We start from the raw sequence: 144,179 nt of genomic DNA, 5'->3' as shown, positions 1-144,179 counted from the left end.
CCAGGAAAAACACGGAATACCGTCGACAAATCCCAGTCTAGCAACCGAACAACCCTCAACCAACTCTACCCATATCCATATCCTATACTCTGGTATGTACTCACAACTAAGCCTAACCAAGTCTACAAGATCTAGTAACCTGGTTAGCTTTGATACCAAGTTGTCATGCCCCGAACCCCGAAGTGGGACCCAAGGGTGAAAATGTAACTAACATGTCCTTGTATCAGATAAAACATCCCAAAGATATAGTACAATGGATAAGGGTCCAACCTCGTGGGGTTCCTAGGCACCCTAAACATATCCAAACATAATCATATACGCAGCAGAAAAGTCATTCTATATAAATATATACAGTATCATAGCAGAGTGTATACAAGAGCAGACACAATACTCTATCAAAAAAGTACAAACGGGTACCCAAATACATCTCAAAATGGCAACCCACCAAAAATACAGTCCTAGCACTTACCCAAGCGCTAAACGCAGTACACCGGTCACTATGCTCCCTACACCAGGATGCTAGTTCCGGTTACTCGAAGAACCTGTAAAAATGTATGTACAACAGGGGTGAGACACCTCTTAGTAAGGAAGAACACATGATATATCGGTGTGTGGCAATTGAGTGTTATCATGATACAACATACACGCAGTTGAATGCAATTTAGTACTAATTTACACAGTGCATACACGCACACACAACACATGATCAGCAATCCCGGTGTCGTCACACCATTCGGCCCAAAGCCGATTCGCGACAATCCGGCGTTGGCCTGGCCAACCCGCGAAACACGGCGCCACCGGCACATGGCTAGTCCCCGACTCCTATGGCATCGTACCGGTGCTAACTGGTGTATCCACACCCTTCGGCCTGATCTTTCGGTATAGGCTCACGCCCTCAAATATAGAGCCGGACACTCTTGCCTACGTGGAAGGCGATAAAAACACGCCCTCGGATATAAAGCGAGCCAGACACTCTTAGTACCTGGAACAATTTCGGAACCCAGTTCCTACTAGCATTTCAACATATCACACACACATGCATGCTCATATAACCAAACAAATCACACCCATTTGGTAATCTAAATCATGGTTTTTTTCAAACAAATACAGTTTAAATAAGTCAAGGAACAACCATCCCAATATCACAGTATAAATCACACATATACTCGATTTTCAACAAAACCCAAGATTCAGCCCGTCGCCCCCTTTTCCCAAAACTGTAGTAATGAAAAACCCATAGTTTTCCCCGTTAGATCCCCCCAAATGAGTAGCCAAAACACACACAGGACCGTGGACCACAGTTCCACCAAGTCAGATTTCAAAAATAACCAATATAAACATAGTTCCCCTCACCTTTTCCCCGAAAGCAAATCCCGAACTCCTAGGTCCTTAAACAGCGAACTGAGTTCCAAAACCTACAAATCACAGTTCAGTATATGCTCACAAGACAGTTACCTACAAAACTACTAGATCAGAATTAAAAACCGAGCCTTACCTCTATTTTTCTCCGAAACCCAAAAATCTCCGAAACGAGATTCCGATCTATAGAAGTTGTAGAGAATCCTTACACAATCCTCGTGGTAACTTCAGATTTTTGATTCCATCAACGATCGACGAAGAAATCTAGAGAGAGAGAGAGAGAGTAGGGAGAGTTTTAGAGAGAAAGAGATAAAATTGAGATTTCTTAATGAAGAAGTAATGAAAATTTTCTTTTATAGCCCTTTGACCCGGCCCAATTTCGTCGACGAATCTTCCACTACCTTCGTCGATGAATCGGTGGCCTCGTCAACGAATCTCAGATCACCGATTTTTCTGAGACTCCTCAGCTTCTTCTCGTCGACGAGTCTCTGAATTTTGTTAACGAGAAGAACAAAGGCTTCGTCGACAAAATCCAGCTTCGTCGACGAAACTAATCTTTTACCAAAATGTCCCTCTCTTTATATATATATATATATATAAACCCATTATCACGATTCGGGTTCTTACATATGGGTTAAAGAAAGAAAGATTTAAATATGGCTCAAAATTTATCAATCTTATCACAGGTGTTCACTAGTCAAAGATCACATATGAATCATGTCCCTTATTTTCCTTTTTCCTCTTTTTTTTTTTCTTTTATTTATCCTCTTCTTCTTCATTTACCGCAACTTTTGCTTTTCTTTTTATAAAGGAATCTTAACTTCATTTTCATTTGAACTTCATTTGGGACTGATCTTTTTTAAAAACTGCCCCAGTGTGGAGTGTGATCCTTTGACAGGTTATTCAAGAAAAGAATTTTTCAGGCTCAAAAATGGCTTGCAAAGGATTTCCTCTTTGACTTTCTTTTGGGTAGCAAAAAAATGGTCTGCCGTCCTTTTGGTAATGATCATTGTCTCAAATGACTTGCCAAACTCTAGGGAACCCAAACCCAGATTAATTTTTTGGTGAACTAACTTTTAATAAAAAGCTGGTTTAACATTCAGACTCAACTTGATTAACAAATGGTAAATCATTGTTTTGTTCTTTATGGGAAAACTAGTCGAACAAAGATAGTCACCCCTCATTTGATCAGATTATAATCATCATACCTTTAAGACACCAATCATAACTTAAATAACAAAGACAAGAGACTTTTTATCAATTTCATCAAACAAACGTAGGACAAAGCTTGATAAGTCATTTCTGTATATTTCTCCTGACTCTTCATCCTTTTGAAATCCACATCCCATAAAGCTCCTTGACAACATCTTGAAGTGGTGTTCTTTACTTCATCTTGGAGGCTTTTCCTTTATTCTTTTTTTTTCTTTTTTCTTTTTTTTTCTTTTTTTGCCTCATTGAGTAGACTCCCAAAACCAGCTAGTGGCTCCAACTCCTTTGTACTATTAAAATTATTTCCTATGTCACTTACACGAAATACAAGCAAAAATGGATAACATTTGGCACAAGGTAATGATTCGAGGAGGATGAAATGAGATGAGACTGAAAGACATTCTTATTTCATTCAATTTTAAAATGATTTAAATGAAAAGCATGGATGCATTCCTCTTGTTATCAAGCATATCATTTCTGTATCGTGTGAGCTCACTTCTAAAGTTGAATACCAATCAATCTTCCAATCCGATAGCATTTATTACATTCCTACTATGATCACGCAATGGGTCCCCATGGTCCTAACCTTTCTCTGTAGAGAGATCATCTTACTCTACTCAATACTAGAATCCTAGATCTTAATTATACCACCTTGGACCATGATTTTGCAAATAATTGGAATGTGATTATTGATCCATTGGAGATGAATATGCATGCATGGCTATGAAATTAAGCATGGAATGATTATGTTATGCAATGTGTGTTTATGCATAGGTGTACCTAGTGCAAGAATACATACAAATAGGGATATGAACATGTATGCAACCTATCGTATATGACTATACGTGAAATTAGGCATGAATGCATGAATGCAATGTAACCTAAATAACTACTTTACCAGAATTCTAGAAAAATCCCACTAATGAAAGATTTCAAGATTAACACGACCATTGATGGACCACAATTTCGATTCCATTCCTCCCTCAACCATTCTTTTCCTTGATGATGGTCCATGTACCTCAAATTCTATGAAGGGTCAAATTATGATCTGAGGTTGGGGTTAACCCAAGCTAGTTAATCCATTAGGTTTGTTCAATTCAGGCTTGTGCACTTGGACCTTGAGTATTTTAAAATATGGGTTTCAAACTATTTTATGATGGGATCAAACCCTAGTTCAAAAGGAATTTGGCTTGGATTTCTTAGAAAATATTGGCCTGAATTTGTAGGTGAGAGGGCCGAGGCCCACTTTTCAAATCTAGGTTTGACCTTTTTTGAAAATTAGGCTTGGGCCGAGTTTTTGCTTAGAAAAAGGTCGGGCCTATGCTTGTTTTTTTTTTTTTTTAAAGAACTGGGCCCAAGTTATTTGAAAAGGGTTAGGTCGACCCGTATTTAAAAATGCTTAGGCCAAGCGCTTCATTTTTTAAAAGATGGGACATGGTCTCATTATTGGGCTTTTTCATAATACTGGCTAAGTAGTATGCATGTGTAAAATGGATGCAAAATGTATGACATAATACAAGGTATCTCACAACATATATACAACATACTATACGCAGAGAAAGATGTGGCTCCTGTCTCGACCCAGGGTAGGTACGTATATATAGGGTTCTTCATGGCTCTATCCTAGTTAAGGAAAACTATATACAAGTATGTACGGGTAGGCTCTAACCCTATTGACAAAAGGTCCCCAGTTTGAAATTTCATCCTCCCCCATAGGGGTTCAGATAAAACCCGCACTAAGCGGAGTGGTTTGCAGGTCCCATCAAGCTCTACCACGAAGGGACTGATGCTATTACACTCCTATCTAATCTTAGCAGGGAAAGTTCGGGTGTAGAACATGAAAATGTGTGAATTCAAATTTAACCTAATCCCGCTACCCCACATGTATGTCACATGCTTATTCACAATTAATCACATGCTTATTTAAACACTCATGGAAACAATTATTTTCATTAAAGTAAGGATATTTTCAAACATGAAAACTAAATGTTTACATTAACTCTAGAATATTTACAAATATAGTAACAAACACTCACATTAAGTCAAGTATATTCACATATATGAGGGTTAAATACATTAATCACGGATGGCTACCTATATGGAAACTAAATATTCACATAATTAAATATATCTACCTATATGGGAAGTAAATATTCACATTTATTAAGAATATCTACCTATGTGGAAACTAAGTATTCACATAATTAAAGATATCTATCTATATGGGAAGTAAATATTCACATTAATTAAGGATGTCTACCTATATGGAAACTAAATATTCACATAATTAAAACATCTACCTATATGGGAAGTAAATATTCACATTTATTAAAGATATCTACCTATATGAAAACTAAGTATTCACATAATTAGTGATATCTACATATATGTGAATATTACTCAAGGATATTTACGACTATTAACTCAAAGATATCAACAACTACGGAAACATATATGTTTACTAAGTCAAAGAGATTATAATATTAACAAATCACTTTATTCAAATATAGGGGTATTTTATTTACAAAATAAAGTAGAGTAATTAAAAGACTTAATAAATTTAAATTGGGATAATTCCTAATTAATTATTGCCTCGACTCTCAAAACTCCCCAGTGGAGTTGCTAGGCTGTCACGATGTCCCAGAGCGCGGGTGCCCCGGGATGGCAAAATAAAAAATGTGTTTTGTTTTTCGAGAAAAATAAGGAATATCAGAGTTGCCACTAACTTTTTAGTGTGGTTAGAACACATGATTACTATCCCGTTAAGGGTAGGATGAGTCTACGTTACCAAAGCTGGGGTTGGGAGTTCAGTTACTCGAGGGGAAGGTATAAACACCCCCTACGCGCCCGTTCTTACGAACGGTACCTAATTAATTTGGAATTATCCCTAAGTTAATCTAATAAGTCTTTAAAATTACTTCTCTAATGAATTTACTAATACACATGCAAAATGAATAAATAAATAAATAATAAAAAAATATACGTAATATATAAATATATATACATATTCTCTCAGAACTAAAGTTACGTGAGGCTTGAAAGCTCATACCCTAGCATTAAAATCATAGGGATAAAAAAAAATCAAGAAAATAACTCCCAGATTTATTCAAAATTTTATAGGATTTTATAAATACTTTATGATATTTCCAAAATTTCAGGGAGGTTCCGATGTGTGATAATAGGATAATAACTAAAATACTAAATATAAATATAAGGCCTGAACAAAAATATTACTCTATTACAATACACATAATAATAATAAGAATATTACAAATATCAAAATAAGTAATAAAATACCATAATACTATATATGTTAAGTAATAAAATGTCATAATACTATATATATATATATATATATATATATATATATATTAAGATACTATAATAGAAATCACCACATGGAAACATAATAAAAATACTATAATACTATCACTAAATATATTAAAATACTAAAAACACCATACATGCTAAGATCCTAAAAATGCTAAAAATACCATAATAAATAATACCCTAAGTACTAAAATAATAATAAGAAATACCAAATACAAACCTAATAATAATACCCAAACAATCATGAAACAATCTAACCCTTAAACAAAACCTAAACAATATTAATGTGAAAAATAATCTAAACTAAAAATACCCCAAACAATCATGAACTATTCTAAATGTTAAACATAACCTAAACCATATTAACGTGAAAAAATAATCTAAACTAAAAATACCCCGAACAATCATGAACTAATCTAAATGTTAAACATAACCTAAACAATTTTAATGTGAAAAACAATCTAAGCTAAAAATACCCAAACAATCATGAAATAATCTAGATGTTAAACAAAATTTACACAATATTAATGTGAAAAATAATCTAAAATAAAAATACCCCAAACAATCATGAAATAATCTAAATGTTAAACATAACCCATACAATATTAATGTGAAAAAATAATCTAAACTACAAATACCCCAAACAATCATGAAATAATCTAAATGTTAAACATAAACAATAATAAACATAAATATAAATAGTAAAAATATAACAAATGTACCAAACATGAAAAATAATAAAAGTGAATCGTAATAATAAAAATATAAACTTGATACTTGCATAATGAAAAAAAAAACATATATATATATATATATATATATATATATATATATATATATATATATATATATATATATATATATAAAATACCCAAAGACTCCACCTTTTGCACTGACTTGCTTATGGGAGATGGTTGCTGGGAGAAGATGGAATCGGGTGCCGATGTAGCAGCGGGGGTTTACCAGGGACTTACCGTGGGCTGACGGAGAGGAAGCAGGTGGCCGGAGTTGCTGGGCGACGAGGAGGTTTAGCAAAGCTCGTGGTAGTGGACGGCCGTGGGGCGTTGGCGGTGACGGTAGTGAGCGTTGACGGCAGAGAGCCGAGGATGGTCTCGGCTGAGGTTGTTGGAGCTGTTGCCGGTGGTGGCTTGCGGTGGCTGCTGGCAGGAGCAGAGCGGAGCTGCAGCCTGCAGACTTCGGGGAGTTCTGGAGTGACGAGAGGAGCAGCAGGTGTGGGGCTTGGGGCAGTTGCAGTGGATTGCAGCAGCAAGGCAGATGGAGCTTCTCGGGTATGTGGCTGGCCAGCAGACAAATGAGCAGCCTCGGACGAAGAAGGCAGATGAAGTGGGAAGAAGAAGAAGAAGAAGAAGAAGAGCGCGACAGCAGCGCCGGGAGAGTTGCAGAGGGGCCGGGGCTCGCGCGTCTGTGTTGCAGCTGTGGTGGTTGCAGCCGGTTGTCTGCAGGGAGCGTGGCCGAAGGGTGGATGCTTGAAGGAGAAGCAGCAGCGCTGCATGGGGGAAGAAGGAAAGGTGGAGCTATGAACGGGTGAGGGTATATGGCTGGGGGCGTATGAGGCTGTGCGTGGTAGTTTGAGAAGCTTGGAGAGGATGGAAGAAGAGATTGTAGCTGGTGTGGCCGTGAGGTGCTGGGTTTTGAGAGGGGCTGGCGGGGCTGTGTGTGCAAGGGCTGATGGTGCTGGGAGCAGAGGGTTGAGGGAGAAGATGGGAGAACGTGGGAGAGAGATGGAGAGTGAGGATAGAGGATGTGAGATTGTCAGCAGGGTTTTCTTTCTTTTTCTTTTTTGGTGTGCAAACAAGCCTTTAAATAGGCTTTCCACCTCCAAACCCTAGTGCTCCAAATAATAAAAATAATAACAATAAATAATAATAATAATAATAATAATAATAATAATAATAATAATAATAATAATAATAATGATAGTAACAATAATAGCAATAATAATACTAATAATAATACTAAAAATTATAATAATAATAATAATAATAACACTAATAATAATAATACTAATAATAAAATAATAATAATAATTGTAATAGTAATAATACTAATAATAAGAATAATCAGAATAATAATAATAATAATAATAATAATAATGATAGCAAAATAATAGCAATAATAATAAAGTACTAATAATAATGTAGGAAAATAATAATAATAGTAGTAATAATAATAATAATAATAATAATAATAATAATAATAATAATATAACAATAATAAAAATCATAATAATAATAATAATAAATAACAATAATAAAAATAATAATAATAATAATAATAATAATAATAATAATAATAAAGTATCAATACTAATAATAATAATAATAATAATAATAATAATAATAATAATAATATAATGAGAAGGAACCTCTTGTTCTATTTGATTATGGCAAAAATAGGGTGTCTACAGTATTGAAATCAAATAATTATTAAAATGGAATCATTGGTCGAAACTACGCAAGGTTGGATTGCACGAGGTTTAATTTAGAAAGCAATGAATTCAAAAGAGACCTATGCATTAACGGTTAATTTTGAAAGTCATTTGAAATTCAGTCATTCATATGCAGAAAGAATAATCCTAAACCAAAAGAGAGAAAATTTGAAGTAAATTAGGTTTGTAACACTGTAAAGAAGTGAATTGAGAAGGAGAAGTTCATTAGGATGAGTGGTTGAGTCAAATGAACAAGTCAAAAATGTTTGAAGGACAGGAAACTGACTGTTTATCATCAATCAACTAAACTTATACTAACTTACGAATTTTTCAAGTTTAGGCACATCAGGAGACTGACTCTTCGAGCTTAGTCGATTGACTCACTGCTGAACTATGAGGATTTTAACATACATACAGGTCAGGCGACTGATCGTATCAGGTTAGGTGACCAACCTAAGGAGATATAAACATTTTATGTTTGTAAAACCCTAGTTTTTTCAAGCCTCAGGCCACTGACCCTCATTCTCTCCTCTCCCAAATTCTATTATTTCAGTTCCAAGTGCTCTCCCACGAAAAATTCATCGATAAATCTTCACAAAACCTTCAAATATTTCTTCATACTCTCATTTTAGACGATTCTACCAAACATTTTCTTCAAGAACCATGCCAAAGACCAAGCAATGGGAAAATCGAAGCTTTGCTTCGGGGAAAGATGACACTCAAGACATTGAAGAGTGGTTGGTCACTCCTCAAGAAAGAAGAATGTATCGCGAATACATCAGGTCTACCAAACCTATTATTAATAAGATTTTAATATTTCTTTTATAAGAGAGGATTTTCCCAACATCTTGCAAATGTTTAATGCTTTGTATTAGGAAAGATTTATTACATATCAGAGTAGGGGTGTATATCCAAACTTAGTTAGGTTATTCTATGCAAACATGGTAAAGGGTGATACTATATATTCCACAATGGTTATGAATAAGGCATTTGCTTTAACTCTTCAAACACTGGCCATTAGATTTAGAATCCAAAAAGGAGAGTTTGAATGTCCACAACTTGTACAATCTTGGATTATGGTTCAAGAGTTCAATCCTAAGGAATTATTACCAATGATAATGACTGAAGCACCTGTTTATTTTGGTCACCCCCCGTTTTACCAGCAGCTAAATCTAGAAGCTAGAATAATACATAGCCTCATTATCTACAATATTTTACCTAAGGTAGGATCACGTGACCATCTATCCTACTTGGATTGTTTCATAATTTGGTGTTTGTATAAAGGAAAATGCCTTGATTTGCCCAGTCTAATTCTGAGATGGATGATTTCAAGAGAAGAAGCAAGAAGGGTAATTCTTCCTTATGAAGGACTTTTAAATTTAATCTTTAATCATCTAGGAGTCTAGTCCATCCACATTATTCATCAAACACACCCACCATGACTACCTTTCATCTACTACTATTAAGCCAATGGGATATGAAAAGTATCAAGACCTAGGGTGGATTCCTAAGTGTAGTAGGGCGCATAAAGTTGATGCGGGATTCCAGGCTTATCAACAACAAGCTTTGAAACCACAACAGGATGCACCACCAACACCTGATGCTCTGTCATGGTTCATTGATTATCGTCAGCATATGGATTCATAGTTGAGCGCATTTCATGGAGAAATGATTACGAATTTTGGTGCACTTCAGTCTAGCTTCACTTCCTTTGATCATAGGCTCAGGCACCTTGAAAGCTATATGGGTAATTCTTCCTCTTCACGAGGCAAGGCTCCCATGGAGACAAGCTCAGGAGGTGATGATGATGATGCTGATGATCATGAGGTGAATGGTACTGAATCCAATGGTGATGATGAAGATGCTGCAGACTAGATCTTATTTTTTAAAAATCTCTTTTATTACAAACTAATGGGTTGTAATATTTTCATACTTGATATTTCTTTTGGTTGCTTAGATTTCTTATCATTTTCCTTTGTTATTTTGGATATTTTGTAATGCATGCTGATTTTAGATCTTCTTTCTTGCTACTTCTTCTTACTGTTTCATTTTGGATATGTAGTAATATATGCTGGCAATGGTTTTTCTTAACTAATTTTTGCATGTTAATTATTGGATATCCTATTGGACATCTTGTTAGATCTCTTTTGAGAATTGCATGCTGAATTTTGGACCATGTATTTGTGATCTGAATGCTGATTTTTGGTCTTATGGTGATTTGCATATTACTTTTTTGAGTTCATCCTTTTTGTTGATGTCAAAAGGGAGAGAAGTGTGGCAAAATGATAGAGGATCATGTTAGAGAAATGTTGAGTGATAGCAAAGCAAAAATGCATGTGTTGATATGTGTTTTTCATGTTATATTCATATTGAATGTATATTTATGGTAAATTCTATACATGTTGATGAGTAGTTTATACTGAATGTGTTTATCTTATGAATGTATTGAATATTATATATTGTCTAAGGAGATATTACATTCAGGGGGAGTCATGTATGTTATTTTGTTATATGGCTTTGAAATTGTTAATATTCATGCAATGACTTGTTAAGGCCAATCTTAATGTAAGGGTGGTAGGCTTGCCAAGGCTTGGGTCCTTAACTACCAAAGATAAAATTCATAAACCTAACTAACCCAAGTTCAGTATAACAGTGAGTAAGTCGGATGTCGATCCACAGTGACTAAAGTGCAGTTATTTACCACTTCCGGCCTAATTTACTACAACTTTGTGTAAAAGGTAAAAATGAGAGATTTTGAAAAGGTTTTTCTAACAACTACGAAAGCATGTAAATTATGTTAACACTACTCCTAGAAAGCAGGTCTCAAATCATAAATCAAGCATAGACTGTCGTGTGTGCTAGCTATGTCCGACTAGTTATCCGTATTAGGCGAAACGGTCAAGTGAACCATTCGAGTGGTATAGAGTAGCAAAGGTGCACCAATCGTCCGTAGCACAATCGGGAACCAGGGTATACTCTATCCAGCGATCACGAGAACACCTCGTACATGAACCGTAGCCTAATCTATATAGGTGACTGAATCCCTAACTAGGCTATCCTTTACCCTAGGGTCTCATCACAATCAAAGATGTAAACTTATATAGAAAGTAAAGTGCATGTATTTAAATAAAAGCAGTAAAGGAAAGCATGTAAAAATGACTTCAATTGCAGCTTAATAGCCTATCACTAGCAATCAAGAATACAACTAGAAAACAAACTATCTACGTGGCAGCACAAGGAACTCAAAGGTTGTCATAGGCCTTCAACGAATCCAAGCATGAACCAGTAGAGGAATTGAAATCAAAGTAGTAAATCCTAATATAAATTGTTGACCTCATAGTTCACGTCCGATTTTGATTATGACAAATACTCATTGTATCTAATGGTTGTTTGGGACTTTGTGTAGGAACCTAAAATTGTCAAGATCAAGATGCACATAACGCAAGTGAAGATTGAAGACCAAATTCCATTATGTTGTAATATATATATATATATATATATATATATATATATATATATATATTTCATTTGTGAAATTGGTCTGTAATAATAAATTAGGGTGATTTACTTGTAATAATCACACACCCCACATGCATGGTCTAATAGGTAAGCTCATAACTAAAACGTAACTAAATTTGGACCTAAAGAGACCCTAGGACACTCACCTTTGCACTTATATATGTTAGGCACTTGAATAGGGTGTTTTTGAATTAAAACATAATCAAAATGCACACTTTGTGCACTTTCGGTCGACCGGCACATGCTGTTCATTCTGCCCTCGATTAACCGTATCCGGTCTGGGTCAACCGATTGACCACAGCTCGGTTGACCGAATTTCTAAGGAGTCAATATTTTGACCACCTGGTCGATTGAGCATATTTTGAATACCACCAACCTGGTTGACCGTTCAGCTCAATTCAAAATCAGTCTCGTCGACCGAACCTTGGTAAATTTGAAAAATCGCCTCAGACATGTACGCCCGGTCGACCGACTCCCAAGTTCAAAATTAGCCGGTCGACAGAGCCATATGAACTTCGGTCAACTGAAAGGCTTCTGGTCGACCAGGTCTCTCGAATTGCCCTAAATTTTTTACCGTGGTTAAATTTTTAAAACAGGGTTAAAATAATAAAAACATCATTAATCTTTTCTAATAATTCCAACCTTGTCCCCAACGGTAAAAATTCTTGGGGTGTCTATAAGTACCCCTTCATTTGGGAAAATTAAAAGGAGATTAGGCATATCAATTAAGCAAAATACTTTGAAATTCTAAAATTTATAATACTCTTTTTTGAGCCTCCAACACTTATTCTTATCAGACCTTACCACTTAAATACCGTCTGTCAGTGTGATTTAAGTGTTGTTCTTCTATAAGGTTTGCTCTCCTTGTTTATTGGATTAAAACGATTTTAACGAGAGCTAAACCTAAGTTCTCTTAGGGGGCTTTACTTATAAGCCTATACCAAGAAGACTAGCATAAGCTTCTGAGTATTGCATTTGTGTTGCAATATCTTAGGAAGCTTGTACTTGGTTTTTGGGTTGCAAAACGTTTTCAAAACTTACTCAAATATCTTGTGGGTTTTATATTTGATATACTGGTGAGAAGATATTTGTGTTAGTGATATTAATCTTTGTGCAATAGTTATTCACTCACATATTATTTGCTGAATACAAAGATTACACATCTTTTGCAAACCAAGCATATATATTATCTAATATTCACGTGATTGAGATATCCTGTTGATTGATATCCTTGGTGCTTGCTTGACATCTTTGTTTGAGCACGTCGATTGAATACCTTGTGACACAAAGATTATACTAGTTTACACTCTCATGCACGCATTACACTGATAGTAAATATATTTGAGAGTTGATATATTAAACCACATTGAGCTTATATATTAAATCATATTGTGGCGTATGTGATCGTATTTGGGAACACATCTGCTTCACTTGAAAGCATAATCATTGTACCATTCTATTTGATTGCAAATACTGTTGTACTTCCAGGCACGTGCATAAAGAGGGAGACTAGCCCTTTGATATAGTCCCGAATTAGCTTAGACCCGATTAGGAAAGCTAGGTGCGCCATCCTGGTAAGGCGTGTTGGTTGAGGTCAACCCCTTTAATTGACCTGATTGTAAAGGTTGAAGTCAGCCCTGTGCTAATTGACCTAGTTGTAATTAGTGCCGCTCCACCCTTAAGTAAGTCTTTAGTGGAATCCTTGGGCTTTCGAGCTAGAGGCGGGGACATAGGCTCAGTTGGCCGAACCCTAATAACATATCGTGTGTCTGTTTACATTTCCACACTTTATACTTACCGCACGTGTATGTTATGGTATGAATGATGTGCATGATTTAAATTTATGTATGTTATATTGATCGGCACATTAGAGATTGCTGAGAAAGACCCTACATTATAATATCCTGCTAACATCTAGTTTTACCTAGGAGAAAAGTTTAAAATTCTAATTCACCCCCACCCCTCTTGGGAATACACCAATTCTAACATAAAAGCACCCAAAGACTCTCTGGGTCTGTCAATAACCAAAGAGGGGCCAAAGGGAAAACCTAGGCACATAGATGAAGCTATCTTTTATACCCAAAAGGGTTTACAAGGTTTAAAATTCAAAATAGGATCCCTCAGCAGAAAATCTCATAGAGCAGTTTGTATCTATCGACCAGGTCACCCCCATATGTTCCCCTGGTCATGCCTTGGTCGAGGCTTCTAGGAATTTTGGGATTCAAACTTTAGTATTCTCGACCTGGTCGTGCTTATAGATTTTCCTGGTTGAGCTGTTGGTCGAGACTTGCAGGATATTAGCTTAAGTTTAGCTTAGGATCTCGACCCAGTCGCCCTTCAAGGTCTCTTGGTCGAGCACTTGGTTGAGGCTCTCAGTATTTTTGGCTCAATTAATCTCAAATTCTCAACTTGGTTGCCCCTTAGGGTCACTTGGTCGAGCACTTGGTCAAACGTTGCAGCATTTCACTTTTAGTCTGAACCTTGGAGTCTTCTTTGGTGACCTGGTCGCCCCTGTGGTAGATGGTCGCACCACATAGTCAAATAGAGCCTTAGTTGCTTTGATGAATTGAGGCTCTAGGAATGTTGGCCTAACAAGGCTTAATCTTATTTTGATGATAATAAATCAATGTTACTAAATATGTTTTTAAATTAAGTTTTAGGACTCAAGTAATCTATGAAGTCAAGTGATTGTACTTGAAGAAGTTTTTGGAAGCTTAGACTTAAAGCTACAAGCCATAAGGAACATGAAATATATTGAAGAATTGATCAAAGCTCAGATGATTATTGAAAGATATACAACATGATGACTTAGGAACTTAGTTGTTTTTATCTTGTTAAGTCTAATGTAAGTATCTTGACTTAGAGACCTATTTTATGTAACAACCTGCCTATTTTACCATATATTATTTTTTAAAAAAATATATAATAAACCTGATAAAACATATTCAAACTGGACCTATAGGTACCAAGGGTATACCTGAAATACAACACTGATACCTAAGTAGTAGGAAATGTAAAAACATATACATATCTAATCATCTGACCAACACAATACTAGAGTTTTACTACAACTATCATATACATACACACATTTCAGAATATCCAAAAAGTTCCCCAGGGTCACCACCCAAAAATTTGGTCAGACCCTAGAAAAATGACTTACCCTTCAGAAAGGGTAAAACAGTCAAACTCTAACGCTGCGGAGCTCTATTCGCTCTTCTATCTAGGGCTACTGAAATGTTTATATAGCTGGGGTGAGACACCTCTTAGGACGGGAAATAAACTAATATCAATGTGTGTCAACATGAGTATTTTCGCGTTATACATATAACAATACATAAATCATATTTGATAAAAATGTCTGTAAGCAATCTCAGCCATAACCTGCTGAGGTACACTGCGTAGTACTGTATCTGAATCAGTCCCACCTGCACTCGAGGGCCCTGTACCATCACTACCGCTCGCATGGGCACTACCACTTTCAGGGTCAATCATGAAAAGATAATAAACATGGGTCAGGGATCCTATTCTTATAACTTATGCACCCAACCAAAATCCCTTATTCTTGACATCCTTATCTTATTTCAAGATTCAGTTCTACACTATAGAAACACAACCCGGCAATAGTTTACTATAACTTTCCTGAAATCGTCACCTCAGGAAAGATACAGAAACCACTATGGAAGTCTTGCCTCTAGACTGTAGAACAAAACTTTAAATCCTTTTCCTATACTCTGATATCATTTCTGCTGCACTCTAAAGTCTACAGAACCTAGCAACACAGACTCTAATACCAAACTGTAACGACCTGCTTATTTTACCATAAAATTTTCTTATTATTATTTTCCTTACATAATAATATCTAATATAATAATCCTAACAAATCATAGTCAACCTGGACCCATGGGTACTTGAAATATACCTGAAATATAACTTTGATACCTAAGCAACGGGAAACATAAATTACATACATACCATCTAACAGTTACAATACCAGAGTACTACAAATCTGTCGAGTATATATATATTTACATCCCAATGGACCAAAAAGATGAGTCTAGGATCATAATTCCAAAAACCATCTGACCCTAACTCAGCAACTCACCCTCCCACCAGGGTGGTATAAACTGCCTCTACTGACGCGGAGCTCGGTCCGCTTGTCTAGCTAGATTTCCTGAAATGTTTTGTAAGCTGGGGTGAGACACCTCTCAGTAAGAGAAATAAACTAATATCAGTGTGTGGCAACATGAGTATTTTCATGTTATACATATAATAGTACATAAAACATATTTGACTAAACATTCAGTATCATATCTGAATAAAACATAAGTTATAATAACATAGAATTTCATACTGAGTTTATATATATGAAATCATCATATATATATTTGTACATGAAATAACAACATGGATGGATAGCTGGCTAGTGTCATGTCTTACCCCTACATGATTAGGTTGTGCGGCCCGAAGGCAGGACCTAGCAATGACTAGCTGAACACACTAGATCAACATAAGTTTATAAGTACAATGGGTCTACCCCTCCTGATCCGAATGCTAGAGGGATGCCTGCACTACCACAAAACCACATCGACTGCCGGTCTCCCACTACCCCTTATGACATGTGGTAGCACTAACATATTCATGATCGTGATCATATAGCTACGGTACCATGCTTCGTGAAAGCCTAAACCAAGCCATCCGGGTTCTAATAACATATAGTATATTTTCAAATAATGATACATGGCTATTTCATAATAATATATGTCATGATAATATTTCATAAAATTTTGCATAACATATCATATGAAATTCACTTCCTTTACATCAGCATTTTGTATCTTATATATCACGACCCTTACGCCGGCATAGTAAAATGTGAAAACCACGGCCCTTAAGCCGGCATAGCATATCATATAAAAATCATGGCCCTTACGCTGGCATGTCATATCATGTAAAATCACGGCCCTTACGCTGACATATATTTTTACATATATAGTTTGAAATCTCTGTACTGTTTCATTACCATACTTTAAACATAGTTCTTGTATCATTTTTAATACGTTCCTGAAAATAGTAATAACATGCTGATTCTGAAATCATAATATTCTGCTAATACATAAAATCATAGAATTTCATACTCATGCCACGCAAAAGTGAATGTTGTTCCATTCATTAAATTTACACAAAATCATAATCCCTGCTGAACTGTGTTAAAATTTATTTTCCTATTAACAGTAGTATTTCCAAACTCAGTTCTATAATATACATAATTTCCTTGAAAATAAAAATTGAATATTAATAAATAATTTCATGGAAATACTGACTTAGTTTATCCCCTTACCTGACTTATGAAAAAACCCACAAATTACTCCAAAATTACATCTGTGTGTTCCCCAGCTCAACACCCTAAAATTTGTATTTCCCCCAACAAAACTTCAGTATAAACCCGTCTAACACCTTCCTCAACCCAGAAATACCAAATACCTTAATAAATATTAAAATAACTAACTTACCCAAATTCTGGGATGGTTCCCAAGTTTGCCTAACCAACAAATCACTCTAGTATATGTGTAGTAAATCTTCCCAGAAGTGATGTGGCGACTTTCGATCATCGAATCGGTGAAAGACAGAGCCGGAATTGAAGAGAGAAGGAGAGGGAATCGTGCGTGAGTGAGTGAGTGAGAGAGAGAGAGAGAGAGAGAGAGAGAGAGGGAGGATTTCTATAACATTTATGCAGGAAAAAATGAGGTTTGGAGCTTATATAGAAAGCTTGTCCATGTGGCCTCGTCAACGAGTCGCATCTCCTTGTCGACGAAGGGAGCTCGTTAACAAACACCTTATTCTCGTCGATGAGTTTCAGAGTCCGGAAATAGTCCTCTCGGTAGCTTCTCATCGATGAGACACATGCCCCCGTCAACGAGCCCAAGAACCCTACTTGTCAATGAGCATTTCTTCACTCGTCGACGAGCCCTTAAAAATCCTTATGAAAATTCCTTTCTCTCATTCTTTTATTATTTAATTGTTATAATTCTTCGGGTCTCTACAATGTAGGCTTGGGACAACCAAACCACTTAAACGAGTTTGCATCTCTCTTCCTAACTCTATTTACTTACTTTGATATCTTTCAAATTTACTTGTCTTGTTTGATTTGATTTAAATTTAGTAATCAATAATTTACTTATCTGCTCTTGGCTTTCCATTTGTGAAACAATTGGTGTTAGATTGATCCATAGCAACAAACACAATCATCATAGCTATTGGGGGGGGGGGGGGAATCCACCATTACACCCCCATTGTTTAATGAAATGAATCTCTTGATCTTGAAATTTTGGATATTATCCAAGATGGATGCACTCCCAAAACTATAGTGGAAAATGGTGGACCAAACCAAAACCTAGAAATATACGAGATGAAAATGAAAGACATTCACACACCTTAAATGGCAAGGTTGAAACACCTTGTTTTGTGCCTTAGACTAGAATATCTACTTTCAAAATGACTAACAAATTTGGCATACTCTTAAAGTTACTTACGAACTAACAAAATGAGTTAAATTATCTAAAGTAAATATGTGTGTTCATGATTATAAAATGTTTGAAATAGGGCAACTTGAAAATATTATGGATGTGGTCACAAGATTTATTAATAATACTAATGCTTTAAAGTCTCTTGGTAAATCTTATTGTAATGATCCAAATAAATAAATAAATAAATAAATAAAATAAAAATATACATATATTGAGAAGGAGACTTGTGGAGGACATATGTCCCCTTATTAATGTACCTATTCCCTTACCAACATGCCTTATCCCCTCACTAATGTGTCATATTCCCTTACCAACATGCCTTATCCCCTCACTAATGTGTCATATTCCTTACCAATGTGTCTTATCCTCTCACTAATATGCCCTATTCCCTTACCAATATACCAATCTGGAGACACTATCCATATGGTGAAAGGTGTGAGATCTTTACAAACCATAAAAGGCGCAAGTATTTTTTCATGTAAAAAGAATTGAAGAGAAAAAAGAAGATGGTTAGAGTTAATCAAAGACTATGATTGCCTCATTAACTACCACCCTAGAAAACCCAATGTGGTAGCAGATGCTTTGAGTCAAAAGTCATCGAAAGCCTCAATTTTTGCAATGGTTAGTCAACATCAAATCATAATGGATCTTGAAAGGTTTGGTGTTGAAATAGTGGATGTCGCGACGTCCCGAGAGCGAGGTGCCCCAAGGAGGGCAAATAAAAATTGATTTATAATTTTCGAAAAAAATTGAGGTTGGAGTCGCTACTAACCTTTTGGGTTGTGGTTAGAACACATGATTGCTACTCAAATAAAAGTAGAATCAGTCTGCGTTACCATGATCGGTATTAGGAGTGCGGTTATATAAGGGGAAGGTACTAGCACCTCCTACACACCCGTTCTATGAATGGTTCCTTATTAATTGACACTTATGCCAAATTAAATTTAGTAGCCTTTTTTATTTTACTCCCTTCGTAAATTTACAATACTAAAGCACATACCAATGGGCCACACAAATATTCACATTTTTACATATTATACTTATAATGGAGTATCCCTTAGAATTAGGACACATGAAGCTTGAAAAGCCCATGCCCTTTTTGAAATCATAGGGATAAAAATAGAATGATTGTCTATTCTTCCCTCTAAGCAGATAATTTTCAAAAATTTCTTAATCTTTTTCTTCTAAAGGATAGCATGATATTCTTTTAGATCTTCTAATTATTTTACTAACCTCTTATTTTCATTTTTCAAGAAAGTTTTTCTTAGACACTGTAACCAGAAAATTATGCATTTTCAATAAAGTATTTTCTAGTTCCACGTTAGAAGGCATGCTTTCATCATTACATTTATCACATCATTCAACGCAAGATTTATCACAATAATCATCACATGAATCATTGCATGCATTATTTACGAAATTATCACTGGAGACATTAGATGATTCATCAGATAGTATAACACAGGATTAAACACAAGAACCGTCATATGAAACGTTTAATGAAGGACATTGTGATATGAATACCTCCTCATTGACTAAAACAATGTGTTCATAATTCGCCACCACTTTTTGAGCTTGAAGCTTCCCGAGTGGTGGTCTCCTTTGTTTCGGTTCCTCTGTATCTCTTTTCTAACTCCTCCCAAATTTCCCTCTCACATTTACATGCCATGATACTATGAAAAACATTACAATCTAAAGCACAATATAACATATCCATGACATTTGAATTTACATGCATTAACCTAATATCGTTTTTATTCATTTACACACAATTTCCTTTAACAATCATTTGTCAAGCCCTCCAATCCATTGACATTATAAAAATGCTCATTCGTTATTTCCACGAGGTGTAATCCACACCACAAAATAATGGAGGCTTAGAAAATGACTATCCCGCATCAAATGGGGATAGACCAATAAGAGTCATAAGATTTTTAACAAATACAGTTAAGCTTTTTGTAACAAGGATCTGATACCAATTGACAAGAATGGTGTATTCCCAAGAGGGGGTGAATTGGGTATTAAAAAATATTCCTAAGTTAAGTGTGTTTAATTTTAAAATGCAGCTAATATTACACAACCTAGGGTCTTTCTCTACAGACACTAATACCACAACTATTTAAAGCATGTATGTGAAACAATCAAGACAATAAATAATTAGACATATATGTGCAGAAATTAAAGTGCGAAAATTAAATAGATAAGAGAGAGAAAGAGCAAACACAATATTTGTTATCGAGATTTGGCCTATCCTACTCACGTCTCCCCCTCAACCCAACCCGCTTGAGGATTCCACAATCTTGCTCACTTAACTAGGCAGAGTAATGTCGTTTACAAATCTCCTTATAATGTGGAGTCTCCCTATCTCACTTAATCGAGTAGAGTCAAACCAATTCTCCTTACAAGGCGAAATCTCCTTAGCTCACTTACCAAGCAGAGCTAAACCGATTCTCCTTATAAGGCGGAGTCTCCCTAGCTCACTTAACTGGGCGGGGTCAAATTGGTTTTCCTTATAAGGCGGAGTCTCCCTAGCTCACTTAACCGGGCGGAGCTAAACCGTCCACAGATATGAAAATTTTCGTACAAAGATATGCTTCACAAAATAAGCACAAGTTAAAGTTCTACATGCACTGTCAAAAGATATGGAATAATGTTCAATAGAGTATGGTAATTTTCTCAATGAAGCTTTTGAAATCTTTGAATAAAATGAAATCATGGTACTAAGATTCATAAAATCATAGTACTGAAATTCATAAAATCAGGAAACTAAATTTCGTAAAACATATCCCCGTACCATATACATAATCACAAGTCATACCATACTAAAATACATAATTTTCGTAAATAAATACTGTAACGACGTACTTAATTAATTAATTTTTTTTTCCATAATAACAATTAACATACTCTGATACCATCGTGTTAACCTAAGCAGCGAGAAGCAGAATCATACAAACATAACCATAACCATTTTATATACAATACAAAACCAATACCAGACCACTACTGTGTTTCCCAAAATATACACATATAACTATTTTTCTAAAATTCCCCCAACCATACTGGGATATATAAAAATGCTCCAAAAAATGATACTCACTCTCTGATAAGGCACTACAGACGCCCTCTATTTGCGAGCCTAATCTGCTTGCCTACCTGGATCACCTGAAAAATATTTCAACACTGGGATCAGTCAACGCTCAGTAAGAGAAAATATGCTATTACTAGTGTGTGCTAAATGAGCTAACAATAATGTGCTAAATCTGATTTCATATAAACATATATAACTGGATATGTTTAATACAGTATCAGTAAGAAAATGCGTCCCCTATCCATGTTGCTTAACATAACAGCATTGTAAGTTATAACTCAAAATACTTCTAATGTACATAAGTAGGGTCCCCGAACCAGTAAATCCATACATATGTAATAATAACTGAAACTATTCCCTGTGGCTATCTGTGTCATGACATACCCCTCATGACGAGGTTGTGTGGCCCGTAGGCTGGATTTACCCTGGCTGGCCAACCAGGAATAAATCACTGAACTCCGTCAGTCGACCTGCCCACCTCAACCCATATCTGGATGGGGAGCCTAACCTCTTCAAGGGCCTAGGTGGTCGACTTTACCACGTATATCTGAATAGGTGGTTGCACTCATAAAGTAACATAGTATCTGTAGCAACGGTATCGTGCTCTGTAGCTGCAAGTCCAACAGGGTTTGATATCATATAATATGTTTCTTTACATAACTAACTGATTTACCATGATTCTGAAGTACTGAAATAACCATGATGCTGCATAACGTACTGAAATCTGAATAATCGTAACATGGAACTGCATATTCGTAATACTGGAATTCGTAAAATCATGGTACTGAAAGAATGTAAAATCATGGTACTGAAATCCATAAAATCATGATATTGAAGTTCATATAGCCATAATACTGAAATTTATAAAATCATGAAACTAGATTCATAAAACATATCCCTGTACCACATATACGTTTCACAAGCCACACCATAATAAAATACATAATTTTCATAAATAAATAAACTGTATAATATTTAGAAATTTTCTAGCATAGCATATATCCCTTACCTTAACTTTGAAAAGCCCCTAGGGAATACAAGCCTAACACCCGCAGGGCCTTCTACAAAACACCCTGAAACCAATATTTTCCAGGACTAAACATCAGTATTTTTCTACCTGTATCATTTCCTATAACTACCACAAGGCCAAAACGAGACTAAAAGGCCTTACCCTAAATTTGGGATGATTTCCAACTCTGATTTCCCGACGATCCGCTCCGGTACATGCGTGGAGAACTCCGCCAGGAGCGTCATAGTAGCTTCAGATCGTCGATCCGGCGACCGGTGGGGCCGGAAATGAAGAGAGAAGGGAGAGGGAGTCGTAGGAGAGAGAGAGAGAGAGAGAGAGAGAGAGAGGAGAGAGAGAGCAGCCAGAGAAATGAAGATTATCTCGAATTTCCACTATTTATAGAGCCAGGTTTGTCGACGAGACCCTGTGTTCGTCGACGAGCCCGTCACAAAATTCGTCGACGGGGCCTTGTGTTCGTCGATGAAATTTAGAGCAGCTCGAACCATCTCTCGGTATTTTCTTATCGACGAAGTCCTATGTTCGTCGATGAAATTTTGAAGACCTTCGTCGACGAAACCATGTGTTCGTCAACAAAGCTTAGCAATTTCTGAAATTTTGATTATTTAATATTATCTCCAAAATGTAATGTCGTCGACGAACGCTCCGTCTATGGCCTCCTTCTGTTTCTGGTTCTATTTTCTCTCCCTCTAATATTTAAAATGCTATTATTCTTCGGGTCACTACAAATACACTATATAATATTTGAAATTTTCCTAGCATAGCATATTTCCCTTACCTTAACTTTGAAAAGCCCCTAGGGAACACAAGCCTAACACTCGCAGGGCCTTCTACAAAACACCCTGAAACCAATATTTTCCAGAACTAAACATCAGTATTTTTTATGCATGTATCATTTTCCATAATTGCCAGAAAGCCAAAAACTAACTAGAAGGCCTTACCCTGAATTTGGGATGAAATTCAACTTTGATTTTCTGACGATTCGCTCCGGCAGTCTAGCAGAGAACTCCGCCAGGAGCGTCGTAGTAGCTTCGGATCATCGATCCGGCGATTGGTGAGGCCAGAAATGAAGAGAGAAGGGAGAGGGAGTCGTAGGAGAGAGAAAGAGAGTGGCGAGAGAAATGACAAAAATCCCGAGTTATCTCTATTTATAGGGCCAGATTCGTCGACGATTCCCTGTGTTCATCGATGAGCCCTTCACAAAATTCGTCGACGAGACCATGTGTTCGTCGACGAAATTTAGAGCAGCCCAACCGTCTCTCGGTATTTTCTCGTTGATGAAGCCCTGTGTTCGTCGACGAAATTCAGAAGACCTTCGTCGACGAGACCCTGTGTTCGTCGACGAACGCAAAGTCTACGGCCTCCTTCTGTTTCTGTTTCTGTTTCTATTTTCTCTCCCTCTTTAATATTCAAAATGCTATTATTCTTTGGGTCACTACATTCTCCCCTCCTTATAAAATTTCATTCTCGAAATTTACTATCTGAATCTTTATCTATACTTACATCATTCTGTAAAGAAAAGGGTCTACTTATTTTATTACCTACCCTCACTTATGGCGGAGGAATACCGTGGTTACATGGGTGGTTCTGGGAGATTACATACACTGAAAGAAAATTTCTCCTAGAACAAAATACTATTTACTAACCATAATCAATACATGTACCTGCAAAAGAAAACTTATCTAATCATTATACTTTACCTGAGTATCTCTATACCTCTTTGAACAACTGTGGGTATCTCTGTCTAATCTGCTCCTCGAGTTCCCAAGAAGCTTCCTCTATGGCGTGATTCCTCCACAAAACTTTAACTAACTGTATTTCTTTTGTGTGTAAAGTCTGAACCTTTTTGTCCAAAATCTGAACTGGTACTTCTTCATACGTTAAAGCCTCACTGATTTCCAGTTCTGCATGGCTAATGATATAGGAAGGATCTGGGACATATTTCCTCAACATAGAAACATGAAATACATCATTAACTCGGAATAAGGATGGCGGTAAAGCCAGTCGATAGGCTACTGCCCAATCTTCTCAAGTATCTCAAACGGGCCGATAAACCTAGGGCTCAACTTACCCTTCTTCCCAAATCTCAAAATTCCCTTCAGTGGTGCTATCTTTAGAAAGACATGATCACCTACTCCAAATTCTAATTCCTGGCTGCGAATATCTGCATAACTTTTCTGCCGACTCTGCGCTGCATTGATCCTATCACGAATAAGTTGGACTTTATCACATGCTTGCTGAATTATCTCGGGACCCAAAACTCGCCTTTCGCCAACTTCATCCCAAAAAAGAGGAGATCTACATCTCCTACCATATAATGCTTCATAAGGTGCCATGCCGATGCTAGCATGATAACTGTTATTATAAGAAAATTCAACTAGCGGCAAAAACTGAATCCAGCTACCTCCAAAGTCTAGCACACAAGCACGAAGCATATCTTCCAATATCTAGATGATTCTCTCAGTCTGACCATCAGTTTGAGGGTGAAAAGCTGTGCTGAATGCTAGCTGAGTCCTTAGTGCCTCCTGCAAACTCCTCTAGAACCGCGATGTGAAACGTGGATCACGGTCCAAGACTATGGATACCGGAACTCCATAGGATCGAACAATCTCTTGTATATAAATCTCAGCTAACCTATTCATAGGGTAGCTGATCTTAATAGGCAGAAAGTGCGTTGTCTTCGTCAATCTATCAACTATCACTCAGATGGCATTCTGACCATGCAACGCTGGCGGCAGCCCAGTAACAAAATTCATGGATATATGGTCCCACTTTCACTCGAGAATGAAAAGTGGCTACAACTGACCAACCGGCCTCTGGTGCTCAACATTAACCTACTGGCACGTCAAACACTGCTACACAAACTCTGCTATCTCCCTCTTCATACCACTCCACCAGAAAGAATCCTACAAATCCCTATACATTTTCGTACTGCCAGGATGAACAGTGTATAGAGATCTGTGTGCCTCCTCTAGAATCGTCCTCCTGATGCTATCATCTACAGGCACACACAATCTGGTGCGAAATCTTAGAGCCCCATCATCATAAATACTGAACTCCTCCCCTTGACCGTCCTGAACTCTGGCTATCACCTCCACTAACTCTGGATCATCTCTCTGAGCAGCTTTAATCTTCTCATACAACGTGGGCCGTACAACCAAACTGGCCATAAATGCCTAAGGATCATCCTCCACTAGCTCCAAACTGAGTCTTTCCAAGTCCATCTGAATCCGATGCTGAACTACCACTGCTAACTGTGCTGTATCTCCTGACTTACGGCTCAACGCATCAGCTACCACATTTGCTTTACCTGGGTGGTAACTAATGGTACAGTCGTAATCCTTGATAAGTTCCAACCACCTCCTCTGCCACATATTCAACTCTTTCTGTGTAAAAATGTATTTCAGGCTTTTATGATTAGAGAATATCTCACATCTCTCACCGTAAAGGTAATGCCTCCAAATCTTCAATGCATGTACCACCGCAGCCAATTCTAAATCGTGGGTAGGGTAGTTTTTCTCATATTCTTTCAACTGTCGGGACGCATATGCTACCACCCTACCATGCTGCATCAGCACACAACCGAGCCCTTTCAAGGACACATCACTGTAGATAACATTACCATCATCACCCGATGGAATCATCAGAACTAGTGCAATGACGAGCCGCTGCTTTAATTCCTGGAAGCTCTACTCACATTCCTCATCCCACATAAATCTGGAATTTTTCCTAGTCAACTGCGTAAGAGGACCTGACAAGGCTGAAAAACCCTCAACAAAATGACGGTAATAACCTGCCAGTCCTAAGAAACTGCTGACTTCCTGCACATTTCTCGGCTTAGCCCAATTTACCACTGCGTCAATCTTGCTAGGATCCACTACAATACCGTCCCCTGAGATCACGTGGCCTAAAAATACCACATTTTCTAGCCAGAATTCACACTTGCTAAACTTAGCATAAAGCTTCTCCTCCCTAAGAGTCTGTAGCACCTGCCTCAAATGTACCTCATGATCCTCAAAACTCCTCGAGTACACCAATATATCATCAATGAAGACTACTACAAACTGATCTAGATACTGGTGAAAAACTCTATTCATCAAGTCCATGAACACGGCTGGGGCATTCGTCAGCCCAAACAGCATAACGAGGAACTCGTAGTGTCCATACCTGGTCCTGAAGGCCGTCTTCGCGATGTCCTCCGCTTTTACTCTCACTTGATGATACTCGAATCTGAGGTCAATCTTGGAATATACCCGTGTACCCTGGAGCTGATCAAACAAATCGTCTATATGGGGTAGAGGATATTTATTCTTGATAGTAACTTTGTTTATCTCCCTGTAGTCAATGCACATCCTCATGGACCCGCCTTTCTTCTTCAGGAACAACACTGGAGCTCCCCATGCTGATACACTGGGTCGTATAAACCCCTTATTCAACAAATCCTGCAACTGCTCCTTCAATTCTCCCAATTCGGCTGGAGCCATACGATATAGGACCCTAGAGATCGGCGCCGTACTTAGAGGTAAATCTATAGGAAAATCTACCTCGCGCACAGGAGGCAACCCTAGTAGCTCCTCTGGAAAAACATCTAGAAATTCTCGTACTACTGGAGTGCTGTCAATCCTCGATTCATTTTCAGATGCTTCTTTCACAAACGCTATAAACCCCTGACCTCCATCCAATAGTAGTCTGCTCGCCTACACGGCAGATATTAGCTGTGTTGGAGCACATACCTGTGAACCAAAGAATCTGAATTCCTACTCTCCAGGAGATCTGAAAATGACTTCTTTTTGGAAGCAATCAATGCTAGCGTGATTGGAAGCCAACCAGTCTATGCCTAGTATTATATCGAACCCACACATATCAAGCACAATCAGATCTGCCGGTAGCACTTTCTCCTAAATTTCTATCGGATAGCCTCTAAGTACCCTCTGACATCTGATCACTGACCCTGATGGTGTAGCTACCGACAGTGCTATATCTAATGACTGGGTCTCACTCTCAGATAATTTAACATAAGATGTAGAAATGAAAGAATGAGTAGCACCCGAGTCAAAAAGAACAATAACTGGGCATGATAAAATGATAAATGTACCTGTCACCACATCCGTAGCAGTCTCTGCATCTCCTGGCGTCAGGGCATATACTCGTGCTGGGGCCACATTCCTCTGTTGGCCACCCCGAGGTGCCTCATGTCCTCCCCTAGCTGCTTGGTGTCCTCCCTGATAAGGCCTGGGTGCTGGGACCTGATCCTGCTAACCTGGGCAATCACGCATCATGTGACTGGGTCTCTCACAACGATAGCATACGCCTCTGCCTGCCCGGCACTCTCCCAAATGACATCTCCCACATGTCTGACAAACTGGGTAAGTCTGCACACCCTGATTCCCACGAGATCTTGCCATCTGCCTCTGGTCACCCCTATTGCGACCACCTCTCCATGGAAGTGCCAACCTGAAACCCCTGAGGCGCTAGCCTCTTCCTCTGACTCTGAGCTACTACACTCCTATGAATACCACTCTCAATGATCGCAACTCTGTCTACAACCTCTTTAAATGTCTGAGCCCTAAAACCAATCACCTGCTCAAACAGATTCTACCTCAGCCCTTCTTCAAACTTCCTAACCTTCTTCTCTTCGTCAAGTGCTAAATGTGGAGCAAAATGCCACAACTCGACAAACCGAGTCGCGTACTGGGATACAGTCATCTGCCCCTATACCAAATGCAGGAACTTTGCTGCCTTCGCACTCCGAACGATAGTAGGAAAATACCGCTCGAAGAACATATCCTTGAATTGATCCCACGTCACTAGAATTGGAACCAGACTCTACTCCTCTATCAGACGCCCTGCTCTCCACCAGCGCTTCGCGTCCCCTATCAATTTAAAAGTGGCAAATGCTACCTTCTACTTATCCATACATGGAAGCACCGCCAACATCTCCTCGATATCCTGGATCCAATTTTCAGCTACAGTCGGGTCATCTCCTCCAATAAAGGATGGGGGCTTCATACGTGTAAAATGCTCAATCGAACAATCACGCTCCCCAGAACTCCTGGCCATCCCAGCCATCACCTGCTGAGTGACACTACGTAGAACAGCATCTGTGTCTCCTCCACCTATGCTGGAAGGTCCTGGCCTGTCCTCCCCAGCATTCGTGCCACTACTTCCTGGGTCCATCCTGAAAACAAGAAAACATACTTAAGCAACTTATCCCCTATAAAGACCTATCCCATATCAACTCAAAATTAACTACCTTCCCTGACCTTACCCAATATCCAGTTCTGTCACCCAGACACACGGCCCGACAATAGTTTACTATGATTTTCCTGAAATCGTCACCCCAGGAAAAGCACAGAAACCACTACGGTAATCCTGTACCCAGACACAGAACAAACCTCAAATCATTTTTCCTATACTCTGGTATTGCTTCTGCTGCACTTTAAAGTCTACTGAACCTAGCAAACCTAGGCTCTGATACCAAACTGTAACGACCTGCTTAATAAATTGATTTTTTTTTTTTTTTATACTATGATTATCTACATGCTCAGATACCTTACTGAGATAAGCTCATCCATAAACCTAAGCAGAAAGAAGCAGAAACTAAATAAACACATCCATATACGTTATGTACAATACCAGAGTGCTAGTATGTAATTTCTGAATACACATGTATCACTGTTCCCAAAATAACCTCAATTGGTGAGGGCTACACAAAAATGTTCTTAAAAATGATACTCACTCTGCTGACAGGGCACTACAAGCGCCCCTCTATTTGCGAGTCTGATCTGCTCGCCTACCTGGATCACCTAAAAAAATATTTCAACACTGGGATGAGCCAACGCTCAGTAAGAAGAAATATGCTATTACTAGTGTGTGGCAAATGAGCTAACAATAATGTGCTAAATCTGATTTCATATAAACATGTATAACTGGATATGTTAAGTACATTATCAATAAGAAAATGCATCCCCTATCCATGTTGCTTAACATAACAATATTGTAAGTTATAACTCAAAATACTTCTAATGTACATAAGTAGGGCCCCCGAACCAGTAAATCCATACGTATGTAATAATAACTGAAACTGTTCCCTGTGGCTATCTGTGTCATGACATGCCCCTCATGACGAGGTTGTGCGGCCCGTAGGCCGGATTTACCCTTGCTGGCCAACTAGGAATAAATCACTGAACTCCGTCAGTCGACCTGCCCACCTTAACCCATATCTGGATAGGGAGCCTAACCTCTTCAAGGGCCTAGGTGGTCGACTTTACCACGTATATCTGAATAGGTGGTTGCACTCATAAAGTAACATAGTATCTATAGCAACGGTACCGTGCTCTGTAGCTGCAAGTCCAATAGGGTCTGATATCATATAATATATTTCTATACATATCTATCTTATTTACCATAATTCTAACATACTGAAATAACCACGATGCTGCATAACGTACTGAAATCTGAATAATCATAACATGGAACTGCATATTCGTAATACTGGAATTTATATAATCATGGTACTGAAATTCATAAAATCATGGCACTGAAATATCGTAAAATCATGGTACTAAAATCCATAAGATCATGATACTGAAGTTCGTATAACCATAATACTGAAATTCATAAAATCAGGAAACTAAATTTCGTAAAACATATCCCCGTACCATATACATAATCACAAGTCACACTATACTAAAATACATAATTTTCGTAAATAAATACACTGTATAATATTTGGAATTTTCCTAGTATAGCATATTTCTCTTACCTTAACTTTGAAAATCCCCTAGGGAACACAAGCCTAACACCCGCAGGGCCTTCTACAAAACACTCCGAAACTAATATTTGTCAGAACTAAACATCAGTATTTTTTCTGCATGTATCATTTTCTATAATTTCCAAAAAGCCAAAAACTAGCTAAAAGGCCTTACCCTGAATTTGGGATGAAATTCAACTTCGATTTCTTGACGATCTACTCCAGCAGTCTAACAGAGAACTTTGCCAGGAGTGTCGTAGTAACTTCGGATCGTCGATCCGGCGACTAGTGGGGCCGAAAATGAAGAGAGAAGGGAGAGGGAGTCGAAGGAGAGAGAGAGAGCGGCAAGAGAAATGACAAAAATCCCAAGTTATCTCTATTTATAGGGCCAGATTCGTCGACGAGCCCTTCACAAAATTTGTCGACGAGACCGTGTGTTCGTCGACGAAATTCAAAGCAACCTAACCGTCTCTCGGTATTTTCTCGTCAACGAAACCCTGTGTTCGTCGACGAAATTCAGAAGACCTTTGTCGACGAGACCCTGTGTTCGTCGATGAAGCTGGGCAATTTCCTGAAATTATTTTTATTTAATATTATCTCCAAAATACAATGTCATCGACGAACGAGGGGCGTTTGTCGACGAAGTCTACGACCTCCTTCTGTTTCTGTTTCTATTTTCTCTCCCTCTTTAATATTTAAAATGTTATTATTCTTCGGGTCACTACACGCCAAGTTGAAATGGTCTTTAAGTCCCTTATGGCTTCCGTTTCCCTTTTCCTAATGTGTGACCTAAAATATGAACCTGTTCAAGTACTAGAAACACACATGAGAAACTTGTGCTTTGTCATTATCAAAACAAGGATCGACCTCAAAAGGTCATCACTTACATCACTTGTGCAATTATTATAGAAAGTTACACCTTAGAGCCTACATGTTTGGGGCATGACACTTATACTATGAGCTTGTAAGGAAAATTCTTAGATGTCTATCAAGCTCTTAGAATGCTAAAGTTGTTGTAATTCAAGAATAGGACCTAGAAGAACTCCCATTGGACGAATTTCTTAGTATGAGATGGAGGCAAAAAATGAAGGTAGAAGCTAAGGACAAGAAGCTCCTAAAGTTGCTGCAATTTAGAACAGGACCTAGAAGAACTTCCTTTGGACAAATTTCTTGGGTCTCTCTTAGTATGAGATGGAGGCAAAAAAAAGAAGGTAGAAGCTAAGGACAAGAAGCTCCCAGTATACAAAATGGAGGCAAAATACAAAGATAGAAACTAAGGACAAGAAGCCACTAGCTCTACCCTCCACAAAAGAGAAGGAAGAATAAAAACAAAGGTAGAAACTAAAGACAAGAAGCCACTAGCTCTATCCTCCACAAAAGAGAAGGAAGAATATGAAGACAATGATGAATAAATTATACTCATCATCAAAAAGATCAAAATATCTTTTAACAAGAAGATGGAATTAAAAAATAAATAAAATAAAGGAACAAACATAAAAGATAAAATCACAAGCTTTGAGTGGAAGTCAGGCACCTTCGGACCAATTTTTCAAATCTCAAGAAGAAGGTTCTAAGTGCTATTTGGGAGGATAGTGACATCAATTTGGACTCCAGCAAAGAATTGAAAAATCTTTGCCTCATGATTATTGAGCAAAAAGAAGAGGTAAGAACCTCCTCATTTGGTGTTAAGTATTCTTATCACAAGTTGCTTGGTGCTTTGAATGAGATGCATGATGATCTTGATTCTAATAGTATTAATTAGAAAGAAATTAAAAAGAAAGTGAGTAGTTTGTTCTGTGAAGATGAGAATTTAAAAAATGAAATCGAAAATTTGACAACGAAAATTGTGTCTACTTCTTACAATAATGATTTGAGACTGAAAAATACAATTTTGAAAAAGAAAGTTGAAAATCAAAATCATATTCTTTAAAAACTTGTTCTAGTAAAGGAGAATTTTGACAAAATATTAGCTAATTAAACAAGTGTTTTTGACAAAATTAGGTATAGACATTACTCTTACAAAAGAAATTCATATATTTGTGTTAAGAGAATAACGGAACAACAAATGGGAACAAATCAAGTGTACAGACGCTTAAATTTGGAACTTCATTTTGTTTATCCAAAAAATGAAACTAATTGGGCCTTTTGAACTAGATATTGATTAAGGTGTCATCTTAGATAAGAGAAACGATTGTTTTTTTAAACTTGTGTTTTGTTTTCCTTAATTTTTTTAATTCAATTTGTGGAAAATGGATGCATTTTTGTTGAACAAAAATGTTATCCAATTCACCATTGACTATTCACTTGATATGATATAAATTTTGTGAATTTTTTTAGGGATGATATTGTTTTGATGTAATGTTCATTTTGGGATAAATGGAAATTTTGACAATTGTTGAGTATATTGTTGATGCAAAATTTAAAATTTCTAATATAGTAGTGTTAATTGCAAAATCATGTTGAAACTTAAATTTATTTGCATTGATTAAGCATGAGCATGCATAAACGAATATCATGTTGATTGTTGAGTTATTGCATATCATAAGAATGATTGTTAATATTGAAATATGGATAGAAAAATGAGGTAATTGAAATTTGATGAAATCATCATATACATAAGGTGAATGATTCATAACCTAAATAGTTGTGAATATCATGTCAATAATAAGCAAATTGAATATCTTAATGATCATTGTGAAAAATGAAAACCCTATTGAAAGATATGACTTTTATGGGATTTTAAAACATGAATAATGGTTTTTTCTTGTGGATGTAATGTCTCATGACTATCATATAGAAATGTGAATTTTTTAACAAATTGAGTAATTTTTGTATATTATTTTGAATATTATCTTGATTTTGATTTTGAGTTTGAAACTTGAATTTTAAATTATGACTACAACTTTTACCAAAATTCATGCGCCCTACTTCTTTTCAATAATGACAAAGTGGGAGAAATTTAAAAACTTTTGATAGGCACGAGAAGTTTAAAATCTATAAGATGTAAATTGCATAAATAATTGAGTATAATGCTTATATTATAAATTATTGGCATATTGATTTTAATTATGGTAGACGTTTTTTTGATGAAAATGAGATTCACTTAAGAGTGAAGTGTTCATAGAAATAATGTTTACAAAAATTTAGATATATAGATTTGATTGCACATAATTGGATCATAATCTTATTTGTTAGGCTTCATCCCTCATATTTTGATGTTGATGATGTTAAAGGGGAGAAGTATGAAAAATAGTAATCTTGTTTGTTATTTGAATTTATATGCATTTGGGAGTGGGGGTGGTCCTTTTAAAACTCCTATAGGATTGAAAACTGTCCAAAAAAATAAAAATAAAACATAGTTTGTCATCATCAAAAGGGAGAGATTTTTCGCTCCAAGATTTCATTAACTTTGTTTTGATAATAACAAAGTACTTTGGACTAATGAGTTTGTTTTTAAGTTGTGATTCAACAGTATTTCAAGTCATTAGAGTTCGAAAACTGAGAGAGAGCTTGGGGATCCTTGATTTGCCTATTTGTATTTGTTTGTCTCTTATATATATATATCACCTTACAACAAAAAGACACCCTGTTTTAAACCTCAAATTTATTGGGAAAAAATGTTTAGGTTGGAAATGATTTCAAAAAATTAGGCAAGAATGGATTGTCCCATGCATAGTGTTAAGGAATAGATTACCTATACAAGTGATAGGTTGACCAATCTCAATGGCCATGTAATGGCTAATGATTGGTATTGGCACAAGGACTAGATTGACCATTGGATGACTAATTTGAATTCGAGCTCTATAAATATGCCCTCTAAACCCAAAGAAACTCATGAGAGATGAGTGTTATCATATTTGCCAACCCTACTACTCTAAACCTCTATCTAATCTCTCAATTTTTTTTATCTTCATCAAATAGATCAAAATTCTTTGTGCCCTAACTTGATATTTCTCTTGAGAAATTTTTGTTTTCACATTTCATCTTTAAGATGTAAATTTTACCTTGTGAGGAATTTTTTTGGTTGTACTCAAAGCTTGTAGTGTCCTTGCCTTAGTAAAGCAAGGGCTGTAATTGCTGACATTGACTCTATATAAAGCAAGGGGCTATAAGTGTCTCGCTTGGAAATAGTGGAACCTCAAGGTAGTTAAGGCCTAGAGAGAGTGCATGTAGAGTTGGGATAGTCAAACCAATATAAAATAGTTTGCATATCTCTTTCCTACTCTATTTACTTTCATTTTTTATTTTTATTTTGAATTTTCTTGCGTTGTTTGATTTGTTTTAAATTTTTTATCAAGCATTTAACTATCATTGAACCCAATTTACCCCTTTTTAGGTTGCCATTTGGGACAATATGGGAAGGATGGACCACATATGTGGAGTGTCAACTTTGATGTGTTGGCCAATACCTAAGTGGGATCCATGTCCAAGCAAAAGAAGATACTTGGTCGTAATCTTCTCGATTGTCATGCAAAGGAACACTTTATTTATTTACTTAGTTGCTATTACTCTAGAAGATGAATATCAATTAATTTGGGATGCAATTACTAGTAAAAGGTGAGCTTTGTGCACTCCTTAGGACAACCAAGAAAAGAATGAAGAAGATAAAAAGACACTTACTTGAAAATTTTGGGTTAAATTTTCTTACTTAGCTTGCTTTTGGGAATCAAATGTGAGTGAGGTAAAATTTTCATAGAATGTTCATGACTCACCCTTTTTCATTGTAAAGGTTTGATTGTGATTTGGAGCTATATTTCATCAATAAGAAAGCACTCTATTTTTGGATGAGAATTCTCCAGTTTTCACTCTAGTTTGATACCCCCTTGTTTGTGATGACTCATATTGCCTTGGATGCCTAAATATGTTCTTCTTGAATGATTATAGTTGATGTATCCTCCAAATTCAATTTAAGAAGACCTAATGTGACCTATTATTTTGACTCAATTGATGATTGGAAATGGATTTCAGTTCCATGGTTTTTCCTTCACATTAAAGGGTTTTCCATGTAAATCTCGATATCCCCTTTGTGTGCTGTGGCTGATTTGTATAGAATACGACTAGAAACGAGGGTTTCAAAAAATAAATTTGGTTTATATCTGGGAAATCAACAACAAAAGTTATTTATCTTTTAAGGAGTTTAAAGAAAAAGTTTAGGGAAAAGAAAAGAAACTCACACATGATTTTTATTGACCTAGAGAAAGCATATGATACTCATGTAGGAAAGTTCTTTAGTGGGTCTTAGAAAAGAATGGAATATACAGTTCTTTAGCGGGTCTTAGAAAAAATTTAGAGAAAAGAAGAGAGACTCACACATGATTTTTATTGACATAGAGAAAGCATATGATAGTATCTAGGAAAGTTCTTTAGTGGGTCTTAGATATATTAAGGTCATTAAGAATATGTATGATAAAGTAGCAACTAGCATTAGGACTCTAGGAAGGGAATTTAGAGATTTTCCCATCATAATAGGTGTACATCTAGGTTCAATCATATATCTTTTTTACTTTAGCAATTGAAGAACTTACTAGTAATATTCAAAATGGGATCCGTTGGTGTAGATGATATCATGTTGGTTGATAATAGTAGAAGTGGAGTAGAATCTAAGTTAGAACTTTGGAGAGCCATATTAGAGCTTAAAGGGTTTAGGATACGAAGGAATAATATAAAAGTTATGAAATGCAATTTTAGTAATGCAAGGGATAGTAGTATGGAGAAGATTAAACTTGATAATCAAAAGATTAGTAGTACTAATAGATTTAGATATCTTAAATCTATTATGCAAGCGAAAGGGGAAATTGAAGAAAATGTAGTACATAGAATTAAACAAGTTGTGTAAAATGTAGAAATGCATCAAGTGTGTTGTGTAATCATAGAATACCATTAAAATTAGAAAGAAAGTTTTATAAGATGATGACAAGGCTAACTATGCTCCATGGTTCAAAATGTTGGACAACTAAGAAACAACTTGCACAAAAAGTAAAAGTTGTTGAAATGTGAATATTAAGATGGATGATTGGTATAACATTAAAAGATAAAGTAAGAAATGACCATATACGCAATAATTTAGGCATAGCACCGATTGAAGACAAGATAAGAGACAAACAACTCAGATAGTTTTAGCATTTGTAACACAAGCCTAATAGAATACTTTTGAAGTGAAGTGAGTTAGCTATTGTTTCTAACATGAAAAGAGTTCAAGGTAGACTTAAAATAACTTATAACAAGATATTTAGCAAGAATTTAAATAGTCCTTTATCTAATAGAGAAAAATGCTCCTGATCAGGTGAATTGATAAAAAAAATGTTCATATAATGGACCCTATCTAGTGGGACTTAAGGCTTCTTGTATCATTGTTGTGCGTAAATAAATAAATTCTCTCAAAATTTTCTTTTTTCTTTCATTTTTTTTTTTCTTTTTTGCTTTCTTTTTTTGAAAAGGGAAAAAATTTAAGATCAGCCTATCAAGAGCATTTAAAAATGTAGAAGGGGATGAAACATAAATAAAGAAAAAAAGCTGAATTTTGATCCTACAATCTTTCTATTGGGAGACGCAAAACCAAATGCAGTAAAAAAGACAAGCGATGAAAGGAATAAGTGGCAAGAGAGGGATTCAAGTAATGTGTAGCGTTGTTGTTGTTATTATTATTATTATTATTCAGAATGGATTATCATATCAATTTAAAATTTCAGTTATTACAATTACATTCAAAATTTGAGCTGGAGAAATAATAAAACTTACAAACACGTCCTAGAGTTAATTATCATTCCCCAGACACATCTAATACACAGACAACCCAAAATAAATTATTCAAATTTGTTTACTTCAACATCCCAAGCACCGAGTATACTCAACCATTCAGCAATATTTTTTACAGAATAGTCACGCTCTAAAGACCCAGTGCACCGCGACAACAAACAATTAGCAGACAATAGCAATCACCAATGATTTATAGAACAAATTTTCAGCAATACTGATTAGGAGCAAATGATGCGCTCCCCGACTATCCAAAAACATTTGAACAGAAATGTTGTAACAGCCCCAATCAAGGCCAGATAAATATACTGCACTCTGTTTGTTACATTCGGAGTAACAAATTCTGTAACTTAAGGAGGACGAAAATCTCAATAACACCAAGAAGCATTTCAACATAAATGTTTCAAATTAATTTTATGAACACATTATGACACGAGCCCTTCAAGAATTGTTTTCTCACGATAAGCACTGGGAACTAGGCGTCACACACACAGTAACTGCTAACACTCCCAATAAATTAAAGCCCTGCAGCAATAAATTTGCATTAGTATTACAGAAATGGCGACAATAGCTTGTTTGGGAAGTGAAAACAGAGGACCATTTTTTTTCAAACATGCATGCTAGCCCATGAGTTATTTCCATGCCCCAGCAGCTAAAAAAATTCACATGAACAAATTCATTTTGTAGCGAATGAAGATCAAGGAGCAACAACAGTATACGACATCTGTTGTTCAGGCTGTGGCTAAGAAGATCAGCTTTGCAGCCAGAGTGTACTACATCTGGCACACTTCAGAAACAGGAAGAAGTTTGAAGGGACAGTGACTTCTCCCGAAGCAATGATCAGAACCATCCAATCCCATACTTATGGTCTACAACAGATTTCCTAAACTTGCAGATTGGAGAATTGTTGTCAGAATGTAAATGTTATGTTTATCTTCTGTTTTGATGTTTGTTTTGTTTATCTCTGCTTTCTTTTCAGATTGCTTTGATTGACTGAAAGCTGTTTTGGTCGATTGAAGTTGGCTTTTAATTGTGTTGTCTCAAGTTTTGTGCTGCCTTGTTGGCCCTGGGTATGCCCAGGCTTTTGTGCAACTGTTTGAGGTTATTGTGTCTTTCCCCACACATGGGTAAGGCCAATGCTTGTACATATACTTTTTGATCAATACATTTACATTAAAGATAAAAAACAAAAAAACAAAAACAAAAAACAAAGTACCATATTCACTTTCTCCTTTTGTAAACAATGGAATTTTAACTTCTACCACAACTGTAAAGAAAACCCAACTGATAACAGATCACAAGAGGTGATGAGTTCTCCTGCTGGAGCCTCCAACAAAGAAAAATACAGCAGCAGCATCAAAGAGGGAACATGCTAGCACAAAACAAGTCACAAGCACACTAGCAGCAGTGGCAACAAGATAAAAGCAGTCCAGATTCAGTTTCTTGTTTCTCCACTATATAATTTCTCTCCATGAAAATTTTTTGTTTATAGATATTTGCGCAATCTTTGTGCACCTCCTTAAAATATGGTGATCGCCCACCAAGGCAGTCATCCTATGAATTAAAAAGGAAAGGTTTCCCATGCAAGGTGAATCACTCATTGCCCAACCATTCAAATCGCCCAGGGGAGACAGTCACCTATGGAGTAAAAAATAGGATCGCCCAGAATAAACAATTTGAGGTAATGTGATCAGTCAGGCAATGTTCCAAGTAGGGCGAAGACAACTTGAGGTGAGCATCACCCTAACAATTGGCTGACTATGTAATTGGCCACATGATGCAACAAGACACATGTAACCCAATCAAATAATTTTATTTTGCATCAAGGTTAGGAAACAACTTGGCCAGTACATGAGACTTGGTTACAAAATATTTACATCTTAGATTACAAAAGAAAAAGAAAAAAAAAAAACTATTATAATTCTTTGAATATCTAGCAAGGGCAGACAGGTCACATAGCTAGCAAACTGTGTCCTCATGATCCATTGTCACCTTCACCTTGGAAATCTCAGGTTGCAAGTCCTGGACACAATCCTTATCTCTAAATGCCTTGCCTTCATGTTCTTTGCAATATTGTATCATTGAATTAAGGCCAAGACGTAAAGTCATCTTGTCATGAGCAGCCTTAATCTCACCTTCTAACCTTGCCACCTCCCGTGTCTCTCTACATCGCTAGTTGCATAATAAAAAATAACAGCATTGAAGACTGAACTAAATAGAGTTATCCTTGGCAGAACAGCTAGCGTCACCTGCAAGGACCTCCACTTAGGCTTAATGCTCCCACGACCCAAACAAAGGAAAAATGAGAGCTTGATAACACATTGGTTGACAATTGAGAAGTTGGTGGACGTCGCCTCAGCCTTGCGGACTTTGGTGATGAGGGATTCCACCTTCATTTCATCAGCCAATGGCAAAAGCCCCTCGAGAGCGATGAGAGGTGCACGTCACCTCAGCCTTGAGGACTTTGGTGATGAGGGATTCTACCTTCATTTCACCAGCCAATGGCAAAAGCCCCTCGAGAGTAATGAGGATAACTCCTAGAGTACTCATGCCAATGTCACCTTTGGAGGTGTAGCCGATGATGAAAGAACGCTCACTCCCGCTAAATCCTGGAGGAGAGAGTTAAAGAGCACATTCATGGAGCCCTTAGCTTGCATCCAAGAACAGTAGTTTGTTCCACAAAAGGATGCTTACTACACTGTCCTAGGCAACACCCTCAATCATTTGTTCCATGGAAGGGTCCCCCATCATTTCTTAGGAAAGGATAAATAGCTCTCCTGCAAGGGAGATGCAGCTAGACCTTTCGCGACCTCATCCACTTTTTGAGCAAGTAAGGTCAGATCCTCAACAACCTGCCACCCTTTGGGAAGAAACTTGGAATCATCCACAACCTGAAAGGATGAGACATGAAAACCAAGAAAGGTTGAAGCCATGAAAGAGATATGAAAAAAAAAAAAAAAGGTGCTTAAATAACATAGTAAAGTAAAAGTGGGAAAACACCAAAAACCCTAATGATTTAAACCCTTGAAAGTCGCAAAGGACATGACTTCTGAGCACACTAAACACGATGCATGGCATGTTGCTTCAATCCAAGGGATTAGGCAAATGAGAGGGACATGTGGTCTACCATGACCACAAGTTTTAAGTAATAGGTCGCTTAGACGAGGCACAAAGGCAATCACCCAGGCGAGGTGAAATTGACATTGCCAAGCCCGAGGAGCTACAAATGACCATGCCCCAGTCAACATCCAGGTGAAAAGAGTGAAGAACGCACCTTATCCACCTACGGAAATATCGGCTTACCAATACACCCGAGTCTAGTAGCAAGAAATAAGAGAATAAATTTACTAAGGCAAACAAGATGCGGAATGTCATAGATAGCTGGGTGACTGTCACCAGTGAATCCAAATTCGCCTATGCCCATTGGTAAAAGGTGCATCATCAGCCAGATGTAACATATCATTTGAAGAAAGTGAGAAACCAAGGCTAGTAAGACTTCTTTCACCTCAAGCATGCAACGAGATATACCCCCTACCACCTGAATCACCTATAGAGTTGACTGTAGGAACATTACAAAATAAAGTTCACCCAATAAAAAAAGGAAAGGAGCAAAAGTCAACTGACAAAGAAACGCCAATTATTGGGCGGATTTCATGCATGCATATAGCACCTATCAGCAGGTTCACACATTAAAGATTGACGTCATCTAAGGGCATATTTTGGGGATCTTTTCTAACTCCAAGTTTGACTTGGAGAAAGGGGTGAGGGTGTAAATACAATTTGATCTAAGGAGCAGCTTCAACCAAATTTTCAAACATAATACAATAGCTAAGCGCTAAACAGACCCAGTGCCTCTTTATCCTTCTCCCCCTCTCTCATACCTTCCTCTCTCTTCCATCTCTTTTTCCCCCTCTTCTAATTTAAGTTTTTTCAACTCCCTTTTTTCTCTCTCCTTCTGTGATATTTCTACGATTCTCATCTCACAATCTCTATTCCACAGGGTAACCCTTGTGAAAGAGGAATTTATCCCAAGAGCTCTAACAGGAGGTTGGCATGATGAGTCCACTTCATCCACACCCCTTCATTTTTACAACCAATCACCAACCTCCTCATTATCTTAAAAGGGTTCTGGCATGCATTTCTGTCAAAAAAATGGACTATCCAAATCAAGGGCTCATTTAAAAGAAATTTCCACAAGCCCCAATTCAGCAACTATTTGGGAGCTACATTTGGCATGGAAGAATAAAATTTTCCACTACCATATCGGAACAGCAAATTATACTCGAAAAGTAGCCTTAGAAGGGCTTATAATATTTGTGTATTTGGAAAAGAAAGAAAGTCTTGCAAGCATCTGAGAGAATAAAAAATATTGGGAAAAAAAAGTTGAAGTATAACATTAATATATGACGCAATGGCATAAAATTTGCATAAGTATCTAAGAAGAATTTCCCTTATCTGAAACTGTGATATCTTTTTTGGGCGGGTGAATTGTGATATCCAACATTAAGCACCATAAAGAGAAACATGTAAAAAACATAATTACATGGTTTGCAACTCTGCATCAATAAAACAAATCAATTTTAGATCTATTTCAACATTACAATTAAAATAGGCACTTTTCAAAATGTGCAAAATACACAAGCTAGAGTAACCCCAGACACAGAAATTTCCAAACAAAAAAATGGGAGAGAGAGAGAGAGAGAGAGAGAGAGAGAGATTTATTGGTAGCAATCTTAGACACCACTGAAACATTACTATTTTTGAAAACTCATTGCTATCCAGTGCAGGAAACCAATTAAGATCCTTAAAAAAAAAATAAAACAGTAACTAAAGGATGGAACAACTTTCAAAAGTAGATAATCAACCTAAACAGTAATTCACAAGTAAATACCTTTCAAAAATTCTCATCAAATATTCAAAGAAGATAAAAATTAAACAAGATGTGCATATGCAATGCCTCAACAATGTCGCTTTAATAAAGTATTTAAAAAAAAAAAAAAAAAAGGAAAATCTTCAAAGAGGCAATCTGTTAAGGATCTGGTGAAAATGGCACAAAGGAGCATGAAATAACACTGCATCAATATCTAGAACAACATGGATTTTATTTGCAAGAATGCAACAGATATCAGACAACATCCATGATCACTGAGGCAAAAAAAAAAGAGAGAAACATCGAGAGAAGAAATTGCAAGCATCCAATGGGAGAAAGGAGATGCCTGACCTGAACGACCAAAGAAATTCAGGTTTCCTCTGAACTATTGCAAATTTTTGTACAGTCGGTATGAATCAGATTCGCAGGTGCACAAAGATCTTGAACAGATGAGGGAGAATAGCATAAATTTGTGGGCGAGGGACAGTTGATGAGGATCAAGGAGGCTTTTCTTTCTTATTCTTAAATGGGTAAGACTTGGCATTCCTCACATATCGGGATGGAATTCCCATTCTCTCTTCCTTTGAGAATGGTCATTCCAAGGAAACAGGGGCATTCTTGCTTTTAAAAGCTCATCCAAACATAAGAATGGAAATGAAATACCGGAATCAGCATTCCATTCCATTCCTGCATACCAAACATAGTATATGTACTATCTTTGCGAATGGATTAAACTAAAACAAATTAATTGATTTTTATCCTTTACTAGTAAATACCTCAGATTTAATTAGCTGAGGAGGAGGTGTATCCATTGATCCACAATGGCAGGAGAGCCGTACCAAGGTCTGAGTTCATCATCAGAACCAACTGGTGCGTGGTACACTCCATCGAAGCTAATGTTGAGTGCACCAGCCAGATGAGCTGAGACCTCTGGAACAACTCCATCACCCCAAACATCTGCCTGCCCACAAACCTGCCGCAATGCTACAACTGTATTAGAAATCAGAATGGTACTCAAGAGATACATGTTTTCCCCAGCCACAGTGAGAAAAGAGGGATAAAACAAAAGGTAAAAGAAGAACTCCAGAATGTCTTTTCTTTTAAAATAATATAATATGACCATTAAGATGAGTTTACCTGCTTGTACCCCTGCCCAACAAAGCGAGCACTTAATGTGCTGGCAATTGATGTTGAATTGTTTCTATCACCACCAATTGCAGCCTTGGAAATAGATTGAGCATTATCAATAAGAGCAACAGAATTAGCATTCATTTCTGAGTTGCCAAAGAAACGAGCTCCTCGGACATATCTGAAAGTTAGCAGCACCGGTTCAGATTCCAGATATCAACAGGCTTTTGAAGAGAAATTTACACCAAGAGTAATGGTAAAAATAAAGCTTATGCATCATCTCATAAGATGATAAATTTTCTTATTAATATGGAGAGTTCTTCAACCTCTTACTTGCTGTGACACTCTCAGGTACTTATTCCAATCTGCTCCATTGGATCATGTCATGCACATCCAGAGAAGGAGATCTTCGGCTAAATTCTAACAATCCAATCTTTATATTGAACTATTTTTTTTATGTTTACAGTTGCATGCCACTTTTCGAATGTGCTTCAGTTCTTTAATATTTCTTGAAGGGAAACTGAATCTGGAGAATTGCATGAATTCTTACCAGTAAAAGAGCAATAAAAATATGCATGCATGCACCTTTTCTTCATTGTTTTTGGATGGGTGGCTCAGGGAACTTGAAAGGGTAGAGCCCATCTGCGCTACAAGAACAGAGTGGACCAAAACCAAAACTACCTAACCAAACGAATTCAGCAACATCGAGAAATGGGTGTTGTTCTAATTCCAAGTAAATGATCGATAATACTATAAAACATATTGGAAGCTCAATTTATTTTTTAAAATTTTTAGAAAACGACTACAATATTCTGATCCTGAAAGGGGAGAGAACTACAAAAGTACTTGAAGAATATCCACTTCAGGACTAAGTAGGCAACAGAATTTTAACTCAGACTAACTCGCACTGTAGGACTACCATATCAAGTGATCCACTTTCTTATGCAAAAGAGCCTCTAAAATATAATTTGAATAGAATGTCATCCAATGACCAGGCCAATCTTGAAGCAAATTTGAGTCCCAAAGTGTCTTCCCTTCGGCCAAAAAGAAAACTACAATGCACCGAAGCTTGCAGAAGCAGCTATAATAAGTACAGTTCCCGTGCAATTGAGCCTTCTGCATACCCTCGCATTCTGCTTGATGCACCAAACAATTATCTAATTTATTTCTCATTCAATTAATTTAATAAATTTGTAAATTGATAATAGTTAGAAATATAAATTAAGAATTAATAGAATCAAAATACAATAAATTGAAATTAGACCAATTAGTTATAAACCTTTAAAAAATAAATAAATCATACTGATAAATTATTAAAATAACTTCTGTATTACTTTATATGTAATAGAAAACAAATTATTAATATATCGCATATATATATATATATATAGATTATTTATTGGGTAGTGGTGAAAAAAGGAGTGGGTAGTCTCGTGTTAGCAACCCCCCCCAACTATCAACGCGCACAGGCCAATTTATTTCTCTTCCCTTCCCCTCTTCCTTTTTTCCTCCTTCTCCATGTCCTCGTCTGTGCACCGCAGAGCCTTCCCACAAATTCCCTTGCCTCTTCATCCATTTTTATACCTTCCTAAAGTTTTCAATACCCCTAAGTTCAAATAAACAGAAATCCCTACTTTTGCTTCTAACCATGAGTTTCAGGAAGTAGAGGTCAAACCCTAGAAGCTTCTACATTCAATATTAAAGGAAGTGGATGAGTTTTATTTTATAAAATTATTTTTATTTTCTGTTTGAATAGCTAAATGTGATTCCTGTAAGCAGATAAGAGAGCTAGATATTTATGTACATATATATATATATATATATATATATGATTCTAGGTAAGTAAAAATCATGTAATGGAATTGTTCTTATCAGATTTATTGTTTTAATGCTTTTCAAAAAATATTAGGTACCATATTTAGTTTATATAGAAAATTTAATGGATTTTGATGTTAAAAGAAGAGTTTTTAGTGTACAAATAATAATTATTATAATATGAAATATAATTTTCCTATAATTGATAGATTTTTATATGTTGATAACATAAAAGGTTATTATCTATTATAAAAGTGTCATATTTTAAACTTTTATACATACTAAGGAATCTTTATTTTTATTTCAATAGTAGTAAGGTAAAAATTTAACTTTACGGTTTAAGCCCAATGTGGAAAAAGATATAACTTATTTTTTAATATTAAAGACCTTAGGAAATATTTTCAAATAACTAAAGAAGAAAAAGAAAATAATAATACTAATAACAACAACAATAAAAAGATATCTATAGCATTCATACACATACACAACTTGTCTTGATACACATTCTATTTTCAATCGTTAGGTGTAGATAGTTTTCCTGCCGGTGATTCTAAGACAAGCAACACCCCACGACATTGACTTTTGTTTCTTACTGTTTGTGGATAATAAAGTTATTTTCATGAAATTTTTTTTATTTTATGAATCCAAAAATTGTTTTATGCAAATTATTTGAATTTTTACTTCTATAACCTATTTAATACTGGTTATCACTTTGTAATTAAATGGTAGTTTGAAAAACTAACAAAAGCTACACTATTTTTTGGAAAATTGTTAATTCCGTAATTAAAATATATTTTGAGGATAGACTTGAGTTTTTGACCTACTGCTAAGATTACGAAAGGTGAGGACTAGCTTGCCATGTCCCTCCTTCCATTTTTCTAATATAACTGATATTCTGGTTCTAGGCACAGTCTATGTGCATACGACTGATTCTGTATGTTCTGTGCTATTTCTATTAATCTGGCAGATTGTGTCCACCAGGTCCTGTACTCAATTTATTAATATTTATTTTGATCTGAGAATATTATATGTGTATGATATCTGAATCCTAATTATTGGTGATTACATTAAACTTGATCTTCTGGGATAACAGCAGAATTTTCCAAAATTTATATTTTTATAATTATATTGTAGCGCTTTTGTTAACTTTTATTATCCATTCACCGAGCATTGCCACATTCCAATAATTTACTTTTTGTAGAGTAGGTCTTGTTTAGTTACCCTCCCACTCCTAGTACTAATAGAGGAATCGAGCTACACTTTCCAATTTTATTTTGTTTCAATAGTGGGTCATTGTTCTTTGAATACTCTTTTGACTTGTTAGGACTCTTTTGATTAGATAGGTTGGACTTTTATTGATTTGTGGGATTGTATTACAAAATTATTACAATTAGATTTCTCATTTATTTAGTACTCCGTTATGTTACCGCCTTCTAATTATTAATATTTTGCTTTAGGTTTGAAAATTTAGATATTTCTTTTGTAGTCCCTCATGAGTCACGACTCAGTTAAGCAGAACTCACTGGGTTGGATGTGACACTCTGCCTTCCAGAAGGATCTTGACTACTGCAACCCTCGCCTTCGCATTTTTTTCCTTCCAACACCACCTGACTCCATTATCTGGTACATGAAGCTTCACCATCCGTCACCCTTTGTGCCGCCAGGAATAAATACTGAAAATTTCTCACCTTTCCACCCCAACCCTAACTCCAAGAACTTTCCACCTTTGTCCACCTGATCAACAGCCAGTATTGCATGATACCCTTACAAATACTCTGAAAACCCCTTTTCATCTGACTGAGGATCAATAATCCATCAGCAAACCATGATGCAGCCCCTTCTGAAAACTTGACCCACCTGTTACGAACGACATTGTTCTCAATGACGAGCAAAGAGGAGATCCCCTCGACCTTGTCCAAATGCAGATTGAAGGATTTTCCTTCAATCTGTATTGTTGGTTCAACATAGCCTACAACAAGGGGCTCCATAGCACCGAAAGCTCAAGTAGGGAAGAGGCTTTGTTTCATATGCACACACGAGAGAGAGAGAGAGAGAGAGAGAGAGAGAGAGAGAGATCCTTAAACAGAACTCAAAGGGCAATGAGGATGATCCCCCATGGGACAGCTTGGCCTGAAAATGGACATCCATATTAGAGGCCTTAGGTGGGGAAGGCCTGGGTTAGGGAATTTCCAAACCTAGCCTCCTAATGGACTGAAAAAAGGTAAGGGGATGAATTGATAACTGGACACAGGTGAAAATGATCTTGATCATGCTGAAAGGAAGACTCTGGTCATTTCCTCTAGGGGGGGATCTATAGGGGAGAGGTATCTTTAGGTATGTATCCATAGTTTTAAATTTCAATGAAATTTTAGTCAAAATTTTGCATTACAGAAAGCGTTTGAATGGAGATCAGATATCAATTTCCATTCTGCAAAATTTCAGGAATTTCAGAAATTTGAAAGAAAAACAGGAAAAAAAAAAAAAAATGAGAACATTTTAGGTTTCTTTTGTTCATTTTTTTTCTATAAATTATTGACAATCATAAAAAAAGGGCAGCCCACTGCACAAAGCTACCCTGAATGCGGGGTCCAGGGAAGGGGCGAACCACAATAGGTCTATAGTACGCAGCCTTACCTTGCATTTTTGAAAGAGGCTGTTTCCTCGCCTCGAACCTGTAACCTCTAGGTCACACGGAGACAACCTTACCATTGCGCTTAAGCTCTCCTTCTATTGACAATCATCTATTTTAATATTCACAAAGCTTCATTCATAATTTCCATAATTTATTATAAGTTTCCTGTGTTTCTTTAAATTGAAAATCAAAATTTAATAAATGACTCAAAATTTCCATCAAAATTGAAAATTTAGACCTTTATATGATTATATCATCCTGACTGCGCTATGGAAAGATTGAAATCCTCGTTGGTACCAGGGGTATGCTGAAACTTATTGCATAAATTATTTTGAGATATTCTCTGATGCAGGACTGACGCCCAACAACTTAAATTCTCAATTCCAACCCCTCAAAACTAATATACAGGAGACCTTTTAAAGGCTTACAACCTTTGGAGAACAAGAAATCTAATTCAAGAAATCTGAAAAAAACTAAAATACTAGTTTCCTGAATAATAATACCCTAGAATCTTGCTTTCTAAATGATAATATGGTAGAATCTTGAAGAAATGACCCCAATAAAATTACCCTAAATAAAAAAAACGCATATACAATAAAATTAGGAAATTAAAAGAGATCTTGTTTGCCTACTGCATCATTCTTCCAGTCCAAAAGAATTGACCTCGGATTTTAAGAATTCAGAGGAGATGAAGAATAATGACCACAAATGAACACGAGGGGGACCAAGGCAATTAGTCAGCGTCAAAATGAAATAGGATTGTATGATGGAAGAGCTCTTGGAGTTGTGGTTGGCAAAGTTACCTGGACTGATGATTCAAGAGGGTGGGGTTCATGCTCTCCCAATATAGTTATTCTTTAGTATCAATAGTAGCTTCCTCAACTACCTCAACATGTTTGGGCATCGACTCCCAACACAATGGTTCTACAATTTGAGTAGCAACTTCAGCAACTACCTCTTCTTGCTCTACGACCTCTTCTTGAGTGGCCCTAGAAAGGAAGGATTCTCTTCTAATTCATAATGGTTAGGCTCAAAGAACGATACAAGGGTGTGAAGAATAGAATCAATCTTGTTCATCCTAGAATCCAACTTTTTAATGCCAATTCAAGCATCATGTTGTTGTTTTTTTTTTTTTTTTTTTTTCTCTTTTCTCAGCTTTCTGGCGAGTTTGATCTGGTCTTGATGAACGAATTCAATCCAGTCCGGTCTAAGTTAATAGGTTTGGTCTGACTGGGTGAGCCAGTTCAGTCTAATATATAAAGTTCATTATTGTTTGAGAGTACAGCGTCAGTGCATCTCTTCCCTTTAGTATGAATGAAGGGAAAGTCGTGCGTGTGTCCTAGGATTCACTCCATAGCTGATTGAAGTCGCTGGCAGTGATAGGGCCGCTGATGATGATAGCATGGATGAATGATGAAAACAGGGCTCCAATGGAGAATTATTAAGGATAGCTGAGGCTCTAACAAACTAAGGTGGAACTACTTTTTTCAGCAGGGATAAAGGATGGCAACTGGAGGGTGTTCAATTCCGACATAGTTGAATTCCTGCGAAGCTGCCGAAGAAAATAATGCAAACATGAGACAATGGAGGTTTGCTTTGTTGATGTTGGAAGCACTGAGAGCGAGGTCCCATTGTCCTTCTAGAGGTCGCAGGTGGGCATTAAGTCACTGTTTGGCCACAGCAATTCATTATTTTTTTTTTAAACAGCTGCAAATGAAAAAAGGGTTGAAGAGGAAGATTTAGAGATGCATAGTTGTGGTTGGTGACGAGGATGATCGAAGAGATGGAGCTGATGCAAAGTGATCTTAGTCTGAACCAAGGTCTTAAATTTTGATTTCGACATAAATTTGAAGCTCCAAAAGTACAGAAATTCCGATAGAAAATTCAACTTCGATATCAATTTCAATTTTGATTTGAAAAAATGATGGAAATTAGTAGTAAAGCATGGAATTCTTTTATGAAACTTTAGAAATGGTTAATAAACATAATAATGGAAGTTTTAGGACTAACATATTACAAATTAAATGCATCCATGTGGTGTATGAGGTGCAATAGTTGTAATATACCATGTGTCTTTTAACATATTAGTAATATAATTTGTATTAAACATATTCGTAATATAATATGTGCATTACACATATTCAACTAGTATAAATGAAACTCATGAATCAATTAAATATCATTTATAATACAAAATAAATTTAATTTATGCATGAACGGTGAAATAAAATGTTGTTGCAAGTTTAATTTTTCATCTAATTTAGAAAGAACTTGGAATAATCTTTTTTTTAATTAAAAAAAAAAGATAAATTAAGATAGAAAATTCACTTTGCCTCTAAATCTCACATTTGAGTTCTAAGGAAATTTCATTCTATAGTTAAAATTTTGACAAGTTTTGCTAGAATTTCAAGATTTCGGATGATTCGTTCAAATTTTGATGAAAATTATGCAAGATGGAAATCAACTGCCATTCGATTTCGAGGGAGATGGAAAGCGGAAATTTCAACAATTTCATGAAAATTTAAGACCATGGTCCAAACCACCAACCCTACAAGTTTGAGTTAAAAGTCGTAGACTACCCTGCCAAACACTGATAGCCATGGCAATTTGAGTTAGAATCATGAGGCCTGTCAAATAACACTAACAATGGATCAGAGTCTGCTCTGATGCCACTTGATGTAGGACCAATGTCCAACAACTTCAATTCTCAATTCCAGTCCCCTTAAAACTAATGGGTAGAAGACCTTTTATAGGGGCTTACAACAACTGGGGATTAACAAAACTAATTTAGAAACCTAAATAAACTGAAGTACTAGTTTTTTAAATAATAATGCCATAGAATCTTGCTTCCTAAATAAAAAATGTCCTAGAATCTTGAAAATATGACTGCAATGAAATTACCCTAAATAAAACTGAAAAGGAAGGTGTATTCCCAAGAGGGGAGGTGAATTGAGATTTTAAAAATTCTTTTTAATTTATTCTTGCTTAACTTATTTTAAGTTCAGCAACCACTCAAGCAAAGTTGCTTTTAATTACAAGTTCGGCGGAAAATTAACTTTGCAAAACCTTTATGAATGTATATACCAAGTTGAATATCTCATTCAACACCTCAACACAATCCAATCAACACAATAGATAAAGAATTCAGCAATGCTTTCAAAGTTTCAGCACTTTTGTAACTCAAAGTAGAGTTTGAGAATATATGTTTGCTGATAAGAAGCCTTGTATTTTTGTACCTATTTTCTCAATATGAAACACAATTCAAACTTTCAACACTCTTCCAAAAACTCAGACTTTAAATAAACTTTCAGTTAATAAGTCTTGGATGTTAAACACTCAACATACTCCCTTTATGGTTTCCGCAATTTTATTGATCAACCAATGTACTCCCTTTTGGTTTCCGCAATCCCAAAATCAAATTAATCCTTGGTTTATTTAATTTCCAATCCACATAGTTATTAAGAATAAAAAATTAAAATCCAACCATGCAGTTTATATGAACGGAAAATTAAATGAGAGTAGGGAAGAGAGTGAGATGAGAGTTTTTACGAGGTTCGGCTATACCCACCTACATCCTCACCTTAGCCTAAACCACCCAAGGATTCCACTATAACCACTCCTTTACGAGCAAGAGTAACCTTACCATCTGTCCTTCAAAAGGCTGGAGTTCGCCTCTCTAAACGATACCCCACGCTTGGTCCAACAACGATTCAAGAACTTGAATTGTCTACAAAACAAGAACAAGTTTTGGTGCACAAAGACACTCTCAACAAGAGCTAATTAGTACACCAATTAAGCACTAAATATACTTCAATTCAAAATAAGAATTGAAAGAATTTGAAGCCTTTAGAAGTATATCACCGTGAGCTTTCTTTCTAGATTGAAAGAATTCAAAGCAGGCTCAGAATTTTGTAAAAGATTCCCAACAAACCTCAGTAGAGAAATTCAGAAAGTAATTGCACAAGAGAGCTTTTGAGAGTATTGAGAGTTTTGAGAGCAAGAGAGCTTGATTGCTGTAATTGCTTGGTGTGTTTGAATTTTTAGCCTTGGGGGGTATTTATAGATGTTTAATCAAGAGTATTAGTGCTCGCCAAGTGACTTAGAGTGTTTCCCAAGTTTTTATAACGTTTAGAATTCAAAAAATCAAATTTGGAAACTTCCTATTATGTTTAAAATTTAAAATCTTGAGGAGTCAGTTGACTGGGAAATAGGAGTCAGTCACCCGGATCCATTTAAAACACTGAAAAATTCAAAGTCAGAACGAGTCAGTCGACTAGGAACACACGAGTCAGTCGCCTAGGTCCTCTCAGGTTGTTTCAAAATCATTTCAAATATTTGTCAGTCGACTGGGAAAACCTTGTCAGTCGCCTAGATAGACCAAACAATTGATTTTTCAATTTTGTTTCCAAATTCTTTTTGCTCTTTTGCTTTCCCCAAAATAATTTACAACTTTTGAAAAGTATCTTTTGGGGTTTTTCAAAACATGGTCTCTAAGTCAATGAGATTCCGAATGAGCTTCAAATTCAATCTAATCATCATTTGAATGAAGTACTTACATAGTGACTCTCTTAAGACTTTAAGACACATTCTAAGCTTGGAGTCTTTATGCTTGTCCTTTGTTTAGTCCATCTTGTCTTTGAGCTTCAAATCCTCTAAGCTTTTAGCAAATCCTCTTTGATATTCATGCTTTGATGATCTTCAAGCTTTCCTATCTTTTTCACGAAGACTTGTAATGAGCTTTGTATTCACTTGAAGTTGAGCTTTAATGACTTGAGTCCTGAAGTTTCATCACTTGTAACAAAACATGTTAAATGACCTTTTATTTGTTATCATCAAAACAAGATTAGTAAGCCATGTTAGGCCAACAATCTCCCACTTTTTGACGACGACAAATAAGGAGCAAAAGTGAGCGAACCTTGATAAGGCTCCCCTTTACAATGAGCATATTTTTAACAATGTCTTCATAATATAATAATCATTCAATAGTATCAACTTCAGATTTCATCATCAATATATTTCATATTTCATCATATATTTCAAGTCTGTTTAATATCTCAATTTTGTTCAATCCTTCTCCCCCTTTTGACATCAATCAAAAAGAGAAAAAAAATAAGAAGCAATCAAAAGTTCAAAGTAGACACAAAGTTATACACACAAAATGATATTCATAGAAAGCCAAAGGTGTACATAGTGTAATAGGCAACTTGAGATACATACCAAAAAACAACAAACTGAAATACAATCCGAAACATAAACAAACTGAATACATATATAAAGAGATAACAAAAACACCGATAGAGCACTGAAATTCATAGCATAAAAAGATCATCACGCATCAGTAGCTGCTGCATCATCATAATCACCAGCACTATCATCATTTCCTTCACCTTTCTCTTCCTCGGATTCCTCATCTGATGCATCATCACTCGGATAACATGAGGAACTAGCCTGATAATGTTCCAAATGGCTAAGTCATTGATCAATGGAGGAAATATGAGATTGAAGGGAGGAATGACTTTCTTGAAGAGATTGAAGTCCTAAGCGTACGTCACTACTAAAAGTGGAGAACTGATGATGGAATGGCATGAACCATGAAGGACCATCAGGCTGTGTTTCAAGTTGTTGTTCAGGAGGTGGAGCTTGCTCGGGGGCTGGCCTAGGTGGTCTTCTTCCTCTTAGAAACCAAACCTGGTCATGCTTCTCATATCCCATCTGTTTTAGAGTTGTAGAATTGAACAAATCATACCGAGTTCTTTTGATGAACAACTCATTCAGACTAATGATACTAAGATGAGAGAACAACATATTGAAAATGCCTCCATAAGGAAGAGTAACCCGATGAGCTTCCAACCTTGTCCACATCCATTTTAAAAGCAAACTGGACAAGTCAAGTTTCTTTCCTTTCAAAAGACACCACATGATGAAGCAATCTACATATGACATGTAATCATGTGATCTAACCTGAGGTGTGATGTTGTAGGTTATGATTATCTGAAGAATCTGAGCTTGAAGGTTCAGCTGAGTGTACTTGCGAGGAATTCTGAATTGTTCGGGTGCTTCTACCATAATCAAAGGTAAGAATTCCTCGGGTGTGAATCCTTGATCCATAATCCAAGTACGGGAAAATGCAGGACACTCAAAGTCACCTCGGCCAATATGAAGAATGGGGGCCAAGGTTTGAGGAGTCAAGGAAATTTTATGGCCTCTAACTTCGGTGGAAAGAACCGATTGATTTTGAGTCATGTTGGCATAGAAAATCTTAACAAGATTAGGTTATATAGACCCTTTGCTTGATAGACTACTAGATTTTTCCAACCTATTGCTCTGAACATCGGTAAAATCGTCTGTGAAGAAAGCGGTGACAATTATCTTACCAAGTATAGGATCAGCTGCACGAAGATGAAGACGATACCTTTGTTTGGCTTTGCGGAGTAACCAGCCATTGATCTAGGTTATCTTCTTCTTGGCCGGAGATAGAACCTCGATTGGCAGCCCGTTTGGTTCTCGACATATTTGCGAACGAATATTGGCAGAAACCCTAAAAATCCGAAATGGGTAGATGTGAGAAGATAATTTTTACTTGTTTGGAGGAAGGATTTTGGGTTTCAAATCAAGGGGAATGGAAGAGAAGGGTTATGAGTGAGTGGAGGAGCAGAGTCCGATTGACTGGAAAGAAGGAACTTAGGGTTTTCGCGCTAAAAATTTATAAACTCCGATGATTCAGTAGACTAGGTCTCATGAAGTCAGTCGCCTGACTGACTGAAAAATGAAATTCAGCAACCCAGACACTTGTTAGTCGACTGGGAATTCTGACTAAGTCACCTAACTCCCCATAATTTTCAATTTTTCTCCTTTTCCCTTCTTGTATTCTTTCTAAACCACTTTCCTATTGTGTAATAGACCAAGTTCTCTTCTAAATGATATAAATCTTTCTTCTGGAAGAGGTTTTGTGAAAATGTCTGCCCATTGGTCATTTGTATTTATAAAATCAAGCATTATATCCTCTTTTTGCACGTGATCTCTTAGGAAATGATGTCTTATGTCAATGTGTTTAGTTCTTGAGTGTGATATTGGATTTTTAGAAATGTTTATCGCACTTGTGTTATCACATATAATTGAAATAGCTGAATACTTTAAGTTAAAGTCTTTTAATTGTTGTTTCATGTACAATGTTTGTGCACAATAACTCCCTGTTGCTACATACTCAGCTTCAGCATTAGATAAAGTTAAGCAATTTTGTTTCTTTGAAAACAAAGATACTAGAGATCGTCCTAAAAGTGACAAGTCCCGCTTGTACTTTTTCTATCAATCTTACAACCTGCGTAATTGGCATCTAAATAACTAATCATTTCAAATCCAGTGTCCTTAGGATACCAAAGTCCTAAATCAATTGTTCCTATCAAATATCTTACGATTTTTTTCACAGCTATTTGATGAGATTCTTTAGGAGCGGATTGAAATCGTGCACACATACATACGCTAAACATTATATCCGGTCTACTAGCTGTCAAATATAATAGACTTCCTATCATACCTCTATATTATTTCATATCTATCGGTTTTCCTTTTTCATCCTTGTCAAGACTTATGGAGGTGCTCATGGGAGTTCATATGGGCTTACTACTTTCCATGTCAAATTTCTTAAGCATATCTTTTATATATTTAGATTGATTTATAAAAGTTTCATTCTTGGCTTGTTTAATTTGTAAACCTAGGAAGTAGTTTAATTCTCCCATCATGCTCATTTCAAATTATTCTTGCATACATTTAGCAAATTCCTTACATAGATCATTATTAGTTGCACCAAATATGATATCATCTACATAAATTTGAATTATTAGCATGTCTTCCTTCTTAGTTTTGATAAATAAGGTACCATCAACCTTTCCTCTAAAAAACCCTTTTTCTAGTAAGAATCCACTTAGTCTTTCATACCAAACCCTAGGGCTTGTTTCAAACTATATAAAGTCTTAGTTAACTTAAACACATAATCATGATTTTGAATGTCCTCAAAGGCCGGTGGTTGTGCTACATATACCTCTTTATTTATAAAACCATTTAAAAAAACACTTTTTACATCTATTTGATACAGTTTGAATTCCTTATGAGATGCATAAGCTAAAAGCATTTTTATTGCTTCCATTCTAACTACGGGAGCAAATGTCTCATCATAGTCTATTCATTCTTCTTGGTTGTATCTTTGAGTCACAAGTCTACCTTTATTTCTTACCACAATTCCATGTTCATCCTTTTTATTTCTAAAAACCCACTTAGTTCTAATGATTGAATGGTTATCCGGTTTGGGAACTAATTTTCATACTTTATTTCTTTCGAATATATTTAATCTTCTTGCATGGCTATTATCCATGAGTCATCACTTAGAGCTTCTTCAACATTCTTAGCTTCATCTTGGGATAAGAAAGCATAATGATTACATAAATTTTTCAAAGAAGATCTTGTAGTTACACCTCGTGATGGTTCTCCTATGATTTGATCTTTAGGATGATTTCTTACATATTTCCATTCTTTGGGTAATTCAGAATTTTCTGTAGCATCATTATTTGAATTTGATTCATTTTTCTCTTCTTTTGCTTCTATAATTTCAAGTCTTCTGGTTTTTTAGTAGTTTGAACTTCTTCAACATTTATTGTTTTATTGAAAGGATTTTCTTCATCAAATGTTACATGAATTGATTCCATAATTGTAAGAGTTCTTTTGTTATAGATTCTAAAAGTTTTACTCTTTAATACATATCCTAAGAATATACCTTCATTGGCTTTTGCATCAAATTTACCTAAATCATCTTTGTCATTTAATACAAAACATTTGCATCCAAAAACATGAAAGTAAGAAATGTTAGGCCTTCTACCTTTCCAAAGTTCATAGGGAGTTTTATTTAAATTTGATCTTATTGATACTCTATTTATCACATAGCATGCGGTATTTACTGCTTCAGCCCAAAAATATTTTGGTAGCTTACGTTCATTTAGCATCGTTCTTACCATTTCTTGAAAATTCAATTCTTTCTTTCAACAACTCCATTTTGTTGTGGAGTTCTAAGTGCTGAAAAATTATGATTGATTCCATATTCATTACAAAATTTTTCAACTTCTTTGTTGTTGAATTCTCTTCCTTGATCACTCCTTATATTTGAAACACTATATCCTTTTTCATTTTGAAGTTTCTTGCACAAATTTATTAACATGTTAAAAGCTTCATCCTTGGAGGCTAAAAATAGTACCCAGGTAAACCTGGAGTAGTCATCAACTATGACAAAGGCATATTGCTTACCTCCTATGCTTTTGGTTCTAGTAGGACCAAACAAATCTAAATGAATAAGTTCTAAGAGTCTACTAGTTGAGATATGTTTCTTCTTTTTAAAGCTTGTTTTAATTTGCTTCCCAAGTTGGCAAGCATCACAAATTTTATCTTTTATGAATTTTGTGCTTGGTAAACCTTTGACTAACTTCTGTCTAGATAAGTTTGATAATAGATCCATGCTTGCATGTCCTAGTCTTCTATGCCCAAGCCAACTGACTTCATTCATGGCAGCCAAGCATGTTACATCTTGAGAGATTAGATTTTCAAGGTTTATACAATATACATTATTGACTCTATAAGCTGTAAATAGAATTTCATGTTTTCTTGGATTTTGAACTATGCACTTATCTTGCTTAAAGACTATGTCAAACCCTATATCACTAAGTTGACTTATGCTTAAAAGATTATGCTTTAATCCATCCACTAAACAAAACATCATCAATTGTAAGTGAGGGTTCTTTATCTATTTTACCAATCTCGACGATTTTACCTTTAGTGTTGTCATCAAAGGTACATACCCTCCATCTTTTTGAACTAGGGTGGCGAATTTTGTTCTATCCCCAGTCATATGTCTTGAAGATCCGCTGTCCAAGTACCATTTTTCCTTTGATAGAGTGGTCCTAAAGCATACCTACAAGGAAGGATTCACGGTATTACTTTTGGAACCTAAACCTTCTTAATCCTTTTTAAGTCATCTCTATTTTTAGTGTTCACTTTCCATTCATTCTTGATTTTGACATACTTCTTTTTAAGTGGACAATTAAACTTTATGTGTCCCTTATTCCTACACAAGTAACAAGTAGTGTGTTCATGAATATTTGTAGAAGATGTACTAGCATAGTATTTTGCTTCTTTTACAAAGTATCCCATAAATAAGTTCCTCTTCTTTTTATTCTCTATTCCATTGTAATCAATTCCTTCTTTATTACTAATCATCCTTTGTTGTCCAACCATTTTTTCAAACTTATCTTTTCCTCTAGTAAAGTTGTAAATGATTTTATCTTTATCTTCAATTTTACTTTTAAGATTACTAATTTATAAGTCTCTTTTGCTTTCACCATTTACTTGTAGTTTTACCAACTCTTGAGACTTAATTTTCTTCGTTAGATCTTCAATATGAGATTCTTTTTCTTTTTCATCTATTTTAGAAGTTTCTAGCTGATTTTTAAGATTTTCATTTTGTTCTTTCAAGACTATATTCCTTTTATTCACTTTAATGAACCTATTGTGTAAGGCGAATAATTTAGCTTGAATTTCTTTGTATGAAGGCACACTATCACATGAATCATTACAAGACTCTCCACTAGATTCTTCCGATGAACTATAGTAAGAGTTTACCTCAGCATTGTGTGCCATGAAGCACATGTTGGCAACTTCTTGTTCACTTGATTCATTCTCCGATTCATTAGAGCTTGTAACATCTCATGTAACTTTCATTGCCTTCTTTTTCTTCTTCTTGTCTTTCTTCAGCTGTGGACAATCAGGTTTAATGTGTCCGACCTTTTTGCAGTTATAACACGTAGGTGGTTCATTCTTAGTTTCCTTTGTGTTTGTTTTTCCTTTGTCAATTTTTGTTCCTTTAAACTTCTGAGGGAATTTCCTATTCTTTCTGAAAAATTTTCCAAGTCTTTTAGTAATGAAGGCTAGTTCTTCATCATCTAATTCATTATCTTCGTCTTTACCACTAGAACTTTCTTTGGTAGCCTTGAGGGCTATTGATTTCTTATTTTATTATTGTTCTCTGAATTTCTTTCATTTATCGCCATCTCATATGTGAGAAGGGATCCGATCAACTCATCAAGGTAGGTATTTTTCAAGTGTCCTCCTGTGATTGCTGTGGCCTTAGGTTCCCATATCGGAGGAAGTCCTCTAAGGATTTTTCGAATCATTTCATATGTTGAGTAATTTTTCCCTAAATCATTTAAGGAGTTTATTATGTGAGTAAACCTAGTATACATGCTAGTGATAGTTTTATCTAGATTCATCTTAAAGGCCTTATGCTCACTTGTGAGCATATCTATTCTTCTATCTCTAACATCTATCTTTCCTTCATAGGTTGCCTCTAGCTTGTCCCAAATTTCTTTAGCTGACCTACATGTCATGACCCTATTAAACTCATTTACGTCTAATACACAATACAATGCATTCATGGCACTTGAATTAACTTGCAGCAGCTTAAAATCATTATTAGTCATGTCTTTTTCTTCTTTGGATGCTTCTTTACCATCAACTAATTTAGTAGGAATGTGGTCACCATGTGTGATAACTTTCCATGCCTTCCAATCCATGGTTTGTAGATAGATTCTCATTCTTTGTTTCCAAAACGTATAGTTTACACCATAGAAAATAGGAGGTCTAATTGAGGATTGTCCCTCACCAAAAGGGGATACACCTAGGTGTGCCATGGAGATCTTTATATAGCTTCCAATTAAGATTTGCTATAACCCCTCTCTGATACCAATTGAAAAGGAAGGTGTATTCCCAAGACGGGAGGTGAATTGGGATTTTAAAATTTTTATTTAATTTTATTTAATTTATTCTTGCTTAACTTATTTTAAGTTCTGCAACCATTCAAGCAAAGTTGTTTTTAATTACAAGTTTAGCGGAAAATTAACTTTGCAAAACCTTTATGAATGTATATACCAAGTTGAATATCTCATTCAACACCTCAACGCAATCCAATCAACACAATAGATAAAGAATTCAGCAATGCTTTCAAAGTTTCAGCATGCCCCTCTTCCTGCATCATTCTGGATGTGGACAGGTAAAGACATTAGTTCAGGAAACCAGGATTAAATTAGCAACTTGGAATATAGGGACACTTACGGGTAAAAGCATAGAAATTGTGGATACAATGATTAGAAGAAGAATTAATATAATTTGCCTTCAAGAAACTAAGTGGGTGGGGGAGAAAGCTAGAGAAATCGATAAATCGGGATTTAAACTTTGGTACACTGAAAAAGAAAAACATAAGAATGGGGTAGGCATTATTATAGACAAAAACTTAAAAGATAGCGTTGTGGATGTAATTAGAGTAAGGGATAGAATTATAAAAATCAAGATGGTATTAGGACGAGATAATAAATATCATTAGTGCTTATGCTCTTCAAGTTGACTTAGCAGAAAATCTTAAGAGACAATTTTGGGAAGATATAGATAGTATTATACAAGACATACTAGGGACTGAGAAAATATTTATAGGAGGAAATCTGAATGGACACGTTGGAAGAGATAATAAAAATTATGAGAGGATACATAGAGGATATAGATATGGAGACAAAAATGAGTCTAGGGAAATGATCTTAGACTTTGCTATGTCATATGATTTTAGTATAATGAAAACTTACTTTAAGAAGAGAGAAGAACACTTAAAAACCTTTAAAAGTAGACGAAATAGAAGTCAAATAGATTTTTTTTTAACTAGGAGGGTAGATCGTTTATCATGCAAGGATTGTAAAGTTATTTTAGGTGAAAGCCTAACCACACAACATAGAGTCTTAGTGTTAGATATATGTATTAGAAAAAGGAAGAAAAAAGATAAAATAAGCCAATGTAGGAGAACTAGATGGTGGAAACTAAAAGGGGAAAATATAATAAAATTTAAAGATAAAATGATCAAAGATGGGGATGGGACCATAAAGGATGGGATAGATACAAATACTCTTTGGAATATATTAGCTAGCTCTATTAAAAAGATAGCAAAAGAGATTTTAGGTGAATCAAAACGAAGATTCTCGAATAGCAAAGAGAGTTGGTGGTGGGATAAAGATGTACAAAAAATCATAAAGACAAAAGGAATTTGGTATAAAACGGGGCAAAAATGTAGAAACAAAGATAACATTGAAAAATATAAGGAGGCAAGAAAAGATGCAAAAAGGGTCGTTAGTGAAGCTAAATATAGATCATTTAATAGTTTGTATGATAGATTAGGTACAAAAGACGGGGAAAGAGATATATTTAAACTTGCTAAAACTAGAGAAAAAAAGATCAAGGACTTAGGAAATGTAAAATGTATAAAAAGTGAGGATGATATTGTCTTGGTTAAGGACGAAGATTTTAAAGAAAGATGGCAAAGTTACTTTAGTAAGTTGTTTAACGAAAACCAAATAGAAAGCTTAAACTTAGAATTGTCAAATGAAGAAAAGACTAAAAATATAAGATTTATTCCCAAAATTAGAGTTAACGAAGTTAAGTTTGCACTAAAAAAGATGAAAAATGAGAAAGCTATGGGACTAGATAATATCCCAATTGAAGTTTGGAAATGTTTGAGTGATAACGGAATTATATGGTTAACTAATTTATTTAATACAATTGTAAAAAGTAAGAAAATGCTAGATGAATGGAGGAAAAACACTTTAATACCTATATACAAAAATAAAGAAGATATTCAAAATTGTAATAACTATCGTGAAATTAAACTTATGAGTCATACGATGAAACTATGGGAAAGGGTAGTTGAACAAAAAGTAAGGTTAGAAACGAAGATCTCAGAAAAGAATGGGAGATCTACCACAGAAGCTATTTATCTTTTAAGAAGATTAATGGAAAAGTTTAGGGAAAAGAAGAGGGACTTGCATATGATATTTATTGACCTTGAGAAAGCATATGATAGAATACCTAGGGAAGTTTTATGGTGGGTTTTAAAAAAAAAAAAAAAAAAGGTGCATGTTGTAGCCTTGTAGGTATACTGATGTCTGATGTCATTAAGGATATGTACGATGGAGTAATGACTAGTGTAAGGACTATAGATGGAGAAATTAAAGAATTTTCAATTACCTTGTACATCAAGGATCTGCTTTGAGTCCTTATCTTTTTGCTTTAGTGATGGACCAATTGACTAAGAGTATTCAAAAGGAGGTTCCATGGTGTATGTTGTTTGCAGATGATATTGTATTAATTGATGAAACTAGGGACGGAGTAGAGGTTGAGTTAGAATTATGGAGAGAAGCTTTGGAATCTAGAGACTTTAGGATAAGTGGAAATAAAACAGAATACATGAAATGTAATTTTAGTAATGATAGGAGGAATATTGGAGACAAAGTTAAACTTGATGAAGAAGAAATAAATAGCACTTGTAGATTTCGATTCCTCGGATCTATTATGCAAGCTAAAAGAGAAATTGAAGATGATGTAATGCATAGAGTTAAAGCAGGTTGGGTAAAATGGAGAAGAGCTTCAAGTGTGCTATGTGATCAGAGAATACCCTTAAAATTGAAAGGGAAGTTGTATAGGACAACTATAAGACCAGCTATGCTATATGGGTCGGACTGTTGGGGGACGAAGAAACATAATATCCAAAAAGTAAAAGTTGCCGAGATGAGAATGCTTCGATGGATGAGTGGTATAACATTGAAAGATAAATTAAGGAATGAACATATTCGTGGTAAGTTAGGTGTAGCTCCTATAGAAGATAAGATAAGGGAGGGACAACTCAGATGGTATGGACACTTGCAACGTAAGCCACATAGTGCACCTGTGAGGAAGAGTGACTTAGTTAATGTGGGGGCAGTAGAAGGGATAAGGGCAGACCTAAAATAATTTGGGAGGAGATGGTAAGGATTTAATATCCTTGAATCTATCAAAAGAAATGGTCCATGATCGCATAATTTGTGGAAAATGATTTATATAGCTGACCCCACTTAGTGGGACTAAGGCTTGGTTTTCTTGTTGTTGTTGTTGTTTCAAAGTTTCAGCACTTTTGTGACTCAAACTAGAGTTTGAGAATATATGTTTGCTGATAAGAAGCCTTGTATTTGTGTGCTATTTTCTCAATATGAAACACAATTCAAACTTTCAACACTCTTCCAAAAACTCAGACTTTAAATAAACTTTCAGTTAATAAGTCTTGGGTGTTAACCAATCAACGTACTCTCTTTATGGTTTTTGCAATTTTATTGATCAACCAACGTACTCCCTTTCGGTTTCCGCAATCCCAAAATCAAATTAATCCTTAGTTTATTTAATTTCCAATCCACGTAGTTATTAAGAATAAAAAATTAAAATCCAACCACGCAATTTATATGAACGGAAAATTAAATGAGAGTAGGGAAGAGAGTGAGAACAGAGTTTTAACGAGGTTCGGCTATACCCGCCTACGTCCTCACCTTAGGCTAAACCACCAAAGGATTCCACTATAACCACTCCTTTACGGGCAGGAGTAACCTTCTCTCCTTCAAAAGGCTGGAGTTCGCCTCTCTAAACGATACCCCACGCTTGGTCCAACAACGATTCAAGAACCTGAACTGTTTACAAAACAAGAACAAGTTTTGGTGCACAAAGACACTCTCAACAAGAGCTAATTAGTACAACAATTAAGCACTAAATATACTTCAATTCAAAATAACAAATGAAAGAATTTGAAGCCTTTAGAAGTATATCACTATTAGCTTTCTTTTTAGATTGAAAGAATTCAAAGTAGGCTCAGAATTTTCTAAAAGATTCCCAACAAACCTCAGTAGAGAAATTCAGAAAGTAAATGCACGAGAGCTTTTGAGAGTATTGAGAGTTTTGAGAGCAAGAAAACTTGATTGCTGTAATTGCTTGGTGTGTTTGAATCCTTAGCCTTGGGGGGGGGGGGTATTTATTGATGTTTAATCAAGAGTATTTCATGCTCCCCAAGGGACTTGGAGTGTTTCCCAAGTTTTTATAACGTTTAGAATTCAAAAAATAAAATTTGGAAACTTCCCGTTATGTTTAAAATTTAAAATCTCGAAGAGTTAGTTGACTGGGAAATAGGAGTCAGTCGCCTAGATCCATTTAAAACACTGAAATTTTCAAAGTCAGAACGAGTCAGTCAACTGAGGACACACGAGTCAGTCGCCTGGGTCCTCTCGGGTTGTTTCAAAATCAGTTCAAATATTTGTCAGTCAACTGGGAAAACCTTGTCAGTTGCCTAGATAGACCAAACAACTGATTTTTCAATTTTGTTTCCAAATTATTTTTGCTCTTTTGTTTTCCCCAAAATAATTTAAGACTTTTGAAAAGTATTTTTCGGGGTTTTTCAAAACATGGTCTCTAAGACAATGAGATTCCTAATGAGCTTCAAATTCAATCTAATCATCATTTGAATGAAGTACTTACATAGAGACTCTCTTAAGACTTTAAGACACATTCTAAGCTTGGAGTCTTTATGCTTGTCCTTTGTCTAGTCCATCTTGTCTTTGAGCTTCAAATTCTTTAAGCTTTTAGCAATTCCTCTTTGATACTAATGCTCTTATGATCTTCAAGCTTTCATATCTTTTTCACGGAGACTTGTAATGAGCTTTGTATTCATTTGAATTTGAGCTTTAATGACTTGATTCCTAAAGTTTCATCACTTGTAACAAAACATGTTTAATAACCTTTTATTTGTTATCATCAAAACAAGATTAGTAAGCCATTTTAGGCCAACAAAAACAAACGAAAATACAATGCAAATTAGAAAATTAAAATAGATCTTGTTTGCAACATTCTTCCTTGAAGCTCGTTCAATTTGTTCAAGTCCTAATTTCTTTGGAAATTAATTTTTTTTCTTTGCCAATTAGATGTTAAAAATGCATCCACTTATGGACCAGGAAAAACATGCATAAGTTTATAAGCTGCACAAGAATTCTTTTTTTTTTTTTTTTTAATTGGGCAATCTTACAAAGCCTAGTTTGACAAGTTCAGCAAATTAGTTTCTGAATTTGATCTTATATGGTGCAGTCCTAATCAGTTTATCTTTGTCAAGAGGAAGAATATAGGTGTTGTGCTCCTAATGGTTTATGTGGATGATATTATCTTCATGGACAAGGGTTTTAGAGGACTGCAACAGCGAAGTGTTGGCTTCGGACACAGTTCCAAATTAAAGAACTATGAACTCTTCAATATTTCCCAGATATTGAAGTAGTCAGATGCAATAAAGGCGTAAATTTGTCTCAAAGAAGGAATGTAACAAAGGGTCAAAATTTTCTCAAAGGATGCATACACTAGACTTGCTAATATATTGTGAGCTAAACAGCTAATTTTACCATGGGCCTGTATATGAAACTATCCAAGAATGATGGACCAGATTTTGAAAACAAGCAGTGCTACAAGAACTTAGTTAAGAAGCCAATACACCAGTCTGCACTAGCGCTAAGACATCCTTTTTTCATATGGATCATTTATTTTATTTTATGGAGAATCCTAAGTAGGCATGCTAGGATCAAAAGAATTTTGATACTGTGGGTTACTCTGATGTAGATTAGCTATTTTGGCTTAAGATCAGAGGTTTACTACCAAGTACCATACCTTTGTGGGTGGTAATGTTGTCACTTTGCATGGCAAGAAACAAACTACCAGAGCAAGATCTAATGCTGAAGCAGAGGGCAGAACACAACAAAATATATTTTCATTTTTTGAGAAATATTGCGATGAATAAGATTGTGGCCTCTCTCCATCTGTAAGGTCTTGAGATCAATTATCAATTAGGACTTAGGAGATCTACAAAGACATGTTCCACAACCATTTTTTGTCATTTTTGTACAAGCTCATATTGTTTGATACATACATCCAACGGGTGTCACAGGTCTAGGGTGGAGGTTCTCATTGTCATTATAGTAAGAAGAGGAATTTCTGTCATGAGTAGAACATAGATAACAGTGCAACTAGACTGTAGGGACCATTCCATTCTGGTCAAGGATCCTCTCCTTTTTTTCTATTTCTTGACCTAACCTTAATCTTCTCATTCTTCGGCTAATACATTCAGGTTTCTCAGGTCTACAATGCCCTAAATTCTTAATAATCAAATAGTCGGTCATTTTAATTTCATGCTACACACAAGTTAGGTTTTTCAAGTCATCTGCAGATACTGGTAATAATATGACAACTCAAAACTCTAGATAACTTTTTTTTGGGTAAGAGACTATGTTCCGGAGTAACAAATTAACAGAAAATCCATAGAAAATTCTAATTCAGCGAAGAAATAAAGGTAATAAATGGTGAAAAATATGGCTTTGAGATGCAACTCAACTGAAAGCATATAACAAGAATGTTAACTTATGAGTTCCATAAGCCACATTAGGTTATCATATCATATACCTTCTGATCATTTACAGTCATTAAAAAAGACATTGATCAGGTATCAAGCAATCTTCCTATGGCAATCTACAACCAATATCATCTAGTAATGAAAGACTATCAAGGAATGCAAGTGAAAAGGCTTGGAATACAAGAAAGAGGTTTAATCATGTTGACGAGCTAAATTGTCAATGAGGTTGCCCCAAGTCAACTAAATGAGTGAGGGAAGCGGGAAAAAGAAGCCTTTAGGGGTAAAAGATTATGAGAGTTTTCATTTTACCTCCCTGCAATACACACAAATTTCAATTCTTGAGTACAAACGGCCTTCGTGCAATGCTTTGCAACATAATCCAAGAGGCCTCTTGTTTGATCAATAACTCCAGACGAGCCTTTTGGAGGTGGTCTGCAGAAAAACATAGCTGATGGCATCATCATGCTGAAATACAAGTTAGCATCCTGAGAATTAAAAATTTTCTAGAAAAAATCATGGACAAAGATGCAGTTTGTGCAGAATTAAAAAATGTGACAAAATATTAGAAAAAAATATAGTAGTAAGCATGCATACTGGTGTGGGGATCCAAGAGTCAATAACAAGGAAATATGAGAAAAACCAAATTCTTCCATGTAGACACGAGCAAGCCATCCTCCAGCAGAGTGTCCAATTAAGGATATAGTCCCACCTAAAATAAAATAGCATCAAGGGTTTTAGTTACTAAAATAATAAGCATTAGAGCTGCTCCTTACAGAGTATTCATACAAAAATAAAAGACAAGGAAGAAGAGAAATTCTACAAAACAAAAGGAACTAACTACAATTATGCACTTGGGTTTTTTCTCTTTATTGACGTTGTAGGTTTATAATAAAAAAAAACACAAAAAGCAACATTTGCATAGGATATGAATAGAGAGCCAAAAAAGTGATGCTTGAGAAGGAATCAAAAGAGATTATTAAACTAGAAGAGATATCTTGGAGACAGAAATCCAGAGCTTTATGGCTCAAGGAGAGGGAACATAATACAAAATTCTTTCATCGGACATCAAACGCTCATCGTAGAAGTAACACCTTATCTAGCATTGAAATTGGGGAAATCACCTTAACTAGGGAAGAGGATTTTAGGAAAAGTATTTGTAATTTCTATAAAGACCTCTACATAGAACCTGAGACTTGAAGACTTACAAACCCTAGCCGTCAACCCTAGCCGCCGCCAACCCTAGCCGCTGTCAACCCTAGCCGTAAATCCCAATCTGGTCGCCCCTCCCTCACTTGGCTTCATCTTCGTCGTCAACCCTAACCTGCCCCCTCACCGTCGCCGTCTGCCACTCACCGTTGCCGTCGTCGGAAGAGACGCCTCAGTCCTCTCCGCCGTCAGTCCAGTCTGGTAGTCCCTCCCTAGTTTGGCCTCATCATTGCCCTCATCGCTGCCCTCACCGCCATCATCTGAGGGCAGTGTTTTGTTCATCTTCGTCATCAACCCTAATCTGCTACCATCGACGTCCCTCACCGTCGCCGGCTGCCACTCACTGTCGCCGTCGTTAGAAGAGACGGCCTCAGTCCTCTCCGCCATCAGCCCGGTCTGGTCGCCCCTCCTTGGTTTGGTCTCACCGTTGCCCTCATCGCTGCTCTCACCGCCATCGTCAGAGGGCGGTGTTTTGTTCAGAGTTCTAGTTTTTTTTAACGAGTCGTTGCTACTTTCTTGGGTTGCCCATGGTAGTGCCCGTTCCACCAGTGACTCCCTTATCGGTGGGGACCTTTGAACCTGGAGATACCAGCAAAAAGACATATTCTCATATGGTAACAAACACGGTGGTGCCTACTTTCAAAATGCCAATGCGTTATCCTGTGGATATTAATGGAGAGAAGGGCTTCATTTGTACAGAGATGGAAGGAATTCAGGTTTGCTTTGGTACTGAAATTTACATGCTCTCGGCCCTCAATAGATGTCATCAGAATTGCAGTGGTTAAAACCCGAGGGTTATTGCAAACTCCAATGGTTAGTTTCATGGACAATCACCATGTTCTTGTATAGTTGAAATCTGAGAGGGACTTTGTGCATGCATGGGCCCATGAGGGAAGAGTAATAGATGGGTGTTCGTTTTGGTTGTTTCACTAGACAAAAGACTTTGACCTGGAAAATAAGTCTCCTTTGGCACCCCAATGGATGTTCCTACCTGGCTTACCGATCGATATGTATCGCCCGGATTGTCTTTAAATCCTAGCATCCATATTTGATTGATTTTTAGGAGTTGATAATGCGACATTGAACAGGACTAGAATGTCCGGTGCACAAATATGTGTAGAGATTGACCTTCAAGAGGAACCGGTACAAGGATTCCCCATTGTTGTTTCAAATAATAAAGTGATTTGGCAGGATGCACAATATGAGAAGCATGGTTTCTATTGTTCCAAATGTTGCCATCAAGGACATACAAAGATAGTTTGCAGAGCTGGAGAAAATAAGGGCAGGAGGGATAAAGAGAATGTTACACAACAGGAGGATGGCAATACTGAGGAAGCGGGATTAAGGAATGAGAATTGTGTTCCTGATGCATAGGATAAAAGGACTAATGAGACACAAGTGGAGGCAGCTACTCTGGTGAATGAGGAGAATTACGTGGATTTAGAGGAAGACCAAGCCTTGATTTGTGCACATGTGGAGGAGGAGATGATGGGAGTGGATGAGAACGTGGTGGGGCAAGGTGGTGCAGGGGGGGACATGGAGGTAGTATCTGAAGTTTTAGAATTAGACTGTGTTCAACCCCCAAAGTTAGATGGGACATCTTCGCCTACTTATGCATCAGACCATGATACTGATAGACCTATACAACCACTAAGTAAGAACAAACATTATGATTCTGATTGTGATTTACAGGTTTCTTTGGCAACATTGAAGGACCAGCTAGGACAAAGTGTGCGTCATTCTCAGCGGGTTCTTATCCGCCCCTCAAAATCTAATCTATGATTGACACAATGCTAGTGTGGAATGTAAGAGGTTTGGGAAGATCAAGAAGGAGGTTGAAAGATTTAGTTACACGTCACCGAGTTGCTATTGTAGCTATTGCTAAGCCATTCTTGGAGAATACCTAGATGTCCTAGCAAGCTAACCAGATACTGCTGCAGTAATGGCGATGTGGGAGGTAAGTTGTGGGTATTTGGGAGAGAAGACTTAAATTTTGAGACAATTTGTATGAATAATCAAATGATTTCTGGCTGGTTACTTTTAGATAACAAGAAATTTTTTATATCTTTCATTTATGTGAAGTGCACTCAGAATGAACGCAGGGAGTTGTGGCAAGCTTTGGAGGATTTACAACCTAAGGATCACCCTTGGATTGTGGCGGGGGATTTTAACGTGATTAGAGAGGATGGGGAGAGGATTAGAGGTAATCAAATGGAACCATGGATGAGTTCAATTCTTGCTTGGATAACTGTGGACTCATGGAAATGTCTTTTAGCAGGAGGAGGTTCTCATGGTGTAATGGACATGAAGGTCGCTCTCGCAGCTGGGCAAGGCTTGATAGAGCGGTTATGAATACGATTTTCCCTAATACTTTCCCTAATGCTCATTTGGAGTATCTAATGAGGAAGACGTCGGATCACAGTCCTATGGTTATCAATTTTGACAAATTGGAGATGAGGTATGGCCCGTCACCTTTTCGTTTTTAAAATATGTGGTGTTCACATGATTCTTTTAGTGATTGTGTAACGAAAGCGTGGGTTGAGCCGGTATATGCATAGGGTCTTTTGAAGCTTGCGGCTAAACTGAAAAAAACAAAGATAGCTCTTAGAGCATGGAATATACAGGTTTTTGGGCGTGTATATCAGAATATTAAAGAGCTTGAGGAACGTTTGGAGGTCCTAGAAAATCCAATGCTATGTGATTCTAACCCAAGCATTGAAACGGAATTTCTTCTCACCAACCTAGAATTGGAATTATGGGAACAAATAGAGGAGACTAGATTGGCACAACAAGCAAAAAAATCTTGGCTTAAAGAAGGGGACCATGGTTTTAAATAAAGGTTGTGACCATTGCGTAACGCCATTACATAACGGTTTTTTGGGTTACCGATACCGTTACACACCGCAAAATTGGTGGGAAGAAAAATCACACCGTAGCGGCCGTTACGGGCCGCGACCATTACGTAACTACTACAGGACTATTACACCAAAAAATATTTTATTTTTTACTTTTACTTCTCACTTTTTCCCTCTCTCTCATGTCATTCTCAATATACCTAGTGGCAAGCATGGTCTTAAATTTCCACGAAATTGTTGAAATTTCTGTCGAAATTTCCGATTTCCGTCACCCTCGAAATCAAAATGGTAGTTGATTTGTCTTGCATAATTTTTGTCAAAATCTCAACAAATCATTCGAAATTTATCGAAACCTCGAAATTTTAGCGAAATTTGTCGAAATTTTAACTATACAATGAAATTTTGTTGAAATTCAAACGAGAGATTCAAGAGTGAAGTGAAATTTCTCTTTTAATTTATTTTATTGAAACAAAAGGTTAACACAAGTGCTTTTAAAATTATATGAAAAAATAAACTTATAGTAATATTTTATTTGACCATTCATGTCTAAATTATCAATATTTGTATAATAAATAATATTTAAATGTATTATGAATTTCATTTGCATTAACTGAATCTGTTTAATGTACATTATCTTACAAACATGTTTGTTACACATACTATTTTACAACTTTTCCACCCTATACAAAACATAGATGTATTTAATTTGTAATATATTAGTCTTAAAACTTATATTATTATATTTGTTAACCATTTCTAAAGTTTCACAAAGACTTCCATGCTTTACTACTAGTTTCCGTTATTTTTTCAAATCGAAATTGACATCAAATTCGAAATTTCCGCCGAAATTTCCGTTCTTTTGGAGCTTCAAAATTTGAGTTGAAATCGAAATTTAAGACCTTGGTGGCAAAAGGGGGAAAAGATTATAATGAGGATGATAATGATACAAAATTTACTATTTCTTTAAATACTAACAATAGATGCATTAATTAACAATTTGAAAATACTAACTTGTTAGGAAAATATTTTATTTTGATAATATTAGTAATGTGATATTTATGTTCTATATTTTTCAACTTCAATCTTCTTTCTTTTCTAGCTATTTTATATTTGTAGTATTTGAATGTCTTATGTGTCTAATAGATTAATGGAGTGTATAATGTATTTTGTTTTATTAATTAATTTAGCGCGCACAGGAATTTGTTACAAATAAGAACAATGAGAAGTATAAATATGCACACACACGTAATTTTTCTATCAATGGTGGTTTAAAAGAAATGTAAACTTGTTGCCATTACCAAATAACTTAGTTACATGAACTAAAGGATCCAAAATACACTAAAACTCTTTCTAAGAAGGGCCAAAAGCTTAAAACATGCAAATACGCTAATATCCACAAGGTTGTGTGTGCTTGAAAAAAATTCACGGCCATTACACCCGCTTCCTGTTATGTAACATCCGCTAATCCCGCTTCCTGTTACACCCATTATCATTATGTTACGCTACCCACTACCGCAATTTAAAACCATGAAGGGGACCAAAATTCAAAAAATTTTCATGTGGTGGTAAAGGAAAGAAGGAAGAATTCCGTGATTTCTAACATGAATCTTGCAGATAGGAGTGTGTTAAACTCACCAGAGAGCATTCATTTAGCGGCAACTCTTACTTCCAGGATTTTTTAACAGAAACAAGAACTCATGAAGTGACCGAGTTATCAACCATTCTAGAGAAGGTTATTACTGAAGCGGAAAATGAGCTTCTTTGTCAAGATCCTTCAGAGGAAGAGGTAAAAACTGCACTTTTTTTCCATTCCTAAAAATAGTAGCCCAAGTCCTGATATTTTCGGCTCAGCTTTTTATATTTCATGTTGGGATGTGATTAAAGAAGACTTATTAGAGGCTACAACAGATTTCTTTAATGGCACTAATCTACCAAGGTTTTATTCTTCATCGTATATAGTGCTTATCCCGAAGGTGCAGGATCCAAAAAGTTTTGATAAGTTCTGCCCCATTAGCCTTTGTTTTGCTGCTTACAAGATTTTTTCTAAGATTATTGTACAGTGCATAAATGGTTTACTTACCCGGACAATATCGCCAGCGCAAGGGGCGTTTATTCAAGGCCGAAGTATATTTGAAAATATTACTCTTGCTCAAGAGATGGTGCACTCCTTGAACAAAAAAAATGTAGGTAGTAATATTATGGTGAAAATTGATATGGCAAAGGCATATGACCGGGTCAACTGGATTTTTTGCTTCGGGTGTTAGAGGGATTTGGTTTCTGTTCAAATTTTTGTAAGTTGGTGGCTGAATGTATTCGGGCTCCTTGGTTTTCTGATGAATGGCTCTTACAAAGGATTCTTCAAACCTACCAAAGGTCTAAGGTAGGGAGGCCCGTTATTGCCTTTTCTATTTATTGTCATGGTGGAGGTTTTATCTCAATTGCTGCAGAAAAACTTTGAGGAGGGGCATATTGCCTATTTTCCTCACCCTTTGGGGGCTCCTTTGATTTCGCATTTACTCTATGTAGATGACATTTTGATTTTTCTTAATGGGGAGAAACGATCCATGTGGCGTCTTATTAAAGTTTTGAAGATCTATGAGCAGTGGTCTGGCCAAATGATTAGCAAAGAAAAATCAGCTATCTTCTTTTCAAAGAAAATTCCAATGTGGCAGAGGCGGAGTCTGATAAGGTTAACGAGATTTGTGGAGGGTGTTTTCCCGGTCACTTACTTAGGTGTCCTGCTTGTTTCTTGGTGTTTTATGATAAGATCCGTGGCTCCATTGGTACAAAAAAAATAAAAAGTAAGGTGGCGGGGTGGAAGCTAAAGCTGCTCTTGCAAGGTGGTCGTCGAATTCTTTTAAAGCATGTCCTCACTTGTATGGCAACTCATTTGTTGGCGGTAATAGACATTCCAAAGGCAGTCCACAAAAAGATGAATTTTATCCTCTCAACTCTCTTTTGGGGTGAGATAAATGGAAAGCCGAAAATGAAGTGGTGCTCGTGGTCTAAACTGTGCAAGCCCACTAGTGAGGGTTGATTTAGTGTACATGATTTTGGTGAAGTTCAAAAATCTCTACATATGAAATTTGAATGGGCGCTCATGACTTTAGACAATCTTTGGACAAAATTCTTCCGTGCTAAATATGTGAAACAAGGACATATCTCCATGGTGGTTTCTAAAGACTCAAGTTCTCAGTTTTGGAAATCAGTCATGCGGGTTTAACCTCAAGTGACAGAGAACGTGCAGGTGAAGGCAAAGAATGGCAAGGGTTCGTTTTGGTTTAATAATTGGTTGGCTAGTGGCCCACTTTGTTTGCAATTTAATAATATTCAAAATCCTCTGCTTAATATTAAAGATGTGTGGGTGGATGGTGCCAGGGATAGGCAGCACTTAATGGAGTTGGTTGATAATGACAAAGCCGAAGAAGTCATTCAGAATATTGCTTGTGGTAGACTAGGTGAGGATATTCTAATTTGGAAACTCAATGATAAAGGAAGCTTCACATCGTCAAGTGCATGGGATTTAATTAGAGTCAAAAGGCCACATGTAAGGGTTATGGATTGGTTGTGGCACAATCTTTTGCCAAAGAAGGTCAGCATATGTGCTTAGAAAGCTCATTTTGACAGCTTGTCGTTGGATGAGAAAGTTCAATCCTTGGGAATTGCTCTTGCTTCTCGGTGTAACTGTTGCGAGCAGGGACAAACAAAATCCTTGAATCATGTGCTTTGCTCGAGCGAGATTACTATGAAGGTTTGGGATTTTGTCACTACAGCCTTGGGGGTTCCTTGTACGAGTGCAGTTTCTTAGATTTGTTGTGTACAACAATGGTTTACTTATGCTAAGAGATCGACTCAAAGGGGTGTAATCATTGGTATTTTTCCGATTTTAATAACTTGGAGACTTTGGGTGCGTCGATGTAGAGTTCGAATGGAAGGTGCTAAGGAATCAGTTGAAGGAGTTTGGTTGGCAATCAAGGTATGGCTTAGGAGGATTTTGAAGAATATGAGATCAAGCGGATCCCTTTCCACTCAAGATAGCAAAGTTCTAAGTGCTCTTAAGATTCCAATTATCACTCCGAAGGCACGGACTCCTTGTGTTGTTAGGTGGGGGAACCCTCGGGTTGGGTTAGTAAAGTTGAATGTAGATGGTAGTTGCCGTGGAAACCCAGGGACATGTGGAGGGTGTGGTGTGATTCAAGATTGCAGCGGGGCTTTCCTGGGTGCTTATTCTTCCTTCTTTGGCTATGGCACTAATAATAAAGTTGAACTTAGGGCCCTGACAGAGGGAGTGTGGATGTGCAAAGAGATAGGTTATACGAATGTGGAGATTGATTGTGATTCTAATGTAGTGGTCGATTGGGTTCGTTCTAGGAGATGCATGGTATGGTATTTGTGGGATTTTTGGGAAGAGCTTCTTGAGGCTCTTTCCATGATTAATTTCACCATTGCTCACCAATTCAGAGAAGGAAATAAGGCTGCGGACTTCTTGGCACGTCAGGGAATGGAAGGCACCACTATAAGATATCTAGAGTTTGCATCTTTACCCCGTCTAGCTAGAGACATAATACGACTTGACAAAATTGGTCTTCCTAATTTAAGAGTCTAATGTGGAGTTTTGTCTTCATTTTGTTTTCATTACGTTTCGTTTTTATCTGTTTGTAGCTTGTTTTGCTGGAACCACGGTATTCCTCTGCCATATATGAGGGGTTCTCTAATAAAGAAAGGAGGTGTCGCCCTCTTTTATTAAAAAAAAAAAAAAAAAGACTTGAAGACCTACAATGAATGGCATCAATTTCAGATCTCTCAGTTATTTCACTGCGGGGTGGACCCTTTGAAGAAGTAGAAGTCCACCAAGCTATTAAAAATTGTAATGGGGGTAAAGCACTTGGACTAGATGGTTTCTCCTTCGCTTTCTATCAGGCTAACTGGAGCCTCCTCAAGCAAGACATGTTAGACGTGTTCAAGGAGCATAGATCAGGAATTCGTTAGTTGCATCAATACCACTTTTGTCACTCTTGTTTCAAAGAAAGTTGGGGCTGCTAAATCAAGGATTTCAGCCCTATTAGGTTGGTGGGAAGCATTTACAAAATCATTGCCAAAGTACAAGTTGAGAGTTTCAAAAGAGCAATATCAGAAGTCATTGGTCAGTATTAGCATGCTTTTGTGGCTGGAAGACAGATTATGGATGCTGCCCTTATTGCTAATGAGGTGGTGGTGGATGCCTATCTAAAGGAGGGAGAAAGGGGAATAGCATGCAAAGTGGACATGGAGAAAGCATCAGACCATGTGCAAAATGGAGATGGAGAAAGCATTTGATCATGTCAACTAGAACTTCCTTCTTTATCTCCTCAGGAAAATGGGCTTTCGGGAGCTATGATGTAGTTGAATTGCTCAATGCATCAAAACCCCAAGCTTCTCAGTGCTCATAAATGGTTTCCCTTCTGATTTCTTTCACTCCTCGAGAGGCTTGAGACAAGGAAATCCCTTGTCCCCTTTTCTGTTTATTTTGGTTATGGAGGTGCTTAGCCTCATGCTAATGAAAGCTACTGAAGGAGGGATCTTTAGAAGTCACAAAGTGGGCATAAATGGAAGGCTTACAGAATTTTTTTCTCATCTTCTTTTCGCAGATGATACTATCATATTTTGTGAAGATGATCCCCTTCATATCCTCAACTTTCGATGCATTTTGTTAGGGTTTGAGGTCATCTCAACCCTAAGAGTTAACCTTGGTAAAAGTGAGCTTATTCCAATTGGAAAGAACACAAGTGTGACCTTTCTTGCTGGTCTTCTGGGTTGCAGGATGGGAACATTTCCCACTAATTACCTCAGTTTCTCCCTCAGAGCCAAATTCAAAGACAAAGGAGTCTGGGACCCTATTATAGAAAATTTTGAAAGGAGATTGGCAAGATGGAAAATAAATTTCTTGTCAAAAGGAGGCAAAATCACCTACATCAGGAGCACTTTGAAGAATCTTCCAATTTATTTCATGTCTCTCCTCCCCTTACTGGCCTCAATTGCAAGGAGATGGGAGGGAATTGAGAGAAAATTTCTTTGGGGAAGCTCAGGGAAGGAGTTTAAATATCACCTTGTTGGATGAGTAGTGGTCAAACAAACCATTTGTTTTCGAGGTTTGGGGTTGAAATCCCTCCTCACTTTCAATAAAGCCCTCCTTGAGAAGTGGTTATGAAGGTTCATGAAAGACTGTTTTCGTGGGATATTATTGTTTCTAAATATGGGCTTGAGCACAATGATTGGACAATTCACAATAGAAGGGGGTCCCTATGGAGTGGGAGTTTGGAAATTCATCAGGAAAGGATGGGAATATTTCATGGTTTTAAATAAAGGCCGTGACCATTACGTAACGCCGTTACGTAATGGTTTTTTGGGTTACCGATACCATTACACACCGCAAAATCGGTGGCAAGAAAAATCACAACCGTAGCGACCGTTACGGATCGCGACCGTTACGTAACCGCTACAGGACTGTTACACCAAAAAAATATTTTACTTCTTACTTTTACTTCTCACTTTTTCCCTCTCTTTCATATATCATTCTCAATATACCTAGTGGCAAGAGGGGAAAAAATTATAATGAGGATGACAATGATACAAAATTTACTATTTCTTTAAATACTAACAATAGATGCATTAATTAATAATTTGAAAATACTAACTTGTTAGGAAAATATTTTATTTTGATAATATTAGTAATGTGACATTTATGTTCTATATTCTTCAACTTCAATCTTCTTTCTTTTCTAGCTATTTTATATTTGTATTATTCGAATGTCTTATGTGTCTAATAGATTAATGGAGTGTATAATGTATTTTGTTTTATTAATTACTTTAGCACACACAAGAATTTGTTGTAGATAAGAACAATGAGAAGTATAAATATGCACACACACGTAATTTTTCTATCAATGGTGGTTTAAAACAAATGTAAACTTGTTGCCCTTACCAAACAACTTAGTTACATGAACTAAAGGATCCAAAATACACTAAAACTCTTTCTAAGAAGGACTAAAAGCTTAAAACATGCAAGTACGCTAATATGCACAAGGTTGTGCATGCTTCAAAAAAATTCACGGCCGTTACACCCGCTTCCTATTGTGTAACATCCGCTAATCCCGCTTCCCGTTACACCCATTACCGTTATGTTACGCTACCCGCTACCGCGATTTAAAGCCATGGAATGTTTACTTTTGACATGATGTTTAGCATGGCAACAGCAATTCTACAGCTTCCATCCCTTTCCATCTACACCTTAGCTTGTGACAAAAATGCCCTTATCAGTCATCGTCTCCAAATCACTGATCAGGGAATTTTCTAGGATATTCCTTTTACAAGGAATGGAGCAGATTGGGAACTTCAAGCACTCTCTGACTTTTATAAATTTCTCTATAAATTCCACTACCAAACATTCCCAAAAAACCAAAGTGGGCTTTGGACAAAAATGGTGTTTTCATTGTTAAAACTTTATACAAGAAGCTCTCATCCTTGGGAACAAATTGCAACAACTAACCTTGGATTCACATTTGGAGGACAGCAGACACTTCAAAGGTTGCCTTTTTTGTTTGGGAGTTCGTGCATGGAAATATTTTAACCCTTGACAATCTGCAGAAAAAAGGCTTACAATCACAAATAGGTGTTTTCTTTGTATGCCCGATGTAGAATCAGCCAAACACATTTTTCTCTACTGCTCATGGACAAGGAACTTGTAGAATTTAGTTCTTTCTTTGACTGGACAGCAGTGGGTTATGGCAAATACAGTTGGGAGGGAGATTTGGGCTTGGAAAGGCATCAGAGCCACCAAGGAGAAGCAAAAGGCTTTGAACCTCATCCCTCTCGCCATCTTTTGGTGTGCTTGGAGAGAGAAATAAGAGTCTTCAAAGATTCAACTACTTCGCTTCAGACTTGGAAAAACCAATGGATTGCTGCTGTCTCCAGTTGGCTTAGTGGGAAAATTGTTAATGATCATTATGTAATCCTTGATGTTTGTGACACTCTAAAAAGTGGTTGATATCTTGTACCATGGGTTGGCATCCACTTATGCCTTGCTAACATTAGTTTCTCTTTGCCGATCCAAAAAAAAGACTGTTGTAATTGGATGGATTATCATGTTTAAGCGAGAAAATGTTCAGCAGTTATTTTTCATGGAATTACTATTCTTGAAATTCTTTTATATTTTTCCTACCCAATGACGTACTAGAATACTATATAAAATGGCTATATGTGATTAAAATGGGCTTATATTTTTCATTCAATCAACCATCAATTAATGGTAATTGAACAATTTCACTTAGTTTACAACCTCATTTACAGGCCTGCGCTCATTATGATTAACTTGCTTAACTAATCTCTATGGTGATTAATAACAAGGAACCACCAGCAACAAAGTAATCAACAATAGCAAGCACAAGAAGGTCAAACTGACGTAGTGTGTGTGTTTATAGTAGCCAGTAGGATCCATCTTATTAGAAATTTGATAAATTAGGATTATTCACAAGGGATATTCTGTGGCAAAGTGTGATCCTCAAGCAGAAACGCAATGGTTGAAGCCTGAGGGTTTTGAAGGTACCACTGGGTGAAGCCTCACCCACTTCCAGGAAAAATTTGAGCAGAATAGATACAATAAGCAAATGGAAAGGGAAAAAATTCCATGCTGCCTTCTTCACTATCTTGACTAACATACATACATACAAGTACATGACAGCGGGCATTAAATGCACCTACAAAAACGACTATCTATTTTTAACTTATCTAGACTCAAAAAAGACCTCATAAATGAACGTTAGAACTAGACTTATAAATGCACTTTGTAAATAATAAACTTGGGCTTGTTAATCGTGGACTTGCGGGCTTCTTTCCACTTCTAGGGATTTGCACCAAGGAAAGCCCCATGTACTTCGCTTTTCATTGTCGTAATGGAGGAGCTCAGCGTCCTGCAACAAAATACCACGAGAACAAGACTTTAGCATTGGTTGGTGGTGCAAGAAAATAGCACACCTCCTCTTTGCAGATGATGTCTGTAACCTGAGGTGCATACACCTTTTCTTTGAAGCAATCTCTGGGTTTAAATTCAGCCATCAAACGCTCATACTTGCCACTACCCAACCTCTTCTTTTTACTGCAAGACCTGATCCAATAATAAATAAATAAATAGCCCAACTCCCAAAGGGGATAAAAGGAAAAAAAAAAAAAAACTAGGGCCGCCCCACCATATTCCATATTCCAGTGGGCCTATTGAAAAAAAAAAAAAAAAAAAGAAGTGGGGGTGAGGAGACTTCTCCCATACATCCCTAGTAACCTAGACCACGCCACCACACAAGTAAGACAAAGTGACATGTCACCAACCACATCAGATTCAAGTTGCCACATCAACAGGTTTGCCTTGTCATCACTTTGTCCATCCAACAAATTGACTCCAAACTGTGCCATCACTCACCCCTCCTGACTCAAGCAGGTTCCAATCTCATCTTCGTTCATCCTTTCGATTTCATCATCACTTTGGGTTAAGGGCTTCATGCACGATCAGAGAAAAATGAAAATAAAATAGAAAAAAAGAAAGAAGAATATAACACAACAATAAATGTGGCTCAGCAATGTGCCTACATCCAGAGATCTTTGGCAGAATTTCCACTATACTGTCAACAAAAACTGTATTACGGTTTCAAACCTCGTATATATTACCACCTTGCAAAAACCCCAAATAACCTCATAATACCATAGACCGTACTGCAGATAGCCCCTGTAACGTATTGCTAGGTATTTCCCATATCAAAAGGTTTACAAATATAACACTCATAGCTTTTTGTACAACCTTTGTCACTGCTAGATATTCTGCCTTGGAAGATTATGCAACAACCTTGAGCATGGAATTCCAACAAATAGGTCCACATACCATGGTATAGACATAACCCCTAGTGGACCTTTTGTTGTCCAAAACATCCTGCATATGTGCATCAATGTAACCGTCAACAAAAGTTGAATTACTCCCTTCACCACATCATTCCACCTAACATTCTTCTTCACCTCTAGAAAAGCTTCAACTCATTGTTTTTTAACCCTAAACATCACCAATTCCACAATGAAGTTTAGCACTCCATCAAAACCTCACCATTGAAAACCTTTCACATCCCCAAGCATGAAACAAAGTACCTTCTTCCATTTCAACTCCATCCAAACCCTAAAAAATGTCCTTGTTGACTGGAGCACCAATAACAAAAACAACAACAACAATAACAACAACAAAACCAAGCCTTAAGTCCCACTAGGTGAGGTTGGGTCCATAAATCGTTTTTCGCCAATTTATGTGATCATGGATAATTTCTTTCAAAAATTCAGGGCCATTAAATCCTTATTCACAATCTCATTCCAAGTTATTTTAAATCTACCCCTACCCCTTCTACTACCCCTCACAATAACTCACTCACTTTTCCTTACCGGCACACTATATAGCCTATGTTAAAAGTGTTCAAACCCATCCGAGCCGTCCCTCTCTTAACTTATCTTCTTGAAGAGCTATGTGTAACTTACTACGAATATGTTCATTTTTTAATTTATCTTTCAATGTTATACCATTCATCCATCTAAGCATTCTCATCTAGGCAACTTTCACTTTTTGAATATGTTGTTTCTTAGTTTTCCAACATTCTGATCCATATAGCACTAGACTGGGAGAAAGATTAAGTTTTTCAGGACAGATAATAGAACTGAGAACATGAACTCGAGTTTTAGAGAGTTCTGCGAGCAATATAACATAAAGAGACATTTTACAGTACGCCGGACACCAAAACAAAATGGTGTGGCGGAAAGGATAAACCGAACTCTAGCTGAAAGGACACAGTGTCTCAGGTTGAATGCTGGACTCGCTATGAACTTCTAGGCCGAGGCGGTGAGTATGGCTTGTTCCTTGGTAAACAAATCACCAAGGGTATCACAAGATGGGAAAGTTGCTGATGAGGTGTAGACAGGTAACGAGGTAGACTACTCCAGATTGAGAGTATTTGGGTGTCCAACCTATGCGCACATTCTTGATGAGGAGAGATCAAAGCTTGAGGCGAAGTCTAGACAGTGTGATCCCAAGAGGGGGTGAATTGGGTATTTTTTAAAAGTTTACGGAAGCTTAATCAATTTTAAAACTTATCACGTGCTCTAACTTTTAACAATTGCAGTATTCTCAAACGATAATCTTATCAATTTATATATCCTTAAATTCTAAAAAGTATAAACTAAGATTTAAATATGAAACCAAACTACACAATATTGAAAATACTTACAGCAAATATATTAATAAAAATATGCTCAGCCACAAAATAGTTTATGCTATAACTTGAATGAATAATAAACCAACACAATAAAATTCCCAGCAAATTAAATCAATACAATATTAGCAATTACTGCAGATTTTAATCAATAAGAATATTCACAACATTCACAAATCAAAGTAAATATGCTTGGAACGGTGCTTTTAAAGGCGTGAATGAGGCGTGCCTCAAGGCGTTTTAGGGCAAAAATGCACCAAGGCGTAAGTTAAAAGGCGCAAGTCCCCAAAAGCGTGCGCATCAGGCAAAAAACCTTACCTTTTTACGCCTCAGCATCCAGGAGTACGCCCTTCGGTATCCTCGGCCAGAACCTAGAATGCAGCCTCTGCTCTCTCTCAAAGCCTCAACGAAGGCTCTGCTATCTCTAACGAACCTCGACGAAGCCTCTACTCTCTCTCGAAGCCTTAACGAAGCCTCTGCTCTCTCTAACGAAGCTCAACAAAGCCTTTGCTCTCTCCGACAAAGCTTGACAAAGCCTCTGCTCTCTCCGACGAAGCTCGACGAAGCCTCTGCTCTCTCTTTCGAAGCCTCGACGAAGCTTGACGAAGCCTCTGCTCTCTCTCGAAGCCTCTGCTATCTCCAACAAAGCTTGATGAAGCTCGACGAAGCCCCTGCTCTCTCTCGAAGCCTCAACAAAGCCTCTGCTCTCTCCGACGAACCTCGACGAAGCCTTTGCTCTCTCCGCAACCCTCTCACCCTCTCGTACTCTCTGCCATTGTGTCGGCTGCAGCTAGCTTTGAAATTAGAATCTTAAGACATTTTTAATTTGGCATTTTCTTATGGCTCATGCTTATTTTTTTAATATATATTATTTGTGTTTGTTAGTTAAAACTTAAAATTGATATATATATGATATTTAAAAATTATGCTTTTATATTGTTTTCTATTATTTTAAGATTTTTCATTTTTTTATTATATATATAAATTGATTTTATTTACTAATTATTTTTAAAAAATATAGTCCCAAAATGCTTATGCCTTAAGACATACGCCTCTCCTCCGGGAGGGTAAAACACCTCACCTTATGCCTTTGCCTTTTAAAACACTGGTTTGGAAAGATAAGAAAGATAAGGTAGAGAGTGACACCAGATTTTTTACAAGATTCAACAACCGTGCTTATATCCTTGCCTTAAGCAACCCGCTATGAGGATTTACTATCCCTCCTTCAATAGGCGGAGAAGCCTCTCTCTTTTAGTAGGCAGAGATGCTTTTTACAAACCTCCTTCAGTAAGCGGAGTCGCCTTTCTCTTTTACGTAAGTGGAGTTACCTCTCTCCTTTGCTTGGGCGGAGTACCCCACCCCTTCACTAGGGCAAAGTCGCCTCTCTCCTTTACTTAGGTAGAGTTACCTCTCAATTAAAAACACTCTTTCTCTTGTTCAACAATTCAATACTCGAGCCGTCAGAATAAACAGCAGTTGTAACAACAAAGTTTGTACAAAAAGAAGCTGTCTGAATAGTGTATATGTACACAATCAAAACTAATGCACACTCAAAATGATATTGATACGAAGCTCAAAGTGTATGGCTAGGTTTTTTGGTTTTGAAAAGCTATAAGCTTGAAGAGAATGAACTTTGAAAACTTTTCGCAGTGTGCGGCACTGAACACAATCAATCTCTGTGTTCTATTGTATAATCGGTGTATTCAGTGATTAAAACACGTTTAGGGTTAGCTATTTATATGTATGTTTGAATTATAGTCCTTGTACGTGTTTTGGTAACTTAATAAATGAGAATCGTGAAGATTTTCTGCCTTTTGCAAAACTTATCGCAACGCTTCGGTCGACTGAACCATGTGTTCGGTCGCCCAAACAAATTAAAATCAGGATTTCCAAACTAGCAGTAGTCGTTCGGTTGACTGAACTCTAAGTTCGGTCACCTGAACTAACTGTGTCTGGAACTTTACTATGGCATTAGCCATTCGGTCAATTGAACATGAGGTTCGGTCGCCCGAACTCTCTGATGCCAGACCAGTTTGCTCAGAAATTCAAATTCCTTTATATTTTAAATTCCAAAAATGATTTTAATCTTTTGAAATAACATTTCAACTTTATAAAAATATTTTCCAAGACTTTAAAAGATATCTAGGGTCCAAATAAATAACCTAAGAGCTTCGTAACAAAAACCAACATGAGATGTACTTACATGAATTCCTATTGTACAATACACATAATAACCTATCTAGGTCTTCATGTCCTTAAGCTTGGTCTTCATCCAAGCTTCGTGTCAATAGCCATCTTTCATTTACTTGTGTGCTCATGGCTTTCTAATTTGCATCTTTCATTATGCTTTTATACTCTAATACCTATATACACGCTTAACAACACAATTAGATGCCTTGATTTGTCATTATCCAAATGAGATTAAGCCTTGTTAGGCCAACACGGTGCACCTTTCTAGGATATCAGAAAGGCGTGAAAGGGTTCAAGTTGTGGGATCCAGTGGCAAACAAAGTGGTGATCAGTATAGACATGGTTTTCGATGAGAAAGCCATGTTGCGGCGTACTTAGGAGGAAATAGAGAAATGGGCGCCAGAAAATCGTAGTGGCAACGAGCATGCGATTCAAGTGGAGTTGGAGGCTCAGCATAGAAATGCAGGGAGTTCTAACTCAAGAGATCAGCCGGCGGTGCAGGTGAAGTCAGAAACTCGAGGTGGCGATGACGATGTTCAAAACACAGGGATTTCTAGCTCGAATGACTAGTAGTTGCATCGCAATATAGCTGTAAACAAACCCAGATGCATCATCAGGCCCCCTTCAGGTACGGCTTTGACGATATGGTGTCTTATACGCGTATCATTAGCAACAGGGATCCAACTACCTTTCAAGAGGCCGTGCATAGCCAAGAGAAAGGTAGCTGGATGGGCGCTATGGTGGAGGAGATGGAGTCGTTACATAAGAACCAGACGTGGTACTTGGTGGAACTTCCAACTGGGAAGCGGGTGATTGGATGCAAGTGGATGTACAAAAAGAAAGAAGCAGTTTCAGAAAAGGAAAGAGAAAAGTACAAGACTCGCTTGGTAGCAAAGGGATAGTCGTAGAAGAAGGGAGTTGATTATGATCAAATCTTCTCTCCTGTGGTCAGGCACACTTCTATCAGGGTAGTGTTGGGACTAGTGGCGCAATATGACATGCATCTAGAGCAGATAGACGTAAAGGTGGCATTCCTCCATGATGATTTGGAGGAACTGATTTACATGACACAGCCAAAAGGGTTTGGCCAACCTTGATAAGGGCACTTAGTTTGTAAACTAAAGAAATCACTTTACGGGCTAAAGCAGTCTCCAAGGAAAAGGTACAAAAGGTTTGATGCCTATATGATCCGTATTGGCTACAGGAGGTGTGAGTACGATTGCTACGTCTATGTGAGGAGTCTTGATGACAGGTCTCTCATATTTCTATTGCTTTATGTTAACAATATGTTGATTGTTGCTAAAGACATGACTGAGGTAAATCAGTTGAAGACTGTTGGGAAAAGAGTTCGACATGAAAGACTTTGGTGCAGCCAAGAGGATACTTAGCATGGAGATTCACATGAACAGAGCTGCAGGGAGACTGTGGTTGTCTCGGGGTGACTATGTGCAAAAGGTGCTAGAGAGGTTTAGCATGGCTAATGCTAAACCGATGAGCACACCGTTGGCAAGTCCTTTCAGGCTGTCTACCGCCTAGTGCCCAAAGACGGACGATGAGGTTCGTGATATGTCAAAGGTCCCCCATGCTAGTGCAGTGGGGTGTCTGATGTATGCCATGGTATGTACGAGGCCGGACCTGGCACAGGCTATCAACGTGGTGAGCAAGTTCTTTTCGAATCTGGATCGACAGCATTGGGATGCGCGGTCAAGTGGATTCTCAAGTACTTGAGTACAACCGGATATGGCATCATGTTTAGTAGACAACAGAGTGATCCATCAGTGATAGCGTACGTTAATGTTGACTACGCAGGTAACTTGGATGACAGGAGGTCTACCACAGGATACGTATTTACCCTTGTGGGAGGACCTATTTGTTGGAGGTTTATGGTGCAGTTGTTCGTCGCCTTATCTACTACTGAGTCAGAGTACATGGTCGTGGCTGATGCTGCCAAGGAAACGTTGTGGCTCACAGGATTGGTCAGGGAGCTAGGTGTCTAGCAAGGTGGAGTTCAGCTGTAGTGTGATAGTCAAAGTGTCATCTACTTGGCAAAGAGTCAAGTGTATCATGCGAGGAAAAAACACATTGATGTGTGGTTTCACAGGATTAGGGAACTGATTGCTTCAAGTGAACTTCTACTTGAGAAGGTTCACACGTCTGACAATGCAGTTGATATGTTGACGAAGTCTGTCACAATGGACAAGTTCAAGCATTGCTTGGACTTGATCAACGTCTCCAGGTGCTAGATGGGAGACGGTCCCAATCTACTGTCCCGGGTGGAGCAGCGGGTATGCTTTCAGTTTTTCTCCTAAGTGGTGAATATTCACCAAGGTGGAGATTGTTGAAGATGTGGCTCATATTTGAGTGGAACGCATGCACCAGGGAAAGCTTAGTGATGCAAAGAACAAGGAGGATGGTTGCAAGATCAAACCGTCGACGGATTGGTCAACGATATCAGAGACGGTTTGCTCTCGATATCAAACCGTAGACGGTTTCAGTCTACAAGATTCAGCTCTCGGCAATAAACCGTCAACGGTTTTATTCAGCACAGGTTACAATTTTTAAATTTTGTGATCAATAGATTGGGGAGATTGGAGGATTTTCCTCCGAGGATAGTGACATGGATGATTTAGATGGGTTTTAAGGTTCCTGTACGCTTAGGGTTTGTATTTAATCAATATTAGTAACCCTAAAATGTAAGTTTGACATTGTGATAGTGAAAATTCAGTTACAGCTCCCATGGACATAGGCACATTGCCAAACCACATAAATCTTGTATCTTTGATTATTGCTTTTATTGATTCTCTCTATGATTGATTGATTGCTTGCTTCCGTATATTCATCATTGAGTGCGTGCATTACTTGTTCCACATTAGAATTGTGTGGTCTCCGCTGCGCATTCGCATCAACAAATTAACTATAATTCTAAAATAAACATAATTTTTTCCAAACTAAAATAAAAACCCTAGCTACAATATAAACATCTAAATTTCTCCATTGTGGTTCTCCATCAAACTCCCCCTATTTTAGAAAACTCGACCTCAAGCTTTGAAATGACGTAGTCTCTTTAACTCCATAAGCAACAACAAAGTCAAATGTGTAGGCAAATCAAAAGGGAGCATGAACTACATTGCATCGTCAATCACCATGGGAGATTATCTAAAAGATCCTCCAACTGCAAGAAACATAGATGGCCGCAATGTACTCCAATGAAACAAGTCCACCAAACAAGAAAACAATTTAATATCCAAATCTATTGGTAGCTCAAGCAAAAATGCATTTGGTCCATATTCTAGAATGATGGACAATGTTTCATTAGAATTGATTAAAGAAGATGTAGAGGGAGAAGATATGAGGGATGGAGGCACAAATTTACAAAATGGAGGAGAAATAAGGGGATATTTAACAATAGGATCCATGATTAAAGAAGTATCAACAAACTTTGGAGCAACCAATTATTCTCCATTCCTTTGTTTGGAAATGGAAATTTGAGGGGGTTAAAGAGCAAGGTCATTGACAAATGTATCTTTCACTGTAGTTGGCAACTCATTTTGAAGTTTGTTGCAAGTCTCAACAACCAAGTCTACTAACAAGACAAGGTCCATCTCTAGCCATGAAACACAAACAGTGTTTAGGATTACAAAGACAAGTCTAAAGCCATATTTTGATTAGAAGATTCATGACTCATATCTACTGAACAATCAAAAAATTGTGCACTAATAGTATGCAAATCACTTATGTAGTCACGATATTCAATTATGCAACAATCTGCCTCGGCAATTTTGATATTTGTTTGTTTATCCTCAACAAGTTGAGTTTTCTCTTGAACATCTTGGGTGGGCTTAGGACTACCTTGTGACCACAAAGATATTGATCTAATGAAACTCTTTAAAGATTAGAAGTGGGGTTGGTGCTGGAGAAACCTCTAAACTTCCAAAGAGCCATGTTGTAAGCCTCAAATAAAGTAATAGGGTGTTTTTGAAATTGCAAAATAATCTACTTTCTGAACATAATCACTCACTAAGGGCACAATGATAATTGTAATCAGTGACGCGAAAACAAAAGTGCCTAAGACTACGCAATTGGTCCACTAAGTACTTCCTCTAAGAATGTGGGGTATGTTTCTCTTTCAAAATATATCTCATTTCAAACCAAGTGGACAAGTGGCTCTCCAAGACCTAATCACAACGATATATGCTAAGTATACTTTTAACCATAATACCCTTACTAACTCACACTAACCAACACAGCAATAATGCTAAAAAACTACAGTGACCAGTAACATTCCCTCTCAAGCTGGAGCATTATTGCATTCTCCTAGCTTATTACAAATGTATTTAACACAAGGACCCTAAGGACACCCCTAGGGTTTTAGGGTGCATTTGGTTTGGTGGCTAAGACTTATAGGATAGAATTGGACGATATTTGACTGGACTGGCCAGGCTATGATTATTATCCCATCTTGTGTTTGAATTGGGACGGTAATGAATAGGCTAAATATTTAAGAGACCAAATAACCTTTAACAAAAAGAAGTAAAATTTTTATTTATCTTTAATTTGAACATTATGAAATCAGCACAATTAAATAAATAGTGGAAATCTTCTTTTGCTATCAAAAAAATAAAAATAAAAATGTGATTTCAATGGAGTAAGAGAGAGAACAATAAACAAGAATCCCCAAATCTGAACCAAAAATTACCAAAAAAGAATCCTTAAATCTGATGCCGAAATCCAGTAGAAGCAATTGTATCCTAGAGCATGTTTTTTCTTTTCTCTTCTTAGAAAATTGTCTCTAGTTCCCAAGAAAGTGAGGTGAGCAAAATCTGGGAAAGGATAGTTGGGGCTTGGAGTCCCCAAATCGCAGCTCAAGGAGCTGAGGACATCAATGGCATGAAATGCTGTGAGTGGTGATATTGTCGCTAAATGAGCAAACTAAATAATAGGGCATGCAAAGTGAAGAACTCATGTCTATTCTGCTCTATTCTTGTTTAATCTACTTCGTTGATCGTCATCGTCTCCTTTCACATGCAACTAGACCTAATCAGAAAAACACAATTCAAAACTTCATTTATATATCACAATCTGCCATTTATGACCAAATTTGAGCACAACTTGTTGCCAAGTCTGGCTGAAGAAGGAAGGGAAGAGGAAAAGAGGGGAGGGCTAACTTTGTCAAAGAAGACAACGGCAAGCCCCCGATGGTCTCAAGAAGGCAATCCAAGACAACCCCACTGCTAGCCCCAACAATGGCTGATCTTCGGCTAGTATTGGTGGGCACAATGTCAGGAGAGAGGGCAAGGAGAGAGGTGCAGGATAGAAAGGAAGGCAGAGGAGAGAGCAAGGTAGGGTATCGTGCTGTCAGGATGGGGGAGTAAATTGTTCAATTTGGACAATTCATGTGGCTAGCCAAGGCTGGCCAGTGGGGGGAAACAACCAACTCTATCCCACATAAATGGGTGAAGCCCCTCCACTCCATGGCCAGTCCTATTCTACTTTTGCATTCCAGCAAATATTGGCTAAAGGCCCTTAGCATAGCTAGCAAACCAAATGCTCAATTAGTGGACAAATCAGCAAGTATGAATTCAGACTTCACATAAGTGGTTGTTATGAACTTCTGCACAAGTTTCTCCCCAACAAAGTGATAATCAACTTCAGTGTGTTTCATCTGCTCATGGAAAACTGGGTTAGAGGCAACATGAACAACAGCTTGATTATGACACATAAACTCTATAGGGCGAGAATGTGGAAAACCAAGTTCCTCCATCATGTTTTTTCAACCAAACTAGCTCACATGCAGTGCGAGCCATTGCCCAATAATTTGACCTAACACTCAATCGGGCAACCATAGTTTGTTTCTTACTCTCCTAGAATACCAAGTTATCACCAACAAAAACACAATACCCAATTGTTGATGTTTTTTTCAAATGGAGGTTGAGCCTAATCTACATTTGTTTCCTTGAACACAAGTGTGACCCTGATCCTCATAAGAGGCCTCTCCCAAATGCACCATTGGAGTATCTCAAGATACAAATGACTACAATCCAATGAATTTTCCTTAAAAACTTAAGAAACTAGCTAACAACAATGTAGATATGATCGAGTGACAAAGATATTTCACTTTCCAATGAGCCTATGAAATCATCGAAGGTCAATCACCCATATCTCGCACTAATTTGTTGTTAAGATCCATGGGTGTATTGACAAATTTGGATCCCAATAGTCCATTCTCATCTAAAATGTCTAGAACATACTCCTCTATGACAGAGCGATACACCCATATGAGATGTAGAGACCTCTAAACACAAGAAATACTTCAACAGCCCAAAATGATTTGAAATTTGGTTTGTAAAAAATGTTTCGGGCTTTGAATACCTTGATCATCACAATACCATCCACATATATAACAAGAAAAATCCTACCAGAAGCAGTACAATGATATAATACTAAGTGATCTATTGCACACAACTCAACTACTACAACATAACAAACCAAACCATGCTCTAGGAAACTAATTTGGACCATACAAGGACTTCTTGAGCCAACACACTAATCCTGACTCCCTCTCAACAACAAACCCAAGTGGTTTCTCCATATAGACCTCCTCCTATCACCACATAGGAACACTTTCTTTATGTCTAATTGATGCGGAGGCCAATGACAAGTGGTAGTAAGTCAAACCGTGCACTTGAATATATCCTTAGCAACAAGGCGGATCTTCAAATGAGCCATGAAACCATTAGGATTGACCTTCATGATATACACCCAACAGAAACCAACCACAAGCTTCTCAAGAAGAGGTACTAGCTCTCAAGTTTCATTATCATGTAACACATGCATCTCTTCAACCTACAACACTCCACCTGCAATAGGATAAGGCCTTAGTGACAAATTTAGGAAAAGCAACAGTCGACGGAGTAGAAGTTAAGTAGTAATACGGGGGTGACAAGAAATCATAACAAATGAAACTAGAGACTAGATGTTGGGTACTTTTTTTAACAGAAATAAGAAGATCAATATCTTGGAAAATAGGATAATAAAGCAAGAAATCAGAGGTGTAGAAGTAGGAACTGGAGAGGGCTCACCTCCCTTGAGTCACTGTTGTGTGTACACTTGCAAATAAGGATGACCTAAGTAACGAAGACTCAAACTAGATGAAGATGTAGGAGGACTAGGCAAAGATGAAAGGTTAGGATCATAAGCACAATAAGGGACTAATACATTAGCAAGGCTCAAGGAATTATAATAGTATGGTGTAAACTCAAAGAAGGTAACATTGCCAAAGACTAGAGACTGGATGTTGGGTACTTTTTTAACAGAAACAATAAGATCAATATCTTGGAAAATAGGATAATCAAGCAAGAAATCAGAGGTGTAGAAGTAGGAACTGGAGAGGGCTCACCTCCCTTGAGTCACTATTGTGTGTACGCTTGCAAATAAGGATGACCTAAGCAACAAAGACTCAAACTAGATGAAGATGTAGGAGGACTAGGCAAAGATAAAAGGTTAGGATCATAAGCACAAGAAGGGACTAATACATTAGCAAGGCTCAAGGAATTAGAATAGTATGGTGTAAACTCAAAGAAGGTAACATTGCCAAAGACAAAAAATCAACATAAAGACGTGCTACAACATCAATAACCCCTTTGAGTACAAGATTAGAGCATAAAAATACATTTGATAGGATCCAAGTTATTCATTCCTAGAAATAACTAATGGACAAAAGACCCAACAACATATAGAGGGAAGAAATAAGAACAAAAGGAGTCAATGGGAAGAAAATTAAATAGGGTATTTTACCACCAAGGACAAAGGATGGTAGTTTATTTATGAGAGAGCAAGCAATGAGCACTGCATCTCCCGAAAAAAACTTTGGGGACATTCACTTGATATAATATGGTACAAGTGACTCGAAGAATATGTTGTTTTTCCACTTTACAACTCTATTTTGTTGGGGACTATGGGCACAAGATGATTGATGCTTTGTACCAAAGTTAGTCTTCATATGGGTAAACTGAAAGGAATTAGAATAGTATGGTGTAAACTCAAAAGAAGGTAACATTAGCAGAGACAAAGAATCGACATATTTGAGTATAAGATTATAGCAGAAAAATACATTTGATAATATGCAACTTATTCATTCCTAGAATTAATTAACGGATAGAATACACAACCAAATATAGAGGGAGGAAGTGAGAACAAACAAGCCTTTGAGAAGAGAACTACATAGGGTATTTTACCATCAAGGATAAAGGATGGCAGTTTATTAATGAGAGAGCAAGCAACAAGCACAACATCTCCCAAAAAAATTTGAAGACATTCATTTGATACAATATGGCACGAGCGACTTCAAGAATACGCTGTTTTTCCACTTTGCAACTCCATTTTGTTGGGGATTGTGGGGCACAAGATGATTGATTCATCATATCACAGTTAAGTCTTCTTGTGGGTAGTGAATTGGACACTGAAGTACTCCTTAGCATTACATCAAACTAAGTCCTCATTTGAGAAAAAAAGACATAAAAGATATTAAAGAACTCATAATGATCCTTCATAAAATAGAGCCAAGTCATCCTATGTAGTCACCAACAAACATAACAAAATATCAAAACCCCAACTTGGATGTGACACAACTAGGACACCAAACATTGGAATGAATTAACATGGAAGGTATGGTCACCCATTTATTGACTTCAGAAGCAAAGGGAACATAATAGTGCCCAGATTAGACACAAAACTAGTAGAAACTTGCTGTTTTCACTTGTCCTATGAAGGATGACCAAGGTCACAATGGATCTGAAGTGATGTAGCTGCAGCAATGCAGTAACTCAAAATAGCAAACTCCATGAGCCACATATCCCATGTCAATCATCTTCCTTGTCTTCAGAACCCAAGTAACAACTAAATAAGGGAATAAGGTTATAGAACTATTTAGCCCCCTCATAATATTACTAACAGGCATGAGATTGAAGGGGGATTTAGGAATGTACAAGAACGGAAGAAACACAAATTGAGCAAGGGCAACTTGAGGTAAGTTTCTATAATACTGGAGGGCAAGAGAAAAAAAATGGTTATGCCTATCTTATGTAACAAGGCACGCCAATACTACAGCATCATTCCTCCACATACTGCATTGAATGCTGAATTTTGTAGTCTTTTGGTAACTAGCCTTATGTAAGAGAGAACTTGAGAGACAAGGAAAAGTGTATCATGGAGCAGGGAGAATTGTAGAGTTTTAAATTTTTTTAAGGGCAAAAATATACAATAAAATCTCTAAATAGACTTTTTATTGAATCAGCAACGGGAAGATGTCTAGTTCAGTTATAGGTAATTCAACACCAATTATGAGGTTTACCAAACAAGACTGGCACACTGAATTTTAGACTATTAAGAGCTCAATCTCTATTAAGAGGCAGTCAAGAGCTAACAGGGCCTTAGTGAAGTTTATTTGTTAGTAAGCCCCTTAACTATATAGAATGTGTAAGTAAAATTCAAAACTGGTTAAAAGAGAAATATGCCCTAATAATACTTGTATAATCATTCGGGTTGAGGAGTTGCAATGTCATATCTAGAGATCTTGTGATCTTCAAAGCTGTTGGCCAAAATATTTATCAAGCATTCTTGTGGTAAGCTAAAAAGTCATCAGGTGATGACATTTTAGTGATGATATTGAGTTCTTTTTTCTCATTGAACAATAAAAACGAAAACAAAACAAAACAAAAATGAACAAAAACCACAAGATAAAAATACAAAGGTATGCACTTAAATTCAATCAAATATATAAACCTTGAGCCAGTTGCTTTGCCTCGTGAACGGCCTCATCAATCCTCTTCAAGTACCTGCACACAACGTAGTTGCTTCACCGGAACAATCACCGTTAGCAGATACCAGCAAAGAGTGTGAGGCAGTGGAAATACCAATCAAGAACGGGGCGAGGTCGAAGAGTGCCGCGCCAGTAATTGGGATCCACCAAACCAGCAGCATTCCTGAACCAGTCAAATCTTGACACTTTGGCCACCACAATGGGCACTCCATAGCCTTCCAGTGTCCGCGCAAACTTATCATAGTCACCTGAATTGTTCCCCAAACCCTGAAATAGAGAAGATGCCAACTCCAAGGTAATCAGTTAACAGAGAACGTAGCTGAAAATGCAGCCCATAAAAATAATCCGAAGCCAGAGGATGCAATGCAAATTGCGCATAATTACTCTCTTGTGTGTGTACGAGAGAGAGAGAGAGAGAGAGAGCATAACTGGAAGAATGACGGCGGGGCGGCAGCAGAAGGAGGAAGTGATGGATTGACGGGAAGAGCACCAGCGATGGGAAAAAGAGGGGGAGCATGAACTTGGCTTCAACTTCAACCGCGTGGGAACTGGGGAGAAAACCAGAGCCATTTCCTCCACAACTCCACAAAGCACCAGACAACTACCGTGCATAGTTTTATCCTCAACGGTCAATGCTCTAGGGTCCGTATTCGCACCGTCGCACGCTCGAAGGCCACGTTCGGGATGCACGACTAAATGCATGCCAATGGAAATGAGGAACCTAAACTATGATTGTCATGTTGGGTCACATCCCGAGAGAGTTTTGTGACCCCAAAGATTTTGAATTTATATTTATATTAAATTTAATTAAATTAAAATATAAAATTATATTAACATTTATTTAAATTTATCTAAATTCAAATTTAATATCATATGAGTATCATTGTCAATTTTACCATAATTTAAATTTTGCTTAATAATTTTGTAGAAAAAAAAAAGTGAAAGATATTAATCTTAATTGTCAAAGACTATCATATTAAGCAACATTTTAGTAAATCTTTCACTTTCTTACTTTGATATCTTTCTTCAAAGACTATTATACCTTATATGCAAGAGTAGTGTTAATGTAACACAAACCCATGATGACACAGTCCCATGTCGCCGTGGGTGCAACAGTGTGGAATGTTCTATGTCACGAGTTAAGCTTGTTCAGGATATTATGCTTGCCTGTGACCGCTTATCTCATGTGCTTGGGGTGCATTTCCATCATGTAAATACTAGTGTGGAGTTATTTTCTGCTAGTAGTTTATTTGTATACTAAAAAAGGCAATATGATTTTTCGGTCACTTTGATGTTTCCTAGTGTTAGGATGATATTTACATAAAAACCTTTTCAGGAGAAGGGTGTATGTTCATCAATCCTGTAAAACTCACTAACTATTGTCTACATGTTTAGCTTACTTCCCTCCCTCGCTAAGCACACAATATCAATGGAGGTGTTGTTAATGAAATGTTTTGTTTCAATGTTTTCTGCTTGCTTGTCACTGCTTTCATGAATGGCTTACTGTTTCGCTTCTATTTGAATAAATGCTAATGAAAAGTGTTTCGTGGATGAATGTTGGTAAACAATTGGCTGGCTAGTTAAGTAAGAGTGTTTTAGCTAGCGCCGCACGACCCTTTCACAAAGGTGTGAAAATAGTCAGCCTGTGACACCTAGTATCAAAGCAAAGGTTGCTACAAGAATTCAGTTACCTTCGTTGTGGGATTTGGAAAGTTTTGGTAAGTGACCATGGCACCAAACAATGCTAAGAGAATCAGTGTGCTGGAAGCATAGACTAAGGCAACAGCCAACACTGTGGTCGTGGAGGTGGCCTAGATGAGGGAACTTGTTGATGAATTGATGAGATCACAAAAGCATCAACACAAGTTTAATAGGCGAGGAGTTAACAAGACCAAGGTACCAGAACCCAAGATGTATAAGGGTGCCCGTGATGCCAAGGAGTTAAAAAACTTCATGTTTGATATGGAGCAGTACTTTCACGCTACGAGGAAGGCTTCAGAACAGGAAAAAGGGGACACTGCAACCATGTACTTGGTTGGTGATGCCAAACTGTGGTGGCGTACCAAGTACAATGTGTTAAGAATTCCATTTTTGAGCTTATACCACATTGGAAAATTTGAATAGATGATCATACTCTATTCAAAATATGTAATCAATAGAGTACCAATAAGCTTAAACTTTTGGGTCAATTTGGTGTTCCCCCATGTATATCAAGTCCACCCATGGGCCCCTCCGATCCTAACAAGTGGTATTAGAGCTGACGGTTCGTAACTCTAAGTGAGCGACATCATGAAAAGTCGAGACGTGTAGCTAATTCTTCTGACGTGCTAACAGTTGGAGGACCAAGTGTGTGGCTGAGGCCAATAAGGATCATCTAGGCTGCAGATGAATCCGAATAGGGTCAAGATGTGAGAGGTAGGATTGGTTTGGAGGCACGGGGAATGCAATCTGACGCACGTAAGGTGTCAGTGATAAGGCCAACTTGAGCAACTGTTGGAGAATTGGGTTTACTCCTAGAAAGGAGACAATTTTCGTTCAAGGGAGAGCAGTTGGAACTCACAAGTGAGGGGAAGATTGTTGAGAATTCCACTTGTGAGCTTATCCCACATTGGAAATTTTGAGTGGATGATAAGGGCTTATATACATGGTTGGGCCCAAGACCCAATAAGCTTAAGCTTTTAGGTCAAGTTAGTGTTCCTCATGTGTATTAAGCCCATCCATGGGCCCCTCCGATCCTAACACTATTGACTTTTTGAGTCCGGTCCCTATTTTTATGCTGACAAAGCACAAGTATTTTATGTGTGCAATTAGTGTGTGAAAAGGTTTACATGACTACACAGACATAAGATATAGGTGAAATGGAAGCCTAGATGGAACTTAAAGCTCACATACATCATCTGGCATTTTCCATGCATACGAGCAAAAGAAGAAGAAAATATTTATTTTTATTGTAAATGCATTTTAGTTTTTAGGTTGTAATAATTGCATCACATGCATGATAAGAATTTAATGGTCAAAGGCCATAGGCTGACCATAGGGAACCTAACCTTCAGTTGACCGACCATAGGGAACCTGACCTTCAATCGACCGACATTAGATTTTTTGGGTCAAATTTAGGGCAAAATAGTAAATTCAAAATGCCCTCGGCCGACCGACCACCTTGTGTTATATTACCATAGTCAACCGAACCACTATGCCACGGAGTCAACTTTTGACTAAACCTTGATCGACCGAACCCTTCTGATAATAACCAACTTGATCGATCGAACACATTGTTGGTTGAAAAGACTAAACCTCGGTCGACCGAACCCCTGGCGGTGTAAAAGTCTTGGTCAACCGAACTAGTCAGAAGTCAACATGTTGACTTCACGTGGTCGATCGTTCTGAAATGAACGTACCATCCTTGGTCGACCTAACCAACACGTGTCTGACACCCCAACTACTTGGTTGACCGAACTCATAGTTCAAAATTGCCTTGGTCAACCGAACCTAAAAGATGGTCAACCAAACTTTGTCTTGGTCAACAAAACCTACGAAAGGTTCAAAATCGCCTTGAGACGATCGATCATATCTATAATTCAAAAGTGCCACGGTCGACCGAACTTGCTAAAGTGGTTGACCAAACCTTGAATACAGTCGACCAAACCTCTCAGGTTAGAAAAATTTGTACCACAGCAAAACATGGTTAATTTTTATTAAACATAATTTAACATTTTCCAAATACCCTTGATGTCCCCGACGGTTATATTTTTTGAAGTATTTATATATACCCCCTCATTTTTCCAAATTAACAGAGATTAACAAAGTGATTAGCCAAAAATCCTCTAAAAATTTTATTATGCTAAAATCTTTCATACTCCCATATTTTCATAAGTTCATTATTAAAACTCTTTCTCATACTCTATTGATTACATATTTTAGAAAAAGTACATTGTATTCTTCATCTTCATTTGCAAAGTTATTGCAACTTGAGGATTGAGTGAACACTCCTATCTTGTGGGCATGTATACATTTCTTTGAAGCTTAAACTTTCTCATTACTTGTATTGGTTGATATTGCTTTTTGAGAGTAAGCTAAAGTTTCTCCCATTGTATTTTCATTCATAAATATCTCTTGGGAAAAACAATTCATAACTTGAGAACTTGCATCCTTATTGTAACATTTAAAAGCTTGCTTTGTGTTCTTGATAAAAATATTTTTGCAAGTTTAAACCCTAATATCTATTGTGCTTGATATTTGATAAAATATTTTGAGATATTCACTTAGGGTTTTTAAAGCACCTTTGATTGTTCATTTATTGAATATATTATATTGAATCAAAGGTATCACTCTCACATTATCATATAATTTATTTGATTGAGAGATATATTTGATATACACACTTGAGCATTAACTCTTATCATATTTGAGTGCATTGGTTGTATTGTACTTATCGTGGTACATATTTGCTTAGTGTAAGAAGCATCTCGATTGTACAAAAATTCTATATTATCTGATTGTATTACAGGCGAGGCTTGAGGGGGTGTTGATCTAACCTGTAAGGATCAGGTTGTAAAGGTTGGGGGTTAGCCCTGTGAATTTAACATGGGGTTTCCCTCGCCCAGTAAGGAGAAGGTGTTGTAAACGATGTCACTCCACCCGTAAGTGAGTAAAGGTAGTGAATCCTCCTACTTGTGAGCTTGAGGCGGGGATGTAGGCAGTGTTGGCTAAACCCCATTATCATACTGTGTGTCATTCTCTTTTTCCTTTATACTCTTTATATTTTCACACTTTGATATATGCACTTGTATATTTAATATTTTATTGCTTTGATCGTTCTTCATACATGCTTTGAATATTGTGGGTATTGGAATCTATTTATAAAGACCCTAGGTTGCAATACACTACTGGCTTAGCAAAACCTAGGAAAAATTTTTAAATTTTCAATTCACCCCCTTCTTGGGAATACACCAAAGTCAACAAACACAACAAAATTGAAACTGGGTGTTGTGTAGTGGATAGTTGGGCAGACATGAAAAGAGAACCCAAGGCCCAATTCTTTCCTAAGAATATTGAGTATAATGCTAGGAAAAAGCTGAGAGACCTCAAGCATACTAGGTCAATCAGGGAATACGTGAAACAATTTTCTATTTTGATGTTGGATATCCGGGACATGTCGGAGAAGGACAAGCTTTTCTAGTTTCTTGAGGGGATGAAACCATGGGCAAGAACTGAACTTCATAGGCAAAGAGTCCAAGACTTGTCTATTGCACAAGTTGTTGTAGAACACTTAACTAACCACGTTGGCGATAATAACGCTTTTTCCAAAGGGTTTGGCAGAGAAGGAAACAGTGGAAAGTCTTTCAAGAAAGGCAAACCCAAGAGTGGGGGAACCGACTATAAAGCATCAATCTCAAAGGAAACTTCGTCGTCTAAAAGAATCAACACATATAATGGAAAGGGGAAAATTTTATGTTTCTTGCGTCGAGGACCACATAGAGTGATTGGGTGTCCACAAAAGGGCTTACTCAATGCCTTACAAGCTTCCACTTTGAGACAAGGGGTTGAAAGCAAGGAGGAAGAGGATGATACCCTGAGGATGGGTGCAATGCGGCAGGTGAATGCATTAGAAAAGCAGGTGAAAGCACCAAAAGTTACAAGAGAAAAAGGACCAATGTTTGTGGACTTGAGGATCAATGGGAAGAGTACTCGTGCTATGGTGGGTACGGGGGCTACTTACAATTTTTTTTTGCAGTTGGAAGCATGGAGACTTAACTTATCCTTATAGAAGGATAGAAACGCATGAAAGAAGTTAGTTCTATAGCCCAGCCTACTTTGGGAGTAGCCAAGAAAGTGAATGTGAAGCCTTGACAATGGGAAGGTCATGCGAATTTCACAAAGGTGCCATTGGATGACTTTCTAGTCATTTTTGGAATAGAGTTTGAAGCAAGCCATCATTGTGTCCCATGGCTCGGATCATCGTATCCCTACGGCTCAGATTCTTACATTCAAAGCAAGCCATCATTGTGTCCCATGGCTCGGATCATCGTATCCCTACGGCTCAGATTCTTACATTCAAAGCAAGCCATCATTGTTTCCCATGGCTTGGATCATCGTATCCCTACGACTCGGATTCTTACATTCGAAGCAAGCCATCATTGTGTCCCATGGCTTCGATCATCGTATCCCTACGGCTCAGATTCTTACATTCGAAGCAAGCCATCATTGTGTCTCATGGCTCGGATCATCGTATCCCTATGGCTCGGAATCTTATATCCGCAGCAAGCCTTTGTTCTGTCTCATGGCTCGGATCATCGTATCCCTACGACTCAGATTCTTACATTCGAAGCAAGCCATCATTGTGTCCCATGGCTCGGATCATCGTATCCCTACAGCTCGGATTCTTACATTCGAAGCAAGCCATCATTGTGTCCCATGGCTCAGATCATCGTATCCCTATGGCTCGGATTCTTACATTCGAAGCAAGCCATCATTGTGTCCCATGGCTCCGATCATCGTATCCCTACGGCTCGGATTCTTACATTCGAAGCAAGCCATCATTGTGTCTCATGGCTCGGATCATCGTATCCCTACGGCTTGGATTCTTACATTCGCAACAAGCCATTGTTGTGTCTCGTGGCTCGGATCATTGTATCCCTACGGCTCAGATTCTTACATTCGAAGCAAGCCATCATTGTGTCTCATGGCTTGGATCATCGTATCTCTACGGCTTGGATTCTTACATTCGAAGCAAGCCATCATTGTGTCTCATGGCTCGGATTATCGTATCCCTATGGTTCGGATTCTTACATTCGAAGCAAGCCATCATTATGTCCCATGGCTCGAATCATAGTATCCCTACGGCTTGGATTCTTACATTCGAAGCAAGCCATTATTGTGTCTCATGGCTTGGATCATTGTATCCCTACGGCTCGGATTCTTACATTCGCAGCAAGTCATTTTTGTGTCCTATAACTCGGATCATCGTATCCCTACGACTCGGATTCTTATATTCGAAGCAAGCCATCATTGTGTCCTATGGCTCGGATCATCGCATCCCTACGGCTCGGATTCTTACATTTGAAGCAAGGCATCAGTGTGTCCCATGGCTCGGATCATCGTATCCCTACGACTCAAATTCTTACATTCACAACAAGCCATTCCTGTGTACCCCTACCTGGATTCTTACATTCAGTGTAAATCATCCTTGATTGGTAGAAATAAACAACTCTTAAATGTAAGAATCAGACCTGATTCTTACATTCGAAGCAAGCCATCATTGTGTCCTATGGCTTGGATCATCGTATCCCTACGGCTCGAATTCTTACATTCAAAGCAAGTCATCATTGTGTCCCATGGCTCGGATGATTGTATCCCTACGGCTCGGATTCTTACATTCGAAGTAAGCCATCATTGTGTCCCATGGCTCGGATCATTGTGTCCCTACGGCTCAGATTTTTACATTCGAAGCAAGCCACCATTGTGTCTCATAGCTTGGATCATCGTGTCCCTACGACTCGGATTCTTACATTCAAAGCAAGTCATCATTGTGTCCCATGGCTCGGATCATCGTATCCCTACGGCTCAGATTCTTACATTCGAAGCAAGCCATCATTGTGTCCCATAGCTTGGATCATCGTATCCCTACGACTCAGATTCTTACATTCGAAGCAAGCCATCATTGTGTCTCATGGCTTGAATCATCGTATCTCTATAACTCGGATTCTTACGTTTGAAGCAAGCCATCATTATGTCCCATGGCTCGAATCATCGTGTCCCTACGACTCGGGTTCTTACATTCGAAGTAAGCCATTATTGTGTCCTATGGCTCGGATCATCGCGTCCCTACAACTCGGATTCTTACATTTGAAACAAGCCATCAGTGTGTCCCATGGCTCGGATCATCGTATCCCTACGACTCGGATTCTTACATTCGCAGTAAGCCATTCCTGTGTACCCCAACCTGGATTCTTACATTCAGTGTAAATCATCCCTGATTGGCAGAAATAAACAACTCTTGATTAACCCGAAAGCCATGTGGGGTTTTGTGGCCTGGCTAAAATATGTGTCTTTTATCTTTGTAGGCTTGTTGCTACCAAAAAATGTAAGAGAGTTCCTACCGTTACATTGAAGCAACCAAGCCTACAAAGAGGGGTAGCTATAGACACCCTATTTTTGCCATAGTCAAGTAGAACAAGGGGTCCTCTCTTATTATTTTCATTATTAGTATTATTACCTTATTATTATTATTATTATTATTATTATTATTATTATTATTATTATTATTATTTTATTATCATTATTATTTTTAATATTAACATTATTATTGTTATTATTTTTATTATTATTATTAGTATTTTTATTATCTTTATTTTATTACTAATTTACTATAATTATTTTTATTATTATTCATTATTTATTACTAATAGTATTATTTCTATTACTTTACTACTATTATTTTTTATATTACTTTTATTTTTATTTTTATTATTATTATTATTTTTATTGTCTTACTATTATTATTATTATAATAATAATAATTATTATTATCATTATAAAAAGAAATAAAAAACAAAAAAGGAAAGGCTTTTTAGGGTTTTTGGGATATAGCCTATATATAGGCTTATTCATGCACAACACAAAGGGGGGAGCGCAGCGCTGGCTAAGGGAGCTAAAGAAAATAAATAAATAAAAACCTTTTAGTTCTTCTTACTCTGATTCTTTTTCTTCTTTCGTTTTCTTCTTTCTTCACTCAACCCCACAGCCCCTCCTCCATATCCTTCTCCACGGCCACGAACAGGTGCAACCATCTGCGAAGACCGTCTGCAACTCTCCAGCCGCCGCCGTTCAGCCATCCTCCAGGTCCTGTGCAACTCCGATCGGCCACCACAGCCGAGAGCTCCCTTGGCAACTCTCCCATCGTCTGCAACCACTCTAGGACCCGAACTCCATACAAGCCCATAACTACCACTCCGGCAGATCCTCAAGGAGACGTTCCAAGCTTGCCGGCCACTGTCCCCGTCTCTCTGCAGCAGCCGCCTCTCCTGTCACACCACCGTCGCCGTTAACCACGTAAGTCACCAGCGCCATTCCGGCTTCTCCTTACGCTAGCAAACAGGATCACGCCCCCAGTTGTCTTCTCGAGGCCACCCCCCCACTGTCGAAGCCTTCTCGGCATGGCAGCTCGCTGTCTCAGGCCACAGCAGTGCCTCCGGCCCCCTCTGTAAGCCACCGTGGAGGACTAGAACACCCGAGACCCACCAAGCCACTTTGCAACTCTTCTGCAATCGCCGGAGGTCCTCCACACCCGAGCATACAGCCCCAATAACCAGCAGCAGCCGCTACGCCACCGCCGTTATTCGCTCCCACCAGCGCCCACGGTGAGTCTCCTGCCTACCTCTGCTGTATTTGCATACGCACAAATATAAAGTTTAAGTTTTTTTTGTTTTAATTTTTACTTTTATTTATTTAAGTTTTCTTATTATGTATTTATTTTATTTTACTTGTTATTTATATACTTGTTAGATAATCAATATAGTAATATTATCTTTAGTGTTTAATATCCGTTTTTTTTAATTCTTATAATGGTAAATATTAATTGATTTATTTTTCTTGGGTGCAGGGTTTTTGTTCATATTTAAATTTTTATTGTTTTTGTTTATGCATATTAAATACTAATTGATTTATTCTTTTTGGGTGTAGGATTTTTTTCATATTTAAATTTTTATTGTTTTTGTTTATGCATATTAAATACTAATTGATTTATTCTTCTTGGGTGCAGGATTTTTGTTCATATTTAAATTTTTATTGTTTTTGTTTATGCATAATAAATACTAATTGATTTATTCTATTTGGGTGCAGGATTTTTATTCATATTTAAATTTTTATTTTTTTTGTTTATGCATAATAAATACTAATTGATTTATTCTTCTTCGGTGCAGGATTTTTGTTCATATTTAAATTTTTATTGTTTTTGTTTATGCATATTAAATACTAATTGATTTATTTTTCTTGGGTGCAGGATTTTTGTTCATATTAGATATTTGCTTGATATTTAAATATTATTATTGAACTTGTGTTATTTAAGTCATATCTCTTTAGGGTTTATTGTAATATTGTTGTTTATTGATATTTTTGTCATGTATATACATTTAGGTAATATTGTGATATATTATTTCATATTGCTTTTATTATTGTGGTATAATGTTATTACGTATATACATGTATATCTAGATTTATTATGGTTTAGAATATCGTTTCTATTATCATGAACATATTATGATTTTATATTGTATGTAATATTATGGTTTACCACTTAATATAGTATTATTATCATGTATATAATTTTTATTATTAATATGGTATCATTTAATATAGTATTTCTTTTAGCATATATGGTGCTATAGTCACTATTATTTATCATGATATTTTTAATATTTTGAGATATTTAGTGTTACCTTATATGTTTAGTATTACGTATTTTTAGTATATTAATATTGTGTTATTTATGATAGTATTTTATTTTAGAATATATGGTATTATTCATTATGGTATTTATTTTCATTGTTATTATTATTGTTGTTATTATTATTCTAGTTTATATCATACGTTTATATTTAATATTATTAATTGTGTTATTTTTAGTATTGTATATTTGTATTAACATATTATTATTATTGTTTTTATTATTTTATCTTTACGTTTATTTTTAGTATAAAATATTTTCTTGATTTTTTCCCTATGATTTTAATGCTAGGATATGAGTTTTCGGGCTTTGTGTACCCTTAGTTTCTGAGGGAATATGTATATATTCGTATATTATGTATATTTCTGTATTATTTACTTATTTATTTATATTACATGTATATTTGTAAATCTATTAATAGATGAGTAATTTGAAAGACTTATTAGATTAACTTAGGGATAATTTCAAATTAATTAGGTACCGTTCGTAAGAACGGACGCGTAGGGGGTGCTCGTACCTTCCTCTCGCGTAACCGAACTCCCGACCTCAGCTTTGGTAACGTAGACCCACTCTACTCTTAACGGGGTAATAATCATGTGTTCTAATCACACTAAAAGGTTAGTGGCGACTCCGATATTTTCTTGTTTTTCCCTGAAAATATTAAACCATATTTTTAATTTCGCCACCTGGGGCACCCGCGCCCCGGGACGTCGCGACAACTTGGCGACTCTACTGGAGACATTTGAGAGTCAAGCCAATAATTAATTAGGAATTATCCCAATTTAAATCTATTAAGTCTTTTAATTACTTCACTTTGGTAAATAAAATACCCCTATATTTGAATAAAGTAATTTGTTAAAATTATAATACATTTGACTTAGTAAATATATATATGTTTCCATAGTAGTAGATAGCTTGAAGTTAATAATCATAGATACCTTAATTAATGTTCCCATATATAGAGATGTCTTCATTAATGTGAATATTACTTCTCATATAGGTAGATCCCCTTTATTAATGTGAATATTACTTTTCATATAGGTAGATACCCTCATTAATGCGAATATTACTTCTCATATAGATAGATACCCCTCATTAATGTGAATATTACTTCCCATATAGGTAGATACCCTCATTAATGCTAATATTACTTCCCATATAGATAGATACCCCTCATTAATGTGAATATATATATGGGAAGTAATATTCACATTAATGAGAGATATCTATCTATATGAGAAGTAATATTCCCATTAATGAAGACATCTCTATATATGGGAACATTAATTAAGGTATCTATGATTATAAACTCCAAGCTATCTACTACTATGGAAACATATATATATTTACTAAGTTAAACGTATTATAATTTTAACAAATTATTTTATTCAAATATAGGAGTATTTTATTTACCAAAGTGGAGTAATTAAAAGACTTAATAGATTTAAATTGAGACAATTCCTAATTAATTATTGGTTTGATTCTCAAATGTCTCCAGCGGAGTCGCCAAGCTGTCGAAATGTCCCGGCGCGCGAGTGCCCCGGGTGGCGAAATTTAAAATGTGGTTTCATATTTTCAGGAAAAAACAAGGAAATGTCGGAATCGCCACTAACCTTTTAGTGTGGTTAGAACACATGATTACTACCCTGTTAAGGTTAGAGTGAGTCTATGTTATCAGAGTTGAGGTCGGGAGTTCAGTTACGCGAGGGAAAGGTATGAACACCCCCTACGCGTCCATTCTTATGAACGGTACCTAATTAATTTGGAATTATCCATAAGTTAATCTAATAAGTCTTTCAAATTACTCATCTATTAGTATATTTACAAATATACATGCAATATAAATAAATAAATAATACATGAATATACATAATATACGAATATATACATATTCCCTCAGAAACTAAGGGTACGTAAAGCCCGAAAGCTCATACCCTAACATTAAAATCATAGGGAAAAAATCAAGAAAATATTTTATATACTAAAAAATAAACGTAAAGATAAAATAATAAAAACAATAATAATAATAATAATAATAATAATAATATGTTAATACAAATATACAATACTAAAAATATCACAATTAATAATATTAAATATAAACGTATGATATAAACTAGAATAATAATAACAATGAAAATAAATACCATAATGAATAATACCATATATTCTAAAATAAAATACTATCATAAATAACACAATATTAATATACTAAAAATACGTAATACTAAACATATAAGGTAACACTAAATATCTCAAAATATAAAAAATATCATGATAAATAATAGCGACTATAGCACCATATATGCTAAAAGAAATACTATATTAAATGATACCATATTAATAATAAAAATTATATACATGAAAATAATACTATATTAAATGGTAAAACACAATATTACATACAATATAAAATCATAATATGTGCATGATAATAGAAATGATATTCTAAACCATAATAAATCTAGACATACATGTACATACGTAATAACATTATACCATAATAATAAAAGCAATATGAAATAATATATCACAATATTACCTAAATATATATACATGACAAAAATATCAATAAACAACAATATTACAATAAACCCTAAAGAGATATGATTTAAATAACACAAGTTCAATAATAATATTTAAATATCAAGCAAATATCTAATATAAACAAAAATCCTGCACCCAAGAAAAATAAATCAATTAGTATTTAATATGCATAAACAAAAACAATAAAAATTTAAATATGAACAAAAATCCTGCACTGAAGAAGAATAAATCAATTAGTATTTAATATGCATAAATAAAAATAATAAAAATTTAAATATGAATAAAAATCCTGCACCCAAACAGAATAAATCAATTAGTATTTAATATGCATAAACAAAACAATAAAAATTAAAATATGAACAAAAATCCTGCACCCAAGAAGAATAAATCAATTAATATTTAATATGCATAAACAAAAACAATAAAAATTTAAATATGAACAAAAATCCTGCACCCAAAAAGAATAAATCAATTAGTATTTAATATGCATAAACAAAAACAATAAAAATTTAAATATGAATAAAAATCCTGCCCCTAAGAAAAATAAATTAATTAATATTTACCATTATAAGAATTAAAAAAAAACGGATATCAAACACTAAAGATAATATTACTATATTGATTATCTAACAAGTATAGTAATAACAAGTAAAATAAAATAAATACATAATAAGAAAACTTAAATAAACAAAAGTAAAATTTTTTTTAAAAAAACTTAAACTTTATGTGTGTGTGTGTGTGTGCAGATACAGCAGAGGGAAGACAGGAGACTCACCGTGGGTGCTGATGGGAGCGAACGATGGCGGTGGCATAGCGGCTGCTGCTGGTTATTGGGGCTGTGTGCTCGGGTGTGGAGGACCTCCGGCGATTGCAGAAGAGTTGCAAAGTGGCCTGGTGGGTCTCGGGTGTTCTAGTCCTCCACAGCGGCTTACAGAGGGGGCCGGAGGCACTGCTGTGGCCTGAGACAGCGAGCTGCCATGCCGAGAAGGCTTTGACAGTTGGGTGGGGGGGGGGGTGGCCGCGAGAAGACAACTGTGTGCGTGATCCTGTTTGCTAGCGTGAGGAGAAGCCGAAATGGCGCCGGTGACGGACGTGGTTGACGGCGACGGTGGAGTGACAGGAGAGGTGGCTGCTGCAGAGAGACGGGGACAGTGGCCGGCAAGCTTGGAACGTCTCTATGAGGATCTGCCGGAGTGGCAGTTATGGGCTTGTATGGAGTTCGGGTCTTGGAGTGGTTGCAGACGATGGGAGAGTTGCCGAGGGAGCTCTCGGCTGTGGTGGCTGGTTGGAGTTGCAGAGGACCTGGAGGATGGCTGGATGGCGGCGGCAGGAGAGTTGCAAAGGGTCTTCGTGGATGGTTGCACCTGTTCGTGGCCGTGGAGAAGGATATGGAGGAGGGGCTGTGGGGTTGAGTGAAGAAAGAAGAAGATGAAAGAAGAAGAAGAATCAGAGTAAGAAGAACTGAAAGGTTTTTTTTTTTAATTTTCTTTGGCTCCCTCAGCCTGCGCTGCGCCCCCCTTTGTGCTGTGCGTGAATATGCCTATATATAGGCTATATCCCAAAAGCTTTCCTTTTTTGTTTTTTTTCTTTTTATAATGATAATAATAATTATAATAATAATAATAATAGTAAGACAATAATAATAATAATAATAATAATAATAATAATAATAATAATGGTAATAGTAAAAATAATAATAATAATAATAATAATAATGTTACTAACAATAATAATAGTAAACAATCATAATAATAATAATAATAAAAGTAATATAAAAAATAGTAATAGTAAAGTAATAGTAATAATACTATTAGCAATAAATAATGAATAATAATAAAAATAATTATAGTGAAGTAGTAATAAAATAAAGATAATAAAAATACTATTAATAATAATAAAAATAAAATAAAAATGATAACAATAATAATAATAATAATAATAATAATAATAATAATAATAATAATAATAATAATAATAATAATAATAATAATAATAAGAGGGGACCCCTTGTTCTACTTGGTTAGGGCAAAAATAGGGTGTCTATAGGAAGCTCATGCGAATTTCACAAAGATGTCATTGGATGACTTTCTAGTCATTTTTGGAATAGAGTTCCTAAGAGGGATGAAGGCAGTGCTGATGCCTTCAGTTGGTTCCTTGTGTCTGATGGGAGATCACTCGTGCATGGTGCAAGTCATTGCAACGAAAGGAGATGTTGGGAAGTCCCTTTCAGCCATATAACTCAATGAAGGATTGGGACAGGATAAGTAGACACATCTAACCACGGTGGTGGTAGATGAACAAGTAGTCCAAGAGCTAGTGCGGAGAGTTATGGTGTGATCCCAAGAGGTGGGGTGAATCGGGATTTAAAAATATTTTGCTAATTTAAACTTCACCGATTCACCACATTAAATCTAATTTAAAAATTAAAGTGTGTATGAAAAATAATAATGACAATAAATAAACATTCATACACATGCAGAAATTAAAGTGCGAAATTTAAATGAGATAAAGAAAGAGAGAGACACAAGATTTGTTATTGAGGTTCGGCCAATCTTGCCTACGTCCCTGGCTCAAGCCAAACCAGCTTAGAGGATTCCACTACCTTTGCTTACTTACTGGGTGGAGTGACACCGTGACAACCTCTCCTTACGAGGCGAGGTAAACCTCAGCTCTAATTTTGGGGCTGAGCCATAACCTGCAACTACACCTTATAGGACAGTGCTCCTAGTTCTCCTAACCGGGTCTAAACCAATCCAGTGCACATTACAGGCCAATGCAATTCTCTTCCGACCACACGCAGAGAATACAACAATCATAAAAATTTACTTACAAAGAGAATGTTTCTCAGATAAGCAAAGATGTATACAATGAAAACTCTAATATGCACTCTCAAATGATTTAAAAATGAAGCTCAATAGAGTTATAATTTTCTCTCAAAAATTATCAATAAAACTTGAGAGTATGGAAAATGACTTCTTTTTAAAATAACCTTTTAAATACTTTCAAAAACTAAAAGACTTCCAAGCAAAGTATATTGAATTGATTATGTGCTTTAGCCTTTTCTCAAGAAGCTTATCAAGCAAAATGTATATCAATTAATACATGCTCAAAGCTTACTTGAATACCCCAAAGAATTTCTTCAAAAAAATATTTTTCAAATAAAGGAATAGAAACAAGGGATTTTTTTTTCCCAATTGATTGACCTTCAAAAATAAGGCTTTCAAGCTATATATATATATATGAATGATGATATAAGCTTGAGCTTTTCAAATAAAGCCCCATTTTTCTCCAAAAAGATATTTAAGAAGAGTCGGAGAAATATGAACTTTGATTTTCAAAATAATAAGGAGACTTTCAAGTTATATATTATGAAAGTGAATATAAGCTTAAACCCTCCCATAAACTCTTAAAAGGTTTTCCCCCAAAAATAAATTTTCAAATAAAAGGAGTATGGGAGAAATTTAGACTTTGAAAATTATACAAAGGATATCAAGCAATATATATATATAAACTTGAATATATATGCTCAAGCCTTTTTAAAGCAAAATCCCCCAAAATATTTTTTTTCAAAAATATTTTCAATTGAAGAGTAGAGGAAAAACTTTGATCTTTGGAAAACATGAAAATAAAAGGGCTATTAAGCACTATATATATATGAAAGATAATATATGCTTAAACCTTTTAAAAACAAAATTACCTCAAGAAAAAAGAAGTCTTTGAAGCAAGAATATATGAGTTGATATATGCTTCAAGCTTTCTTCAATAACCCACAAGATTTTCTCCCAAAAAGAATTTTCAAAATGTAATAGTAGGAGAAATATGAAATTTGAAGCACAATGGGGTATAAAAAGTGAGGGAGAAGCAAATAATAAGCAAGTATACTCCTTGTTAGCTTTCGTGTATTCCCAAGAGGGGGGGTGAATTGGGTATTTAAAAATTGTTGCCTAGGTCAATCGATTTAATAGCAGTATTACTCAACCTAGGGTCTGTCTATGCAATTATAAACTCAGTCATTCACAATAGTAAAATATAAACATTCATGTGCTGAAATTTAAAATGTGAAAATTAAAAGCACGCACAAGAAATGTTATTGGGGTTCGACCAACTGTGCCTAGGTCCTCGCCTCTAGCTCGCAAGCCTGAAGATTCCACTAATGCTCACTTAACAGGTGGAGCGACACCTAATACAACCAGATCAATTAGCACAGAACTGACCTCAACCTTTACAAATTCTCCTTGCGGAGCGGAGAAGGCCCTAACAATCCTTACGGGCTGGATTACTGCTCCCTCAGGCTATGCCTAGAATACAATAATCTTTTTCTCAATTAACTGGTACATTGATTATGCTTTCATGTAAAGCAGATATATACCCATTCAGCACAAATTAATCAATGCACATCAATATATATGAACTATAAGCTCTGTGCAATGTGTTCAACTACACTCTAACACGTGTCAATATGCAATAACCACAAAGAGTATACAATTAATCTATCTTTAAAAAAAAGTTCCAATATTGATCAATCATAGCAAGGGTTTCAAAGATTTGCACAATGGTGTTCAAAATATCTCAAAAATGATTTTCTAAAAAATATAGCTCAAGAGATATTTGAAAATTTTGCTTCAAAAAAATATATTTGCATAATAAAAAACACAAGCCAAGTGAGTCTTGCAATAGTGATGCGAAGAACCACTAGCTACAAGGTTTTCCCACACAAAGAATATTAGTTAAACTAGGGAAAAACCTTAGTTAAAACTCTCCAATAAAATCAACAATCAATCTATATTCAATGAGAGTTTTTAGCAAGAGTAGCTAATCAAGATCACACCTTAACACTCTTTGGAAACAAGGTTTGTCAAGGGAATCACAAAGAAGGAGTGTATTTGGCTTGGTATATGAAATCTGAGCACTCAAATTTTCAGAGGATTTTTAAGATAATCTAGGTGCTAATCCTATGTTAATTTTGCAAATGAGCTTGTATATAGACATAGGCAAAATTATGACCGTTGGGGACTCAATGGGTATTATTGGATTTGTTTTAAAACCAATTAAGAAAATTAACCCAGTTTACCCCATTTAAAAATCAGTAAAAAATATTTTAACCTGAGAGGTTTGGGTGGCTAAACTCTAGTTCAGTTGCCCGAACTCATGTGTTCAGTCGCCCAGGGCTTAATTTGAACTATATCTCTTGGTAGCTCGAGTTGGTGAGAGATCTTTTTCAGGTCGTTTGGGTGCCCATGAAAGGTGTGCACAAAAATGTTCGGTCGCCCAAGAGCCTAAGTTAACTATTGACTTCTCAACAGTTCGGGTGCCTGAGGAGTTTTAAACTCCTGGGGTTCGGTTGCTCGAGCTCTCTCAAACTCCCCAATAATATTCCATTTAATTCATTTTTAACACTTGTGATCGTGAATGATATTTGTGCATAAGTGTTTGGGACCTAAGGTCTTACTAGGGTTTTTTCGAAGGCCGTTTTGAGATAGTCCCAAAAATCCAGTGTTGGTTGACTTTGCCCTAAGGTCATTCGGTTCCCATGGTCAATCTACGACATTTCTGAGCTTATAATCCTACATGTATGATATGCATTAATATCACAGACCTTTTCCTATATTTACTATTACAGACCGAATAAAGCAAATATTAATTACAACAAAAGAAGTCTTCGGGGTCTTTAGACTTTGAGTCTTCATGTGATATTAGTTGATCTGCTAACTATATACCTGCACACAAATTCGAAAGTCATCAAATACTAAGAGTATTTGTCATTATCAAAATCGGGTATGACTTATAAGGTCAACACTCCCAAAGGGTTTTTCTCACCTTTTACAAGTGCTTGGGGTTGATATTTATAGGCTAAAACCAAAACTAGCCGTTTTATGGCCGTTGGGGGAAGATATAATATTATATTTTGAAAAACTAGCCATTTTTGCCCATTGGGGCGCTTTCTACAAAAACGCCTTTCAGTTTTTTGGACATAACTTTTACTATAAAACTCAAAATTAGACGTTCTTAGTATTAACAGAAAGCTAAAAGAAAATACCACAATTTTTATGTTGAACATGTTTTAAGATAAGAAGTTATGGATTGAAAAAAAATGTCCATCAATGAGACGAAAGAAACATGAAGGTAATTATTCTCCTACGTACACCTTTCAGTATTTTGGCCATAACTTTTTCCATACGACTTTAAATTAGATGTTCTTAGTATCAACAGAAAGCTAACATAAACTACCACAATTTTCATGTTAAACACTTATTAATATAAGAAGTTATGGATTGAGACAAATGCTCATTTTTACTATCCGGTTGGCTAGCCAGTCAACTGACCCCTTTGTAAAAATTAGTTGTTGCCTTCTTTTAACTTCAAAACCATTTTAAAACATTTGTATAAATTGGGCATTTTATGAAAAAGGTTTTTCATGTTACTTGGAGGTCCTATGGTCAATCTAAGGTCATTGTTTGAGCTTCAAATAAAATCATATGATATACATGCACAATCAAACCTAATTACTATTACAACACAAAAATAAACAAAATTTTTCACGCTTTGCTCTTTCATACACCATGGAATACACTGACATCTGCTTATTTAGGCGCTCTTATGGCTTCCATATGGCATCCATCATTCGTGCTTCTTGAAACATAAACCTATTCACACTTATTGCATAAATGAGATGTTGTGGTTTATTAGAGTCAAAACAGGGAACAGACTCAAAAAGTCAGCAAGTGCCTACGACCATCCAAGCGATGTTGGATGAGTACAAGGAGGTATTGCCGGATAAGATGCCTCACAATTTGTGAAATTAGGATGTATTCCAAGAGGGGGGGGGGTGTGAATTGGGTTATTTAATTTTTTTTTTTTTGCGGAATTCCTTTTTATTTTAACCCTTAATTATTTAAACTTTAATGATTTACACAAACAATATATCTATGCAGTGACCATACTATACCAATTGGGAGTCTTAGATATGAATATAAAGATCAATACAAAATCTAAATTTACAATATGAAATCAAGAATTTAATAAATTCAGTGAAGCAATTATTCAGAACATGATTTTCGGCTCGAGTCAATGAGATTTACAAAAAAATGATTTTCGTATTGAAGGTTTGTTTATATTAGCAAGTATACTTCAACAAAATGATTAAATACCAATCCTTTTTACTTCAGCTGATTTAATCAAAGATTTTAAACCTTAGCTATTCTAATTTTTTATCCAACATACAAACAACATACTATAGGAGTTCTTGTTTTAATAAAAAAATTAATTTTCAATCATTCAACAAATTTTTCAATACTCAGCAATATCAATGTTTAAAATTTTCTCAAATATTCAATAAGATTCAATATCCAACAAGTGTTAATATTCGGCAAGTTCTTAATAAAAATAAAATCAAGCACGTAGCTTATATCTTGCAGAAATTTAGAAGTAGGGAAGAAAAAGCTGAACACCGTACTTTTACAAGGTTCGGCCGCAGCCTACGTCCTTGCCTCAAGCAACCCACTGTGAGGATTTCCTTTCTTAACTTCGTTACTAGGTGAAGTAAAACCTCTCTTCGTTCAAGGTGGAGTTCGCCTCTATATCGAGAACAATCCTCTCATTAGGCAATGATTCACAATACCTGAATCGTCAAAACAATACAACCAAAGCAAAAATGCTTGTATAAGAGAAAGCTCCTCAAATGAGTAGATTAGTACACGTTAGAATAAAAAATACTTCAAATAAAACAATATGAAAGTTGAAGCTTGAAAGTATATCACTAGAAATCAGATTTACGAGTGTAAGTTTTTGAAAAAAACTAATTAGATTAACGTGAGTTTTCAGCAAGAACACAATAGCCTTTCAGAAGAGTATAACCAGAAAATTTTTCAGAGTTTGTGCGCGTCGTTCTCTCTTCTTCTTCTTTTTTTTCCCCTAATGTGCGAGAGTAGTATGTTTAAATAGTGCACTAGGGTTTCAAAAGTTTCCCTCAAATTTTCTCTCAATTTGGAAGCCAATCATGCAAGTTTTGGAAACAAGATCAGTGTTGTTAAACGTTTAAACATAAGCATCAGTCGACTAGACTCGAAGGGTCAACCCTGTGCTTTTTAAAAACAGCACATTCTGAAAGTCAGAATGGGGTCTGTTGAATGGTCCCAATAGATCAGTCGCCTGTGCCTATTCTGTTTGCATATTTTCAAAGTTAGTAGCACTATACTCACCTGATGAATTTTCATCAGTCGCCTGACCTTTCAGCAACACTTGTTTTTTAATGTTTTGGTTCCAAACTTAAATTCATACTTGGAAAACTTAATTTGGACATTGAGAAAATATTTTCTATGTATAAAATAAGGTATCTAAGTCCAATGATATATCCTAGGAGTTTCAATCATTCAATATTGAAATTTGAAGTACTTACATGAGACTTTCATATGATTATTCAATCTAGGTTCCTAAGTCTTCATGTTGTGAAGCTTCCAAGATTCTTTTGAGCTTTATGCATTACTTCAATGAATTTCATGTCCCACATGACTTGACTGCTTTATATCCTTCATGATTCATGACTTTAAGTGTACATATCATTTAAGATCTTCAAGTACGCTCACTTGATTTCACAAAAAAACACTTAAGTCCTGAAATTCAAACTTAAATAGACATGTTAAGTAACCTTGATTTGTTATCATCAAAACGAGATTAAACCTTGGTAGGCCAACAATCCCCCCCTTTTTGATGATAACAAATAAAGAGCAAACATGAGAAAGCCTTAAAAAGGCTCCCTTTTACAATAAGCATATCCTTAACAAGTGATACACTCATATCAGAATATTTCAAGCATTTAGAATATCATGCTTTCAACATTCATATCAAAGCAATTTCAAGCATTGAGAATTTTCAATATATATCATGCTTTCCTAATAACTCATACCATTCAAGCATTCAGAATTTTCAATATATATCATGCTTTCAATACTCATATCGTTCAAGCATTCAGAATTTTTTATATATATCATGCTTTCCTAATAACTCCCCCTGAATATATGTTCATATGTCAATCATAAATTCTCATTTTGCCAATATTTCTCCCCTTTTTGACATCAACAAAAAGGGTAACTGAAGAAAATTAACATGCATTACAACATAGGACCTAAAGTTAGAATTTAGTTCACAATCATAGTCCATAATTCAACAAGCAATTTCTTAAATCAAACATTCATCAAATATTCATGCATAATGCAAAAGATATTCAATAGAATCAAATTCTAGCATGAAAAAAGTCATATTCAAGATAAGCAAGATAAGAAACAGTGTAAACAGCTGTAAACAGCTTAAATATTACAACTTAAAATGCTTTAAAAGATCAAAAGTAAATAAAGCTAATCTTCATTGCCATCATCTGATTCAGTGCCTTCCTCATCATCATCATCATCATCATCATCTTCTTCATTTCTAGAGCTTGTTTCCATCGGAGCTTTGCCTCATGATGAAGAAGAACTATCCATATATCATTCAAAACATCCAAGTCATTGGTCAAGGGAAGCGTAACTCGACTGAAGTGAACTGAAACCAGTACGCACTTCACCACGGAAATTAGTCAGCTGTTGTTGATAAGATAAAAACCAGGAGGGGGTATCATTTGCTGGCGGTGCGTCTTGAAGAGGTTCAAGAGCCTATCTATGTCCCCTACCATCCTTGGGCAACCATCCTTGTGAATGTTGTACATATCCCATTTGCTTTACCATAGTAGAAGAAAACATATCGTAATGGGTTTTTTGATGAATAAGGTAAAGGTGTGGTAAGGCCTAGATGGTCAAAATTTTGGTTTAGTATTCCTCCATATATAAGGAATAATGACCCTTCTAGCCTCTTCTTATGAAATCATCATCTTTAACATCAAACTGGGCAGATCAAGCTTCTTGCCCTTTAATAGACACCACATCACAAAACAGTCCAGGTAGGAAATATGGTCATATGACCCTACCCTAAGCAATATATTATATGTGATGAATTTCTGTAAGATTTGGGCCTACAAGTTCAGTTGATGATACAATGGAGGATGACCAAAATCAATAGGAGCTTCAACCATAATCACTAGTAAAAACTCCTCAGGGGTAAAATCTTGTGCCATTATCCAAGATGTGCCATTAAGTGGACACTCAAATTCATCCACTTGGATTCTAAGCCTAGAGACTAAAGTTTGTGGGGTTATTGCAAACGATTTATCCATAATCTGAGTGGAGCATACAATTTCTCCTTTCACCATATTTGCATAAAAGAGTTTCGCAAGATTTGGATACATGCCCCTAGCTTGATAAGTTATGAATCTTTCCTAATCCAAAGCAGTAAACATCGGCAAAATATCTGGAAACTCATCTTTAAAGAACTCAAGAATTAAAACCATACTGAAGATGGGTTCGATAGATAGAAGATGTTTTCAATAGACTTCCTTGGCATGGGGTGTCATCAACCATTGCTCAATGTCGTTTGTGTAGAGACCTGGAAATTATAATGATTAAATAATAGAGAGAGAGGAAAATTTAAAAGGAACAAATTAGGGTTCATCGATGAACGACTTGGTTTCATCGACGAACTCCTGTATAGGTTCGTGGACGAATTGCAGTGCTTCGTCGGCAAAGAGATACTGAGAGCGGGTAATTCAGACCCATTAGTTCGTCAACAAGCTCTATACCTTCATCAACAAACTCCCTTTTCGATTTGTTGACGAGGCCATGTGTCTCATTGATGAAGCCACAGGGCAGCAACCTATATATATACGCAAAATCAGATTTTCAGTGAAGGAATTGATCCTTTACTGCTTCTCTCTTTAATATTTGCTCTCTCACATTCTCTCTAAGATTTCGGCCCCGTTTCTCCTCGTTTTGAAGATCAGAAGCTACCACGTTGATTCTGGAGAGATTCTCTACAACCTAACTGGAGCAGAATCTTGGTTTGAGAAGTTTGGGCACCATCCCAAAATTAGGGTAAGTAGCTTGTTTTAGGGTTTTGTAGTTATTAGACTTTTCTAAACTCAGATTTTGGGTTAGATTGAAATATACTGGTGTTTGGGTTGATTAAACTAGGATGTTGTGATTTTAGGGATTGGGTTTCCAAACACCTCATGCAGGGGTTGAGGATTTCAGCAGGTGTACCCTCAGGAACTTAGGTAACATTGATAAATAATTAATAGTTCAGAAATTTCATGAATGAAAGATAAATGTGAGCCTGGGAAAAGGTAAATATGGTTATAATTCTGAGTTTTGGATAATTGAATTAGGAAATGTATATTATTTTAGCATTAAGAGGTTGGTACGCGGCGGGCATAGGAATTAAATTGGAATCAGATCTCCTAACTAGTTAGGTAAGGAAAATATGTTATGTTAGTAAATGCAGAAATTTTATCAGTAAATTATAGTATTTGTTTATTGAGATATAGAGTGTGATTTTTGAACAAATCAGAGTATAAATTATACAATTTTACATATTTCAGTACATGAGTTTTATTTATTAATTGTGTGGCATGAGTAAGTATCTGTTTGGTACAGAATTTATACAGTTTTCATAGTATCATAATCTACAACATTTATGTACAGAAATATGTTTTACAAAATTTACAGAATTATGATTTACAGTATACATACAGATAGATGTTTTATAATATTTACAGAATATCATGATATTTATATTACAGAACCATAACACTCAGATATTATAGTCTATTTAGTTCAGATATTACAGTTTATATAGATAAGATATTACAGTTTATTTAGCTTAGATATTATAGTATACAAATTAGTTTTACAGTGTTATGGTTATTACAGAATCATGGTAAAATAGATATTATATATAAATAGTATACAAAGTATCAGACCTTGATGGAACGGAGCAATTTACAGAACACGGTACCATAGCTATATAGTATAGACAGTGCAACCATACGTCTCAGATAGAGTATGGTATTTCCGATTGTGCCACAAATAGAGTAGAGGGCTCCTTGGCGTTTGGTCTAGGTGGAGCGGGCCTTTCGTGCTTTAGGCATATATAGACATATGCATATAGTTAGACTAGCACTGGTAGGCCAACTAGTGTTTACTCTTGCCTATGGGCCGCACAACCATGTCATGAGGGGTTAAATCATGACATACAACCATCTAGGAAAGTTTCACAATTATTTACATATATACAGATTTATAGAATAACAACAGGTATATTATAGTTATTAGAAGTATGATCAAATAGAAAATACAGAAACAGTTGTATTGTAAGCCACATAGGTGTGAGTTGTACTGTATATTATTTTACATGCTATCTCAGTTTCAGTTATATATGTCAGTACATTAATTGTATAGACTCATTTGCCACACACTAGTAATAGCATATTTCTTCTTACTGAGAGTTGTCTTATCCCAGTAATTTAACACTTTTCAGGTGACCCAACTAGACGAGCGGATCAAGCTTGGAGATAGAGGGGATATTTGTACTGCCCTGTTAGAAGGGTATGTGTTTTTGGGGAAATGTCTTTATTAGTAGTTTTTAGGAGTTCTGGTCGAGAATTTTTGGGAAGATATATATGTATAAATGTTTTGAGGAAAATACTCGATTCTGGTATTATAAATATGGTTGTATGATTTTATCTTTTTCAGTTCTTAGGTATGTTATCTTGTGGACAGGAAGTTCCTCAGTGCCCACTTAGGGTTTGAGATGTTGTAGTATATATTATAGGGGTATCATAGTAATTTTAATATATAAAAAAAAAGATATGAATTTTGAGTTCGTTATAGTTTAGTATTAGAGCCTAGGTTGCTAGGTTCTGTAGACTCTAGAGTATAGTGGAAAACAATACCAAAATATAGGAATGGATTTTGAGAAGGATAGAAGTTGGGATATAATAGAATTTTAGTGAGTTAATGTTGGGGTATTAAGATGAGAATTTAGGGTTCTATTCTACAGCGTGGAGGCAGGAAATTAGGGGTGGTTTCTATGATTTTCCTGGGGTGATGATTTCAGGAAAATCATAGCAAACTATCATCGATTTCTATTTCCATATGGTAGGACTAGACCTTAAATTAGTAATAGGAGGTGTAAGTATAATTTAGTTAGATTAATGTAAGAAAAGCATTGTGGGGTTCGGATTCTCAGAATAATTTGGTATTATTGCATGATGGACCCTGGAGGTAGTAGCACTCATGCTAGCTGTAATAACCCAAAAAATTAATCAGGACCTCATCGACAAACACAAGGGATTTGTCGATGAGGGTACATAAGGATCTCGTCGACAAGGGCACGTCTCGTCGATGAGAAGATACCGAGAGGGGGATTTGTGGCAGTCTGAAACTCGTCAATGAGGGATGCAGGTTCGTCAATGAATTTTCTTCAGGTCTCGTCGACGAGATGATGTGTATCATCAATGAATTTCAGGCTATAAGTAGCTAAAAACCGAATTTTTGATAGAATTTCAGCGCAGGAATTTCTCTCTCTCTCTAAAACATTCCCCTCCCCTTCTCTCTTCAATCCGGGCTCCATTTCTTGTTGGATCGATGATCTGAGACCACCACGACGTTCCTGGGGAAGTTCTTTGCAAGTATGCCGGAGCGGATCATTGGTGGAAGTGATTTGAATTTCATCTCAATTTTAGGGTAAGACATTTTATTCATTATTTCCCTTTACCATAGTTATATAAAATGTTGTACATAGAAAAATAATGATATTCTGTTCTGGGGGATGTTGTTTTCAGGGTGTTGAGCGGGGAACCCTGCAGGTATATGATCAGAGTACAGTAGGGACTTTTCAGAAATTAGGTAAGGGAAATATGCTATGCTAGGGAATTTTTAGAATGTTTATTAGCAGAGTATATATGTAAATTTACAAGCATGATGATTGGTTTATTTTCTAAAATATCATGAGTATTATTATTTCAATAAAATTACAAATATGAAGCAAAAGATTTTGATTAATCAAATGTGTGGCATGCGTTTATTATAGTATACTATGTTGATTATACAATTTTACAGATATCCAGATATACAGTTTATCAGCAGAAAATGAGACTTATAGTATTTCTCAGAATAACATGATTTCCAAACCATAACACTCAGACAGAGATTATAGTTATTATAGACAGATATTACAGACAGATATTATAGATATTATAGACAGAGATTATAGATATTACATATAGATATTACTGATATTACAAACAAATATTATATATATTTCAGAAACATATTATAGATATATCAGTCAGATATTCCAGATTAGATTTCTAGTGTTATGGTTGTTTTGAAATCATGTTAAAAGCAGCAAGATAAATATATATTTATATATGTATACAATATTACACAATATCAGATCCCTATGGAAATTGTAGACAGATATATACAGCAGAGCACTATACCGTTGCTATTACAGATAGAGTGCAACTATATTACTTAGCTAATATGTGGATTCCGTCTGACCGTGCCAGGAGAGATTGCAGTCTCCCCAATGAGCTGAGTTGAGGTTGTAGGTTAGATGATGTTAGATATGGAGATTGCCCGGAGAGATTGCAGTGTGCCAGATTGGCGGATGTTAGAGACAAATTGACTTACCTGGTAGGCCAACCAGAGTACGTCCAGCCTACGGGCTGCACAACCCTATCATGAGGGGTTATATCATGATATACAGAATCCCAGGGTACAATAGAAGTTCCTATGTACAAATATATCACACAACAACAGTTTATATTATCATATTAGCAGTATGTACAAATAGCAAACTCAGATACACAGTTATATTTTAAACTACATTATATACGTTCTGTACAGTTTATCATCTTACTCATATTACAGTATCAGCATTATTTCAGTATATTAAATGTGTAACTCAGCCGCCACACACTAGTAATAGCATATTTCCTCTTACTAAGCGTCGTCTCATCCTAGTGACTTACTGTTTTTCAGGAGATCCAGCTAGGCAAGCGGATCAGGCTCGCAGGTAGAGATTATTTAGCACTGCCACACTAGAAGGGTAGGTGCTTATAAGATACCAGTGTTTTGGGGTAGTTCTCAGATTTTGATGACGTCACTGGGTGTTTTGTGTTGTAATAATATTTCATAATTTTATAGTTTTCTAGTAGTGTATATATATATGATAGTTTATAGTTTTATAGTTATCGCTGCTTAGGTGTGTATGACATTAGAGTTTCCTCAGTGCTCCTCTGGGCCTGGGATTGTCACTAGTATTTCAGACTGATGTTATTTATGATATATAGAAAAAAATGTTAAATAAATAGCAGGTCGTTACAGTTTGGTATTAGAGCCTAGGTTGTTAGGTTCTGTAGACTCTAGAATGCAGTGGGAACTATACCAGAATATAGGAAAAGAATTTGAGGCTTATTTCTGTGGTCTGAATAAAGGATTTTCATGGTGGTTTCTGTGTTTTTCCTGGGGTGACGATTTCAGGAAAACCATAGTAAACTATCGACGAGTCATGTGTTTGGGTTGCAGGATTGAATTTTGGGGTAAGAACAGGGGAGTTGTTAATAGAGAAATTGAAGTTTTAGTTGAATGAGTAGATTAGATCTGTGCGGGATATAGGACACTTAAATGGTGCTCTATGTATTTCAGGATGGATCTAGGGAGTAGTGACACGAATGCGGGGGGTGACAGACTAGGGCCCTCCAGTATGGGAGGTGGAGATACAAATGTTGTACTACACAGTGTCACTCAACAGGTGATGACTGGGATGTCTAGGAGCGGAGGAGAGCGCGGGTGCATGATCGAGTAGTTTACATGGATGAAGCCTCCCTCTTTTTCTAGAGGACCTGACCCGATTATAGCTAAGAATTGGGTTCAGGATGTTAAGGAGATTCTAGCAGTGCTGGCATATACAGATGAGAAAAAAGTGGCATTTGCATCGTTTAAACTGACATAAGAGGCAAAGCGTTGGTGGAGATCAGCACGTTTGATTGAAGAGCAGAGGCCAGATTTAGTGCCAGTATCATGGAGTCGGTTTAAGGAGTTATTCTTCGAGCGATATTTCCCTGCTATCATTTGGAGTGCAAAGGCAGTAGAATTCTGGCATTTGGCTCAAGGGCAGATGACATTGTCTCAGTTTGGGCATGGTTTATCGAGTTGTCCCATTTTGCCCCACACTTAGCACTAGATGAAGAAAAAAAGTAAGGAAGTTTGAAGAGGGTCTGAGGCAGAATTTATTTGAGTAAGTCATAGGCTTCCAGGCTCAGACGTTCGCAGAGGTGGTGGATAGAGTTGCCATTATTGAGAGTGGTATGCAGAGAGGTGCTGTAGCTCAGAGTCAGAGGTAGAGGTTCGCGACTCAGGATCTACAGGTGAGTTCTCATAGAGGGCCGTGGAGAGGAGATCGATATGGAGGCAGTCAGGGATGGATGATGGGCCACGGTGGTCCTCAGGGTGGACGATCTATTTCTACTTGTCTCAGATGTGGTCGTAGACATCCAGGTGAATGTAGGATGGGTGAAGATGTCTGCTACCGATGTGGGAGACCCAGGCATAGATCTTGGTTGTGTTAGGGATTGTTGACTCATGCACCGGTTCCTATACCATTCCGGGGTGGCTATTAGGCGCCCTGTGGAGGAAAGCAAAGGAATGCTGCACCTGTGAGAGTGTACGCACTGACGCTGGGTGACGGCAATGCAGCTGGAGACGTAGTTATATGTGCCTTTACTGCTTTTGCATATACAACTATTGTTTTATTTGACACAGGTGCCACCCACTCTTTTATTTCATCAGTGTATGCTAAATTAACAGGGTATAAGGCACATTTGTTTGGTGTTGGGTTGGCTGTAGCTATGCTGACCGGATCAGTGGTGAGATGTAGAAGGGTACTCAGGGGCTTTCCATTAATTATTCTGGGAAAGTTATTGCCAGCTGATTTGGTGATGTTAGAAATGTAGGGGTTTGATATAATTCTGGGTATGGATTGGTTGGTAGTTAGTCATGCTAGTATTGAGTGTCATTTGAAAGAAGTGATTTTCAGACTTCCATATGAGCCATAATACAGATTTCTTGGTTCGTGGGTACGTTCTTTGCCACAACTTGCATCAGCTATTCAGGTGAGAAAATTGATTCAAGAAGGCTGCCAGGGATTTGTTGCCTATATTAAGGAATTGCCAAAAGAAGAACTGAAACAAGCTGATATCCCTGTGGTTAGAGAATTTTCAAACGTATTTCCAAAAGAATTACCTAGTTTACCATCAGATTGTGAAGTTGAGTTTACCGTGGATCTTCTATCAGGGTCAGCACCAGTATCTAAAGCTCCTTACCGAATGGGCCTAGCCAAGTTAAAAGAATTAAAAAATCAATTGCAAAGATAAAGGATTTATCAAGCTCAGCGTGTTGCCCTGGGGAGCACCAGTGTTATTTGTGGAAAAGAAAGATGGGACCATGAGGATGTGTATAGATTACAGGGAGATAAATAAACTGACAGTTAAGAATAAGTATCCTCTTCCCAGGATCGATGACTTGTTTGATCAGCTCCAGGGGACCCAGGTCTATTCTAAAATCGATATGCGAGCAGGTTATCATCAAGTGAGAGTAAGGGTAGAAGACGTCTCAAAAATAGCATTTTGAACGGGATATGGGCATTACGAGTTCTTAGTAATGCCATTTGGGTTGACTAACGCACCATCGGTATTCATAGATCTAATGAATTGGGTGTTCCATTAGTATTTGAACCAGTTTGTGGTTGTATTTATTGATGATATACTGGTCTACTTGAGGAGTTTTGAGGAGCACAAGTATCATTTGAGGCTGGTATTGCAAACATTGAGAGAGAGAAAGTTATATGCGAAGTTCAAGAAATGTGAATTTTGGTTGAGGTAGGTTTCTTTTCTTGGTCATGTGGTCTCTAAGGCAGGTGTATCTGTTGACCCGAGTAAAATAGAGGCAGTAGTGAATTGGGTTAGGCATGGAAATGTTCAAGAGGTTGGGAGTTTTTTGGGTTTAGTAGGTTATTATTGGCACTTTGTTGATAGTTTCTCCAGTTTATCAGGTCTGTTGATGCGACTTACGAGGAAAAATATGAGGTTTGAATGGATTGATGACTGTGAGCAGAGCTTTCAGGAATTGAAACATAGGTTGGTTACTATCCCAGTGTTGGCTATCCTATCAGGGGAGGACATGTTTGTGATATACAGTGATGTGTCCTTGAAGGGACTTAGGTGCGTATTGATGCAGCTTAGCATGGTCATTGCATATGCTTCTAGACAGCTTAAAGAATATGAAAAGAATCGTGTGCATCATTTGGAGTTAGCTGCAGTGGTGTACGTTTTTAAGATTTGGAGGCATTATCTGTATGGTGGAAAGTGCAAAATATTCATGGATCACAAGAACTTGAAATATTTCTTTACCTAGAGAGAATTGAATATGAGACAAAGAAGGTGGTTAGAACTTATTAAATATTATGATTGTACTATTAGTTACCACACGGGGAAAGCGAATGTTGTAGTAGATGCTTTGAGTAGGAAATCAGTGGGACTAGCATTGGTGGCCATAGAGATTTAGCACTCGATCTTGATGGATTTGGAGAGACTTAGCCTAGAGTTAGTAGAGGATAGTCCTCAGGCATTTGTTGCCAGTCTGGTGGTACAACCTACACTATATGAGAAAATTAAGGCAGTTCAGGGTGATGATGCAAAATTGGTAGAGGTAATGGCTAGAGTGCGGGATGGTTAGGGAGAGGAGTTCAGTATCTATGATGACAGAGCTGTGAGATTTCACACCAGATTGTGTGTGCCGGCAGATGAAGATATTAGAAGAATGATTTTGGAGGAAGCTCACAGATAGATACACAGTCCATCCTGGCAATACTAAAATGTATAGGGATCTGTGAGAGTACTTTTGGTGGAGTGGAATGAAAAGAAAAATTGCCAAATTTGTATAGAAGTGTTTGACGTGCCAGCAAGTTAAGGCTGAGTACTAGAGACCAGCAAGACAGTTGCAACCACTCTTCATTCTAGAGTGGAAGTGGGATCACATTTCCATGGATTTTTTTACGGGATTACCACCAATGCAACATGGATTGAATGCAATTTGGGTGATTGTTGATCGTTTGACAAAGATCGCCTATTTCATCCCTATTAAAGTCGGCTATTCCGTGGACAAACTGACAGAAATATATGTTTAGGAGATAGTTTGCATTCATGGGGTACCAGTGTCTATAGTCTCGGATCGAGATCCTTTGTTTAGTTCACGATTTTGGAAAAGTTTTCTAGAGGCTATGTGTAATGACTTGCTTAGTTTTCACCCATTTTTTCCTTTTATTAAAAAAACCAATATAGTTAATCCAACAGATCATAATCAACCTGAACCCTTGGGTACAAGGGATTCATCAAAAAATAACATGGAAGCCTAATCAGCAGGAAACATAAAATCATACATATCATGTAATACCATATACCCAACATCACTCATCACAATACCAAAGTTACTACATCCATTGTATTTATATATACATAATACACAACCCAATTTATGTCCCAGGGTCACTTCCCAGAAGTCCATCTGACCCTATCAAAGTACTTACCCTTTAGAAAGGGTAGATCAGCAAGAACTACCTCAGTGGAGCTTTATCCGTTCTCTTATCAGGGGCTCCTGAAATGATCATATAATTTGGGGTGAGACACCTTTCAGTAAAGGAAATAAACTAATACTAGTGTGTGGAAACATGAGTTTTCCATGTTATACATAAACCATATATAAACATATTTAGTAAACTGTTATATCATATCTAGGAAAACATATATCATCATAGCATGACAGAACATACTGCATTTTCATAAACATAATTCATCTCATATAATAATAATAATAATATGAAAACAACCCTGGTAGGTTAGCTAGCTATTGTCATGTATTACCCCCACATGACTGGGTTGTGTGGCCTGAAGGTAGGACCTGACAATGGTTGGCCAACCACTACCAAGTCAAAAATATAGTCTGTAAGTATGATGGGTCATCTAGACTTGATCCGTACACCATGGGTGTCCACACTTCTTAAAACCACATCGACTATCCGTCCTCATGCTAACCCCGTACGGCAGCGTTAACACAATATCATAATGATCATGAACACATAGCAGCGATACCGTACAAGTGCTAGCCTAAACCAAGCCAACTAGGTTCTGATAACATAGAAAATATAATCAAACTGTGATACAAGGATATTTCATACTAATATTTGCCAAGTTAATATCATCACATCATTTTGCAAATATATACATCATGAAAATCATCGGCTTAAATGCCGGCATTTCATATTTTTACCATAACTTGGCCTGTACGTCGGCAAATCATATCCATAGCTCGGCCCGTACGTTGGTAAAACATATTCATAGCTCGACCCATCCGCCGGCAAAACATATATAAAATTCCTGGCCCACATGCCGGTTTTTCATTATAAAATTCATCATTATCATATTTCTAGAAAATAGTAATTCATCATAAATTCTACTCATGCCACACAAAATGGGTATTATGTATATTCAGAACATATCATCATTTTCAGCAGTATTTCCCAACATAATACACACACACACACACACACACATAGATATATATATATATATATATATATAAATATATAAATATATTTTTTCTGAAATCAAATGCTATAAAATTTCACTTATAATTTTCATAAAACAGCTAGTTTAGTTTATCTCTTTACTTGATTCCTGAAAAAGCCCATAAAACAATCAACTCAACACCTGCTGGGTCCCCTGGTCAACACCCTGAAAACAGCATCTCCCAGAACTATACTTCAGTATTTCATCGTATATAACATTTCTTACAACTATAGTAAAGCCAAATATTGAATAAAAGACCTTACCCTGAATTTGGGATGAATTTTAAACTCGTCCCACCAACGATCCACTCCAGTAGATATGCAGAGAACTTCTCCAGGAGTGTCTTGGTTGCTTCGGATTGTCGAACCGGAAAAATATTGGCCTGAAATCCTAGAGAGAAGGAGGGAAAACGGAAAGAAGAGAAAGAGAGAATTATTGTGGCCAAATTCAGCTGAAAAATCACGTTTAGGGCTATTTATACACTGGCCTTCGTCGACGAGCCATGTCATCTTGTCGACTAGGTCATGAAGACAATTCGTCGATGAACTCACTCCTCGTTGATGAAATTCAGAATCATCCAAACCCACTCTCGGTATCTTCTTGTCGACGAAGCATACCCTTGTGGACGAGCCCAACTGCCATGTCGTCGACGAATTCTGCTGCCGCCCTTTTTAGTAAATCCATTTTTCCCTCTCTTTAATATTTAAATGTCATTATTCTTCGGGTCATTACATTCTCCCCTCCTTATAAAATTTTGTCCTCAAAATTTATTATTCTTGCAACTCTTCATCCTTTAAAAGAAAAAAAGGTCTACTTATTTTATTACTTACCTTCACTTATGGCGGAGGAATACCGTGGTTACATTCCAAGTACTGAGAGATTACATATACAAAATAAAATTCCCCCAAAACTAAAGTGCTACTTATTAATTAACTATTACATGTACCTGCAAAAGAAATATTACCCTAACTACTTACATTTTACCCATTTAAACTTCTTGGAATAGTTGTGGATACTTTTGCCTATCTGTTCCTTGGACTCCCAAGAAGCCTCTTCTACCGCATGATTTCTCCACAAAACTTTTTCTAGAGGAATCTTCTTATAATATAATTCCCGCACTTTGCTATCAAGGATCTGTACTGACACTTCGTCATACACTAGTGAATCACTGAGCTCTAATTCACCATAACTGATAATATGAGAAGGGTTAGGGACATATTTCCTCAACATGGAAACGTGGAATACGTCGTGCATCCTAGATAATACAGGTGGCAAAGCTAACCTGTAGGCAATCAACCCCACTTATTTAGAATCTCAAATGGACCGATAAACCTGGGGCTAAGTTTACCTTTCCTTTCGAATCTCATAACCCTTTTCAACGGACCTATCTTCAAAAATACATAATCACCGATGTCAAACTCCAATTTCCTGCAGCAGTTATTAGCATAACTTTTCTGTCGGCTCTAAGCCACACTAATTTTGTCTTTGATAAGTCGAACCTTATCATGTGCTTGTTGAACAAGCTCCAATCCCTTAATTCGCCGCTCACCCACTTCATCCTAAAATAAAAGAGAATGACATCTCCTACCATACAGTGCTTCAAACGGTGCCATGCCAATGTTGGTTTGATAACTGTTATTATACGCAAATTCCACCAGTGACATGAACTGAGTCCAACTACCCTCAAAATCTAGCATGCACGCTCAAAGCATATCTTCTAGTATCTGTATCGTCCTCTCAGTCTGCCTGTCTAGCTGAGGATGAAAGGTCGTGCTAAATGATAATTAAGATCCTAGAGCCTCCTACAAGCTCCTCCAAATCATGACGTGAAACGTGGGTCTCGATCTGATATAATAGATACTGGCACCCCATGTGAATGAATTATCTCCTATATGTAAATCTATGCTAACTTGTTGAGGGAGTAGCTGATCTTGATAGATAAAAAGTGGGTAGTCTTAGTCAAAAGATCAACAATCATCCAAATGGCATTTTGGCCGTGCAACGCCGTTGGTAGTCCTGACACAAAATCCATAGATATATGATCTCACTTCCACTTTGGGATAAATAACGACTGCAATTGCCCTGCCTGCCTCTAGTGCTCAGGTTTTACCTGCTGGCATGTTAAACACTGGGCTACATACTCAACAATCTCTTTCTTCATACCACTCCACTAGTATAACTCTCACAGACCCTTATACATCTTTGTACTTCCGGGATGAATCATATACAAAGATCTGGGGGCCTCCTCTAAAATAGTCTTGCTGATCTCAGTATCAGCAGGAATGCATAATCTGGAATGGAACCGCAAAGCTCCATCATCTACAATACTGAATTCCTCCCCCTGACCACTCTGCACTTTGTCTATCACCTCTACTAATTCTGGGTCTTCTTTTTGAGCAATTTTAATTCTTTCCTGCAGAATAAGTTGCACTACTAAACTAGTGATACATACCTGAGGATCATTTCCAACTAATTCGATGCCGAGTCTCTCTAGATCTATCATGGTCGGATACTGGATCTCCATAGTTGCCAACGTTGATTCCCTAAACTTCCTGCTCAATGCATCAGCTACCACGTTAGCTTTCCCTGGGTGATAACTGATGGTACAATTGAAATCCTTAATTAGCTCCAACCACCTTCTCTGCCTCATGTTCAATTTCTTTTGAGTAAAAAAGTACTTCAAACTCTTGTGATCGGAGAAAATCTCACACCGATCGCCATACAGGTAATGCCTCCAAATCTTCAATGGGTGTACTACTGCAGCAAATTTAAGATCATGGGAAGGGTAGTTCTTTTCTTATTCTTTCAACTGTATGGAAGCATACGCCAACACCCTACCATACTGCATCAATACACAGCTCAGTCCTTTCAAGGATGCATCACTATAAATGACATAACCCTCAACCCCCTGACAGGATGACCAATACTGGTGCTATGACTAACCTCTGCTTCAATTCCTGAAAACTCTTCTCATAGTTGTCGTCCCACTCAAATATGACATTCTTCCTAGTCAGTCGTATCAGAGGCCCTGACAATGCTGAGAATCCCTCAATGAGATGACGGTAATACTTAGCTAGCCCCAAGAAACTCTTGATCTCCTGGACATTCCTCGGTTTAGCCGAATTCACTACGGTCTCAACCTTACTAGGATCCATAGAATTACCATCTCTAGAAATAACATGCCCCAAAACACGACCTTCTCAAGCCAGAATTCACATTTACTGAATTTAGCGTACAACTTCTTTTCCTGAAGCGCCTGCAGAACCTGCCTCAAGTGCGTCTCATACTCCTCATAGCTTCTCCAATAGACCAGTACATCATCAATAAAAACAACAACAAACTGATCTAAATATGGACGAAAAATTCTATTCATTTAATCTATAAATACAGCAGGAGCATTCGTCAGACCAAATGGCATAACAAGGAACTCGTAATGTTCGTACCTAGTCTTGAAAGCCGTCTTTGAGACGTCCTCTGCTTTCACTTTCACTTGATGATAGCCGAATCTAAGATCAATCTTCGAATAAACCTGTGTACCTTGGAGCTGGTCAAACAAATTATTTATATGGGGTTGAGGATATTTATTCTTGATTGTCACTTTATTAATCTCCCTATAATCTATACATCCTCATAGACTCGTCTTTCTTCTTCATAAATAGAATTGGAGCTCCCCGTTGAGATACACTAGGTCGTATAAAGCCCTTATCAAGCAAATCTTGCATCTGATTCTTCAATTTTTCCAACTCTACTGGCGCCATTCGGTAAGGTACTTTAGAAATCGACATTGTACTTGGAAGTAGATCAATAGGAAAATCTACCTCACGATCAGGTGGCAACCGCGGTAATTCATCTGGAAAAACATTTATGAACTCCTTTACCACAAGTGTGCTAGCAAGTTTCAATTCATTCTCTGTCATTTCCTTCACAAATGCCACGAACCCTTAACAATTGCTTAACAGTAGTCTCCTCGCCTGAACAGTTAAAACTAACTGAGGTGAAGATTGCACTCGCAACCCTACGAACTTGAATTCAGCTCTTCCTGGAAGTCTAAATATCACTTTTTGTGAATGACAATCTATACTGGCAAAATTAGCTGCTAGCCAGTCCATGCCGAAGGTTACATCGAATCTATGCATATCCAGTACTATTAAATCGGCAGACAAGATTTCCCCCTGGATATCAACTGAACAACCCTGGAGCACCCTACTACACCTTACTGTTGACCCAGTCAGTGTAGATACCAACAACTCAGAGTTTAACAAATGTGTGTCTGCCCCACATAGTCTAGTGCACTCCAAAGATACAAACGAGTGTGTAGCTTCTAAACCAAACAATGCAATAACTTTAAAAGAAAGCATACTAACCATACCTTTCACCATGTCACCGGCCGTCTCCGCATCATCTAGCATTAGAGCGAACACTCTGGCTGGAGCCATATTCCTCTACTGGTCCCTACATGGTGCTTGATATCCTCCTTGGTACGGTCCGGAAGCAGAAGTTGCATCTGGTCGTGTAGGGCAATCTCGCACCATATGACCCTGCCTACCATGGTGGTAGTAGACAGCTCCACCTACTCGACACTCTTCCCAGTGTCTCCTTCCACAAGTCTGGCAGACAGAAGGACCTTGCACTGCCTGAACCTCGCTTCCTCCAGTCTCCTGCTTCCATCCTTTGCCATGGTTTCCTCTCCTCCACTGATTCTATCTAGGACCCTACTGGTAGCTCAAAGATTCTTCCTCTGTCCCTGCTCCTTTGCATCCAAACACTCACCAACCTCTACCAAGACTGCTCTATCGACCAGCTCAGCAAAATCCTGGATCCGAAGCATTATCACCTGCTTAAATATGCTTCGCCTCAAGCCTCTTTCAAACTATCTTGCTTTCTTCACCTTATCAGGGACAATATACGGAGTGAAACGAGAAAGCTCAATAAAACTCACCGCATATTGCTAGACTGATAATTGTCCCTGCTTCAGACTCAGGAACTCTTCCACTTTAGCCTCCCTAACAGTAGCTGGAAAATATCAATCGAAGAATAATTAATTAAACCGATTCCAAGTCATGGCTATCGGCGTCGTCTTATGTTACTCCAAAAGTCTTACAACAGTCCACCACCTCTCGGCCTCTCCTGTCAGTTTATAGGTGGCGAAGAGGATCCTCTGTTCTTCTGTACACTGTAGCACCGCCAAAACTTTCTTGATTTCCTGCATCCAATTCTCAGCGGCTGCAGGATCGACTCCTCTTGAGAATGCTGGAGGATTTATCTTTGTGAACTTCTCTATAGTGCACCAATGACTTGCCAACAGACCACCCTGCTCCCTAGAGCTCCTAGCGATCTCAGCCATAATTTGCTGAGCCACACTACGTAATACTGCGTTAGAGTCTATCCCATTTGCACTCGAGGACCCTGCCCCATCACCGCCACTTGCATAGGCACTACCTCCTCCTAGATCCATCCTAAAAAACAACAAACATAACTTAGAAATCCTATTCTTATAATTTACCCACTTACCCTAACTTTTTATCTCAATATTTTCAACTTATCTCTAACCCCAGTCCTACATTCAAGGAACATAACCCGATAATAGTTTACTATGGTTTTCCTAAAATCGTTACCCCAGGAAAAAACAGAAACTACCATGGAAGTCCTACTTCTAGACTGTAGAACAAAACGTTAAATCACTTCCCTATACTCTGGTATCGTTTCCGCTTCTCTCTAGAGTCTACAGAACCTAGCAACCTAGGCTCTGATACCAAATTGTAACAATTTGCTTAATTTTCACACATTTTTTCCTTTTATAATAAAACCAATATAGTAAATCCAGCAGATCATAATCAACCTAAACCCGTGGGTACTAGGGATTCATAAAAAAATAGCACGGAAGCCTAAGCAGCAGGAAACATAAAATCATACACATCATGTAATACCATATACCTAACATCACTCATAACAATACCAGAGTTACTACATCCATTGTATTTATGTATACACAATACACAACCCAAAATATATCCCACGTTCACTTCCCAAAAGTCAATTTGACCCTATCAAAGTACTTACCCTTTAGAAAGGGCTAATCAGCAATAACTACCTCAGCGGAGCTTTATTCGCTCTCCTATTAGAGGCTCCTGAAATGATCATATAATTTGGGGTGAGACACCTGTGATACCCCATGGATGAAAAAACTTAAAAAGATTAGATGTTACTACCCTTGGGATGGATGACCTTTTGGGAAGTTTTCACAGGAAGTGTGTGAGTGAGGACAAAACACACTGAAAAGGGCACGTGTTGGTCTGTGGGGCTAGTCATTAGTCCGATAAGGCCCGTCCCCTGTTGTCTGGTCCAGGTGGAGGAGGAGAGACGCAGTGCTCCCTGGCAGACCCAAGTTGGGGCTTTACAAATGGTATCAAAGCCAACACCCAGCCAAAAGTGTGATGAGATTCACATCGCCTAGGTTTGGAAATGTGGGTTTGCAACGAGGACATTGCGTTCTATAAGTGGGGAAGAAGGTGATACCCCATGGATGAAAAGACTTAAAAAGATTAGATGTTACTACCCATATCAATAAGGTGTACCTTTCTTTTTTGGAGCCTTCTCATAAAAACTCCACGGTTAAGCGTGCTTGGCTTGGAACAATCTTAGGATGGGTGACCTCTTGGGAAGTTTTCTCAAGAAGTGTGTGAGTGAGGACAAAACACACTGAAAAGGACACGTGTTAGTCTGTGGGGCTAGTCATTAGTCCGATAAGGCTCGCCCCCTGTTGTCTGGTCCAGGTGGAAGAGACGCAATGCTCCCTAGCAGACCCAAGTTGGGGCGTTACAACACCTATCAGTAAGGGAAATAAACTAATACTAGTGTGTGGCAACATGAGTTTTCCGTGTTATACATAAACCATATATAAACATATTTAGTAAACTGTTATATCATATCTGGGAAAACATATATCATCATAGCATGACAGAACATACTACATTTTCATAAACATAATTCATCTTATATAATAATAATAATACAAAAACAACCCTGGTAGGTTAGCTGGCTGTTGTCATGTAATACCCTCATATGACTGGGTTGTGTGGTCCGAAGGTAGGACTTGACAATGGTTAGCCGACCACTGCCAAGTCAAAAGTACAATCTGTAAGTATGATGGGTTTGCCAGACCTGGTTCGTACACCAGGGGTGTCCACACTTCTTAAAACCACATCGATTATGCATCCTCACGCTAACCCCGTATGGCAGCATTAACACAATATCATGATGATCATGAACACATTGCAGCGATACCGTACAAGTGCTAGCCTAAACCAAGCTAACCAGGTTCTGATAACATATAACACATAATCAAACTGTGATACAAGAATATTTCAACTAATATTTGCCAAGTTTAATATAATCACATCATTTTGCATATATATACATCATGAAAATCATTGGTCCGTACGCTGGCATTTCATATTTTTACCATAGTTTGGCTCATACGCCGGCAAAACATATATAAAATTCTCGGCCCATATGCCTGTTTTTCATTATAAAAATCCATATCATTATCATATTCTTAGAGAACAGTAATTCATCATAAATTCTACTCATGCCACACAAAATGGGTATTATGTATATTCAGAACATATCATCATTTTCAGCAGTATTTCCCAACATAATACACACACACGCACACACACACACACACACACACACACACACATATATTTATTTATTTATATATATATTTTTCTAAAATCAAATGCTATAAAATTTCACTTATAATTTTCATAAAACAACTAACTTAGTTTATCCCCTTACCTAATTCCTGAAAAAGCCCCTAAAATAATCAACTCAACACCCGCTGGGTCCCCTGGTCAACACCTTGAAAACAGCATCTCCTAGAACTAAACTTTAGTATTTCATCAATAAAAACATTTCTTACAACTATAGTAAAGCCAAATATTGAATAAAAGACCTTACCTTGAATTTGGGATGAATTTCAAACTCGTCCCACCAACGATCCACTCCAGCAGATATGCAGAGAACTTCTCCAGGAGTGTCTTGGTGGCTTTGGATTGTCAAGCCGTCAAAAGATTGGCTTGAAATCCTAGAGAGAAGGAGGGAAAACCTAAAGGAGAGAAAAAGAGAATTCCTGCGGCCAAATTCAGTTGAAAAATCACATTTAGGGCTATTTATACACTGGCCTTCGTCGACGAGAGACGAGCCACGTCATCTCATCGATGAGGTCATGAAGACAATTCATCGATGAACTCACTCCTTGTCGACGAAATTCAGAATGGTCCAAACCCTCTTTCGGTATCTTCTTATCGACGAAGCACACCCTCGTCAACAAGCCCAACTGCCACATCATCAACGAACGCTTTGCGTTCGTCGACAAAGTTTGCTGCCGCCCTTTTTACTAATTCCATTTTTTCCTCTCTTTTATATTTAAATGCCATTATTCTTCGAGTCATTACATTCTCCCTGCCTTATAAAATTTCGTCCTAGAAATTTATTGTTCGTGTAACTCATCATCCCTTAAAAGAAAAATGGTCTACTTATTTTATTACTTACCCTCACTTATGGCAGCGGAATACTGTGGTTACATTCCAAGTCCTGGGAGATTACATATACAAAATAAAATTCCCTCAAAACTAAAATGCTACTTATTAGTTAACTATTACATGTACCTGCAAAAGAAATATTAACCTAACTACTTACATTTTACCCATTTAAACTTCTTGGAATAGTTGTGGATATTTTTGCCTTATCTGTTCCTCGGACTCCCAAGAAGCCTATTCTACCGCTTGATTTCTCCACAAAACTTTTTCCGAAGGAATCTTCTTATTACATAAAAGAAGCCTCTTCTATTTACTGATTCCATTTTTCCCTCTCTTTAATATTTAAGTTCTATTATTCTTTGGGTCATTACACTATGGATATACAGTTAGCATTCAGCATAACTTTCCACCCCTAAACAGATGGTTAGACTGAGAGGATGATTCAGGCATTAGAAGATATGCTTCGTGCATGCGTGCTAGATTTTGGGGGTGGCTGGACATAGTTTATGCCGTTGGTTGAATTTGCTTCTAATAACAACTATCAAATCAGTATCGATAAGGCACCCTACGAGGCATTGTATGGTAGGAGATGTCATTCTCCTCTCTTCTGGGATGAGGTAGGTGAGAGGTGAGTTTTGGGTCCAGAGATTGTACAGTAGGCATATGATAAGGTTCGACTAATTAAAGAAAGAATCAGTACCGCACAGAGTCAGTAGAAAAGCTACGCAGACACTCGCTGCCGAGAGTAGAATGCGACATGGGAGATTGGTTATTTTTGATGGTAAATCCTCTAAGAAGGGTTATGAGGTTTGGAAAGAAGAGCAAATTGAGCCCTAGGTATATTGAGCCCTAGGATTCATTAGCTTATGAAGAAGTACTAGTATAGATCTTGGACAGAAAGACACAAACACTGCGCACCAAAGAAATTCAGCTAGTAAAAGTTTTGTGGAGGAATCATGCTATAGAGGAAGCTTCTTGGGAGCTCGAGGAGCAGATAAGACAGATATACCCGCAGTTGTTCCAAGAGGTTTAGTGATAGACAGGTAAAGTATAAGTAGTTAGGTAAAGTTACTTTTGCAGGTACATGTAATGATTTAATTAGTAGGTAGTCTTTAGTTTTATATGTGTAATCTCCTAGAACATAGAATGTAACCACGGTTAAGTGAGGGAAAGTAATAAAATAAGTAGACCATTTTGCCTCTATGGGATGATAGATTGTATGAATGGTGTTCAACACAGATAGTAAATTTCGAGGACAAAATTTTATAAGGAGGGGAGAATGTAATAACCTAAGAAATTAATCAGGACCTCATCGAAGAACACAGGGGATTCATCGAAGAGGGTACATGAGGATTTCGTCGACGAGGGCACGTCTCGTTGGCGAGAAGATACCAAAAGGAGGATTTGCGGTAGTCTAAAACTCATCGACGAGGGATGCAGGTTTGTTGACAAATTTTCTTTAAGACTCATCGACGAGATGATGTGTCTCGTCGACGAATCTGAGGCTATAAGTAGCTAAAACCCAAATTTTTGACATAATTTCAGCGCAGGAATTTCTAGCTCTCTTTCTCTCTCTCCCTCTCTCTCTAAAATGTTCCCATCCCCTTCTCTCTTAGATCCTAGTTCCATTTCTTGCCAGATTAACAATCTGAAATCACCATAACGCTCCTAGGGAAGTTCTCTACAAGTATGCCAAAGTGGATCGTTGGTGGAAGTGATTTGAATTTCATCCCAATTTTAGGGTAAGACATTTTATTTAGTATTTGCCTTTACCATAGTTATATAAAATGTTGTACATAGAAAAATAATGATATTCAGTTGTGGGGGATGTTTTTTTTGAGAGTGTTGAGCGGGGAACCCTACAGGTATAGGACCAGAGTACAGTGAGGACTTTTCAGAATTTAGGTAAGGGAAATATGCTATGCTAGGGCTTTTTTAGAATGTTTATCAGCAGAATATGTATGTAAATTTACAAGCATGATGATTGGTTAATTTTCAAAAATATCATGAGTATTATTATTTCAGTAAAATTATAGATAATAAGCAAGAGATTTTGATTAATCAAATGTGTGGCATGAGTATATTACATTATAGCATGTTGATTATACAATTTTACAGATATCCAGATATACAGTTTATCAACAGAAAATGAGACTTATAGTATTTCTCAGAATAACATGATTTCCAAACCATAACACTCAAACAGAGATTACAGTTATTACAGAAAGATATTATAGATATTATAGACAGAGATTATAGATATTATAGATAGATATTACTGATATTATAGACAGATATTATATATCTTTCAGACAGATATTATAGATATATCAGTCAGATATTCCAGATATTACAAATCAGATTTCTAGTGTTATGGTTGTTTTGAAATCATGTTAAAAGCAGTAAGATAAATATATATATTTATATATGTATACAGTATTACACGATATCAGATCCCTGTGGAAATTACAGACAAATATATACAACAAAGCATGGTACCGTTGCTATTACAGATAGAGTGCAACCACATTACTCAGCTAGTATATGGATTTCGTCTAACTGTGTCAGGAGAGATTGCAGTCTCCCCAGTAAGTTGGGTTGAGGTGGCAGGTTAGATGATGTTAGATATGGAGATTGCCCAGAGAGATTGAAGTGGGCTAGATTAGCGGATGTTAGAGACAAATTGACTTACCTGGCAGGCCAACTAGAGTAAGTCCAGCCTACGGGCCACACAACCCTATCATGAGGGGTTATATTATGATATATAGAATCCTAGGGTACAACTGAAGTTCCTATGTACAGATATATCACGCAACAGTAGTTTATATTATCATATTAGCAGTATGTATAGATAGCAAACTCAGATACCCAGTTATATTTTAAACTACATTTTATAAATTTTGTACAGTTTATCAGCTTACTCATATTACAGTTTCAGCGTTATTTCAATATATTAAATGTGCAACTTAGCCTCCACACACTAGTAATAACATTTTTCCTCTTACTGAGCATCGTATCATCCCAGTGACTTACTATTTTTCAAGAGATCCAGCTAGGTGAGTGGATTAGGCTCGGGGGAGAGATTATTTGGCACTGCCACACTAGAAGGGTAGGTGCTTATAAGATACCGGTGTTTTGGGGTAGTTCTCAGATTTTGATGACGTCACTGGGTGTTTTGTGTTGTAATTATATTTCATAATTTTATAGTCTTTTGGTATTATATATTGGAATTGGTGTGATCCCAAGAGAGAGGGTGAATTGGGTTTTACAATTTTTTTGACTAATTTAAACAATTCACCAATTCACCACAGTATCATATCCCATTCAACATGTATACGTGTATGTAAAGCGAGTTTAACAATGAAAGTAAACATAGACGTGTGCAGTATCTTATTTAAATCAAGTGTATGCATAAGAATAATTTCGACATTAAATAAACATTCATACACATGCTGAAATTAAAGTGCAGGAATTAAAATAAGATAGAAAGAGCGACACCAAATTTGTTATTGAGGTTCGGCCAAACCAGCCTTCATCCTCGCCTTGGGCTTACCCCCAAGGATTCCATTATACCTGCTCACTTAATAGGGCGGAGCAAAAGCCTTTTACATCCTCTCCTTACGGGGTGAGGAAAACCCCAACTCAATTACTAGGCTGAGCCAAACTAGTCTCACTTGTGGGGCTGAGACTCCTCAGTTCAATTCCAGGTTGAACCGAACCGGTCTCACTTATGGGGCTGAGACTCCCCAGTTCAATTAACAGGCTGAACTGAACTGTTACATGAAAACCATTTTGGTACATGAAAATGCTTCTGAAATATAAGCATAGATGTACACACTAAGCTCATACAAATACACACTCCAAAGATATGAAATAATGCTCAGAGGAGTAAAGGTGCTTAGCTATATTTAAACCCTAATAAATGTTTTTTCCAAAAAAGTATTTCAATAACACTATAGAGGAACCTAGGGTTTTTCTCTTTCAATGATTTTTGCACAACTAGAATGTATATGAAAAATGGGTATTATGTTCTCCAATCAAAGATTTATGCAAGTTAGAAATACTTGGAGAATCTAGGAGTTAAGCTCAATAAAATATTTGTGCAATAGATAACTTCTCCCAAAATATATTTATCAAGGAAATAATTTGGGAGAAATGCAAGCAATACTCTCAAAGATTGATTTTCAAAAAGTAAGTAACAAGTGAGAGTATATGTATGTAAATACAAATATAAAGCCCAAAATAAAATACTCTCTTTGAAAGTGATTTTGAGATAAAACTAGTGAAAGAGAGTTGGAGAGATTTTAATAAAATATTTTGCCCCAAAGAAGAAATTTTTGCAATAAAAAAAAGTTGGGGGAACTTTGATTAATAGAGGATTAGGGAGAAATTTAGAGTAATCAAAGTTGCTAATTTGAAGTAATGAGGGGGTATTTATAGAGTTTCAGCAAATCTGACCGTTGGGGGACATGCTCGGTATTTTAGAAAAGTTTAATTAAGTTTAATGACATTTTAAACACTTAAGAAATATTCCAACTTGAGAGCACCAGTTGACCAGGATGGGTTCAGTCGACCGAAGTTCATGAGGCTCGGTCGACCGGGCTAAAAATGAACTACAGGATCGGTCGACCGGACAAGTATGTCTAAAGGCGATTTTCCAATTTAGCGCGGTTCGGTCGACTAGGACATTTTGAACTGAGAAGTTCAGTCGACTAGGTAGTTGGGGCATCTCTTGAGGACCCTCGGTCGACCAGAGCGTTGGAGTACATTTTGGGCTCGGTTGACCAGGTGGTCCATATATTGACTCTAAGGGAGTTCGATCGATCGGGTGTAAATGAATTGGCAAGTTTGGTCGACCGGGTTTTGGTCAAACTGTTGACCCGGACAAGGTTCGGTCAACCGGGTCCATTTTGAACTACATAGGTCGATCGATCGGGCTATGGTCAACTAGTTGACCTGGTCCAGGTTCGGTCGATAGGGGCATTTTGTACATGGTAGTTCGGTCGACCGAACATGCATATTTTGTGCATTTCGGTCTTGTTTAATCGAACGTGCACATTTTGTGCATTTTGGTCTTGTTTAGCCACTAATCATTCTATTTCAAATGACCAAACATGTGTATGCATGAGTGAGTATCCTAAGGTCATTCTAGGTCTTTTTGAAGACACCAAAAAATTCTGGTGTTGGTCAACCTTTGGTTGACCGAAATTTTTGTAAACCTCATTCTAGCCCCGATTTTGACCCTAAAGCTATTCCAAAAACTTTGTATCATGTTAGTCTTTTTACAAAAAGGTTTTTGGTGAGATGTGCTGGTCCCTAGGGTCTATCTATGGTCATTCTAAGCATTCAAACACATCATGCAGATGCATGCATTATTACAGACCAGGGATATAAAATTAAATGTACAAATAAAATACAAATGTTTTCGTCTTCTTCTTTTGCTCTTTTGACTTCATGGAACGCTTGATCATATAGTATTTAAGTCCTGGAAGCTTCCATGTCGTTTACCTCGTGTGTATTGAATCATGAACCTGTTCAAAAACACTAAATGCACACATGAAATACTTGTGCTTTGTCAGCATCAAAACAGGGATCGGACTCAAAAAGTCAATAGTATATATATATATATGACAACTTACAGTTTTACAGTTACCGCTGCTTAGGTGTGTATAACATCAGAGTTTCCTTAGTGCTCCTCTGGGCCTGGGATTGTCAGTAGTATTTCAGACAGATGTTATTTATGATATATAGAAAAAAATGTTAAATAAATAGTAAATCGTTACACTAGCGGCAATGATGGAGTAGGACCTTTTGGCATGGGAGGCGGGGATTCAGATGCTATTTTGCGTAGCATAGCTTAGCAAGTTATAACTGAGATTGCACGGGGCTCCAGGGATTAGGGAGGTCCGTCTGCAGTTCAGGGGTGTACGATAGAAAAGTTCATGAATATGAATCCTCCAGCATTTTCAGGAGGAGTTGATCTCACAGTTGTTGAAAATTGGATGCAAGAGATGGAGAAAATACTAACGGTGCTCCACTGTACGGATGAATAGTGGGTTCTCTATACTACTTATAAATTTACAGGTAAGGCTGAGAGATGGTGGACGACTATGAGGTTATTGGAGGAGTAGAGATCCATACCAGTGGCTATGACTTGGAGCTGGTTCAGGGAGGTATTCTTTGATAGATATTTTCCTGCCACCATTAGAGAGGTTAAGGTAGTTGAATTTTTGAATTTGTTCCAGGGAAACTTCACGGTTTAGTAGCATGCAGAAAAGTTTATCGAGCTGTCACACTTCGCCCCCTACGTTTTTCTAGATGAAGTTAAAAAAGCAAGGATGTTTGAGAGAGGCTTGAGGTGATGAATTTATAAACAAGTGGTAGTTCTAAAGCTACAGGAATTCTCTGAACTAATTGATAGGGCCACAGTAGCAGAGAAAAGTGAACAGAAAAATGTAGGAGCATTGAGTCAGAAGAAGAGGCCCACGCCTCTGGGTTTCTAGGCAGGATCCAGCTGAGGCCCTTGGAGGGGAGATAGATATGGTAGAGCTCAAAGATAGGAGAGAAGAGATCATGGGTACCAGGGAGAGCAGACATACCCTATTTGCCCCATATGTCGTAGGATACATATGAGAGCATGCCGATTAGGATACAATATTTGCTACATATGTGGTAGGCCCGAACACATAGCATGGGAGTCTTATCGGCCATCGAACAGTGCACCAGCCCCTAGACAATTTCGAAGACATTATCAAGTACCCAGGGGTGGCAGCCAGTAAAGGAATACAACTCCGGCGAGAGTTTATGCATTGATGTCGAGAGATGCAGAGATTGTTGGAGACGTCGTGACATGTATTCTTACTGCTTTGCCATATAAAGTTATTGTTTTTTTTTGACACAGGTACCACCCATTCTTTTGTGTCATCGGGATATGCTAAATTATCTGGAGTCGAGGCACAATTATCAGATGTTGAATTGTTAGTAGGCACACCGATTGGATCAGTAATGAGGTGTAGGAGAGTCCTTAAAAACTATCTAGTGAGTATCAAGAAAAAGTGTTACCAGCCGATCTCGGGGTGCTAGACATGTAGGGGTTTGATGTGATATTGGGTATGGACTGGCTGGCAGCTAATTATGCTACCATTGACTACCATAAAAAAGAAATGATCTTTAGACCCCCGGGTGAGTAAGAATTCAGATTCGTGGGATCACGTGTGCATGCCTCACCACAATTAGTGTCGGCTATTTAGGTGAGGAGGCTGCTATAGGGTGGTTGCCAGGGGTATGTTGTGTATATAAAGGAGATGCCAAAAGAAGAATTGAAACAAATTGATATTCTAGTAGTTAAAGAATTTCCAGATGTTTTTTCAGAGGAATTACCCAGTTTATCACCAAATCAAGAAATATAATTTGCTGTGTATTTATTACCAGGGTTTGCACCGATATCTAAAGCACCTTATAGGATGGCTCCAGCTAAACTGAAAGAATTGAAAGACCAGTTGCAATAGTTGTTGGATAAAGGATTTATTAGGCCTAGCGTATCGCCTTGGGGAGCACCAGTCTTGTTTGTAAAGAAGAAAGATGGGACTATGAGGATATGTATTGATTATAGAGAAATAAATAAACTAACGGTCAAGAATAAATATCCTCTTCCCAGAATTGATGATTTATTTGATCAGCTCCAGGGGACCCAGGTCTACTCCAAGATTGACCTTCGGTCAAGATATCACCAAGTGAAAGTTAAAGCGGAGGACGTTTTGAGGACAGCCTTCCGAACCAAATATAGGCCTATGAGTTCTTGGTAATGCCATTCAGATTGACTAATGCACAGGCAATGTTTATAGACTTAATGAATCGGGTGTTCCATAAGTACTTAGGCTAGTTTGTTGTGGTATTTATTGATGATATATTGGTCTACTCAATGAGTTTTGAGGAGCACGAAGAACATTTGAGGCCGGTATTGCAGGTATTGAGGGAAAAGAAACTGTTCACTAAATTCAAGAAATGCGAATTTTGGTTAAGGCAGGTCACTTTTCTGGGACATGTAATCTCTAGGGATGACATATCAGTAAACCCAAGTAAAATAGAAGCAATGGTAAGTTGGTGAGACCGGGGAACACATAGGAGATCAAGAGCTTCCTAGGTCTGGCAGGGTACTACAGGCATTTTGTGGATGGCTTTTCTAGATTATCGGGTCCACTGACACAACTCAAAAGGAAAAATGTGAAATTTGAATGGACTGATGAGTGTGAGTAGAGCTTCTAGGAGCTAAAGAAGTAGTTGGTCACGGCACCGGTGTTATTTATTCCATTGATTACGCACTTAAATTGCATAATTAGTTATTTAAAATCATGCATTAATAATTATTTTTCTAATTAAATGCCTAATTGTGCTCAATATTTTAACATTGATCTCTATTTATAATATTTGCGTTTTATTGAATAATTTAGGATTTTTTGGTATTTTATTATCGCAGGGTAATTTATGGATATTAAAAGCCGAGAGTACTTCGTAATATAAGCATAATTCTCCCATTCAAGCTCTGATCGAGATGATTCAAAATGCTGTGAAAAGCTGAGGAAATTCTCTACAACTTTCTTGTTTTAAGTTTTGAGAGTTATGGGCTATAGGAAGGTTAAAATCGGGCTTGTGCGTTGGGAAACAAAAAAAGAGAGGAAGAAACAAGAAAAGAAAAGAAAAGAAAAGAAAAGAAAGAAATAAATAAATATACATTTATGTCCTAATTTTACCCGATCATGCAATCGGGTGTGGTCTCTTGTGCACTGGGTAGGGCTTCAAAAAAGGGAGGCTCTTTTTATTCATTCTCCAGGGCAGCCTTCTATGACTCTCACCCCCTCTTCACTCTCCCTCTCTTCTCTTTTCTTTTTCAATCTCTCTTAACTCTCCTCTCTTCCTCTCTCTTCCCTCCCCTCTTTTCTCTCACTTCGGCCTCTCTCTTCTCTCTTATCTTTTTTTTTTCTTTCCTT

The 144,179-nt window shown here is 36.9% G+C and overlaps 1 protein-coding gene across 1 annotated transcript; it reads right to left on the bottom strand.

Moving 5' to 3' along the window:
* Nucleotides 1-42,668: 42,668 nt before the first annotated feature.
* Nucleotides 42,669-93,770, bottom strand: LOC131148901 (uncharacterized). The gene is made up of 7 exons (XM_058098864.1): nt 93,537-93,770; nt 93,202-93,374; nt 93,071-93,123; nt 66,367-66,481; nt 66,082-66,204; nt 43,025-43,196; nt 42,669-42,860 (listed from the first exon to the last, which is right to left on the bottom strand). Exons 1-7 carry the CDS (start codon nt 93,717-93,719, stop codon nt 42,675-42,677), a joined length of 1,005 nt encoding a protein of 334 aa, XP_057954847.1. The 5' UTR covers nt 93,720-93,770; the 3' UTR covers nt 42,669-42,674.
* Nucleotides 93,771-144,179: the final 50,409 nt, after the last annotated feature.

This window comes from Malania oleifera, chromosome 2, assembly GCF_029873635.1.
Source record: "Malania oleifera isolate guangnan ecotype guangnan chromosome 2, ASM2987363v1, whole genome shotgun sequence".
Lineage (NCBI taxonomy): Eukaryota > Viridiplantae > Streptophyta > Magnoliopsida > Santalales > Ximeniaceae > Malania > Malania oleifera.
This window is presented reverse-complemented; position numbering and strand designations above follow the sequence as displayed.

Bases quoted from the DNA above. Each gene is read 5' to 3' on its own strand.
- LOC131148901 (XM_058098864.1), bottom strand. From the start codon at position 93,719: ATGCACGGTAGTTGTCTGGTGCTTTGTGGAGTTGTGGAGGAAATGGCT. The intron at 66,482-93,070 runs GTTTATATATTT...ATTTTATTTTAG, and splicing joins GGCAAAGCAACTGGCTCAAG to GTGGGACTATATCCTTAATT. The intron at 42,861-43,024 runs GTAAACTCATCT...GCATTGCGGCAG, and splicing joins TTGGGCAGGGGTACAAGCAG to GTTTGTGGGCAGGCAGATGT.